The sequence below is a fragment of the Panthera uncia genome (assembly GCF_023721935.1).
Source record: "Panthera uncia isolate 11264 chromosome A1 unlocalized genomic scaffold, Puncia_PCG_1.0 HiC_scaffold_17, whole genome shotgun sequence".
Lineage (NCBI taxonomy): Eukaryota > Metazoa > Chordata > Mammalia > Carnivora > Felidae > Panthera > Panthera uncia.
This window is the reverse complement of record NW_026057577.1, coordinates 131,569,264-131,699,618: the sequence shown is the minus strand read 5'-3', so window position 1 is coordinate 131,699,618 and position 130,355 is coordinate 131,569,264. Positions and strand designations below refer to the sequence as shown.

The 130,355-nt window shown below is 34.5% G+C and overlaps 1 pseudogene; it reads left to right on the top strand.

Moving 5' to 3' along the window:
• Window positions 1-25,417: 25,417 nt before the first annotated feature.
• Window positions 25,418-70,780, top strand: LOC125935304 (transmembrane protein 179B-like; annotated as a pseudogene).
• Window positions 70,781-130,355: the final 59,575 nt, after the last annotated feature.

Sequence of the window (130,355 nt, the reverse complement as noted above, 5' to 3'; positions counted from 1 at the left end):
GCTTCCAGTTATTGTATATTGATTTCCGTGTGTATGGTGCAAGGTTTAACCTGCCCAGAACAGTTATCTTTGCCACAAATAAGGAGAGAGACATTATTTTTCTATGTTCGTATGTATTATCTTTGCCACAAATAAGGGGAGAGGCATTTTCTTCTGTGTTCATACCTAAGCTTTTCTTCTAGGCTATGTTCATATCTTCATGATAGAGCCACTTTAATAAGAGTAAGCCCTTTCCCTCTCGGTGAACAAACCCAAGTTCATGTGCTCCAAGAAAGAAGGGATAGCCATTCATAAGGGAATTTGTTTTCTAGGATATATGCTTGTTCATGGCTATCACGAAATTTTGTGGCTGATGGAATTAAAAAAAAATATTGGCAATCCCAGTGTATGGGTTGTGTGATCACTTTGGGGGAAAGAAACAACAACAATTCACATAAATTTAGTATTAATAAATCTCTCATACATAACTACAATATAAATGTGGTTAGTAATGCTTCATTTTTCTCTTGGTATGACTCAGCTGAATGATGGAGTATACACTCTCTTTGTTAAAGACCATTGAACATACATTCCTGATAATTGACATTATCCAAGATTTTACTCATTTTGTTGGAAAGGGAAGGGCAATGTCATACCAGATTAAGGAGCAGGATTCTATGTTTGGAATGATAAATCATAAAGGAAATTAAAATCTATATTGCATGGTATCGTCTATCTCTGGCTTACATGTGGCAAAAAATGGTGGTAAAATGCTACCTAGACCACACTACTAATGAAAGGCAAAAGTATTTACTGATAGAAATATTATATGTATTAGGAAATAAGGTGGAAATAACCAAGGGAATGTTTCTACTCAAAACATTCAGTTGTAAGGCAAATTCATTTAAAGGAAACACTGGAATATGGATATAGAATTAGAAAAATGTCAGACTCAAATGTCCTGACTCATTCTTGGTTAAAAGGAAAAGAAACCATAGGTCACAAATTTCTTTTGCATGTGATGGCAAAGTTGGGAGGAAAAATGTTTACATAATACTGTGAACATAAAAAGTGTCAGAGTAATTATTATGCTTGGTTGCACAAGTAAGAGAGAAGGTTAAAAGGATGATTACATGAGGATAACTTCAAGTGAGATTAATTTTTGGAATTGAATCTATATATGTTCTGTAATCATGGCCATGAAATTGCCTTTAAGCCATTTATTCCAATAAAAAATAATAATAATAAAGCTTTCATGTTATATTCTGCAGTTAGGTACAAAAAAAAAATGTGTGGAAAGATTCCATGGAAAGCAGCCATTACCTGTAAGGGTAAAATTAACTTCACTGTTTAATTCCAAATTTCCAGTAGTCACAGTGTTTGCAACGATGCCTGTTAGAGGGAATTTAGTTGAATCAAACATAGAACATCTCTGCTGTTGATTGATGACTTACTAAACATAAACTTACATTGATTACATTGATAACAATGATACATTTTCTTATTCTAAACACAAAACATTTAGTCACTGGCTTAAGTGTATCTTTAAAATTAAAAGAAAATAAATTGATGCTGACTAGATACACACAGCATCATACTGAGGAATTTCTTTTCTATAGTTTGCTAAATAACTTACGAGTAGATGATAAATTTTTATTATTAGCATTTTTTGATTCAACTAAGAGAAGCATATGTTTTATCTCCTTTAATCTGTTAAAATGTTTGTTTTTACATGGAACCCCCCTTTCATGATAAACTTTCCTTGATATTGATGGTCATGTATTCAATGCATTGTTTGTATATTTGACCTAATATTTAAAAGAAAGATATAGAAGGGATTATGTTCATAATTGAGATTGGCCTATGCCTTTCCTTTGCAGTGGTGTTTTGTTGAGTTTGGTAAAAACATCACTTGGGTCTCATATAAGTTGGGTAGACTTCCTACTCTAGACTCTTGGTGAGAAATAAGAAAATATATGTTTCATGAAAGATTGTTAGAACTTGCCTATAAAATTGTTGGATTTAGTGCAATTTGTGTGGATTTTTCCCTCAGGGCATGTGCTGTGGGTTGAATAGTGTGCCCCCAAATTCATGTCCAACCAGGACCTCAGAAGGTGTCCTTGTTTGGAAATGGGGTCTTTTACAGATGTAATTTTACAGATAAAATTAATTAAGATGAGGTCATATTGGATAAGTATCGGTCCTAAATCCAAGGTCATTGATGTCCTTATAATGAAAAAAACTTCACAAACATTAGTTTTATAAGCTTCTTAGATAACCCACTGTATCCCAATTTGTTTTCACAAATGCTAAAATGAATTTGTATAGTATTCATAAAAATAAGGTCATTCACATAAATTTAAAACGTGTCTTGTCTTTTCCTTAAAATGTTATCTTCATATAAGAACACTGATTCTTTATGTTAACATTTGAGACACATGGCTTAGACAAATTTTAAAGCAAACCAAAAACATTGTATTGATAAATTTGATGTGTTTGGTAGACAAGACCTTATAATATGTGGAAGCTATGGGAGAAAATGTTAAAAGTGATTGGTAGTGGAAAAGTTGTGAAACTGGTCAAGAAAGTAAGCTATTCCTAAGTATATTTTTTCATAATTTCTCCCAAAGATTATCATATCAGTACTTAAAATTTTGATGTCTCCTATCCAGTTTCCTGAAACCATGGACTGCACAATTATACCACTACTGAGAACATTAAGAAAATAAAATACAATGGATTAAATTCAGATTTCTCTTGTGTTGAATGACATCTTTACTAGTGGCTTAAATTACTGCAACCATAAAATGAGTCAAAAAACTTTAAACATATTGGAGACAGACACAATTTCATTAATACGTTTAATTATTAATTAACTTCATTAACAGGTTTTGATTTATAAAGTTTAATCTAGAGCTAAAACAATAAAAGTTACCAAGTAAAAACCAATAATTTTCTTCTAGTTTTTTCAAACATTTTCTAAGAAGTTTTTTATAATCTTCTCCGTGGAAAACATCATGTGAAGTCTTTATTGTGTAGTTTTCTTTAACTCAAATTTTAGACTTATCTTGGAATATAGATGAATTTCTGTTAAAAGTTAGATTGGGAAAATCAATCAATTTCATATATGCTACCAAGCAGTCATTAAATTGAAACCCATCTATCTTCCATTTTATTCTGGTATCTTAAAGTGACATTTCTTTGAACAATTTCTTTTCTTCTAGCAATTTTAGTTAATATTTCCCCCTTGACTACTTTTAGTTTCCGTCTTTGAAACTTTATCATTGTTAGTTTGCAATTCTTCATTCTGTGTTTATTTCAACTAACTTTTAGAATCGTTTTGGACTAATATTCCAAATAATACTTGGAGAAAAAAAAGAACATAACACTACAATACAACAAAACAAAAACATATCTCAGTAAAGGTTTCTATGTCCTAGCAATACTATTCATCTTTTCAAAACAACACTCTATTGAGAACTCTTCTCTTGAGGGAGCACTTGTAAAGAATTTTTGCAACCCACAAGCTAAGTTCCAATATTTTATTTTATAGCAAGAAATAAGGTTACGAAAAGTCCAAGTCAACTTGTATCAGCGAGTAAACTACTGTGATGTGTAAAACATGGCAAGCCAGACTTCCTCATCTAAAACTTTTTGTGTAATAAGAAAGTAAAACCAGATCTAAGTGTCTGAGTATTTTTATCTAAGCACAGAACCAATTATAGCATTTTGAGGTTATGAGAATCTTTTGCCTCTTTATTTATTTTTTAAAAGAAAAATATTATTTTTAAAAGAAAGCTCAACATTCTTTGTTTTGTACTTTTTTAAATCATTTTAAACTTGATATTTTTCTTCCAAAGGTAGTATTTTTAGTTACATATGGATACATGTAGAGATGTATTATTATAGTGTGAAGAGATCATAGAGATCATAGAATTCACATCAGGCATACATTACATGTGAATGTGAAGCACATTAATCAAGAAAAATATAGTTGTCTAAAGTGTCTCAGGTATCTCTGCCTGTATGTACGTTACTGTCTCTCTGTTCCTCTACTCATTCAATATCAAACTCGTGCCCTCTCAACCTTTTATGCTATAATCCAATACATATTATAATAAGTTTGCTAGGAGTTCATAATTAAACAAGACAGTCTTACATCATCATGGAGCATCCAACCTAATGAAAAGAAAACATATTAATGTTAAAAAATAAGTAATATATAGTATAATGATAAGTAAAATTTAAAAAAATTAATAAAACATGGTGATGATTAGGGAGGGGGGGTGTTGGAGAGATTTAAAGAGATGTTCAGGAAGGATTTTCTGAGAGCTGAAACATGAATGATGACAGGGAGTAACCATGCAAAATGTGGATTAAAGAGAATGAGTAGAGACAGGAAACACAGGTGAGAACTGGTTTACCTTAGGGGTCACAAAGAAGCTAATGTGTTGTATTCAGAATGAGGAAAACAGATGGTGTTAAAGGCAGATTTTGCACTGTAGTGGGGGTTTCTGGATGGTCTGAGGCAGAAAGGATGAGTCGGTATCAACTTTTTTGTGTTATGTAAAAATGGATCCTATCAGGTCAAATATGTTATCAAGGAGCAGTTCACGCACATATTCACGATGAGGTAGCCTTTGACTGGAGTGACAGTTGTGGATATCAAGGGAAGTGATCCAATATAGGCCAGATTTTGGAAGTAGGAAAGAAAGAACTTTCTGTAAGTTTAAATACATCAAGTTAGGAAATAAAGAGCCACAAATTCAACCCCCTTCCTAGATACCTGGGTAGCTTCACCTCCTCAGATTCTATAAAGCGCTATGAAGATAGAGGTGCTGATACACAACGTTACTAAGTAGGTGGCTGATCTAATGTTTAGCTCTTGAGCAGTTGGCACCCAAGCTCAGAATGTCCCCATCATATATGGAAGGTCATTAGAATGCTAGCAAAATTCACCATAGTCACACATCTGTTATGAAAAATGTAGAATATCAATGCGACAGGAAGGCTTTATGGGAGAACAGTCTGACTGTGCCCATGTGGTAAGAACCTTCTTTGTGCTTCTGTCCTATTATTCCATTGGAGACCAGATAAAGGAATGAAATGAAAATGTTTCCTGCCTTGATACTGTCCAGCTGTCCAAGTGGGTTGATGAACTGAGATGGGGACACTAGGGGGATCGTGATCTTTGTAGGAAGGATTCTATCATTAAGTTTACTTTTTAAAAATTATTTTAAAGCTTGAAATAACTCTACAGATTATCTAGTCACCTCACTCGTGATGAAAGTAAGAAATATGACTCAGAAACATGAAATGACAACTTGTCCAAGGTTGTGTGACAAGTTACGACTGCAACGGAGACTAGGACGCAGAATAGCCATCCGTTCAGCTTCTTTCCACTGACAGCACAATGCATTTCAGTTTACCACTTATCTGCCAAGAAAATATATTAGTTAATAAGTGCTTAGAATCCAACTTCCTGGAAAACATCATGGTATGCCTTTCTTGTGTACACTTATGTTTAATTCAAATCGCAAAATGCCCTTGGAATGTAAATGAGTGTGTGCTTCTCAGGTTAAGTGGTAACATTGTGACAAAGAATAATTTAAAATGTAAGCAGTTTTATTAGTTATTATGCACAGTGTAGAACAGAGATACCATCTTGTGGGTATAAACGTTTTATCTTTTCTCTAAGTGGAAAAATGCCTTGGCATTCTAGAGATCAGCACAATGAAACATACTAGAGTTTGGAGACAATTAATTATACCTTGGCTCAGCCTATGAAAACCCACACAATGCCTTCCACTCCACTGAGCCTCAGTTTCCTTTTTGTGAGTTACGAATAGGATAAAAGAGTGTTATTATAAAAATTAAACAAGATAGCTCCTAAGAGAATGTCTAGAGTATCATATGCATTCATTAAATGTTAGATTTAACCAATATTAGAATATAAGGTGGCTTATCACTGTTTTCATTCAAAAACAGTTGCTCCTTGAAGGAATCTTAAAATGCTACCTGTATCTTCCCAGGCATAACTACTCATATGGTCTCTCCTACAGATATCATTGCATGCCTTCTCAGAAATGTGATTATTCACATTTGAATCACTGGGAGGAACTATTAAAAAATGTAAGAGATGCTAGGGAATACTTTTAATGATTGTTCAGCAGAAGTTTTCCTTGGGGAAAGTGTAATCATTAAAACTCCCAGGTATTTTATTATCATCTCATGCAGTTCCCTGAATAACCATATCCCTTGTTAATCCACTAATTTATTCTGAGGCTTGTCCTACTGACTAATGTCCCCAGATGTCTTTTGACTGAGGAGAAATACTGTCAATTGTGGAGTTTCTTTTGACCTTTGACCTTTCTATTTTCTACCTAGTGTTGATTATTAATATTGGGATGATATTTATTATGCAGAAGGTATTTTTATTTGAGTGAACCACTAGATAAAAATTAGTGTGGAAGAAATACTTTCCTACACTCAGTATGTGGTTTCATGAAGGAGTAGTAGTTCTGGACAAATCTAGAATATTATTTTATTACCTGGAGATCTAACTACAAACACAGAGCTTCCAACTTTATGTCCCCAAGATTCCTATAGAGTTGGCATGGGTAGTGCTCAGGACTAAATATTATTGAGAAATGGGAATTTCTGACAGAAGTTTTATTTTCCAAAATGCAAAGCCACTTCACACTGCATACAAATGTAATGAAAATGCATATGTCTGAATAACATGTAGCAGTAAAACCTTGGATTGTGAGTAACTTGTTCTGTGAGTGTTCCTCAAGAGGAGCAAACATGTGTAATAAATTTTAACTTGATAAACAAGTGATGTCCTGCAATGCAAGTAGTACGTGATGCTGAATGTCACATGATCACAGCTAAGCCAATGCTGCTTCTCTCTCTCTCCCTGTGGGATTGTGGGTGATCATCTCCCATGCTCGGATGCTCAGTCTCAGGCTGCAGTATTTAGCAGAAATCAGTGATTTTCAGAACGTTGGAAGGTGCCCACAACTGGCATCCAACTGTTGCATCATGAGCGACAGCAAGAGGTTATGGAAGAGATCTCAGCTGCAGAGGAGGAGGAGAAAAAGGGGAGGAATCAAATGAGATTAGCGAGATGTGTAAAGTGTTGGAAACAGCACAAAATTTTGCAGAAAAACACCACCCGGATAAGGCTGTAGCAGTGTGAGCAATGCATCTGTTTAACCACAATGCAATGTCACATCTCCATGAAATCCTCAAAAGGAGGCAAAAGCAAGTGTGATTGGATAAGTTCCTTGTTAATGTTGCATTAAAAGAAAGAGATTCCATTGATTAATAGAATGCAGTGATTCTTTTAGTGATCGTGAAAGTTGTCCTGCACAGTAACCCTCCTCTCTCTTGTCTCCCTCACACCAGTCATGAAGTGTTTCAAAGTCAAGTGCAAGTTAGTTTGTTTTTCTTTATAGTTTGTATTTTCTTTATTATTTTATATTATATTACAAAGTTCTAATCATTTTTACATGAATATTTTCAGGTTGTGGAACAAATTATTTGAGTTTCCATTTCTTATGGGGAAATTTGCTTTGATATACAAGTGCTTTGGATTACAAGCATATTTCCAGAAAGAATTATGCTTGCAAACTAACCAAGGTTTTACTGTCTATGTGAATTATAAGAAATTTAGTGACTACATGGACCTTATTTTATTTATCTGTCTCTTCATTTAATATATTTTACAAATATTTATGGACACCTTTCACCTTTCAGGTTATTTCTAGATACTGGGAATAGAATGAAAGAAAAAAGAAAAGACAGTTGCTGATAAAACATAGCATAAGATCTAGTAAGGAATGTATATTAATCAAAGAATCACACAAATAAATAGAAAATTAAAAGTCATTTATAAAGTGCTAAATAGGAAGGCCCTTGGTGTTATAAACTGCATTATGAAGCACATTATAGTTAGGTCAGCAAAAGATCACCTAATGAAATAATGGAGGTAAGATTTAAGACAGAAGGGGTGCCTGGGTAGCTCAGTTGGCTAAGTGTCCAACTCTTGATTTTGGCTCAGGTCATGATCTCATGGTTCTTGAGCCCACATCAGGCTCTGGGCTGACAGTGTGCAACCTTCTTGGGATTCTCTCTTTCTCTGCCCCTCCCCCACTCGTGGATTCATACTCTCTCAAAATAAATAAAGTTTAAACAATAAAATTGAAGACAAAACAGAAGTAACATGGCAAATGGAGGAATGAATGAGAAATTGCTAGTCTGAGAGACGAGTGTTTTGGAAAAGCCCTGTGCTAGAATGAACATGAAGTATACAAGGTAATAATAAAATCAATGTAGTATATCTGGGGCACCAAGGTCAAGATGGGAATATGTTTACATGAAGTTAGATAAGTAGGGAGGATTAGAATACCTAATCTTGTTTTCTATTTTAATACATTTTGCTTTTTATCTAAGGACAAAAGATACTAAGATATTTTAAGCAGAGGGCAGTGTGATCAGATCTGAATTTTGATGAGTGGATTCTATTTGACAGAGGAAATAGCTTAGTTAGGGCCAACCTTGTATATACTAGGATAGACTGATTTATCCCACTACATAGGCGCAATATTTCATACCAAGATTTATGGTAGCTGGAAATTGCCAGATAGGAGAGGAAGAAAAGCTAATAGATTCAATGGATATAAATGACCAAGAAATGTTGATAGCTTGAATAAAAATGGAAGAGACGGGAATGTTGAATTTGGTTCCTGGGTTCTCAAGTTTAAATATTTATGATGATGCCATGTATCACGATAGGGGACCCCCACAAGAGTACAAAAACATGGAAAGGGAAGTTCAAGAGTTTTATTTCAAACTTGTTAGTTTTGAGGTGAATTGAGACTTCAAAGGAAGGTGCCATAGAAAAATAGAGATACATAGGTATAAAGCTCAGATGACAGAGTTTGCTAGAAGCATTAAAGTAAAATAAATCTGATAAAAGTGATAATTGAATTCACTGACATACTGTTGTTTATTGTGGAAAAAAATGACATAAGGAGAATCATGTTCTACACACAAGATTTGATGGAACCCAAAAAGGATAAGAAAAAAAAGAGGGCACTAGAGAGAGGTAGTCAGTGACGTAAGAAAAGAGAGTGAACTCAAAGAATCCAAGAAAGGTGAAGGTTTCAAGAACAGAGTGGCCAGGAGTACAAACCGCTATAGGATTCACTGTCACATAAGTCACCATTGATCTGAGCAAAATATATTTTGGGGGAGTAGGAGGAGGCAGTCCCAATTATAGGGAAGTAATTAGTGAGTGATAAAAAATAGATACAACTTTCATCAAGGGTTTGAAGAACATGGCTACATAGTTGAATACAGGGACATATGATTGCTGCCTAAGATGGAAGTTTAAATTATGTTTGCTTGGGTTTTTTCCCCCCTGTGGAAAAAGAAAAATAAATCTTGAGCATCTACTAAAATATAAAAAGAGAAAAAGGAAATACATTAATTTGGTTTGAGAAATAGAGGTAGAAAAAAAAAAAACAGCCAAAGTGCAGCCTTACAATAAAAATAGAAGATGTTAATATTACATGAAAAACAAAATGTCCAGCAAGAAAGAGTCCTAGTAAATGCAGGTAAACCGGGAGAGCTGTTGCAGTAAAATAATGAGTGTGGAAATGATTAGATTACAATAAGAAAATGATGATAAATAGACATGGGATTTTTTTTCTTTACTATATTTCCTTGTTTTCTTTACTATATTTCAGCAAGTTTAAAAATTAGAGAGTTACATATTCAGCCTGAAAAAGGGGAAGGAAGACTACTTTGAAGTCCATGCCGCATAGCCAGATTACTTTGTATTTTTCCTTATGTCAGCAAGTTAACCACCTCCAGGTCCTCTTCCCCATAAATACTTGAAGACAATTCAATTGACTTACTCTCCTCTTTCAAGCCCAATTCTCTCCTCCTGGAGGTGAAAAGGTTTTACTCATGGTAGTATTTTTAATTGTAATAAACAAGTCTCCCTTATGAAAGAAACACAATTTTAACCTTTAAAATTGTAAAAAAAACAAAAACAAAAACAAAACAAACAACAACAACAACAACAACAACAAACCTTTCAGATTCTCTGGAAGGTAAAGGTTCAGAAATTATGAATCTATTACTTCTTTACTTGATATAGAAAAGAACTTTCAAAGCATCACAATGTAATTTCATTCCACAAAGTAACTATTTTTTTCTTTAATTTTCTTTTCTTCTTATTCCGCATATTTTTTGCGTTTTTAATTTTCCTAATCTCATTTCCCCTCTGCTCTAACCTGCTTTCTCAAATCATCTTATAATTTATATAATACTGGTAAACTTTTAGGAACTACTTTATGAGTTACTGATTAATATAAAAAATAATCATGGGGAGCCTGGGTGGCTTAGTTGGTTAAGCATTGGAGTTTTGATTTCACCTCAGGTCTGATCTTACGGTTTGTGGGTTCGAGCCCTGCATTGGGCTCTGCGCTGACAGTGCGGGGCCTGCTTGGGATCCTCTCTACCTGCTTTTCTCTCTGCCCCTCACCTACTCATGCTCTCTCACTCTCACTTTCTCAAAATAAATAAGTAAACTTAAAAAGATGTCCTCTTGCTATTAAAAAAAACCCTAATTACTATTTTTAAAGTAATGCATGATTAGATGAGTTAAAATCAGGTACTACACAAGATATGAATTGAATATTAAAAAGACTACTTTTCTTCTGTTATGAGATGTAACAAGGTGCTCATTTTACTACTCATGTTCTAGAAAAGTACAATTTACACATACAAATATATATATATATATATATATATATATATGTACATTCACATACATAAATATTTTTATATATAAATATATAAATAGTTTTTACATAAAGTGTTCAATTTACGGGCTTACAATTCACAAACAGTACTGTAGTGGATATTTTATTGAATGTTTTACTGAAGGATTACAGGTATTCTATTCTATTTTATTCCTGATCACATTCTTGAAGTGTGCTCTGCCTGAAAGCATAGGCACTGCTACTTCTTTTGATTATCATGAGTAGGGCATACTTTCTTCATGTATTTACTTTTAACCTTTATGTGTTTTTATATTTAAAGTAGGTTCCTTATAGAAATACATAGAATTGGGTCATGTTTTCTGATTCATTTTGACAGTCTCTTTTAATTGATATATTAAGACATTGACACTAAAAGTGAGTATTGATGTGAGTATTGATGAGTTTAATATCAACCACATTTGTTAGGGTTTAATATCAACCATATTTGTTACTGTTTTCTATTTGTTGCCATTATTCTTTCTTCCTAGTTTTTTATTTCACCTTTTTTCTATTTATTGTGCTTTAGAATGAGTGTTTTTATATGATGCTGTATTCTTTCCTTTTTCACGATATCAGTTATATATTTTTAAACTTTTCTTTAATGGCTCCGCTAGAATTTTCAGTATACATTTACAGCTAATCCAAGTGCATTTTTAAATTGCACCTATTACTTCACACGGAGTGTACCTTATAATAACAAAACGTTCTAATTCCTTCCTCCCATCACTTTCATTACTTTTGTGATTCATTTCACTTATAAATAAGCATGTGTTTGTATGTGTATGTATATATATGTACATACAAATATTTTGTTGGTATTATTTTTAACAATTTAAAATACATGCTGGAAAACATGCAATATATATTTCCAACCCAGATTTCTCTTTTGAGGGCCAAATGTTGCTATATTTTGAACAAACTGCTATTAGATCAATTCAGATAAAGAATATGAAAAGTTTTTATTTTACCTCTACTTAAATTTTTTGATGCCCTTTCTTCATGTAGATCTTAGTTCCAAACTATTATTTTCCTTCTCTCTAAAGAACTTCTAACATTTTTTGTAAGGCAGGTCCACTGACAAGATTTCCTTCAAGTTTTGTTTGTCTAATAGTCTTTTTCTTTACTTTAGATGCATAATTTTACACACTGCAGAATTCTGGGTTGGAGTTCTTTTTCTTTCAGCACATTAAATATTTCACTTCACTCTCTTCTTGTTTTCATGGTTTTGGGGAGAAATAGATACAACTCTTTTTCCTCTGTAAGTAAGGTGCTTTTTCCCCCCTCTAGTTTTCCTTCAGGATTTTTTTTTATCTTTGGTATTTTGAAATTTGAAAATGATGCTCCTATGTGTAGTTTTTTTTTTTTTTCTTTGTTTGTTTTGAATTTATCCTGTTTGGTATTCTCTGAGCTTGGTGGATCTGTGGTTTGGTGTGTGACATTAGTTTGGAGATATTCTCAGTCACTGTTTTTTCCAAAATACTTCTTCTCTTCCTTTTCTCTCTTTCTTCTGTTTTTGGTCTCCCCACTGTACAAATGCTACATTTGTTGTTGCCACACAATCCTTGGATACTGTGTTCAGTTTTTATTTTTCATTATGTTCTCTTTACTCTTTGGTACTTAAGGATTCTATTGATATATTCTCCAGGTCAGAGATTCTTTCCAGAGCTGTGTTCAGTCTAGTGAAGAAAAAACAAAAAAACAAAAAACAAAAAAAGCTATCGAAGGCATTCTTTATTTCCGTTATAATGTTTTTGATCTCTAGCATATCTTTGTGCCTTTTTTTTTAATTTTTAGCATTTCCATCACTCTGCTTACATTGTCCATCTGTTCTTTCAGTGCTGTCCCTTTTAGAGCCCTTAGCACATAAATCATAGCTGCTTTAAGTAGCCTGTCCGATAACCCAGCATCCTGCCATGTTGGTTCTGATGCTTGCTCTGTGTCTTCAAGTTGAATTTTTTGCCTTTTAGTAATATTTGTATTTTTTTCTTGATAACCAGACCTGATGCACCATGTAAAAGGAACTGCTTTAAGTAAGCCTTTGGGAATTTGCAGTGAGGCATGGTGGGAGGGGAAGCATTCTGTAGTCCTGTGATTAAGACTCACTTTTTCAGTGAGCCTGTGCCTCTGGACTGTGAACTTCATAAGTGTTTTTAATTTTTCTTCCACCTTAGGTTATACAGGATGGCTAGCATGGGCTGAAGTTAGGTGGTTCCCTTTTATGTGGAAGACCATAGGTGACTAGTCTCAATTATTTCCTTTCTCCAAGGTAAATTAGGCTCTGATAATACCCCAGCAGCTTAGAGTTCTGGTTTACTAGTTTCTCCTGAGAGCAGGCTTGTGTAAGAACAGAGTACTCTGATATACCTCAAAATCCTTAGTAATCAAGAGGCGACATTTCGCCGATATTTTCCCTGGGAATATGGTTGAGCCTTTGGAAATTAATCTCAGAAAAGTGTGTGACCACCTATGACTGGATCCTTCTGGAGTTCTTAACTCTCAGACTTGTCCACCCTGAATCTTTAGCAATTCATTAATTACAGTTAAGGTTTTCCTACTCTGGCACTGCTAAACATGAGTTTATACCACTGTCTGCAACTCTAAATCATCATCCACCAATTGGATCATTCTAGCATCTCTCTTTGCTTATCTGTAAATTCCCAGCATAACAGAGAGAAACTGAGCTCCTAATTATTCAGTTATCAGCATACACGTGTAGTAGTATCAGAAATATTAGCCCCTGCTCCATGGGAAGCAACCAGAATGCCATATTGATGGGTAGTTTCTTTTGTCTTTAGTCCTCAAAACTCCATTCATTTCCAAAATTAGTTATATCAGCACCTTTTTCTTTTTCAGACATTTGTCATACAGGTAGATTCACTGGCCAAAGTCTATTTTTCCTCATATCTTTCAAGTTCCTAAATTCTTTTTTTAGAAAATTCTTGTCCATTAAGTTTCATTCTTTATGCTGTGTTTGACGTATCCGTAATGCCATATAGGCACCATTAAATAATAATAATAGTTCACCACCATCAAAATCCCCTGTGCTTTCTGTTGAGACCTTCCTTTTTAACCCTCAAACCACTGGCAGCCACTGAACTTTTTACTCTTGCACTAATTTCGCCTTTTCCAAGTGACATTTAATTGGAAACATACAGTATGTAGCGTTTTAAAACTGGCTTATTTTACTTAGAAGATTTTTCCAAGTCTTTCCATGAGTTGATAGCTCATTTCCTCTTACCATTAAAAATATCCTGCTGTATGGATATGCTGTATTTTTATTTATCCATTATATGTTGAAGGACATCTTAGTTGCTTTGAATGAATCTGCTAGAAACATTTATGTGCATTGTTTTTGTAGAAATAAATTTGCAATTCACTTGGGTAAATACCTAGAAGCATAATTGCCGATTGCATTGTAAGACTATTTTCATAAGAAACTGCTGAGTTGTCTTCTAAAATGGCTAAAGATTCTGCAGTTTTGCATTCTCACAGCAATGAGAGAGTGTTCATGCCATTTGATAACTTTGCCAGCATTTGGTGGTGTCAGATTTACTGAGTTTTCTTTTTAGTATTGCAGATATTCTAATAGATATACAACAACATCTCATTGTTTTATTTTGCAATTCCCTACTGATAAATTACTTTGAGTACTGTTTTGTTTGTATATGTTCTTTGTTCGGATCTTTTGCCCATTTTTTTTTTTTTTAAATTAGACTTTTATTCTTTTCGCGGTGAGTTTAAAAGTCCTTACATGTTTTGGATACAAATCACTTACCAGATATCTTTTTTTCAAATTTTCTCCTATGTGCGGTTTGCTTTTCATTCTGTTGATAGTGTTTTTCAGAGAGTGAAAGATTTTAAATTACTAAAGTCCAGGTTTTTTTTTTTATTTTAAATAAATCATGATGTATCTAAAAACTCACTGGGAAACCTAAGAGCAATTAGGTTTTCTCCTATGTTTTGTTCCAGAAGTTTGGTTAATTTTGCATTTTGCATTTAGGTCTGTGATCCATTTTGAGTTAATTTTTGTGAGATTTGTGAATTCCTTGTGAAGATTAACTGTTTTGCATTTGCATGTCCAGTTTTTTTCCTAACAGTTTGATGAATAAACTGTTTTTTTTTTTCCATTGAATTCTCTTTGTGCCTTGGCCAAAAACTGGTAGACTGTATCTGTATGAATTTATTTGTAGGCGCTCTAGAAAATGGTTATTTTCCACTCATATAGCTGGTGTTTTGTTTTGTTTTGTTTTTGCCAATACCACAGCATCTTCGTTATTGTTGTTTTGCAGTAAATCTTGATATTAGATAGTGTCAGTCCTCCAAATTTGTTGTTTTTTTTTTGTCATTGTCATGGTGACTGTTCAGTGTCTTTTGCCTTTCCATACAAACTTTAGAATAAGTTTCTATCATGAACCTCAAAACACTTTGAGACTCATTACCTGGTTCTAAATTACTTCAAAATTTTTAAGTATTTCTTACAGCAGCACCTCACTCTCATTACCAAGATCTTTATTAATATTCTAGGTCTGCCATTAACAAAACACCACAATCTGAGTGATGTTAAACAAATTTATTTATTCTTTCATAGTTTAATAACCTAGAAGTCCAAAATAAAGTTGTTGGAAGGTCCCATTCTCTCTCTGAAGGTTGTTATTCTTCCATGCAGTTTTCTAGCTGCTTGTTACTAGAAACCATTGACATTTTTTGGTTTGTAGATGCATCTCTCCAGTGTCTTCCTCCACTGTCACATGGCATTATCTCCAAGTGTGTCTGTGTTCAACTTTTCCTCTTCTTGTAAAGATACCAAGCGTTGGATTAGGATTGACCCACCATAATCTAGTATGACCTCAGATTAACGTAATTATACCCACAAAGACCCTATTTACAAAGGAGGTCATACTCAAGTACCACAGTTAGAAATTCAACATATCTTTTTAGCTATACAATTCAACTTATAACATTGCATAATAGGAACTGATGTAAATAAGTCTTTCATGTGAGATTTTATGTCATAGGGTTAACATTGGGCAGTTTTTAAGATTTACTGTAGCATTAAATGGAAGAGGCCTCATGATTCTCAGGTGTTCTTGTTTTTTTGTCTTCTCAGGTGTCTCTTGTTTTCCCTAAGCCCACCTTCCCCCGCCCCCTATTTAAAGAGTATTTATTTTTTTTTAATTTTTATTTAAATTCCAGTTAGTTAACATACAGTAAACATTAGTTTCAGGTGTACTATGTGTGTGTGTGTGTGTGTGTGTGTGTGTGTGTGTGTGTGTGTGTGTGAGCCTTCCTCTTAAAAAAAGGTTGAGCTTTGTGGCTCTTTCAGCTGTAATCCTCTGTTTGCATACTTGAGCCTTGGATGCAGGGGTAAAGAATTGGAGAGGAAAATGATTTGGTTTCAGCATCTTAGTGAGCCTGTGTTTCCGGACTGCAACCTTTAAAAGTGTTTCCTTATTCTCTCTGTTCCCACAGGTTAAAAAGGAAGGCTAGAAGGAGCTGGAGTCAAGGAAATGCCCTTCCACCAAGTGAAATGTCTTTTTCACTGGAAGTAGGCATTTGCTAAGGAGAACACTCTCAGCATACTTCAGAATGGTTACTTTCCTCTCTTCCTGCCAGAGATACGAGGTGAGGTTTCTTTTTAATATACCTTTATTTTTGAGGAACTAGTGGGGTTCTTAGAGGTAAACCCCTCAAAAATAATGGGGTTCTCCTAAGACCAAAAACTCTAGGAGATTCACACTCACTGTGTTTCACACACATTCTCCAGCAATTTGTCAAAATTACCTTTTATATGTTTCTACCAGCTTATGACCCCAGGAACTTCGACTCCAGGTAAGCTTTCTCTGTGATGTTGTGAATTTGCCAGTCTCCCCAGATTTCAAAGTGTCAGTTTGGTCTGTGATCTCTTTTCTCTGATGGATCCAAGAAAATTTATTGATTCTTAGTTTGGAAATCTTTCTTGTGGTAAGGGTGGTATTGAAGACTTCCAAGCTTTTTCATGTCAGTGTTGAAACTAGAATCCCGTTGCTTTCAATGTTTGAAAGATAGTTTCATCATTTTTAAGATTCTTGTTTAGTTCTTTACTCACCGTGACCCTGCCTTTTGACCACCATTGTTTCCACTGAACAGTCAGATATTTGGGTTTCTTTTGTATGAGTAGCTTTACTGTGGCTCCTTTTAAAATTTGTTGTCTTTGGTTCTTCACCATCTTTACTATTAATGTATCTGGATGATATGTTGGCTTAAGATTTTTCTGCTTCTATCACTGTTACATTGATTGAGTTTTAATATTGTTCTACATAGATATGTCTGGTATGAAAATAATTTGGCTTTGATTTATCTTTTTATATATTATTGGATTTGATTTTCATATATGTTTTACATGTGTGCATCTATGTTCAGGAAATAACATTTTGTACTGAGGTTGGTTACCCTGGCCTCGTGAAAGATCAGAAAATGTTTTCTCTATTCCTATTAAGAATTAATGTAAATTTGTTATTCATTAAATGTTTCACGTGTTTTGCCAATGAAGCTATAAATTTGTGCAGGTTGTTTTGGGGTTGGGATGATCTTTAACAATAGATTAATTAGTGTGAATCAGACTAAATCTATAATCTTCAGTCTTATTTAGTTATGCTATTGAGGAATTTGTTTTTTATTTAATCCAATTTTATATGTATTAGGGTAAAGCTCTCCTTTCATACCAAGTTATTTTTTAATGCATCTCTGTTCTCTAGAATATAGCATTTTATCCTGCTATGTGACTATATGATTTGTATTTTCTCACTTATTTCTTTATTAATCTTTCCCGGGATGTTATCATTAAAAAAACATTTTCCTTTGTTGATTTTCTCCATTGTAATGATACCAGTCCATTAATTTTGTGTTGCCTTTTATTATTTTGTTCCTAATACATTTTGTTTTAGTTTGATTTGGCTTTCCCATAAAGTCTCGATGTGAAGAATAAATCATATAACTTCTGACATCACTTTTCTTATATAGAGATTTAACTATCAACTTCCGTCTGAGCTTTTAGGTCCAGGTACATGTTTTGAAATCTATTACTGTCTTTTTTTCTTACTTATTTTATGGATTTTCTTGATTCATGTATTATTAAGAATTCTGTGTTTTAGTTACAAGTGGTGTGGGGCAGGTATTTTCAGACTTGGCTCTTTCTAAAATAATGGCCAAAACTCCACAGGTCACAGAACCAGTGTGAGTGTTTTGCCTGTTGCTATTTCTATCTCAATTATGCAGTTCAGTGTGGGAAATAACCATCAGCTGTATGTATGAAATCACCATGTGCTGCACTTGAGCTGTAGTTTCATTATTTCTCCTAGCCTCATTACAGCTAGATTCCATTCAGATGCCACTGCTCCCACATACATCCATGTTCCATGTTGTCCCTCATGAGAAAATATCAATAATTCGCCTATAGTCCAAAGGTTTTATCACTGTACATACTAGCAACAATTGAGTCCTTATCGTCACTTTAAGAGAGAGAGAGAGAGAGAGAGAGAGAGAGAGAGAGAGAGAGAGAAGTCATATTCTAAAATACCATTCTGAAGGTCTTTCTAGGGCCACCCTTGGTACCAGGTGCATTAGTTTTGATTTCTCCAACAACACAGAGCTTGACATAGAACTTGAGTGCATATATTTTAATGCAAAAAATGATCTGAGGAAGAAGACAAGTAAACTGGGGAGGAGTAAGAAAATAGAGAAATAAAATAAATAAAAAAGCTATTGACCTTATTTCTTCTTTAGTTAACTGGGGCATGATTCTGCTGAGATCATTTGGGGAGTTGTAGGAGAATACCTCAAAAGTATTAACATGACAGATAGAGGGAAGCATATCTCTATTGGTTCATTTTCCTCATTGGTCAGGGGTCCTAGTATGGAGCACAATTTCCTTATAACGTTGGATTTTTAAATGTTCAAGAACCCAGTGTGTTGCTATAAATTCAGATTCCACAGTGTTACAGAAGGTGTGGCATAGAAATCTAAAATCACATGATGGCATTGAAGCAAGGTTCTGCCAATGTCTATCTGCAAGATTAGTTACCATAGCATAGTTAAGATCAAATGTGGGCTAAGAGAATTTCAGGTGATACACAAGACAGGTCTGATACAATAGTGTATTCTAACTGTTAAAGTTGTAAGTAGCCAAAGAATGTTTCAAAAATAGAAGAGGTAAGTATGCCAAGTAGATAAATTCTCTTCTCTAGTTTATGTTTAATATTTATTACATTTTCTAGAAAGAAATACTAAAATGTAATAGTTTTGGTCACCTTTTGTGTCAATATAACTAAACTATAGTTTTCAGTTTTTCAATCAAACACAAATATGTGTTTGATTATAATGTGTTAAGGTAGTTTGTAGATGTGACTAAATCATATTAGCTGACTTTAAAGGAAACTTAATCCTTGATAATGTGGACCTGATTCAATCAGTTGAAAGGCCTTGCTAGCAGAGCTGAGACTTATCTGAAGAGGCATAACTTCTGCCTCTTGATAGCAGCTTTAGTTCAAACCTAAGAATTCTAGCTAGCCTTTCTATATGCCTTGCCCTAGGGACTTCATACTTGTATAGCTAGGACACACAATTGTGTTAACCAGGTATTTATAGGATTCCCTTAATATATATCTTCCGCTAGTTCTCTTTCTCTGAACATTCTCTGATACTGACTTTGTTACCAAAAGTGGTTCTAGAGAACAGAATTTTAAGAATGTGATTTTTGGATTGGTTCTGTGTCTTCTAAAATTTGTTCTTTAGTCAGATTACATACAAAGCCACTAAAGACTTTATTTTCAAGAGTGAAGAGAGCACTGGTGTTGCACAACATGATATGGCAATATCCATTAGAAAAATACATCATATATTATTTTTTTAATGTTTATCTATTTATTTATTCTGAGAGAGTGTGTGCTCCTGTGCGCATGAGTGAGGGAAAGGGGCAGAGAGAAAAAGGGAGAAAGAGAATCCCAGTAGGCTCCATACTGTCAGCAATGAGCCTGACATGGGGCTTGATCTCATGGTCAAGACATGGGTGCTTAACCAACTTAGTCACCCAGTATCCCTCATTGTATATTCTTTAAAAATATCCATATAGTTGTTGAGATTCTGTTCACTAAATATATACTTAGAACATTCAAACTAAAAGCTTATGGGATTGGCTAGTTGCTCATAACTGAGCTATAAAAAAAAAAAATGAGGAAAGGATGGGACAATCTCACAGCTTCAGATTACCAGTTTAAGTTCCACATAAATGATCTTAAGTCTTCTATATCTGCTCCCAAATAAAGTCTATGCCCTGGAGACTCAGGGCCAAACTTTCTGAAAGTCATTTTTTTGTGAGTGGTTAAATTACAACTCAAATTGAGTTTCCAAATTAGTAAAATTTCTGTTAAAGCTATGACATGTATGGGGTGGGGTGTAAAAATGGCATCCTGAAAATTGGAATGGGAACATATAGATAGATGTTGATAAATCTAGGGACTTTGACACTTAGATTCTACCAACTCTTCTTTGCCTGTAGAAATAACTCTTCTAGGGGCATCTGGGTGGTCAGTCGGTCAAGGGTCCAACTTCAGCTCAGGTCACAATCTCACAGTTCGTGGGTTCCAGCACTGCATGGGGCTCTGCACTGACCACTCAGAACCTGGAGTCTGCTTCAGATTCTGTGTCTTTCCCTTTCTCTGCTGTTCGCCCACTTGTGCTCTCTGTCTCTCAAAAATAAATAAACACTTAAAAAAAAGAAATAGCTGACTATGAAGTTTAGCACTTCTTTGCCTAAATAAGTGGTCTCCACTGAATTAGTTGCCATGCATGGAACTGCTAATCCTCTTTAGGTCCTACCTCCATTACCTTTCTTGTTTCTAGACCAATAACATGCCCCATATGGCCACAAAGGGTAAAAAACAAAGCTTGACCCACAGAGAATTCTTCAGTATACCAACAGAATTACATATTTTCCCTAATTTATCCTAAAAGAAATCTGAGGAATATGGATGGAAAATGATCAAAAGGGTTTCGGATCATAGTAGAAGGAATATAAACTTGGGTCAAGATGAACTTATTGATTTGTGCCCACTAAACAGATTCCAGATTCAATGTTTTAGCTTGAAGATTTAGAAAAGGCTGTAAGCCGTTTGCGTGGTTTCCTGAAACATGGACCCAAAATAAGTAGATTGAAATACCAGAAATTTCCTAGCCTATAGAGAAAAATAGCAAAGCTTAGGGAGGTTGGATTATTAGAGTGTAATTACCTTATAAGAATTTTTCATCTACCCCAGTGAGATCCAGAGGACATATGCTTTCACCACACTGTGAGGGAAGCCCCACCATACTTGAGGAGCTCAGGGGTTTCACTCTTCTTTGTAGGTCAGAAGTTACAGTAAGAATTGCTACCCTTGAACTAGAATCCCTAAATTCACTGGATGTAATTGGATCCTGGAGCAAAAGGACAAACTGGTGACATGTAATCACCAAAGACAAGGAAGGTGTGTTTACCATAATGGACAACTGAGGCAATGCATTGACTAGTTAATCATAATATCCCCAGAAGAGAAATAGGACAGTCTATCAAATATTTTATTTGATCTGTGTAAGCAAAGGAGTTCAGGATTGAATGAGCAGAATTCTTATTTTAATTGCCTAAACAGAGTCATGGCTCTTACATTAGTTCTCAAACTGGAGGCAATTTACAAGATACAGAACCCTTTGAAGGAAAAAGAGTCTGGGTCCCCTTGAACAAGAACCCTGCTAAACTCTCAATTAGTACTGCTAATGTATCTCTGACTTTTCCATAGGCACTATACAAAGTTAGTGTGACTGTGCAATAGGGAGAGAGAAATAATCATAATCCTCTGAGATTGCTAGACATTGGCTGTGAACTGGTACTAATTCCTAGAAATCAAAACATCTGTTGGAGCCCATGAGTCCCTGTAATGATTTTTGGAAGTTAGGTGATCAATGGAATTTTAACTTAAGTCTGTCTCACAGTGGGCCCAGTGGAACTCTGAACCCATTCTGTCTTGATTTTTCCAGTTCTAAAATGTATAATTGGGGAGAAAAACATATTCAGCAACTATCAAAATATCCACATTGGTACCCTGACCTGTGGAGTGAGGACTTTTATATTACAAAAGACCAAATAGGAGCCACTACAACACCTCAACTGACAGAAATATTAAACCAAAGTCAAGGTGACATTCCTGGAGTGATTGCAGAGGTTAGAGGCACCACTGAGGACTTAGAAGATGCAGGGGTTGGGACTCCCTCCGTATGCCATTCAGTTGCCTGTTTGGCTTGTGAAGAAAGTAGATGTGGACAATGACCATACTCCTAAAATTAATTGGTTGGTGACTCCAGTTGCAACTGCTATTTCAGATGAAGTTTTATCGCTTTATCACATCAGCAGATACCTTGGTACCTGGTATGCATCTATAATCAGTCAAATGTTTTTGTCAGTGTTACCATTGTTTGTTCATTTATTTCACTTGGCACGGCCAGTAATCCTTCTTCACTGTACTATCTCACAGGTATATCAACTCCATGGCTTCATGGCATAATTTAGTCTTCAGAGAACTCGATCATCTTTCCCTTCCATAGGATATCATATTGATTCATTACATTGATGAACTTATGCTGATTATACCTCAGGTGCAAGAATAACAACTATACTAGACATATCGGTAGGAAATTTGCATGTCAGAGGTTAGATAATCTAAAAACAGAAGAGCCTTATACCTCAGGGGAATTTCTAATGCTCCAGTGGTATGAATATACTTTCTAAGGTAAAAGATAAATTGTCACATCTGTCTGCTTCTAGACAAAACAAGGTACAATGTCCAGTGGGATTATTTGAGTTTTAGAGGCAACATATTTCTCATTTTGGTGTTAATTTGGTCCAAGAAGCCCCCAAACTTCTATTTTTAAGTAGGACTCCAAACAAGAGAAGGCTTCACAACAGGTCTAGAATGTTGTATAAGATACTTTCCCACTTGAGCCTCATGATCCACCAGATCCAGTGCTATTTAAACTACCAATGAGAGATAGTCATACTGTTCGGAACCCTTGGAAGGTCCCTGTAGGTAATCACTGTGCTGACTCTTAGGAGCGCTAAGAGCGTTTCTCCTTTTGAGAAACGGCTTGGGCTTGCTACTCTACTAACCTATATGGGTAACTACTCTCCTTTTGAAAAACAGCCTGGGCTTGCTACTGGAACTTAGTAAGGGCTGAAGGCTTACTCATGGGCCATTACTCACCAAACTTTAGCTGCTCGTTACCAACTGGGTGTCATTTGACTCAACCATAATGTTGAGTGTTCCCAGCAGCACTCCATTATCAAATAAAAGTGATATGAGATCAGCCTCTTGCTTTCATGGTCAGCTTAAGAATAAGATAGGGACACAAATTTTTATGGCCCTCACTCCTACATTACTTTCTCTCTCCTAATCTTTATCTGTGAACTCATGGGGATTCCATTATAACTAGTGGACTGAGAAAGGGAAAGCTTTAGCCTGGCTTATAAATGCTTCTGCAAAACATACAGGCACCACCCAAAGTAGACAACTGGAGCACCATGGCTCCTTTCTAGGATAGCTCTGAAGGACAGAGATAAAATCCTTTCAGTAAGCAAAATTTCAAATGGTAAACCTGGCTGTTCATTTAGCCTGGAAGGATAAGTAGTCGGAAGAAATGGTCTGTATGGGTTGTGACCAGTGGTTTGGCTGGATGGCCAGGGACTGGGAAGACACATTAGTGGGAGATTGGTATCAAGAAGCTCTGGGGAGGGTGTATTTGGATAGTTCTTTATGAATAGGAATCAATGTGAAGGTAAGTGTGTGCCATGTGAATTGTCACCAAAGTGTGACCCTAGCAAGGGAGGGTTTTAACAAGCAAGTGTGTAGAATGACTCATTCTGAACAAGTCCAACCTTGCTCTAGCCACTGCTGAATGACTAATCTACCAGCAGCAAAGAACAACACTAAGACTACAATATGACCTTCATTCCCAGTATGACCCTCATTCCCAGCTGGTGGTCAACCAGCTACCTGGTGGTTGATTACTTACATTGGAGTGTTTTTATCATAGCAGGGGTACCCCTTTGTAGTTCCTGGAATAGTTACTCTGGATATGTATTTTCCTTCCCTGAATGCAAAAACATACACTTGTAGATTTATACAGTGCCTAATCTGCCTTCATGGTATCCCACATAGCATTTCTCCTGATCAAATAAGTCATTTTGCAATAAATGAAGTATGACAATGGGCTCATGCTCATGGAATTCATCTGTCTTATCATGTTTCCCATGATCCTGAAGCACTTGACTAGATAGAAGAATAGAATGGCCCTTTGAAGACAGTCACAGCACCAACTGGGTGGCAGTGCCTTGTAGGGCTGGGAAGTGATTTCCAGGAAGCTGTCTATGCTCCACATCAGTCTCCGGGATATAGTGTTGTTATTCCCATTGCCAAGAATTGCAGGTCCAGGAATCAGTATGTGGAAATGGAAGAAGCCCCACTTATGATCCACTGGCAAAATATTTACTTGTCATTCCTCCGTTAGGCTCTGTCAGTCTAGAAGTGTCAGAGGGAGAAATGCTTCTTACATGAGAGACAATAGTGATTCCACTTAAGTTGAAATTTAACTATCAGCCGGCCAATTGGATTTCTCATGCCTCTAACTCAACAGTCAATAAAAAATGTTATTGGGGCACCTGGGTGGCTCTGTTGGTTGCATGTCCGACCTCAGCCCAGGTTATGATCTCGCAGTTCATGAGTTCAAACCCTGCATGGGTCTCCCTGCTCTCAGCACAGAGGCCCCCTTGAGATCCTCTGTCCCTCTTTCTCTCAGCCCCTCCCCCTCCTACGCTCTCTCTGTCAAAAATAAATGAACATTAAAAAACAAGTTCAGACTTACAACCACACAGACCCAGCCTGTTCTTTAAAAAAAAAAGGGGGGGGTTGGCGCCAGGGTGGCTCAGTCAGTTAAGCGTCCAACTTTAGCTCAGGTTATGATCTCACAGTCCGTGAGTTCGAGCCCCGCGTCAGGCTCTGTGCTGACAGCTCAGAGCCTGGAGCCTTCTTTGGATTCTGTGTCTCCCTCTCTCTGCCCCTCCCCTGCTCATGCTCTGTCTCTCTCTGTCTCAAAAATCAATAAAAAAAATTCTTTTAAAAATTAAAAAAAAGTTATTGTACTAAATGGGATGATTTTTTTTTCATTGATTATCGAAGGGAAATTGTGTCATTACCATAAAGTGGAGATGAGGAAAGTTATGCCTGGAATACAGAAGAGTCCTTAGGGATCTCTTACCATGTCCTGGGATTAAAGTCCACGACAAACTTCAGCAATCTAATTTATGCAGAACTGCTAAAGATCCATACTCTTCAGCTTAAGGTTTGGTTCGCCACCACACCACCACCCCTCCCCACCACCAGAGCAGTGATCCATCAGCCAAAGACTTTGCATCCTTCTCTGAGGAAAGAGCATGTGTTTAGTTGTATGTGGGGTAGTTTGTATCCCATATGTTGTTGGTATGCTTGTTTAGATATTAATTATGGATCAAGGAGATGAGGTGCCAGTGTGAGAAGAGGTAGACTATGATGGTCAATTTCATGTGTCATCTTGGCAAGGCTGGAGTCCCCAGTTCTTCAAACACTAATCTAAGTGGTGCTTGGGAAGGTATTTCATAAAGATGATGATGAAGTCGAGGTGAGTTGACTTTAAGTGGTATTATTTTAGATAATCTGGATAGGCCTGATTTCACCTTTGAAAGGCCTTAAGAATTGAACTGAGGCTTCTCTGAAAAAGAGAAAAAAAAATGTGCCTGTGGACTGCAGCTTTACCTGATGCCAGGGACTCCCAGTTTACCATTCCTGACATTACCTACAAAGTCAGACATCCATAGCCAGTTCTAACAATCACATAAGGCAATTTTTTCCTTTGCAATAAATCATAGTATATATCACCTAATGGTTTTGTTCCCCTGGATGATCCCTGAATGATACATATTTTGACACCCGAATTGATACAGTATCTGAGTAGTATGCAGAAGGAAAGTAATCCAGTTTATTGTTTTAGCACATAGGCTGATTAAAAACACAGACTGACAATTTTAGAGCAGGATTTCCCTTCACACACTGAAGTTTAAAGCAACATGTTAAGGGCTCCTGAGTGGCTCAGTTGGGTGAGAGGCTGACTTCGGCTCAGGTCATGATCTCGCTTGAGTTTGAGCCTCATGTCAGACACTGTGCTGACAGCTGGGAGCCTGGAGCCTGCTTCAGATTCTGTGTCTCCTTCTCTGCCCCTCCTCTGCTTGCGCTTTGTCTCACTGTCCCTCTGTCTCTCTGTCTCTCTCTCTCAAAAATAAATACACATTAAAAAAAAATTTTAAACAACGCATTATAGTAGCTTCCTTAAAGACATGACAGGGAGCATAACCTACAATTTCTAATAAGCAAAAGGAACAGAAAATGAAATATATTTGATTCTTTTTAATATATTTACTGTCATTAAATGATTCAAGCTGATATTTCTGTTTTCAAAGCAGCTGTTCCCTTTGATGTTCAGGTATGTGTTTAATCCCTTAAATTACCAAAATCTTTATAATAATCAGTTTTCCCTGTATTTTCAAGTAGACTCCATTTTAAAGAAAGTCTTACCTGATTGCATATTAATATTTAAGTGATGTAAAATGCATGAAAGAAATTTAGAAGCAGGGTTTTAGCATGTTAGATATGTTGGAACTGATGTGAAATATTTATAATTAATACATTGTTATGCATTTATTCATGTCATTGTCTTAGTTATATTTAGTCATAGAATTGATAACGATAATGAACAGTAACCTCTGGTAGAAAAATGTTTAAATGTTCAGTTATATGCTATGCTGTTTAATACATCTTTACTTGGCGGGGGAGGAGATTATTTTAATATATGTAATACAGATGTAATCTCCTCCCCCCCCCAAGTAAAGAAATAAATTTACCAATGTTCTTTTGTAAAGTAAATTCAATGATTAAATATTTAATACAAATATACCTATACCTATATTCACTGTGGCTTTACTTCTAAAAATGACCTGTTTATCTCTTCTGCTAAAAAATGTTGGGAGATAGGTTTATGTCATTCATTACTAAGGAACATTGTAAAAGGGTATATATGAAAGATAGTTCATAACCTGTCTCTATCACTGTATTTAGATGACCAGTGACATTTTCTGTGTCCCATCTTTTAGTTCATATTGAGACTCATCTTTTCTGCAGTGTAACGTGAACCACTCATTCCTTTGATTCACAGAGTAATAAACAAATGATGAACATTTTCCTTTTCCTTTTCCTTTTCGTTTTCCTTTTCATATTGGTTTACGGATTCTTTTCGGTCTGCTCTTTTATACTGTGTTCTCAAATAAATCTTAATGCCAACTCCATTTTGATTCCATTAGTTTGGTCCCAAATTTGCCTAGTAAATATGCTTTTTTTTTTTAAGAATGCATTTCATTAGAAAGTTGACACATTGACTTCCTAGAATGAAATTGCTCTTGACCATGGAGTTTAGAATCTTTAATATTCGATCAAGTGTCATCTTATCACACTCAAACTTGTACACATGTTATAGAAGGATCCAGTGGCAAAGGTAAAACAACAGATTTTATCTGTTGATTGAACCTATGAAGTGAAACAAGTAGCTATTTAGTATGTATTGCGATTTCCTCAAGATACATACTCATACATAAAAATGTATATTAAATACAATTAGCTTTCCTGGAGATTACTTTTAAAACTTTTTTTTTTTACCTGACTGGGAATTTAAATTTATATTTTTATGTAAATATGGAGGAAAATTATCCTAATTTTTGAATTACATAATTTTAAGACACTTTCTAGTCAATATCAAAAGTAAAACCTTTTTTAGTTTTATGTATTAGTTCTCTCCTAATCCTCTGAAATATTTATAAAAGTTATACCAGGCTAACCTGACAAATAGAATGTGACAGATTATGGAGTTGAGGTTTAGAGAACATGTTTTACTTTCTTAAGGCCTCAAAGCTAATTAATGGTAGAAACATAATTTATATATATTTTTTTCTGATACCCTGGAACAAATTCTTATGTATTATTGGACTTTTTCTAAGTATAAACATAAAAAAAATAGTTTACAAACTGATATCTCAAACAACTAAAAAAGGTAACTGATGACTGGGAATAAGTAAGGGAAGGAAGGAAGGAAAGAAAGGAAAGAGGGAATGGGTCCTATTCTCTCTGGCTTCCCCATGTCAGTGGTGTTGGGAAAACTGAATATCCACATGAAAAATAATAGAGTTTGACCTTTATGCCGCCCCCCCCCCCACAGACAAAATCAAAGACTTAAGTATAAGATCTAAACTCTTAGAAGAAAACATATGGGAAAATTCTGATGCCATTGGACTTTACAGTGATTCCTTGAATATGACACCAAAAGCACAGGTAAGAAAAGAACAATAAATATATTGGATTATATGAAAATTAAAACTTTTGTGCCTCAAAGACACTATTAACAGAGTAAAAGGGGAACCCATTAAATGAGAGAGGTTTGCAAGTCTTAAATCTGATGAAGGGTTAATACCTAGTACATGCAAAAATACCCCTATGCAACTTAGCAGCAAAAAGCAAAACCTAATTAGAAAAAATGTGCAAAAGACTTGAATAGACATTTTCCAAGGGTGATATGCAAATGGACAGTAGCATATAAAAAGATACTTAACATTAATTATAAATGCAAATTTATCCAAATGATAATGATCTGCCACCTCATACTCATTAGGGAAATTGAGGGGTGGGAGGGGGGATTGAATGAATAGTAAAATGGTATTTTCTATCTCCATAGTTTTTCCTTTTCCAGAACATCATTCAGTTGGAATCAGGCAGTATGTAGCCTTTTTAAACTGGGTTATTTTACTTAATAGCATGCATTTAAGATTCTCCCATGTCTTTTCATGACTTGATTGTTCATTTCTTTTTAGCACTGAATAACATCTCATTGTCTGGATGTAAGACTGTTTATCCATTAACCTACTAAAGGGCATCTTGGCTTCTTCCAGGTTTTGACAATTATGAATAAAAATGCTATAAATACCTGTGTTTAGGTTTTTTTGTGGACCTTAGTTTGCCACACATTTTGGCAAATACCAAGGAGGACAGTTGCTGGATTGGTATAGTAAGGATGTGTCTAGTTTTGCAAGAAACTGATTTCTAAAGTGATTGTGTCATTTTACATTCCCATTAATGAATGAGGGTTCCAGTTGCTATATATGAGCCATAACCAACATTCAGTTATCTCATTGTTTTATAGCATTGCCTTGAAGAATTGAGGTTATATGTAGAAGCATCAAATTGGTGGCCAAGCTTAGCTCATACTCCCTTCTTTGCATTTTCTAGGGGCAGTGAAAGGGAGTATCTTGTTCCTTCATCTTCTGTATTAATCCATGAAACACTTTCATTAAGAAATGCAAAAAATGGGAAGAATGTTAGGATATTATTCAGATAAAAGTAAATGAATAGAAACATAAACAAATGTAAATAAAGCACTGAACATTATAAGATCAGAGTAGTAGATGATCTATTTATCTCTCTCTGTTCTTAACTTTAAAAATGGTGACATTATTATTAGTGCCTCTGCAAAGGGCTATTGTAAGAATACCTGACCAGTGGCCCAATGACCATTTTTCTGTGGTATAAATGTCACAGTTATTATACTCTGTTTTTAAATATAAATTTAATTTTATTAATATATTATAATATATTATTATATTTATTATAATTATAAATAATTTATTGTATAAATTATTATAATTTATATTAATATAAATTTATAAATTAATATAAAATATTAAAAATTTTAATTTAATATAAAAATAATTTAATTTTAATAAAATTAAAAATAAATTTAATTAGTTCTGTTCATAGATAAAGAATCTGAGGCTTCAAAAGTCAATGTTTTCCTGAGGTTTCGTTACTAGAAAATACCAGAAATTTATTTTTTCCCTGGAGTAAGAAGAGGAATTAAATCATTTTGTGAATTTTCAGAAGTGTTAAAATTTAGGTCTTTATAATACTCTAATATAAAGCTATATTGTTAGATATTAATTATTAACATACTTGTCCTCTACTCCACTAAATTTTGAGCACCTACAGGTTTAAAACAAGACATACTTCAATTACTCTTTAAATCCTAGAGTCCTTAGCATGGAGCTCAATTTATAGTGTTCAATATATATGGGTCCTATTGATAGACTGATTGATTGTTTGAGTCCATGAAGGGGCTTATAAATTCCAATTATTACGGAATAGTAACAAAAGGTGATATGTTAACTGAATATTATGCATCTAACTTGTTCCATTGGAGAATAGTGTCTGCTTCAGTATATATATTGTCATGATGAACTACATATGTAAATGAACATGTTTTGTATGTATATGTGTATCATATACCACACGTGTGTATATATAACATATATATGCACATTGTATATATGATAAATACTTCAATATAAAATGTAGAATGAATATTGTTTTACTGAGACAAGAAAGAAATGTTTGTAGCAATTGTGTCTGTTATAGAGTTTATATCTCACAATCCTGCTGAGTCCCTAGTTCTAAAAGAATGTCTTTCCTGCCGAGAGCAGTGCTTGGTACATGCATGGCTGGGCTTTTTGAATAGTGTTGCATCCTGTAGCAGTGAGTCAAGGAGGTGCTGAGAGGCCTCGATTCTCATTGATTTGAGTGGCCACATGGGAAAATAGCTTCAATTTATTATTTTATCATTATTTATCCAGTCCCAGATTATTTTATGAGTTCATATCACTAAAAACAAATAAAATTTTCTATTATTTTCCTATTAAAAGTAAAAACATTTTACATATACTATAGCTGATAGTTTGTGATTATTCTTAAAAGAAAGAAGCTAACAATGCTTTTTCTTGGTTTTTTTTTTTAGCCTTTTGCAGATTTTGAGAATCAAGGCAATTCTCATGTGCTTTTTGAGAATCAAGGCAATCCTCATATGTTTTATTTTTCCTTGCAGAAATTTTTACGTTGAGATACAGTAAGATAAATCCATTGCTTAGATTTTTTTTCTTGGAGAAAGAAAAATATGAAGGTGATGATAGATTGATGTTGGGTTTTAGAAGTATTTTTTTTATGATTGATTTCTCTTTAAGAGAATTGTTATGAGTTTGTCATGCATTTATTGGTTCTTAATAGAGAAGATATTTTTTACTGACAAAAATTATGAACAGAATTTTCAGTTGATTTCTAGGAAAGGTCATTTAGAAATAAATATTGACTTATTTTTCTTTGTTCATATCAATAATTTTGGTAATAAGAATTTAATTATAGAAGGATGAATGGTATGATCATTTACCAAATGTAATTACATGTCTGTTTTTCCCAACTGCCACACTAAGAATTAGTGACTAATAAGATGTATCTGAAAGATTTAGTGGGCATTTGGAGTCCATTTAGTTCCTCCATAGTGAATGTCTTTAAAGCTCCAGTGTGCTCTTTTCTTAACACTTAGTAACCTGGCGTCTGTTTTTAACTTATCCTACAGTATCACCTGTACTTATTTCCTCAGTTTTCATCCCCTTTTCTTCAATATTTCTTCAATATTTGATGCTCAGTTTTTATCCCAGCTAATACTATGCCATCTTCTGTATTAATGTATTCTTTAGTTTTTCTAAATCTCACTGTCACACTCTGTGTTTCCTTTAGTTGCATCTTTATTTTGCATTTACTGATACATGAGACATTTCTCTCTTGCATCAAAGTGCTTATGTTTCTTGAATCTTCATTTTAAATTTGACTCCACATTTCTAGCTAATATAACTCATGCCTTCTTGTATGCCACCCAGCTATCTCAAATGCAATGTATATAAAATTAAATTATTTCACCCCTCCCATCTCTACAACAAGAATAGGTCCTTTTGTATATTTTACCTCTTCTGAAAATCCACAGTATAATTCTCTTTGCTCTGTTTTTCTAGAAAAAAAGGGACTGCGTTTGTGTGTTTTCCTTTCTTTGTGCCTTCTAAATGGGATATATATTAATTTACAGTGTATGAAATAATTTCACATATACTTTTTTCAGCTGATACTCCTACCAAAAGCAACCTGTATTTTATAGCAGGATTAAATGGCTTTACTAAAAAAGTCTGTATATGTATAAATAAGGATCTCATTACCTGTTTATTTAAATCTTTACTTTGTGAAAAGACAAAGTACAATTGGATTTAGTTTGGATAAAAAAAATAGTTTGGATTACCAAATATTCCCCACCCATAGAGAAAGTTTAGATAAGTTAAATGATTATATTTTGTTTGCTTGAGCTAGAGAGATCAGGAAACTACAAAGCAGAGTTGAGGAGAAAGAAGAAGGGCAGAATGCCTATAAGCTTCAGTGCAGGCAAATAAAAGAGAGGATTGAAAGATAGTTCTCTTCCTTTTTGTCTTGCATGTAGGTAGAAGGGGGCCAGTGTTTCTTCCTTCATCTGGGGGAACTGATGTAAAGACCCCAACAAGTCCAGTAGAATGCTCTCCTTGTGAGAACTCTTTCTTGGCAGTCTTTGGAAATGTATGTTTTTCTCTGAATCTTATAGTCTGAGGAAAATTGTTTAGGAACATGGGAAATGTAATTCTCTTATGATAATTCGATTTTTGACAATCAACAGAGATATTACTGATTCACAGGTATCCACCGATACCAAATCAAAATCAGGACCCTTGATCATTTCTGAGACTCAGAGCAAGACCAGACGGGAAAGAAGTGGTCATGGTCTAATCAATGAGCCCCGCTTGTAGTTGTCGCCATGTTATGAGTGTTTGTTTGTGGACCCAGCTATTGTACAAAGGTGAATCACTTTTCAAAGGAAATATGTATATTAATATGCCTATATACACGGTACACATTATACAAATCTTACGAGTGATGTTCCAAAGTATAACCTGTTTTGGGAGCAGTTGTGCTCTAACTTCAGCAGTTTACAAGGTAATTTAAAGGTCATGTTTATTTGAATACTACCCAATAATATTTGCTGGCATTTCTCAGTGCATCAGTGCTCATTATGGGCTGCAGTCCATTGAATATAATAATAAACTTAATATTTCTTATGCTTTAAGTAATGTGTAGATATCTGTAATTATGAGTAACAAGTATCAAACATATTAGATATAGTTCAAGAATGATTCCTGGTTCTAGAATTTTATTGAATTCCAGAGAATTCTGTTTTCTCAATTCTGAATCCTGAAGATTAATATCTGTTGGTAAATGAGAAATATTCTGAGTAGGTTATAATGTTTGAAGTTCGAAATGGAGATTGACTCTGTAAAGATGGATTATATTTCTGTAGTTTAGAAAACCTCAACAAAATCTGGAATCAAGCACAGAAAGTTTAATAATTCCAGTCCTAATTCCAGAATTTCTATTTTTCTTTAATGTAGCTATATTATTCTACCCATTCTTCTTTTCAAGTGCTTTAGAATTTTTCCCTTTTACATCTGATGAAGACTTTATCATGCTACCACATAGTAACCTGCCTCATCTTTGCAAGTCTCTACTTTCTCTAGGCAGTGCTAAGTACCTCATACCTCTTAGGCTGTCTTCCTAAATGAATGTTTTCTCTATATCCCCCCGCCTTTTAAATGATAATCTTAGTCTTCTGGTATTAAAAAAATGGAGAGAACCCCCATGGCCTTTGAAAAAATGACTATTTCCCTTTTGTCTTTCAAATCTCATAAGATATCTCTTATGGCCCACGATAATTTGAAACAATGCAAAGAAGAGAATGCCAGGAAATGGAGTTCTGGCTTAATTAGGTTGATGCTATTCAAAAACTACCACAATCAAACATTATCAACTTGGTATCTGTGCATACTACTTTCAGTCAGATTTAATATGTATTGCAAATAAATATATTCGCAAAATCATTCTCCCTAACAAAATATCTGTTCATAGAGCTAAGAACACAGCAACCTTCTCTCCAAATAGGATGGAGAGCACTTTTGTTTTTTACCCATCTTCAGTGAGTTCCCCCCCCCCCACTTCTAGTTGAGTAGAATATCTTCTTCAATTAGAATTAGAATGTGACAGGAAAGGAGAGAATTAAGATTAATATATAGACAAATTATTTATTTCATAACAAGTAGGAAATACTCATGCCTATTACATTATTGAATTCTAAATTCAGTCACATAATTGTAGCTAGTTGTAAATCTCTATTGAGGGAGCTCATATTAATAAACTCAATGTGATCCAGTATGGGGAAGAAGTTCAAGAATTCTCTGAGCTTGCACCAATGGGTTAAGGCTTAGGGCAGAAAGCCGCCACAGGGTGAAAAAGCCCAGCATAGAACAAAGCAAAGAAGAGAAAGCTGCTTCCACAGGACAAAATTGTCCGAGAACAGGTAGATGAACAGGTAGAGGCAGAAAGCTGCCACAGCAGGGTGAAAGTGCCTAGAGCTAATTAGTGATAAAAATGTCTTGTTAACCCTGAGGTAACCCCTAGAAAAATTAAGATAAACAGACACAGTGCCTGGTGTCTGCAGTAAACAGCTTTCTGCTCCGCACTGGGACTTTGATTTTTGACCCTAACTGCTAACATTGCATAGCTTTGAAAATCCCTTTCTCTCACATGCACGAGTTAATGATCACTGTTTTATTTTCTCTTTCTGCACGTTCATCAGATATGTAAGCCTTCTGATCCTTTTTTTTTTTTTTTTTTTTTTAATTTTTTTTCCCAACGTTTTTTATTTATTTTTGGGACAGAGAGAGACAGAGCATGAACGGGGGAGGGGCAGAGAGAGAGGGAGACACAGAATCGGAAACAGGCTCCAGGCTCCGAGCCATCAGCCCAGAGCCTGACGCGGGGCTCGAACTCACGGACCGCGAGATCGTGACCTGGCTGAAGTCGGACGCTTAACCGACTGTGCCACCCAGGCGCCCCTAGCCTTCTGATCCTAATAAATACAGAGCGAGACCCTTACTCAGGGCTCTTGTCGCTTTCCTGGACATTAGCCTCTCTCGTATTCAATTCTGCATCCATTCTCTTGCTGGACAAGAGAGAACTCCAGACTCAAAATCTGCGACAGTCCAGCTTATTTTCTTTCCTATATCATGATCCCCCAATCTTAAAATACATCCCCACACATGTTCCCTAGGTTTCTTTTGATACCATGTGGCAAAATCATGCAATTATATCTTTGATATACCTCATCTCCTAATGAGGTTATACTTTGTCATTCATCCTGAAAGTTCTTTTTAACTCAAGTCTGATGATAAATATGGGATCAATGAGAACTGAAGTAGTATAATAAGCCAAATCACTACCCTAGGGTGTTCATGTCCTAATCCCCAGAATCTGTGAATGTGTTATCTGATATGGCAGAAGGGACTTTAAAATGATTAAGTTAAGGGAATTAAGATGGAATTGTATCCTGGATTATGTGGATGGGCCTAACAGGAAAATAGAAAGGCTACAATCAGATAAGGAGATGTGATGATGAAAACAGAATCTGAGACTGAAAGACACCACACTGCTGTCTCTGAAAATGGAGAAAAGGGCCCTGAGGCAAGGAATATGAGCAACCTCTAGAAGGTGGAAAAGATGAACAGATTCTCCCTTAAAGCTTCTGGAAGGAAATGTAGACTTGTCAACGTTTGATGTAATTTGTGCACAGAAACAATAGAAAAGTAATATAAATGTACGTCTTGGAGAGGATCATCAGTATTTTGAAAAGCAGTTATTTCAGAGGAAGTTGTCATATATTTTTTTCAGGCAAGGGAAGATTAATCTCATTGAGGGTATAATGAGATGTTTCCACAAGTGAAGGAGGATTAGAAAAATGTAGAATTTAAGTTCCTTGGTTTTATTCAAATTTATCTATAGATGCATTCTGATTTTCGAAGTCCTATTCCTACAAAAAGTGACACTCAAAATTCTGGAATTTCTTTTGTCATAATTCAGTCATAAGCAGGATTAGATCTGGGGCTTTGTTTTCAGAATTCTTAACCTTGCAGCTACGAGTTTCTTTTAGAGCATTTATAAGCAAGACCTCAGTAGTTAAAGTCATGAGCTCATCTTTTTACTCTGAGTTTTCTTGTATATTTGGAAGCAGTTGTCTAGCTCAATTATATTCTTTATTTCCACTATATTATTTATGGCAGCAAATAATTTATCACCTAATAATCTTCATAGACACTTGATTATAGGTATCTACAAGTGACACGTCATTGTTTTGGCACTTTACATGTTTTTTCATATATCGTGAACTACTAGCACTGTCTTTATCACTGGAAATACTGTCATTAATGCCTTGAAATATAGTCCTATAAGAGAAATCATTGCAGATGAAGTGTACCAAATGATCTCTTTCTAAGGTTTTGTTCTACTGGAAACACTCCCTGTACAAAATTGTGTATCAGAAAGTTAGAGAAGAACTCACTAGAGAGTATGGATAAAAGCATTTATTATAGACAACAGAGGGGATAGTTAAAAAGATTGAGATGGCTGCTCCCATATCTGGAACTAGATTCTAAAGTTTGTAGGGCCTTCAGTAAGGAAAGATAAACAGGAAGTAGGAAAAGCAAGGAAAGCGGTAAAACCAGGTGCGTATGCTCGTACACACAAGAAGACCTGGAACCGTCCTCAGTCTCTAAATACCTGGATGTCTTCACCTTCAATGACAGGGTTCCACAGGAGAGGATAATGCCATTTATCATGAAGCAAATCGTACATCTGATGATTGTCCAGGAGTTGGACACCTGTAAGGAAGAAATCTATCAGGAACTAGGGATGTTTTGGGTCTGCTTGCTGCCTCATATCAACAGCGATTGCCCAATTATGCAATAAATAATTTCTGCACTAACTCTTTGACTATAAAAAGAATGAGTCTGCTGCTTCACGTCCATCTTCAATATCACAAAGAAAATACCTGCGTTTCACAATAACGGCATACTAAGCAGGAAAGAGAAATCTGGGAAATTTAGTCCCAACCTAGCTGAGTTGTCCCAATACAAATCCACAATACCACACAAAATATTTAAAACCAGTGTACTAGTGTTGGGTATTCACTGTAGATAAAATTCATAGTGTTGAAATAGTGTCCCAGATGCTACCTGTTTTTATCTGGATTTGAGCCTTTAATTATGGGGAGTTTGGGGCCCTGAGGCATGGACAAACACTCATGGGAGGGTTGGGACAGTGGCTATTAAATAACCTGTGAATGAGTATTTCAAATTTTAATCACTTTTATCAATGTACTCTTGTAACAGTTCAACAAATATTTGAAGGATGAATGAACATTCATATGGTCTTGGTGTTTAGTAGAAGTGTCCATGTGTCTTCCAACTTCCTTCCTCTTTTTAAACTCTTAGTTTATTGGACTGTTTCTAATAACACTTAACATTTATTTTAAATAAATTTACGTCTGGTTATGGTGAATATATATTTCAAAGATTCTCCAGGTTACAGATTTAATGAGAATTATTTGAACATATTTTTTAGTTTACTTAATATATTTCAAATACAGGCATAGATTTAACCTATCAGGAAGATGATCCAAGGATCTGAAAATATAAAGTGTCTTAATTTCTGTGTGTGTGCATATGGAATAAGCTAATATGTTAAAATTTTTTTTCATTTTATGCCAATTACTATTTGCATAGTTATTTTGTGAAAGCTTAAAAAAATCAGTATTCCTTGTTATATGCCAGAATAAATTCTACATTTCCAAATTTTATATGAAGATTAAAATTGTAATTTCATCACTTATATGTGAATAATTTTACATTTATAATCTCACAAAATAATTATATAAACTCAATTATTTCCCTTATTCAAAAATATTCTAATCCAATGTTTCTTTTAATTTAATTTTTTATGATAGTAGCTTAAAATATTGTTTTTTCTAAATTCTAAGTTTTATATTTACACTATATGAAATTGAAAGATATAAAACTTTCTCAAGAGGAAACTAAAGACTATTTGACCCTTAAATCTCATTTTCTTCCTAAACCCCTAGAGAACACAGTTCATTATTTCTTCAATTCTAATACTAATAGTATTTTTCTGAGTGTATAAAATCTCCATTAATACATAAACTTGATTTCCATTTTTATAATATATTTTGGCTTCAGCCCATCTGCTTTTAATATATGCAGTAAACCTAAATGACAGGAAAAAACTTTAAATGTGATCCATTACATTAGTTATAATTAGTATTCTCTGATCATTATAGTATATTTTAAATAATTCAATATTAAAAAAATAAAATTGATTTATTTGTAAATACTTTTAGGCAAAACAAAAAGGTGTGTGTGTGTTGGGTGAGGGCTGTGTATGGAAAGCCATCTAGGAACCCAATCACTCTGTCACTTGAAGTGAGAAAAATTGGGGTTGATATGTTTGGTTTTTTTCCTAATATATGTTGCCTTTCCATGTTCACTGATAATGTTGATGTAACAGAAGTAATAGAGTACTTAATATTTCACAATTTCTATGGATTTTACATACTTGCATACTTATTAATTTTTATTGTAGGTCTTTTGTACTTTCATGACAGTATGTCATCTGTTCATTCATTGAATACTGGCTGCATGGTGGTGAATAATCTTCCAGGCAAGATAGCTGTTATTTAGAGTCATTTATTCTTGAAAAGGGAGAAATTCTGCAGTTACGTGCCATCAGCATCCAGTACTTGCAACAGTTCTTGGACAGGTGCCTCAGCCTTGTAAAGGGATCTGGACATGACCACTCAGGCATTTACCCTTGGTGTTGCTCATATTCATTTACTCTTCACATTAACTACTCCATTTGGGCAGAGCTTCACCCAGGTTATTTTAAGTCACCACTTGCAGAAGAAACTTATGAGAGATGAGTTAGGGAGACAATCTGGTATGCTCTGCCGCAGTGGAATTTGGGATCAAAATTATATATTACTTCTGTATCATTCATTCAAGTTCACCCCACCTGCCCCCTCAGGTATATTTCTCTGGTTGAAGAGGTTTTCTTGGAGGGGTGATCCAGGACCTTCTCCTGATGGTCTTATGGCTATTTATTTTAAATACTGTAAATAGAAGTACCAAGAGATACACAAGTGTATCCAGTGGAATCCCAAATCTATTTATGACTGTCTCTATTAATTTACAACTACTCCCCTTTCTCATGATAATCAGATTCAGTTACTCTTGCTAATAGGGGAATGGTTTTCTTTGCCTTTGCTGGACTCACATTAGAAATCAACTTGACAAGGCAAAGCAACACCATTAAATTTAGTTAAACTCTTAAAATGTATCTTGGTGGAAATAAGCCTTTCTGGAACCCAGGCTCTTGTAAGAAATCTACATTTGTAGGAATTAGGAATCAGACATTTTCAAATGTGTCATTGGCAGTAATGGAGAATAGGGCTTGCTTCCACCCCTCAGTTCCTAGAGTCATGTATTTAACCTACCAAAGCCAGAACACATATACTGACTCTTGGTTAAAAGTATATTCTCCATTGTGACGTATGTTATGTCAGTGGTGTCAACATCAAAATGTCACCTAATTCTATCTCAAGACTTTCAGTGTTCTAATAGGCCAGAAGTTTCTGCAGAGGGAGTGAGTGTTACAATCCCTGCATCTTCTGATTGTGCTTATTGCTATATTATTGTAAGAGGTGGGTCTGTTACAAGGTACGCTACCTGGGATTAGATACTCTATGATCCCTTGGGAAGTACCACTGGCTGAAGTATTCTCTGCAGAAAAGGCAAACCAATATCTGTAATATGGGTCTCTTCTAATCAGAATGCAGCATTGACTGACGTTATCACCTTACAAGTAAGTGGCTGTCTTCTCAAGGGATGATCCTATTCTTGTATCTCTAAAATTATTTGATCTACCATTTTTTTTTTCTGAAAAATGGTTTGGTTTTTTGATTTATTACTTTGGTGGAGAGGAACTGGTTTTCAGTTCTTCAATTTGGACTTTCCTACTATGATAAATATTTACAGATCAAAGAATCAGTGTAATGTTTCTGCCAACTTCTAAGCATGTTCATTTCATTTATAGATTTAGATATTGAGAGAATAACTAGTTGAGCTGAGGAATGTCACCCAAACCAAGGAATTGCCCACTTCCCAGGTCAACTCACATGTGGTGATGGAATGATACAGGGTTAAAACAGTTGTTAGGGACAGAATTATGTACCCTCAAATTTCATGTTAAAGCCCTAATCCCCAATGTAACTATTTGGAGATAAAGCTTATAAAAGGGTAATGAAGGTTAAATGAGATCATTAGGATGGTGCCCTAATCCAACAGAACTGGTGTTTTTATGAGAGCAATATCAGGGATGTGCATGCATGCAGAAAGGGCCATGTGAGGATACAGGTGGGGCCATCTGCAACAAAGAGAGGCCTCAAGAAAAACCAAACCTTCCAACATCTTGATTTAAGTTAAGCCTCCAGAAATTTGAGGAAACAAATCTGTGTTGTTAAACTGTTCAGTCTGTGTTTTTTTTTTATGGCAGCCCTCACAAATACAGCTTCTCAGTACTCTTTTCTATCTATCTATCTATCTATCTATCTAGATATAGATAGATAGATATCTATAGATATATCAATAGATATATCTATATCTATATCTATATCTATATCTATATCTATATCTATATCTATATCTTTAATGTTTATTGTTGAGAGAGAGACATAACATGAATGGGGAAGGGAAAGAGAGAGAAGGGGAGACACAGAATCCAAAGCAGGCTCCAGGCTCTGAGCTATCAGTACAGAACCAGATTCAGGGCTCAAACTCATGAGCCCTGAGATCATGACCTGAGCAGAAGCCAGACGCTTAACTGACTATGCCCCCCAGGTGCCCCGGAGCTCAGTACTCTTGCTCCAACTTTGGGTCACTATGAAGGGTCAGCTCAGCTTCAGAGATCCCCACAGGATCAGTTGAGGCCTGTGACTGCATTATTGTTTACATCCTTCCGTGCTAGGTAAATAGCTAGTAGGGCAATTGCTAGATGGTAAGGTAGTTCTGTTTTAAACTTTTTTGAACATGAGGAACATAAATTCTGTATTTTGGATACTAACCCTTATATCAGATATGTCATCCGCAAATAATCTTCTCCTATTCCATAGGTTGCCTTTCAGTTTTGTTAATTATTTCCTTCATTGTACAGAGATTTTTATTTTGATGGGAAGCCCCAATAGTTTATTTTTGCTTTTGTTTCCCTTGCCTCAGGAGACTCATCTAGAAAGAAGTTGCTATGTCCGGTGTCAAAGAGGTTACTGCCTGTGTTCTCCTCCAGGATTTTAATGGTTACCTGTCTTGCATTTGGGTCTTCCCTTCAGTGTGAATTTCTTTTTGTTTATGGTATAAGAAAATGGTCCAGTTTCATTCTTCCGCATGTTGCTGTCCAGTTTTCCCAACTTTCTTGCTTTGTCTCAGATTAGTGTACCATACAGTTGTGGGTTCGTTTCTGGATTTTCTATTCTATTCTATTGATCTATGTGTCTGTGTTTGTGCCAGTATATACTGTCTTGATTACTACAGTTTTGTAGTATAACTTGAAGTCTAGAATTGGGATGCCTCCAGCTTTGCTTTTCTTATTGAAATTTGCTTTGGCTATTCAAGGTCTTTTGTTGTTCCATACAAATTTTAGGATTGTTTGTTCTAGATCTGTGAAAAATGCTGGTGGTATTTTGATAGGGATTGCATTAAATGTATAGATTGCTTTGGGTAGTATAGACAAACAATGTTTGTTCTTCCAATCCATGAATATGGAATGCTTTCCCTTTTCTTTATGTGCTCTTCAATTTCTTTCATAAGTGTTCTACAGTTTTCAGAGTACAGATCTTTCACCTCTTTGGTTAGGTTCATTCCTCAGTATCTTATGTTTTTTGGTACAATTGTAAATGGGATTTATTCCTTGATTTCTCTTTCCATAACTTCATTATTGGTGTATAAAAATGCAACAGATTTCTGTATGTTGATTTTGTATACTGTGACTTTCCTGAATTTGTGTATCAGTTCTAGCAATGTTTTTTGGTGGAGTCTCTTGGGTTTCCTTATGAGTATCCTGTACCTACAAATAGTGAAAGTTTGAGTTCTTCCTTGTTGATTTGGATACTTTTGTATCTTTTTGTTGTCCGATTGCTGTGGCTCAGACTTCCAATTCCATGGTGAGAGTGGACATCCCTGTCTTGTTCTTGGCTATAGAGCTAAAGCTCTGTTTTTCCCCATTGAGGATGATATTAGCTGTGGTTTTAATGTATATGGCCTTTAATTATGTTGAGGTATGTTCCCTCTAACCCTGCTTTGTTGAGTTACCATAAATGGATGTTCTACTTTGTCAGATGCTTTTTCTGTATCTATTGAATTGATCATATAATTCTTATTTTTATTAATGTGGTATATCATGTTGATTAATTTGTGAATATTGAGCTACCCTGGCAACCCAGGAATAAATCCCACTTGATCATGGTGAACAATTCTTTTAATGTATTGTTGGATTCGGTTTGTTCGTATTTTGTTGAGAAGTTTTGCATCCATGTTCACTGGGGATGTTGCCCCATAGCTTTCTTTTTTAGTGTAGTATTTATCTGGTTTCAGTATCAGTGTAATGCTGGATTCATAGAATTAATTTAGAAGTTTTCCCTCCTTTTTCTGTTTTTTGAATAGTTTGAAAAGTATATCTATTGACTTTTCTTTAAATATTTGGTAGAATTCCCCTTGGAAGCCATTGAGTCCTGGACTTAATTTTTGATTACTATTTCAGTTTCTTTGCTGGTTGTCAGTCTGTTCAAAATTTCTATCTCTTCCTGTTTCAGGTTTGGTGGTTTATATGTTTTTCAGAATTTATCCATTTCTTCCAGGTTGTCCCATTTGTTGGTATATGGTTTTTCATAATATTCTCTTGATTGCTTGTATTTCTGTGGTATTGGTTGTTATTTCTGCTCTCTCATGTGTGATTTTATTTGGGTCCTTTCTCTTTTCTTTTGGTAAATCTGACTTTATCAATTTCATTAACTTTTTTCAAAGAATCAGCTCCTGGTTCATTGATCTGTTCTATTATTTTTTGTTTTTTAGTTTCTATATCATTTGTTTGTTCTAATCACTATTATTTCCTTCCTTCAGCTGGCTTTAGGCTTCATTTTTTTTTTTTCTAGCTCCCTTAGGTATAAGGTTATATTTTTTATTTGAGATTTTTCTTGCTTCTTGAGGTTGACTTATATTGCTATATACTTCCCTGTTATAACTGCTTTTGCTGTATTCCAAAGGTTTTAGACTATTATGTTTTCTTATTTATTTATTTAAGTTTCTTCTTTGATTTCATAGTTGACCCATTCATTGCCTAGTAGCATTTAATCTCCATGTATTTGTGATCTTTCCAATTTTTTTCTTGTGCTTGACTTCAAGTTTCATAGTGTTGTGGTCAGATGAGTGGTATGATCTCAATCTTTTTGTAATTGTTGAGGCCTGATTTGTTTCCTAGTGTGTGATATACTCTGGAGAATATACCATGAGCACAGAAATAATTCTTAATTAAAAAAATAATTTTGTGCTATTTACTACATCATTCACTGGGTGTACACACACACACACACACACACACACACACACACACATTCAAGAAATCTTCTTCTTTACGGTAAGCAATGTCAAATGCCCATCTGAGCACCCAAACTTTAATGACACCTTTTTGCCTGACAGTTTTCTCCAGGGTGATCTTGACACCCTAACTTCTCTTCCATTTCTCCTTTACTGTGACCAGGAGGTCGAACTCCCTAAAGATATTTTCATTTTCTAACTGTATATAATGTTCATTAAATGTTGTCTTTAAGATTATATGCTTGGATCCCTTCGCTCAGGCTCTCTGACTGCAAGAGAGAATATATTTCTCTCCCATATGTGGTCTCATAGAACTCTAAACATAAGTCTGTTGCAGCCCTTACTCTTTTTTAAAAGTTTTTTTAAAGGTTTTATTTATTTTTGAGAAAGAGAGAGAGGGAGAGTGGAGGGGCAGAGAGAAGAGAGAGAGAATTACAAGCAGGCTCCATACTGTCAGCGCAGAGCCTAATGCGGGATTCAGTCACACAGAACCATGAGATCATGACCTGAGCTGAAATCAAGAGTCAGAGGCTTAAAAAATTGAGCCGCCCGAGCACCCCACTACTTTTATCATAATGATTTCTATGTCCTTTCTTACTCCTAGGCATATCACTTACTGTATCACTACCTGAAGTATCTCCCTGTTTGCTTCTTCTCATCCCAGTCCTTCATTTTCAGTATCACACCATAGAGAGTAACTGGAATCACTGAATGTCTTGACAGATGTGAGTGGAAATATGAATTCAGCAGCTATGTAAATGTGAGACTCAACATAAAGCTCGGATGCAGGAACTCTCTATTCATATCCTAGAACCCATGGTATGACAGAAATGATGATAGAGGGGGTTTCCTAAAATTCTCTGATACAAAATGGTCCTATTTACCTTTAAATTATCTCCAGATTCTCATATCCAAAAGGTTGCCACTACCGCAGAGTGGAGAGTGGCACAGGTTATAAAATACATCATGTTTATTTATTTATTTATTTTTATTTCCAGCATTGTACAGTCTATCTTTTTGAAGTTATACCTACCTTTATTATTTAGGCTATACTGGGGTTAGAATGAACTGTGTGAAACTATTCAGAAGTTTCAACTTAAAGTAAAATCTCCTTACCTGTAGTGTGATGAATGCTGTAGCACATTCTAAATTTTTTTCAAATTGATATAAATCTGTATCACTGGATTTCTTAGTGTAAAATATGTACCATCTTTGTCTCCTCTCTACATTAACTATTTCTGGTTAAGAGGACATATAAGCTTTTTATTGCTTAGCAACAAAGAGTCCTATTAATACAATTAAAATGATAATTTAATGTTGTAAATCTTGACTAAGCCAATTTAATGACCTGTTTTACAGTTTCTAAAGGAAATCAGTCCCTTTGACTAATCAAATGTTAGCAGATCCAAGTGTTTGTTGTATCAACTATGTGTAACCAGTTACCTAAAACTGCTAAGTAAGCACTTTCAAGAATATCCAAGTACATCATCTCAAGAAACTCCTATATCCAACCCTTTCACAAATGACAGCACACAAGTCCTGTACTGTATGCTATTTCCAAAAGATGCAGATGAAAGGAAAGAGTCACTATACTAACGAACTATTCATTCTTTCATAGCCCCATTGTGGCAATCTCTCCTCTTACTTTATTGGATCCATTATATTCTTCAAAAGAAATATTGATAACATCTACTCAGTGGTAACTCAGACCATGAATCCTTAGGGAATTTTCCACATCAAGCGGCATAAAAATTAAGATCTTCTGAAGTTAGCTATGTAGTTTTATCAAAAGAAAAGGTGAACTTTATAGGTACATACTAGATGCTATGGACACACTAATTTGAGGGGTAATTACTTCTTTAGGACACAGTTGTGAACTTATTTTCTGTTGGGAATATTTAGAAGTAGATGTAGAAAATTTACTCTTAAATAATATAAAAATTTAAAATCTGTTCAGGAATTAAGTATTCACCTGTTTTTTTCCCCAATAGCTATGCTATATTGTATTTATATATTAACACAGTACAATATTATGTATTAAACTGTAGGGATGCACTAAAATGTGAGCCAACAAAACCAAAACAGCAACAAAAAAACAGTACTACTGCAGGCATCTTGAATCATTTGAAGCCATGTTTTTAGAAGTTGGAGTTCTGAGAAATTATCTAATGGTAAGATTCTTCCCAAGTTATTCTTTTCACAAAATATTTGAGAACATTAGGAAAAGAACATAAAAATCGTATCATTGGTGTAGATTTTTTAATAGAAATTTTTCAAGTGTACAAAGTACATGTATTCACACAAAGACATTGTGATGATATAGTTTACCAAGATCAGAAATAAAGGTGCTATAAATACTTCATCATTATTTGTGGGTACATGGAAAACCCAAAAATGGAGATGAGTCCAATGATGAATAATGAAGGTAGGTATGTTAAGAAGGGAAATATTAGGCCATCAATTTTATTATTTTAAATAATGTCAGTGTTCTAAAATGCATGTTTGCCCTTATTTATTAATATCAATTTTAGGAAATGATTTTATTTTTATAACTGCATTTATTTCTTGTATCTTTTTGACAAACAGAAATTGTAACTTAGAACTAAGTGCCTCAGCTAAACTCCCACGGAGAGTAGATTACATGTTGCCATCCTCTCTGATATTCATATTCTAAGATGTTCAAAAAAGATAAGCCCTGGAATGTAAAACTGGCAAGAGCCTCATTTATGTATATTTAAAAAAAATAAACACATCTCTCAAAGATATAGAGAAATGATTTGCAAACACAAGTGTTTTCTTTTTCTGTGCTTTTCTTTCTCTTTCCTTTTTTTTTGGAGTGGGGAGGCTAAAAGAAAAGATAGGTTGTCTTTCTCTTTTGGGATTGGGGGAATCTGAAATTTATTATTTTTAGATTAGTATTTACCTTTCTGATGTGTCTGCCATTTGTTTCTATTTGATAGTAACACTACAATTCTTGTCATTATCATCATTACTACTTCTTGTTTTCTCTGGGTAATTAAAGAAAAATCTGACTATATAAATAGCTAGTAAGTCTCCAATAGAGTGCAAAGCAAAACAATTATTGGAATTACAACAGGATGAATTTTAATGTATTTTTTTAAATTTTGTAATGTTTATTTTATTTTTGAGAGAGAGAGACTGAGCATGAGCAGGGAAGGGGCAGGGAGAGAGGGAGACACAGAATCAGAAGCAGGTTCCAGGCTCTGAGCTGTCAGCACAGAATCCGATGTGGGGCTTGAACTCACAAACCACAAGATCGTGACCTGAGCTGAAGTCGGACGCTCAACCGACTGAGTCACCCAGTCGCCCCCAAAATTTTTAAAATTAAGTACAGGGCATCTGGGTGGCTCAGTCAGTTAAGTATCTGATTGCTAGTTTTGGCTCAGGTCATGATCTCACAGTTCCCCATGTTGGGCTCTGCACTGATAGTGTGGAACCTGCTGGGGATTCTCTGTCTCCCCTTCTCTCTGCCCCTCCCATGCTCATGCCATCTCTGTCTCTCTCAAAATAAATAAATAAACTTAAAAAATGAAAAATAAAAATTAAGTACAATATTTGCCTTGGGGGAATTACCCTTAAATATATTGATAATGAATGGTTAAAGCAGATTGATGATTAGCAGTGCAATAAAATTTTTCTTTATCATACATTAATTACACAAACTGTCATGATGTCTTTATGCTTGACCCTGGAGCTTGATAATCTAAATTTTTATCTAAGCGTTTTTCTTATAAAGCTCACTGCATTTCTCTTGAGTTTTTGTTAATCACATAAGTTACTTTATATTTACACACTAATCTAGGTGCGTCAGTAAGTACTCAGTTTTCCCCAAATAATTTTTCTCAGATGTGAAACACAATGACACTCATTGCCATTATTCAGTTTCAAAGTCTTATTATGAGGCACTCACCGAATATCGATTGTAATTCCAGTGTTTAATTTACATAGCTTTAATTGTTTTAAGTCATTAAGACAAATACAACATATGGGCCAATTTCACATTGGTCAAAATGTATAGCTATATTGATGTCAGTTAGGTCTCTGTGAATAATAGACATCTACCTTTGTTTATCTACTTGTACTCTTCCTGGAGAGAACCTCCACATTGTTAACTGATATTGGATCTGTCCTTTGCAGCTTCTGTCCATAAATGCTAAATTGTTTGTCTTCTAATGAGAAATTTTTCTTTTCTTCAACATCTTTCTGTATTTCTTGATGTGGTCGTAGGCTCAGTACTCTAGTTGTTCCCTTTTATATGCATAGGAATCATTACTGGGACTATGAGGGAAAATAGTGCAATAGGTTTAATATTTATCTTCTAGTAAAAAATCCTTAAAGTAATTGAAGAAGCCATCACTGAAGTAGGAAAGCAAAGTAAAATATGAGAATAGTAGCAAGTTCTCTGGAATACCTCCTTTCGTTTGAGTTCAATACCAGTATCAGTTACTGGGGAAGACTTAGTTTTCAAGTGCTTGTGGAGGCCACAGTTCAGTCCTCCTTCTATGCTGGCATCTCATGGGATGCATTATTCTTGCTGGATATTCATGTCACTTTATAGCTTTCTGACTGGTCAGCAGCACCTGAAAGGCTCCCTCTCAGCATGGGGAGAGCCCATCTTTCCTCTGGAATACTGTTACGTAGATGAAATCCCCTGATAGATAAAGGTGACAGATTTCTTCATGTGGGTCCATTCAGGTCCTTTTGACTTTGCCTCTGGTTTCTTAGAGAGATACAGTTTTTAAATATGAAAATGATTATAAGAAGATTCAATTAAATTTAGCACAGGACAGATTCTCAGACCCAAATGTATAGGCCTGTCAAACATAAGCCCAAAAAAAGAGGCACCATCCCTGCAAGCAGGATTACTGTAGTTCTTAATAAAACTAATAGTAAATCTCTAGGCTATTTTGTTAAATTGGGTTTTTTGTACTTGTAGTTGTTGTTTTTGAGTTTGGTTCATCCATTCCATTTGTCCAAAGAACTGAAGATCAGGAAATATGAAAATAACTAATAGGAATCTGTAAAACTTTCGTAAATTTCTAGATTACAGTAGGAATAATCCTCCAATTTGATTCAGTATGCTCTGATACCCCAAAGTGGGAGTTTTGTGTATTCCATAATTAAGCCACATTTCCTCCTTTGTACAGGCAGTGATTCTGTGAAATGCAGCTATCACCAGGTAACTTCTAAAGTTGATGAACAACTTCCTGAAAATACCTTAGGAGTGGACTATAAAAAATTCTGACATATAGAATGTTTCTTAATATGTTTTGAATACTTTTATCTTTTTGGTAGGTACACTAAGAGCCTAGGTACTCAGATGCTTGTATAGGCAACACAACAATTTTAACCAAGCAAATAAAGACTGTGGTGTAGAAACTATTTCATCAGATAATTCCTATTACTCATTGAATTATTTTCATCCTCTTTCTGTAAGTCCATTTGTTCGTTTCCTTTTGTGACTTTTTTTTACATAAATGAAAATTTTTATTGTGTTAAAAGCGGGGCTTCTAAGTTTGGAGTCTGCCATATTTTGAAGTTTTTCTGTTTTTTAAGTTTGTCAGCAAAATTATTGCCTTTAGAAATGTTTTTCTGCCCTATGTGAGCTCTACATTGCATTACTGATATCTAAGCAGGCAGTTAGTTATAAAGCCTCTCACAAATCAGTGATGAATTTTCTGTGCGACATTTTAGTTCTCATCAAAGTCAAGAATCCCCTATTTTTTCTAAATGTTCCCTGTTGCATGACAGACACCAAACACTCCCAAACACACATAAACTCACTGTGTATGTCTGTATAATAATCTTTAAATCGTAAACCAACAATTTTAGTTCCTATAACTGCCATAAATTCAGCTACTTGTACCTACTTAATTTCAGACAAAATACAAGCTTTCAGTATTTCAAGGGAAATAACCACAGCATTGGATAACTTAAGTTGGCAATTGTTGTCCCAAGGATGTGACTCATAAGTAAATACTGCCATATTCCTGTTCCAAATACAGATACATCAGATAGATCCAGTGAGGGACTAGTGCCTTCTATTAGCATGGTACAGTCATGATCCTCTATTTGATCAGCATCTGGTTAAAACACCAAACAAAACAACAACAATGAAAAATGCAGCAAGCTTTAGGGAACTGTGTCTCCTAAGTAGATATCAGTATTAGAAAATAATGCTCAGGGCAAATGGGTATCTTATTCGGTGAAGCAACTGACTTGAATCTTGGCTCAGGTCATGATCTCACATTTCATGAAATGGAGCCCCATGTTGGCATCAGACTCTGCGCTGACAGCACGGAGCCTGCTTGGGATTCTCTCCTCTTTTCTCCCTCCCATACATGCACACGTGCTCTCTCAGTCTCTCTCTCTCAAAAATAAACATTAAAAAAAAGAAAAAATAATGCTCATTCATAGCTAGTCTGATAGTGCACTGACAAATGCTGGGTCCTGTGCACTTGTAAGGTAGCAGCTTTCCAGTAACCCATGGGTAGGGCTAGAGCTCTTTACAATAAGTGTGGCTTGTTGGACTGCTTGGGGCATCCAGGCATTCCCAGTGTCACTTCTTTCAGAAGAAGGAAGAAATATACCATTGATCTCTAGTCCACATCCAAATTTGAGTTAAAATTTCACTAGCAGCACCTTTATTTTCATGACAAAAAAAAAAAGGTTTTTCAGAATCTTGAATTTCTAAGCTAAGAGAAAGACAATAGCAAGTTTAAGTTGTTCAAAATCTCTGCAGTTCCTAGGAACTATCCTAGGATCTGGAGAATTACCTTGTAGTTACTGTGTCAGTGGTTTTGCTGCTTCTGCAAAAGCTGGGATCCACTGTCTATGATATCCTACTAGTCCCCAAATTGTATATTTGGGTTTTTGTTTAATTGCTTTTTTTTTAAATTAGGCTATCACATTTGCAAGCTCGTAGATTATAACATTGACTGTGTTAATTAGCTGACTCCTGGATTGTAATACTTGCTGCCTTTAACAGATGTCATAAATATTTTACTTCACTTTGGCAATATTGTAATGTCTAGTGAGGCCTTATGCCCCTGTGAAGCAAGAAATTGTAGCCAAATTTGAAGTATATGTTTTGCATTATTATTTCATTTCTCAGGGTATCAGCAGATCATCTACATAGTAAATAAGTCATGGATCCCTCTTGTGGGACAAATTTCTATAAGTCTCCTTATAAAGGACTAGATAAAATAAGAAGAGTACTGAAATCTTGTGGAATACTGTGCCATAAATACTGAACTCCTTCCTAAACAAAAGCCAGTAAGACTTTGAATCATCCACACACTGGACCAGATGGATTTGTTAAATACTTGCAGAACATTTCATCCTAAAGCAGCAGAATACACATTTTTCTCAAGTGCACACGGAACATTGTCCAGAATGGATCACATACTGGTTCACAAATCAGACCTCAACAAGTACAAAAAGATAAATATCATACCATGCATATGAAACTTGAAATCAACCATATGAAAAAATTTGGAAAGGCCACAAATACTTGGAGATTAAAGAATATCCTACACAATAATGAATGGGTTAACCAGGAAATTAAAGAGGAGATTAAAAAAGTACATGGAAGCCAATGAAAATGAAAACACGAAAGTCTAAACCTTTGGGATGTAGCAAAGGGGTCATAAGAGGAAAGTATATAGCAATCCAGACCTTCTTAAAGAAGGAAGAAATGTCTCAAATACACAACCTAATCTTACACTTAAGGGAGCTGTAAACAGAATACCAAATAAAGCCCAAAACCAGCAGAAGAAGGGAAATAATAAAGAAACCAATGATCTGAAAATCAAAAAAACAAAACAAAACAAAAAAAAACCCAGAAGAGATCAACAAAAGTAGGAGCTGATTCTTTGAAAAAATTAATAAAATTGATAAACACCTAACCAGATTTATCAAAAACAAAAAGGACCCAAATAAAATCACGAGTGAAAGAGGAGAGATCATAACCACCACCACAAAATGCAAACAATAATAAGAGAATATTATAAGCAATTATATACCAACACATTGGGAAATCTGGAAGAAATGGATAAATTCCTAGAAACACACAAACTACCAAAACTGAACAGGAAGAAATAGAAAATTGAAAAGACTCATAACCAGTAAAGAAATTGAATCAGTAATCAAAATTTCCCAACAATCAAGAGTCCAGAACTAGGTAGCTTTCCAGGGGGAATTCCTACCAAACATTTAAAGAAGAATTAATACCTATTCTTTTGAAGCTGTTACCAAAAAAAAAAAAAAAAAAAAAAAGAAGGAAGACTTCCAAACTCCTTCTACAAGGCCAGCATTACCTTGATTCCAAAACCAGGCAAAGACCCCTATAAAAAGGAGAATTACAGACCAATCTCTCTGATGAACATGGATGTAAAAATTCTCAACAAGATACTAGCAAACTGGATCCAACAATGCATTAAAAGAATTATTTGCTACCATAAAGTGGGATTTAGTCCTGGGGTGCAGGGCTGGTTCAATATCTGCAAATCAATCAATGTGATACATCATATTAATAAAAGAAATGATAAGAACCACATGATCCTCTCAATAGATGCATAGAAAACATTTGACAAAATACTGTATTCTTTCTTGATAAAAACCTTCAAGAAAGTAGGGATAGAAGGAATATACCTCAATATCATAAAGGCCATATACAAAAACCCATGGATAATATCATCCTCAATGGGAAAAAAATGAAAGCATTCCCCCTAAGGTCACAAACACAACTGGGATGTCCAGTCTCACCACTGCTGTTCAGCATAGTACTGGAAATCCTTACCTCATCAATCACACAACTAAAAGAAATAAAAGGCATTCAAATTGGCAAGGAAGAAGTCAAACTTTTACTCTTTGCAGACAGCATGATCCTATGTAGAAAATTTGAAAGACTCCACCAAAAAGCTGCTAGAACTGAGATAGGAATCCAGCAAATTCTCACGATATAAAATCAATATGCAATCAGCTGCACTTCTATACACTAAAAATGAAGCAGTGGAAAGAGAAATCAAGGAATCAATCCCATTTACAATTGTACCAAAACCCATAAAATACATAGTAATAACTATAACTGAAGAGGTAAAAGATCTCTATGCTGCAAACCATAGAAAGCTTATGAACGAAATTGAAGAAGACACAAAGAAATGGAAAAATATTCCATGCTCCTGGATTCGAAGAGAAGATATTGTTAAAATGTCAATACTGTTCAAAGCAATCTATACATTCAGGGCAATCCCTATCAAAATAACACCAGCATTCTTCATAGTGCTAGAACAGACAATTCTAAAATTTTTATGGAGCTAGAAAAGACCCTAAATAGCTAAAATAATGTCAAAAAAGAAAACCAAAAGTGGAGGCATCACAATTCCAGACTTTAACCTATATTACAAAGCTGTAATCATCAAGACAGTATGGTTCTGGCACAAAGGCAGACACATAGATCAGCAGAACAGAATAGAAAACCAAGAAATGGACCCACAAATATATGGGCAACTAATCTTTGCCAAAGCAGGAAAGAATATCCAATGAAAAAAGACAGTCTATTCAGAAAATGGTGTTGGGGCATCTGGAAGCTACATGCAAAAGAATGAATGTAGATCACTTTCTTACACCATACGCAAAAATAAACTCAAAATGGGTGAAAGACCTAAATGTAAGACAGGAAACCATCAAAATCCTAGAGGGGAACACAGGCAGCAAACTCATTGACTTCCACTGCAGAAACTTCTTACTAGGAATGTCTCTAGAGGCAAGGGAAACAAAAGCAAAAATGAACTGGGACCTCATCAAGATAAAAAGGTTCAGCACAGGAGAACCTAGGTGGCTCAGTTGGTTAAGTGTCCAACTCTTGCTTTTAGCTCAGGTCATGATCTTATAATTTGTGGGTTCGAGCCCCACATCAGGCCCTGTGCTTGAGTGTGGAACATGCTTGGGGTTCTCTCTCTCCCTCTCTCTCTGCCTTCTCCATGCTCAGTGTCTCTCTCTCAAAATAGCTACACTTAAAAACATTCTTTATAAAAATAAAAGGTTCAATACAGCTAAGGAAACAATCAACAAAATGAAAAGTCAACCGACAGAGTGGGAGAAGATATTTGCAAATGACATATCTAATGAAGGGTTAGTATCCAAAAATCTGTAAGGAATTTATTAAACTCAACACCCCAAAAAAAATTATCCGGTGAAGAAATGGGGAGAAGATATGAACAGACACTTTCCAAAGAAGACCACCAGATGGCTAACAGGCACATGAAAAAATGCCTAAATACACTCATTATCAGGGAACTACAAATCAAAACCACAATGATATACCACCTCAAACCTGTCAGAATGGCTAAAATTAACAACTCAAGAAACAGCAGATGTTGGTGAGGAAACGAAAAAGAGGAACTCTTTTGCACTGTTGCTGTGAATGCAAGCTGGTATAGCTACTCTGGAGAACAGTATGGAAGGTCCTCAAAAAATTTTAAAATAGAGCTACCCTATGACTCAGCAATTGCACTACTGGTATTTATTCAAAAGATACAAAAATGCTGTTTCAAAGGGGCACGTGCACCCCAATGTTTACAGCAACGTTATCAACAATAACCAAATAATGGAAAGAGCCCAAATGTCCATCGATTGATGAGTGGATAAAGAAGATGTGGTATATATACACAATGGGATATTGGTGATCAAAAATAAAAAAAAAAAATCTTGCCATTTGCAGCAACGTGGATGGAACTAGAGTGTATTATGCTAAGCGAAATAAGTCAGTCAGAGAAAGACAAATGTAAGATTTCACTCATGTGGAATTTAAGAAACAAAACAGATGAACACAGGGGAAGAGATGGAAAAATAAGATAAAAAGAGGGAGACAAACCATAAGAGAGTCTTAAATACAGAGAACAAACTGAGGGGTATTAGTTGGGGGTTGGGCTAAATGGGTAATAGGCAATAAGGAGGGCACTTGTTGGGATAGGCACTGGGTATTAAATATAAGTAATATGAATCACTAAATTCTACTCCTGAAACCGTTATTACACTATTTGTTAACTAACTTAAAAAAACAAAACAAAACAAAAAAACATTGTGAGACATCCACTAGAGGAATAGGCAAAAATAGAAAGCTGAATATAGATCAACTACAGAGAAAAAGTTTACAGATGATGGTACCAAAATCAGAATAGTTACAAGGTTAGGAACTACAGTAGTTACTAGAACGACACATTTATTTACTAAGATCTTGAAAAAATCCATATAGTAGTGAAATGGTGACAATCTTAATCAAATTTATCTTCCTTCTTCCCTGGAAGTGTGAGAGAATTACAGAGTAACTTCCATTTTTACTTCTTGTTTTCTAGTTATTTTATAACTATTTTGCTGTTTCCAATTGAACACTTGAGAAAGGATATTATTTTATACATGGCCATGGCTAATCATTTTACTTAGCTATTTTTAATAGTTTTATATATCAAATTAAACCAATATCATTATTCTTCAGGGCCCAAAGTAATATTGATTTCCTTTCATATAGGACATTTTTCCCAACATAGTGTGAGATTGACACTCTATACCATACCATGTTTCTTTCAGAAAGGACAAAATAACCACGTTAGATGCCTTCCTCCCTAAGCCCCAGGGAACTCCTTAAGCATTCCATCTGGAGTACAGAATATGGATGGAGGTCTTTGTATAGCAAATATCTCCCCAATTGGTTTATGGATTAATCAGGAGAAAGAATGCATGTTCCTCTGTTAGAGGAAACTATTTCTATGAAAACTACAGGAAAAAAAAAAAAAAGGAAAAGTAACAAAGGAAAAAAAAGTAGAAACCTGATTCAAAATACCAACTAATTTTGATTTATCATCATGCCAAAGGCAAAAAATTTTTATGAAACAAATAACCCCAATACTTACCAGAAAAGGCAAGGATAGGGTAGCATAAAAAAATATTGAAACATATTTCACCATTTCCTACCCCTGAGAATCCCTCAATCCATCAACCTAAGCCATTTGACAATTATTTTCTGGCTGAGAGTTTTATCCTTCTGGGATTTCCTGAATATTTGTTCTTGCCATTTCTGCATTTGCTAGAGTCTCTTTCTACTATCCATCTTCCAGTGTCCTGGCCTCTTGCAATAATGATATACGGTGTTTGTTTCTTCTTTTTCTGCCTTCAGAGGATATCGGGCTAAGGATTATATTGAATAAATAGTTCTAACTCAGCAGTTAATGCTGTGTTTTTGTTTGTTTTTATTTCTACTTGTCTCTGTTGTCCTTAAACTGAGCAGCTGCTGCTAATATTTGAGTAATAGTCTGTCTTTGCTATCCTACCACCTTTTCACTAACTTGAGTGTGAATAGTTGTCATGAGAGCACAGGGGAAGAAGAAAAAACAAAAACTTTAGTAATATTATCAGGTGAATAAAGCAGGTGAATTACCTAGGAGGCCTGGGGAGCCTCTCAATGGCATCAGCTCCATTGGCAATTGGAATAGGAAGGGCTGATTTCCTTCCTATTAAGGTGAAAACAATGTAGAATTTATGGTGTTGAGTTTTTCTCGATGTTAGTATTTTTCTACTTAATAGTTCTGTTTACCTTTTTCCAAGTGTCTAGTGTAACTACTGTCCAGCTGATCGCCTTCATGTAGGGCACAGTATTTTATCCAAGTTCTCAATTATTCTCTGATCACATCTCTTTTATTTCTGCTTCATCGATATGTGATGCATTGATGTCGCAAAGGATTTTTGTAGATGAAATTGGGCTAATATATGAAATGAACTCAGAGCTAGGGCATGAGATTCATAAATTTATGTCCCCAACTAAGCAAGTAATTCATTACCAGGTAAAGATATTGTGCACCCATCCCCCTTTGCAGGGAGCTCCAGAAATGAAAAAAACAAAAACAAAAACAAAACAATACAGAACAAAAACAAAAAACAAAAAAACAAGAACACATTCATCTAAAAGGTCATTCTTCCTTCTTCTTAGAAGTTGATTTGAGGAATGTACAGAAGTAACAGATGCAGCAGGATGAAAGAGAGTGGGGACAGTAGGAAAAGGAGGAGAGTTCTATAAAGAAAAAAATGATTTTAATTCTCACCTTTCTATTTTTCTCAAGATTTTCTCCTGGCTATCTAATTTTTAACTTTGCCTTGGAATGATATACATCACACAGATACTTGCAGTCTATTTATTTTAGACAAATTCCATCTAAGGACTCCCATAAATACCTTATTTCATCCAAATCAGAGGCACCATCCTCAGGTTGCTGCAAAACTAGATTCATGTATGTTTACCTATTGCAAATGTGACAGAAATATATTCCCATTTTTGAGAAAGAGGCATTTCTGGCTTAATATGTTTTTCTACCATCAAAACTAATGGCGGTCTTGACTGGTTTTAAGAACCTATATTACCAATACTTACTTGACCATAAAATCTTGATTTTGGAGAGTGTGTTTTGTCTGGTTCCTATTTCAAAAAGCACAGAGCCAAAAGGGAGACTTTTTATAATTTGAGGTCTCTTACCTGATTTGTTATAATGCCAAAAGACCCTCAGCTGGCCCGCCCAAGTTGGGAAACTGTCAGACCAGTTCCATCCTCATTGTCAAATTGTTGAAGAAATATAATTAAAAATAAAATACCCTGCCAACCCAATAAACCTACCCCAAAATAAAAGAACAAAATAATCTTTATCACTGAATAAGCATTAAGCCAGACTGTAATGTGCAGCACAGGTAATTTGCTGAAGAGATTCTGAAGACCAAAAGAAATCTCACCCTGTTAGATAGCCAGACAGACACAATCAATTACATACATGCCATTTTTTATTCAAAGGAACTATAATACTTCATATGTCTTTGCAACAAGCAGAAGTTACTACTTGGAATCAAGTGCCTAGGCTAACCTTCCATTGGAGTGCCACTCTACTTGATGTTCACATTTAGAATAGACTTCTCGAAGATCCCCAAGAAAGACACTGTAGAATTCATAAGTGGCAAAAGACTCTTTCGGCTTCTAAAAATATTTAAATATATCTCAGAGATACAGTTTAAAAATACTGTTTCTCTAAGAAAATGCTGAAAGAAAAGTATACGGAGGCTATCTTTCTCTTTGGGCACTAGGAAAAAATTGAAGATTTTTGGTTTGTGTTTAACACTGCAATATACATATTTGACATAGCTACAGCTAGTGAAACTTTTTTTTGCATAAATATGTGCAATATATGATTAAGTTAGTGATTTCAGTAATGGAAAAAAAATTATCTGATTTCTGATGATTTTATGGCTATGTTCTTGTAAGTTTAACTAAAATAGTATATCATCTTAATTAAGTTCATTATATAAAATTAAAATAGTGGTTAATAAAACTACTTGTCAAATTCTGATACATATTTATTATTTCATTTACTCCTACATTAGTTCTATCATCTTCTAAAGTTTATAGATAAGGAAATTGGGATTGCTGAAATTAAATAGTGAATACATTAAAACATTCTTTCAGGGGTAGATAATTGATATTACAGGTAAGAGTGACAAATATGCAATTATAATTCCTTAATGTCCATAGATATCCTCCACTCCCTAGTCTTTACTGTCATGATTTATTACTGAGAGTAGTTGGATTGTTTAAAAAAAAAGAACTGAGTCACTATCATTTTGTGGTTAATATTGAATAGATAGATGGTAAATCAGTTCCAATTATTTTCCTGGCTCTCCTATGCTATTACTTTAGAAAATTTATTGAAATTACCTTAGATTGACTAATTTTGGCTACAAATAGGTTAAACAATGTCTGCATCTCAGAATACACTTGATATATATTAAAATATGTTAATGTTCCTGAAACATTTTAAGTGCTCAATAAATGTCGGTTTCCTCCCACTTAATATTTAATCAATACCACCTACCCCCATACCCGACCAGTCTCATTTCAAGGTAGTCATCAGATTAGATTTTCAAGTCAGGTAACCTTCTATTCATAAGGTTATCTTTCTTTTATTCAACAAAATTTGTTTATTTATTTATTTTGAGGCAGAGAGAGAAAGAAGGTGGGGAAGGGGCAGTGAAAGAGGGAGAGAGAGTGAATCCCAAACAGGCTCCACACTGACAGTGCAGAGCCCAATGCAGGGCTCAAACTCATGAACTATTAGATCATGACCTGAGCTGAAATCAAGAAAGAGTCAGATGCTTAACCGACTGAGCCACCCAGGCACCCCTCTCTTCTATTCAAAATATAGCAGTAATACTACGTATTTGGGGGCCTGCAGGTGTTTTTTCATATAAGAAGGCAGGTCAAATAACATATTCTCATTTGATTCGTCCAGAAGCACAAAATCTTTGATATTTTTGTAAAGTATAAAGAATACACATTTAAGGTTTTTTTTTTCTTTACTCTTTACAGGACAGAGTTATCTAAGTTATTTTCTGTGTTATTATAGTTGAACAATCCTATATGAACGAATAAACTAGGAATTTCTTTAGTTGCCTGAGGAAAAAGCTGAATTAACCATGGCCCCTCTTTTTCCTGCAACACCTTTTTGTTGATCAGTTCATCACTGACGTGATGCTTTATGTTTCATGATATTCTCATGGTCCTCATGGTGAAGGAATCAAACTTCTTCCACTAAATGCTTCACCATGGATGTATAGACTCTCAACTGTACGGTACAACATGACAGTTAAAATTTAATTTCAGCCATTTCTTCTTTTTGGCAAAAAAAATGTTGGAAGGGACAAAGACGTGTCAAAGGGCACAAGCTGGTTATCTATAAGGAGGTTTTCTGGCATCAGCTGCATGCCACTTCTAGTTACACATATTTGGTACAAATTTAGACCCGTATGCATGCCTCAGGAAAAAAGGAAATGAGGTGTAAATCTTACTCAGAGAAAAAATATACCATAAGGAGTTCTATGAAGACAGACAGAACTGATATCTGGTGACAAGTTGGCATATCTGCCTCAAAAACGATATTAATTTGTTCTTGAAATGACGTTCTATCCAGTACTTTATATGACCACTTCTTTATTATTCATCTTAGTATACTTATGGCTTTGTTAGAAAACTCTCCCATGTCAAACCATTTACCTTTATCATTCACCTCTTTTTTTTTAAGTTTATTCACTTATTTTGAGAGAGAGAGAGCAAGCAAACAGGAGCAGAGAGAAAGGGAGAGAGAGAATCCCAAGGAGGCTCCCGCTTCTCAGGGCAGAGCCTGATGGTGGGGCTCCATCTTACCAACCCTGAGATCGTGACCTGAGCTGCAGTTAAGAGTCAGAAGCTCCACCGACTGAACCACCCAGGTGCCCCCGTCATTCATCTCTTACCCTATCTTAATTATTTGCAGAATATGAATAACAGACTCATATTTTCCAAATGGTTATTCAGTGATTCATTCATTTTGTTTGCTTTTTTGTCCCTTCTCAGAAGAATGCAGGCTTTCTGGGGGAGAGAAAACTGTCTGTCTTGTGAGGAGATGCATTTCAAGATCTTCAAATAGTGCTTGGCATATAATAGGCATCAAATAAACACAAGTAGTTGGGATACATGCGTATAAAGTCAATTATTTCTAAGTATTTTTGAACACCTCAGACTCCATAAAAACGAACTCCTACCTATTTTATCCCTTAACCACCTCAAGTATTTTGGGAATACATTCCATTAGAAATTATAAATATATTTCTATTATATGACGAGAAATTTAATGGTTTTGCACACTCCTACCTTTGAAATGAGTGGAAACAATACAGACAAAAGAAACCATGAAAAAGTATATAATTGCCATGAAAACAATTTTATTGTCAGAATATTAATTCACACACGAGAAAATGATACTTTGAGGATACGTAATGCGTTTTTTCATCAAGCTCAGAAACTGCTCCATTTCAGCATAAAGACAACATAAGCTTAGATTTAGTTGTAGCTAATAGAGCATTTTGCACAACATTAAGGCTGCAAATGCTTTTAAGAATTTTGATGCTGTAGTACTTTTAAGCAACTGTGATGCAATTAATTTCTACTGGGCATGGGCAATAGGCACCATTCAGGCACTTATACAGAAAATATAGAAATTGTTAACAAAGTAAATTAGAATTGAAAGAAACCTGTAGTAAAGGAAAGTCATTTTGGTTTGCATGATTCCACAGCACAACTTCTCTTGTTTCATTTCCAAACTGATAAAAGTAGAGAGAAGACCTTATCCAAGACCTACAAACCAGTTTTTTTTTTTTTAATCAAATTCCAATGGTTGTAACTAACCCAGAATCCTATCTGTAGACATTATTTTCTTGAAATTTGGTGATTTCATGATTCTGTGGCCAATTTTAGAGATTATTATACTGTGTAAATTACCTCCTTGATGTAAACTATTTTCTTTCTTTAAGCCTGCATTTTTCTTATTTTAGTTGGTGTACATCATTTTTTTTTTTTGGTTCAAGATGAGAGGGATAATGTCCCTGCCCCTGTTTCTTCAACTTTGGTAATTCCTTTATAGATTATTGACATACTACCCAATTTCCATCAGTGTCTCACTTGTCTTTTAAAGTAATGCTATCCTCTGGTCCATATAGCCTATTTTTTAACTTTTGAATCTTCATCTGAAATACGTGTTGCCATACTGTTTGATTTTTATTTTTCCTAATTAGAGTTGGAGGTCTTGAAACATTCAAGGGTATATTTAAAATATTTCAGAATAAACTGCTTCAGGTTTTAAAGGGTTCAGTACTTGAGAAAAATGTGAATTTACTAGTTCAGTTGTCAGCACCTTTTTCCATTACATAATTTTTAAAAATATGATATATAATAGTAACTCTGTCCGAATTAGGGATTCTTTGTGCCATTTTAAAGTGGGTGGTTTCTTAAAAATGACAAAGCCTAGTGGGAAACATTTCAAACTATGGAAAGCAGCTTCTCTGGTATGTTTTGTTACAGGGCACTTCGGATCATTTGCCTAGCTCTATCTCTTTGGTCACTTCCTCTAAACAAATTGGATTTCCTCGAGGAGCTTGGCCTGTGTGCAGCTGATAAGTAGTGCGGCCGGCTGTACTCGTATTGGTATTCCTCCTAGAACTTTGACTTGTTTCTTTTCATCCAATTTTCTGGTTGTTATAGTTTGCACTGATGTTTTTCCTCTTCTGCCTCTCCTTTCCCTTTCACTCAAATACAATTTCTTGTCCTTTTCTGTGCTTAAATAATAAGTTGCTTTGTCAAGCAGTACTAATATGCTGTCTCTAGTCACATTCCTTGGAGTGACTCATCCTGTACAAAGGCATTTTGTGTTGCTTGCCTCCAAAAATATAGGTAAATAACTATAAAATCTGCAGGAACGTGGATTAGAGTTTAACATAAGATGCAATGAAAAAAAGCCACATTAACTCCATAAGATTTTTTGCATTTCTGCATTCAGTAAATTAAACTTGTATTTGAGGTTACAAAAATCATAAGAGATTAATGTTCCCCAGTGCTTGGATCTATAAATTAGGAGGAACCGTGTGTGATTGTAATAAACAACAACCAAAAAGCTCTCCAAAGAAAAGTGCATAAAAGTGAGCATGATGGCAAATCTTATCTATGGCTTGTCCTTTATATTAATGAAGTCCCTAGGATGAAGAAGGTAGAATGTTTGGAATTGGCAATTCTGGTTATTATTTGACATATTTATTTGAATTAATAAGCGTAGAAACAATTTCCATCAAAGGATTTAAAATAGTAATTATAAACATTGCGTTATTCAGCATAATGCTGGGATTGATGAGGGTAAGTAAAGTACCCTCATGTAAACCTTTCATAATGTTTAGAATCAACTCCATAGGTCAAATAAATTTGCATTAAAATGTGTAGTAAATAATTTAATACCAAAATACAGTCAAAACAGTAAAAAGGCCAAAGCTTCTCCTTTGTATATGTGAATCAATCTACTGCAAGAGTGTGATAGTGACTGAGTCAGTTCTATGCAAAGTACTTTCAATCCAGAATAGAATTAGCTTAAAAACCACAATGTTGTGCATTTCAAATAATGAAAATATATACAGCAATGAATCACAGGATAAAAATATATTTTGTTTGTTTTATGTGTTTATTTTAGATTATCTAAAGACAAGCCACATACACTAGCAGAGATTGTTTAAATAGTTTAATCAACCATAACCAAAATATCTTACTTTTAAACTACGCAATTTTCCAAAGACTATAATGCCAGTGAAATATTGGTGTGTCAACTCTACTTTTTCCTACAGGGTAACGTTTTCGTAAGCCTGATAAATTGTATCATTAAAGAAATTGACCTAGATAATTATTTTCTGGCTCTTTTTTATGCTACTTTCTCTGCTATGGTACATAGATGGCAAAATTTAAAATTTAGTTAACCTCATAATATTTAAAAAGCAAATACAGATTTAATTCAATTTGTTCCTTCTAAGCAATTTTCATTACATACTCACTGTAATTCTTTGCACTAATATTAGAGCAATCTAGAATAAAACATACTGATGCTTGTCCAAATGCTTTTCAGGCTTTGAGAATTGTAGTTTATCATTTTGAGTGTTAAAATACTAAGACATTATAAAAAGGAAAAATAAAAACAAAAGACTAAACAAATAAGCAACAAATAAGCAACAAATAAAGGAAACCCTGATTTTTTAAAAAATGAGATATATTGGGGCACGTGGGTTGGTCAGTTGGTTAAGTGTCTGACATCGGCTCAGGTCCTCATCTCACAGTTCGTGGTTTCGAGCCCCATGTTGGACTCTGTGGTGACAGCTCATAGCCTGGAGCCTGCTTTGGATTCTGTCTCTCCTCTCTCTGCCCCTCCCACTCATGCTCTGTCTCGATCAAAAATAAATCAACATTAAAAAATATTTAAAAATTGAGATATAATTGACACATACCATTATATAAATTTAAGGTATACGTCATGTTGATTTTTTAAAAAGCTTTTTTGAGAGACAGAGCATGTGCACACATGTGCACAGGGAGTGGAGGAATGGGGCAGAGAGAGAGAGAGCGTAAGAGAGAATTCCAAGCAGACTCTGTGTTGTCATCGGGGATCCCAGTGTGGGGCTCAATGCCAGGAATCCTGAGATCATGACCTGAGCCAAAATCAAGAGTCAGAGGCTTAAATGACTGAGCCACCCAGGTGCCCCCATGTTGATTTCTGTCGTGGGAACAATTAAGATCTAGTCTGTTAGCAACTTTGAAGGTTATAATATAGTATTATTATCTATAATCACTATGCTTTGCATTAGATCCTCAGGACTTCATTATCTATTGTTTGCAAGTTCGTATCCTTAAACGACAGCCTCCCAATTCCTCCACTCCCCAGCCCCTAATAACCACCATTCTACCCTGTTTCTATGAGTTCTGCTCTGCTTGAGTTAGATTTCACGTATCAGTGAGAACATACAGTAATTGTCTTTCTCTGTCTCACTTATCTCACTTAACATAATGCCCCCCGGTCCATCCACATTGTCACAAATGGCAAGATTCTTTTTTTTTCCCCTCATGGATGAATAATATTGCATTGTGTGTGTGTGTGTGTGTGTGTGTGTGTGTGTGTGTGTGTACAGCACATCTTTATCCACTAACCCACTGATGGATACTTGAAGTTGTTTCTGTATCTTGGCGATTGTGAATAATACTACATTAAACACAGGAGTGCATGGGTCTTTCAATATCATGAGAGAACTCTGATTTTTAAACAAGTTCCTTTATTTTTTTAAAGAGTGTATTTATTTGGGGTGGGAGGGGGAGAGAAAGAAGAAGAGAAAATCCCAGGCAGTCTCTGCACTTTTAGCACAGAGCCCAACGTGGGGCTCAAACTCACACACAAACTGTGAGATCATGACCTGAGCCAAAATCCAGATTTGGAGCCTCAACTAACTGAGCCACCCAGGTGTCCCTAAACAAGTTCTTTTAAATGATTAGGTAGTTGGAAAATACCATATTCTTAAGGGAGCAAATAAACTAAATGTCTGCTTATACTACATCAAAGATTAAACTATTTGTGTACAATCTGCCTATATAAATGTTGTATTAGCTTTTACTTTTTGAGCCTACCAATTTAAATTTTTACCCCAAATCTATAACACAACTATATATAACAGATCACTGAGACTACTTGAAATTTATTTTCAGTCACCAAAATGTATTAAGTACCTACTTTATGTCACATGATACGCCAGCCTTTAGTGATAAAGCAGTGTGTAAGATTTTTTTCCCTAACTCATTTAATTTTCTATTCAGTGCGGGGGACACAATATTTTTGTTTTCCAAAAATGAAGTTAAAACTACAGTAAATAAAATGATAACCTATGGAAGCACCAAAAAGTGGAACTAGGCTCATTTGAAATAACAAGTGATACTAAATCTGAGGCTGTGAGGTGCAGGAAAAGGATTGAATGATCATTCATAATGTAGAGAGAGGATGTGCAAAGTCCCTGCAGCAACAAAGACCATCAGAAAAAGGGATCAAAGAAAGCAGCTAGAGATTAATGAATGAGGCAGAGTTCCATGAAATTAAGTTGAGATGAAGCAAGATACTTTCTGCTAGGCATGTTGAAATTCATTCTACATTTAATAGGAATAGAGTGGTATTAAGCGAGAGAGCAACAAGAATAAATTTGCTTTTTAAAAATATCACTCTTACTGTCATTTGGAGAAGGGAGCAGAGGTGACAAGTTTAATGGCAATGAGGAGATCATTTAGGAGTGTATTTAAAGGGTCCAGATGAGAGATGATGGTATTGTGTTAGAAAACAGAAAATACCTGCCCAGATGGGCAGCTTAAATATTGTTATATTGTAAAATTTATGCAACCCACATATTACACTTTAATCATGTCTTTTTAAAACAGTATATACTGTTGTTTTCTATTATACTAAAAATAAATATACTTTGCACAAATAGATTGTTGTGACAATCTTTAATGTAAACATATTTTGAAAATTGAATTATATTCTATGTAAGCCAGAAGATCTAGTATATGAAGAACATATATTTAAGGATATATGTGTGTGTGTATATATATGCACATATATATATACATATATACTTAAAATGTACATATTAGTCTTAGTCTATCGGTGTAAGTCTTACATATATATTATCTTTTATATATATTTTGCATAATTTATGTAACATGCATTTTAATAAGTTTTTTAATGTTTTTTTTTAATTTTTTTTTTTTTTGAGAGAGAGAGAGTGTGAGCAGGGGAGGGGCAGAGAGAGAGACACACACACAGCATTCGATGCAGGCTCCAGGCTTAAAAATACTATTATATTTATAAAGATGTAATGGAATTATATAAAGTTAAATTAATGATAGCTATGATTCATACAGTAAATTCCAGATTTTAATTTCTTAATTTTACCTTTTCCATACAAGTATTATGTATAAGAACTTACAATATTAAAGTATTTGATTATTCATCTGTCAATGTTTAAAACAAATTTGGCCATTTATCTTTTTACCTGGTGTTAGAGTCTCCTTTTTCAATGATATAGTTCAATTTTTTAACTTCAGAAAATTTTGTTTTGAATCAAGTTTTGATTCTTTGTTTTCTCCAAATGTTTCTGTGTGGGCAGATGTTTTGGGGATAGGAAATACTAAATTCTCTTTCCTTTCACAGAAAGTTTGAATTCTTCATAGATGCTTAAGCCTAAAGTTTTATGGCAGGTGAAAATTTAAATATAGTTCAGGTTTAATAATGTCACATAACCTCCTTCCTCTTCTCTAATACTGAATCACTATGAAAGGGCTCTAATTTGATCAAGTCATCACGAAATCTCCAGGAAGGACAATAGTGTGGCATTTGGGGGTTTTGATTTTACTTCATTAATTTTACCCAGTTATTACCATATGGTAGTAAGAGGATCTTTTCAGTGCAGTAATACAAAATGTGATGCTAAGAGGTCTATAACACAAATAAAGAATATTCTGTTTTCTAAGTAGTTCACTCAAAAATTTAAGAATTTACTGTGGAATTTCCATGATTGGATGCTGCTTTACTGCCATTTGGCTTCATATACAATTAGCAGTGGAAAATTTGAAGGAGCAACCATACCTTTTTGAGTATGCATTGGACCATTTTGAATAATGCAAGCCAAATTTCCTCTGTAAGACCCTCTAAATATTTGAAGAAGGGTATCGATGTTTTTAACTTTCATGTGCCTTCACTGAGTCATTGAATATGAATATTGTTAGTCTCTCTCTAAGAAATATTTTATATTCCTTTATATTTAGTATTAATTTGTAATTTAAGCTTATCCTTTTTAAAATATGATATATAAAATTATCTACAACATTCCAGAATCAATCAGCATATGACACAATATAGCGTGTTCATTAATATTTGTCTTCGGAACTCTACTGAGCAATCTAAAACTTGTTAATAATTGTATCACTTACATTTAAAAATTGGCTTATAATTAGTATGGAAAGATAAGTAAAATGATTCTTCTTTAAAATGTATTTAAATATTAATGTTTTTACATAATCAATACTTATAATCATTTTAAAAATTTGTTTCTCAAAGCTCACTCTCTCTTCTCTTTGTTTCTCTCTCTTTCTGTGTGTGTCACTCTCCCTCTCTGTCCCTGTACACACACTCAAATACATGAATTTTTAATTACCAAAAGGATTGTCTTACAGTAGTATAACCAAATTATCAAGAACTGAGTCTTGACAACACATTATCAGTCAATAAACCTAACTTTTCTTGATAATGAATTGGAATTCTTTTATTTTAAAAAAATGGTTTAAATTATATTTTTATTTGGCACTATTTAAATGATGCAAATATAAGCTTGTTCAGAATTAAATTTCCCGTTGGTAAATATAAACATGGGGATTTAAGTGAGTAGAACTGTAAGGAATATGAAAATTAATTAATCCTGGAAAAAGGAACAAAACTTTGCTATTCTGTATGTTCATGAGCAGAATAGGTGTAATTCTTACTTTATATTATCAACTAAATTTTTACCTTAAAAGTAAGTTGAAGTACCACAACCTTATATAATGTGCATTTTTCCCCCAAGACAATATGATTAATATGACAAATATTGTATATGACTTGTCTTATTTTTCATTCTTCTTCTTTCTTTGGTTAGCTCTACTATAGCTGTCTTTCTCAACATGCCAGTGAAAGAGTTCTTACTAAGGGCACCAGCACTGAAATCTTACACAATATTAATCCCATGTTTTCATCCTAATTTGCCGCTTAGCAGGATTTGACTGCATTCCATCCTCAATTTCTTGAAAAACTTCCAATCCCAGGCATCAATGACAATAGAATATCTTGATTATTTGCTTTATTCCCCAACTACAACTGAGGCTTTCCTTCTAGGCCTCAAAATACTAGACTGCTTTAGGGCGTCAGCTGGGCTTTTTTTTTTTTTTTTTTTTTTTTTTTCTATAATGCCATCCATCCTTAAGGCTTTGAAATATCCTATATTCTGGTGATTTGCAGATTGAGAGAAACAATCTTGATATCTCCTAGGAGTTACATACTTATATGTCCATATTTCCAGGTTACTTAGAATCTTCTTTTGGAAATGTAATAGTTACCCGTATTTTACATGCATGAAGTAGGATACTTGAACTTCTCTCTTCCGCTTCCTTTCTGATGAAATGGATCTGTTGATCCATTTTCGTGTTATAAAATCAGCATTCTGTTACAGCATAAAATTACCCTGGATGTATCTGTTCATGTACTGCCTTCAGAAAATTCATTTTCGTGGTTCTATCTCCAAAATATTTCCCAAATGAGCTTAGTCCCCTCTGTCTCCACTAATTCTATTTATTATACATCCATTTTCTCCTACTTAAATTAATACAAGAGCCTAACAATTAGTTGGATTTGGATTGCTGTTTTAAATAGATTCAATCATGTCAACCACCTGATTAAAATTACCCAAAGGCTTGCTACTGGAATTTGAACAAATCCAACCTTCGTGTCATGGTTTAAAAATCTGATACCTGCCTCCTCCTGCAGTAACATCTCTGTAACCTTCCTTACCGTGTTGTAGCTACATTAGCATTCTTCTTCCTTCTGGTTATGTCTGCTTTCTTCCCATCTCTGTCTTTGTTTCTGCTGTTTCCTCTGAATGGGAATGTATTTCCCTAGGATGTGTATGTGACTGGTTCTTTCTCATCATTAAGCCCTAAGTTCAGACGTTACCTCATTACCCTGATCATTCTATTTAATATAACTTCCCAGTCACCAGTTTTCTCATGCTAATTTATCACCATATTGATCATTCTCTGAAGTATCACATTTATTTTGTGTGTAATTCATTTTCTGTATCCCTGACTTTCAGACTCATACTGGAAAAAGAAGCTCCATGGTAGGCAAAGCCTTCTTTGTCTTGCTCAGTTATATATCTCCAGTGCTTACTATGTTGACTGACACAGTTGAAAATTATGGGTAAATATTTTCCTCAGTAAATATTGGTGAAATGTCAGCCAGTTAGGCCGAATGACAGATGAACAACTTAATTTCTCAGAAATAAGAATAAATTGCAACTTTATAAAATGGTATTATATTACTTAAACTTTTTAAAAATTATGTACTTATTGGGGCACCTGGGTGGCTCAGTTGGTTAGGCGTCCAGCTTCGGCTCAGGTCATGATCTCAGGGCTTGTGAGTTCAAGCCTGGTGATGGGCTCTGTGCTGACAGCTCAGAGCCTGGAGCCTGCTACAGATTCTGTGTCTCCCTCTCTCTGCCCCTTCCTTACTCATGCTCTGTCTCTCTGTCTCTCTCTCTCAAAAATAAACATTATTTTTTTTTTAAATATGTGCTTATTAGCTTAATGACTTTCTTATGCCAGACATTAGTGATAAGGTTTACCTCAGTTGACCCCATGATATTGACTTTGTGAGGAAGATGATACTGTCTTTATTTAATGTCTCAGGGAGTAGTTACAGAGAATTTAACTCATTTGTGGATATACTCCTATTAAGTTATGCCTCAGTTATGGACTGAACTTTGTCCTTTGATATAGAATGTTCACTAATAGAAAAACTCACAAGGCTTTCAAAATGCTATTTTGTGTCAATGTCATCATTAACTATAGTCACTGTTTAATTTTTGGGGAAGTCTTATGTGGTGGCAGGCTTATGGCTTTTCCACATTGTAAAAATATGACACATTATAAGGAAAACAAAATACATTTTTAAAATAATGAAATGTGAAATAGCCTTCATCTGTGTCTTTATTTTTATAAGAATCACTATTCAAGAAGCTATTATAGATGCTATCAAGCTCATACTTCATTTTGACATGTTAACATTATAAGTATTGATATAGAAATAAATATGTCATGAAAACAATAAGCCACATTCTAAAGAACTATACATTGAACCTATTTTCCTAAAAACAGAAGAAACTTATCATAAAATAGCCAGTTACTATTCAGGTTGAGAAGGGATCATATCCCTTACAAAATCGTTACCATTAAAACTTAAAAAAATACATTTTGAGCATTGATATTAACATTATTAACAGCAAAAATATCTAATTCTGTTAATTATTCAATTTTAAGTTAATTACTTAACAAATCTAAGTTAAACAATTTAAGAATTTTAAAATATAAATATAACTTTGTTTTGAGTCTAAAATTTTTATGATATCCATCATATTCTAGAAAAAATACTCTGCTCACCATTACACTCTGCATTATGCAGCGTTTCAAGTTCTCACTCTTCAAAGCCTCCTTCCTGCGTGGGGCCATGGCAGCCGCGATGCTGACCTGGACCCAAGGTTCCTTCAGTGGCTGCTGTCCCCTGTATGGCACCGTCACCCTGAATGGCTCCTCCCTGGCCTTATTGTAATCCTCGGCCCCATCCCTCTGCTACTTTGCGGCTGGGGTCTCTGGCCTCCTGCCCCCACCCCCCCTACTGTCTCCTGCTTCTGCTCTTCTGGGTCTACAGCAACTGCATCAAAGACTCCCTCAGAGGCCCCTTAGGACTCCGCATTGCACTGGCCATCCTAGCTATAGCCATCTTCCTGGCCTTAGTGCCTGTATCCTTCCATCTGGCACTCATTCTCTGCAAATCTGTCATATCCCTGAACATTACGATTAGCTACTCTGAAGCCCAGAACTTTCCACGGACGTCCCCTGAAACTGCTCTGCAGTTTTGCTCCAATCCACACAATGTTGATACCTCTTCTTAGGTGAATCTTGTATTGTGCGGTGCGTGGTTTTGGTGCTGCAGGTGGTGCACTGGAAGTCTGAAGCCACCCCTTACCAGCCTGTAGAGCGGGGGACCCTGAATGGAGCTCTGAGACAGATGCTTTCCTTGGGCTACTTCTTTCCCGTTCTTGAGAGTAACCAAAGAATGCTTCCTGCAGCCAAAGACTCTGCCCAAGTGCCTGCAATCCTCTTGCCCCCACATGGCCCTGTTTATTCTAGGCACCGTTTTCCCCTCCATGAGGGAAACATGATGATAGGCCCCTTCCACCTCTTCCTGTAGCTGTTTTTGTAAAAAATACTACATTACTTTCTTCAACAAACAAACAAAACATCCCCCAAAACATATTTGAGATTAAAATTACAAATAAATAATTACAAGAGAAATAAATGCAAAACATAAGCAGGCATGATGTTCTAAGGAAATAAATTTGCATGCAAGCTTGTGCCCGTGAACATGACGATAGAAATGTACATTTAAAATATTTATTTAAGGAATTTAAATATCGTTATAACACTGTGGTTCCCAAATGCATTAAAGTTACTTTTTACCAGCCCCCCCCCCCCCAAGCCTCAGTGAACTTAAAAGGTGCCCAGGGTATTCTAAATTTTCAAAGGAAATAGAGACATATGTCAAACATCTAAGCTAATATATTAAGTCATTCAGGTTTAACTGCTTATTAAATTAAATAAACCATGTCCTTAATACAAAACAGAGCCTGTTAAGTTTTGTGTTTCTTTTAATACTAAAGATGGTCTGAAAATCTTACCCACTAAAAGGCATGAACTTAAAATATTTAAGAAACTCTAACTTGCTTGTCATTAGAGATAGTTTCCAAATCTGTTAATATAGCATAAAATTATATAAGTAATAATATAGTCTCATTTTCAGGAATTCAAATAATATCAAAACATAAAAGAAGTAAAGCATGCCACCATGCTTTCCTTCACATTTCCCAATACATTCCTTTACAGAAAGTTAAGTACTGTGTATGTATTAGCCCATGACTCATTAACCAGCAACAAGCATTTATCTAAGGCTTAACAAGGCACTGTTGCTAGAAAAGAAAGCATATAAAATAGATACAGCAGCAGCTATTAAGAAGCCTATATTTTGGTTCATCAGGTGGAATTTTGATGTTTATCTTCCCATTCTTTTTCTTTAAATTTTTTTAAATGTTTATTTATTTTGAGAGAGAGCGAGCGAGAGAGAGCAGGGAAGGAGCAGAGAGAGAGGGAGACACAGAATCTGAAACAGGCTCCAGGCTCCGAGCTGTCAGGACAGAGTCCGATGTGGGGCACGAACTCACAAACCGTGAGATCATGACCTGGGCCAAAGTTGGACGACCAACCAACTGAGTCACCCAGGCATCCCTCTTTTTCTTTTTAAAACATTTGTGCAAGTGTATAGCTACAGGCATTTTTTTCCCATATAAATAGGATTTTTTTTCTCTTTAAGTGTCTCCTCTTTTCATTTCTTTTCTTTCTTTCTTCCTTCCTTCCTTCCTTCCTTCCTTCCTTCCTTTCTTCCTCCCCCCCCCCCCCCCGAGATAATCTCTTAATGTGAATAACACAGGCTGGGAGCGGGCTGCCTTGATTGGTTTTCAGGTTAACCATTCACTAGTTCTGCAACCTTAAGCAAGACCCAGAAAGATGTCTCAGTGACTTAGTTTTCTCATCTGTAAAAGAAGGGTTATAATTTTATCTACACTGCATAGTCATTGTGATGATGTAAGTGTAATACACTTGGGGTGGATATAATAATACTCCATATGGAGAAAGAACCCAATAAAATTAGCTGTGATAGTATTGTTACCAAGTACTTAACCCTATGCCTTTGTGAGTCTTCCTTGCCAGGGATATTTCCACATAAAGTTACTTATATGCAACTTTCTTTAACAACTTGGTAGTATTTCATAAAATAATGCCTCATTATTTTATTCTTTTTTAAAGTTGTTTGTGACTGCTGGGGAGGAATAATCTTATCCCCTCAAAGGTCCTTCTAGCTGGACTAAGAATCAAATTGACATGAGGCAGTTCAACACCAGAGAATCACATCCCATAGCATATTCACTGGGGAATCCACACAGACTTAGAAATTCCAAAGACAGGCAAAATGAGATATATATGTCTTCCTCAACTAAGGAGAAGGGGACAGGAGTCTGGGACTGCAGGGAAAGGAATGCAACTTCACAGGGAGATGAGAAGAGCAGGTGTTTGGCAGTTAGATGTTTGTCCTGCCATTACAGATGGGTCATTCAGAAAATATCTATCTCTGTTAATAACTCTTATTCTGGGACGCCCCCCCTTCCCAAATTCTGTACTTCTGTGTGGTTATGGGAGGGACAAAAATTTGTCTTGACACCCAGAATCCTTAAGCGTCTTCAGATCAAAATAACTCACATGTCACAGTGGCATATTCTGGGGAGAGGGAGTGCTGTCCTGAACCCCTTCATGACATTTGATAGAAAATCAATGATGGGGCGCCTGGGTGGCTCACTTGGTTAAGCATCCGACTTCACTCAGGTCATGATCTCACAGTCCATGAGTTCAAGCCCCGCGTCGGGGTCTGTGCGACAGCTCAGAGCCTGGAGCCTGCTTCAGATTCTGTGTCTCCCTCTCTCTCTGCCCCTCCCCTGCTCATGCTCTGTCTCTCTCTGTCTCAAAAATAAATAAAAACATTAAAAAAAATCAATGCAATGTTGAACATCTTCACAAATTTTTCTACAAATGTGCATGCGTTATTAGGACTAGTGCAATATGCCATGTAGGAATTTTGATAACCATGATGTACTTAATTCCAAATGAACATTTTAACAATTTCTATTCCTAGTGGCAAAATGTGAATGTTTGCTTGCTTTTCCTGCATCATTTTATTATTAAAGTTCCAGAGTTGTAGTATTTTTGTAGCCTTGTAGTTTTTTTTCCTTAAGGAATGGTTACAAATTTTAATTTGTAAAAGCTGTTTTAGAGACTTTCTATATCAACATATTCTTCCACCCTTTTTCATCTCCATTTCTGCTGCTTACCTCGCCTACTGCCCATCCATAAGGGTTTAGCTGATTTATTTAACACAAACATGTATTTCACAATTTCAAGAGCTCATATTGGCTTCATTTCTTATCTTTACTGGAGGCAGTTGTAATTTATTATTGGATAAAATTTGTACATTTATTTGTAAATTTGTAAAATTTCAATTTTATTCATGGTAAATTGAGTGGAAGATGATTTATAATCCTATTTTTCATTACAGAAAGTTGAGTGTTGTGGGGGTTAAGGAGAATTTTTGGGAAAATTGCTTTTAGTTCTCTTTCAGGAGAACCTTCTCAATCACAGAACAGATAATTTCTTAAATTTCTGCCACAGGGATCTTGAGAAAATCATCTGGAATATGATGTGAAAGGGTTAATATCTATTATGAAATCAGTTTAGTTAAGCACTTACTATTAGCCAAATCAGGATACAGACATGTAAATACAAAGTATAATTATGCATATTTGAAGCCCTTTATCATATTTCAAATCATTTTACCTTTTAGCGTAGGAACATCTGTATTATAAATTGTGACTTCTTTTTTATTTCCCCCTTTTCTTTTTGGGCTGTACAAATTATTGCAGTGAGAGTACTCACCAAATATTCTTTTTTTTCACTACATTTTTTTGTCTTCCTTGTACTTTGGCAAAGTCATATTTCTTATATTGGCCAGTGAGCTCTGAATGATAATGATGTAGCTCACTTGAAGAGGACATAGGGAAAAGGAAACATTTGGTTCTCCCTTTGTCTTTCCCTGTTGCAGCAAGTGAGGCATCCCACGTGGTCCAAATGTTGTTATGACAAGGTGGTAGAATCCTTGTCAGCCTGGATCCCAGGGTGCTTTGAGAACAGAGCCCCTGCTATAGACATCTTTACATTGCCTGTCACTATAGCATATCATTTTCTACCCTAATACATAGTCCACACTTTTAAAACATGAAACCTTAACTTTTTAGAGACAGGTTAAATTGTAAAGGTGGTTCTTCCTCGGAAAAGGTCAATTCCATTGTTAAATTATTCAGCATCCACATAGAATATTGGCTGTAGTGAGTGCTACCCGAGGAATTATGAATAACTTAATACAATACACATGTTTTGTTGGAGTTTCTTTTTAAGATAATAACACATTATATTTATGTAATTATATGATGAAACTCGAAAGTACCAAGTTTGGTTATCATCAAAAAATTTGTGGCTTTAAATTCTAAGTACTAATGTCTGCTGATGAGTGCATGCAGAATTTTATACTTGCCAAATCTGTAAATTGTAGCTTTATGTAAATAAGGGCTTGGACAATCTGCAGAATAAAAGAAATTTCCTTAAAAGCTGACTCTCGTCATTTTAAAGTGTAATAAAATCTTAATCAGAATCTCTGGATATAGTGTTCTAGTTGAATAAAATGCTTTCTTTCCTCAGAAAGCATAGTATATACAATGACATTTGATGTCTCTTTGTGGTTTTTTAACCATGGGAAAAGGAAGATTAGTTTAAGTCTATTTTGTTTATTCAGATCGACCACAATTTTTCAGTTATAGGTACAAGGATAGGGTCAAGGAAAGGATTGGTAAAACAATCACAATAAAATTGAGGTTGCGATCTTTGTGACCTTAGGTTGATGGAATTTAGCTGCATACTGTACATGTTTAAGCACAATTATAATCTATGCTACTATAAGAAATTAAGGAATACTAAAGTTGTGTGTTAGGCCTCTACAGAGAGACGATTCTATGAAATATCATAGTGTCAAAGCTAAGTTGTGAGCCTAAAAGACAGAATTTGTAGGAATATATTGAAAACTTGTCATAGAATGTGAGTTTATTATGAAATGATTTTAATTTTTTTTTGTTTTTACTATTTTGTTTTTTAATAAAGCCCTAAGGACAGGCCTTGTGGTAATGCTCCTTTGCACTACTGGTCTTAGAATATGCATAGGAAATGCTCCTGGAATGGCAATTAATGTATTTTTATATCTGTATTTTATTATGTATTTATCAGGTATTTATCATGTATTTTAATTATAGTATTATATAAACTCATATCCAAAGACATACCGTCTATTAGAACAACTGCATACCTGTTATATTTGCTTACATTATTTTATTGGCAACGTAGGTGACTTATACTTTCATATAAATGTTATTATTGGTAATAGATTATTAATCTAGTTCATTGAAAAGTTTGAACTGAGTAAATGTTTACAAAGGTTTATAAAATAAAAATAAATAAATAGCCTGTTAAGTTGACTCTTGTTGTTACAATGCCAGAATTAGATTCAATTATTGTAACCCTGTACAAGAGCACATAATCAAGCTGAGGAAAAGACACATTTTCTTTTTTTGTATTTATAAAGCTAGAAAACTTTAGGGTTTTTTTGGTTAGCTTTTAATTTTTTTAAATTTGCATGCAAATTAGTTAGCATATAGTGCAACAATGATTTTGGGAGTAGATTCCTGAACGCCCCTTATCCATTCAGCCCATCCCCCCTCCCACAACCCCTCCAGTAACCCTCAGTTTGTTCTCCGTATTTATGAGTTTCTTATATTTTGTCCCCCTCCCTGTTTTTATATTATTTTTGTTTCCCTTCCCTTATGTTCATCTGTTTTGTCTCTGGAAGTCCTCATATGAGTGAAGTCATATGATTTTTGTCTTTCAATGACTGACTAATTTCACTTAGCATAATACCCTCTAGTTCCATTCACGTGGTTGCACATGGCAAGATTTCATTCTTTTTGAGTGCTGAGTAATCCTCCATTGTGTGTGTGTGTTCATCGATGGACATTTGGGCTCTTTCCATACTTTGGCTATTGTTGATAGTGCTGCTATAAACATGGGAGTGCATGTGTCCCTTCAAAACAGCATACCTGTATCCCTTGTATAAATACTTAGTAGTGCAATTGCTGAGTTGTAGGGTAGTTCTATTTTTAGTTTTTTGAGGAAACTCCATTCTGGAAAACTTTAGGTTTTTTAGTATATCATTTGGGATTTCTAGAAATTTAAAAATACCTATACATTGCATTTTATTGATAAAAATAACAAACTCTTTTATTAGTTGTTTGGAACACTGAATTTTCCTTTTCTTATATACTAACTTACTCATCAATTTATATATATATATATATATATATATATATATATATGAGGAATATTTATCGGTCCTTTGGCAAAATATAGAACAGAAGTGACAGAAAATAATCTGTTTTTATTTTATTTCTTTTCTATGGAGAATATTTTAAGAATATTATGGTTGATAAACTATATGGATTATGTTAATCATAATTCCAGATCATAAAATATACATCAAAGTCACCTTCAAGGTGGGTCTGTTATAGTATTGATGGAAAAATGGCATCCAATATAATTAAAATATAAGTAGGCATCCATTATGAAAGAGGATATGGAACCATATTTGTATGTATTGAGCTACATGTAGCAGAAGATAGAATAAAATGCTCCCAGATGGAGATAGAACTTTCTTAGTCCCCCACATTCCCAATGAATGACAATCACCATCAATACCATAGGTGTGCAGTGGGGAAAAATTTATATCTTCCCTTTATCAGGTATCTCTGTAGCCTCCTGGCTGTCGGGGATATTCTGGCTTTGGGTCCACTTGTTCCCCAGGTAAAAGTAACTTGAACAAGACAATCCAGCACTCTTCTCATAAGATTGAATGACTCACAGGTCAATTTCCTTTTGTTTAATTCTCTCAGAGCTAAAACTTTAGTCCTATTCTAAACAACTTACTAGTGTAAAATAAAATAAAATACCAAATATATAATTTATATCAGTAATATGGTTATAATGTAATTTGATTAGAAGGCATTATTTGTGAGATTTGGCATGTTGCTACCTTTCTTATCTGTGTGTGTGTTTGTACACACACAAGCATGAATTCTGTCAGAGGTTTCTGAACATCCATGCATGTTAATTGCACATATATACTTGTGTTTCATTTAAATAGGATACTGTCCATATATAGAATAATTCACTTTTTCACTAATATCAAAACATGAAATCACTTTCACAAGTTTCAGATTACTAAATTTTGATTTAAAATAATTGTAGAATATCATATGCATAGTTTAAATACTATACATAATATAATATTTTACAGTTATAATGTTGAGAAGTGAAAACAATTGTGTCCTATTTGAAATTGAAGTAAAATCATCATTCACCCTCTTTTTTATAGTTACTTTAACAGTACCAAATCCAAAATGATAAGATATCTTGGAAATCAATCAGAAAATGACATAGAATTTGACCTTATAGAAAATGCTGTAGAATTCAACAGGAGTAAGATCATGAAAATCTAGAATATTTTTCCTATTATTTTTATAGAAATTGCCCATTTTCTTCCATCACATCATATATTTTGACTGGATTTGTATTGGAAAACCCTTATATTTTGACATTAAAAATTTAACCACAAGTATAATTTTTGTTAGATATTAAAATAACATAGAGCACCTGTCCAGTTATTTTTTTCATACGGTGGTGTAATATACTTACCAGTAGATAGCATAAAGAAAATTATTCTGTAGAAACTAAACCAAAATTAGGTTATTAAAGTTTTGTTTTCTGAAGAACAACTGCACCAGATAAACATTATAGAGAATACAAAGGCTTTATTTTCTTTCCTTATTTTAAGGTAGGTGTTACTTTATAGTTTTTCACTGATAATAGAATATGATAGGTTTTGGATATAGTGCTTGAAATACCAATACATGTCTAAAGAAATAAGGATAAAAGCATTATTATCATAGTCTTTCAAAAATAACAAAATTCACTGAACATTTTAAGGCTTCCTTAAACAAACATATGACATAACTGTACCTACCTGTCCATCAGTGGGGACCATGACCTGCTGCAATTTATCCAATTAGATACATTCCAGAGGTAATGGTGTTCTTGAATCATTTCATTAGCTTTCAAGCAGTACTCATGAGAAGAATAATATGGAATCAAGAAGAGCTGAAAAATGTCTCTTTTCTTCTTTCACCATTCATCTCTGTGGGCAGGCATCAATATCTATTACATTATCAGTGTGAATGCTTGCTACAGATACAGTAGGATGCCTGATTTCCATTTTTCCTCAACTTACCTCAGTTCCAAAGTTCATCATCTCCAGGGAAGTACGGTTACTTCCCACTGAGTACTCTTTCAGGCCCTCATCTGACTTGAATTTCTGCCATAAAAGCATAGTCATTATTCAGTGAATTAAGGCATGCCTGTGAGCAACCCATTCTCATTCTGGCCAGTAGATTTTCATTTTAAGGGGAAGACAAGCAATGCCTTTTGATTCTCACTCCATGAAATTTCTTCTCACCATGGGTGACTATGATTGAGTGGCCATTATACATCTCTGATCACATTTGTATTCATCTTACGTTATTTTGTCTTCTATAAAAAATAATCCAAATATAAGAGTATCTTTGAAATTCATACTTAAAATCAATTCAAATTATGTTCATTAAAGAGCCGTAACTTCATTGAAGCAAACCATATATTGTGGATATAGTAGTTGGCTATACTTCCTTCAATATGGTGAAAACCTCTGAACAAAATAATTGTGGAGGTAAAAGTTACTTTCCTTGATATTGAATTGTCAGAATAGTATATCACAGGTTTTAATGAAAATAGCAACAATTGCACAATTTTCTCATATTTGGTAATTTGCTTTCCAAATTATTTGTGATAATAAAATATTGTCAAATAATACAGTCATAATTGGCTCTTGCCAAATTACAAAAATTAAGGACAAGACTAATGACCTGGATTATTTTATTTTCTCTTTTTCTTGCACTGGTTACAATAAAACGAGATTGTTTTCAAAGAATTCTAATCCATCTTCTATTGTTCAACTGAAAGTTTAAGATCACTCTAAAACTACTAGAAAATATATGTTTCATGATTCTCCAAGTATTTAAAAAGCAACATATGTTAGATTCATTATTTTTTTAAATTTATAGTCATTCTATAAATGTTTTACTTATCTTTTAGGTAAACAAAAGAACAAGCTAAATATGCATAAGCATACTAATTAGGTCAAATAACCGGCACCTGATAAGTGAAGGTCTGCCTATATTGAAAGCAAGTAAGTGGTCCAGGCACATAATAGATGATTACTACATAATTAGTACATTTGAATTATTCGTATTGTACTTATTTCACACAAAGGACAACCATTAGATATATAACAATACTGTAAAGCCATGGCTGATTTTTTTTACGCGTGAACAGACTTTTGCATCCATATTTCTACTGGGAATTTATAAATTCCCAACTTGAATCCTTTTTTTTTTTTTTTTTTTTAGTTAGTATCCCTAATGAAAGGCTGATTATTTTTTATCTTTCTCTAAAGCAACATTGGCATTCTATCAGAGAATAAGATCAGAGAACTTGTTGAAGAGTGAATACTGGGTTCAGTGATAAAGGTGAGAGACCCCCCCCCAATCTTGCTATTTATAAGCATGGACAAGCGCATACTGCCATCTCTTAGAAACTACAGACAACACTACACACGTAACACATTTTGGAGGTATGCAAACATATGTGAAGATATTGCAGAGTTTGAGTGATTGTATTTCATGCTGTATACATTGGAGGGCCCTTCTTCTAGGTCTTTTCTCCCAGTGGTTTAGACTCTTACTGGCTGTATTCAATTCTGTTTTTCATTTTCCAGTCATAGCTTATTTGAATCTTCTCTGTCCAGATAAATCTTGATTGGATTCTAACTCTATCATGGGACTTAATCCACAGACCATTCAGTGCCCTTTACCATTCTACCTCTGAAATCTGACTATGTATACTATTTGTAGATCTGGGAGTGTTGCCTGGAAGACTCAAGTTGAGTCTCACCAGGAAGCTGAAGTAACGTCTATATTCTGAATCTAGAATACTTTCGAGAGTGTAATCTCTAATGACTGAACATGTATTTCTTTATACTCTCAGTAAACCTTCCAGTTCTTTTAGCTTTCTTATGCCTTTCATTAATTTAACTTTTATTTATTCATCAAAAAAAAATAGTTGCTAAACCCTCCATTGTGTCATGAAAATGTCTATAACACTATGCATACATTAATACAGTTATGGTGTAAATCTCCATGTTTTTTATAATTTGGAGTGGCACACAGATAACAGACACTAAGCATGAGTATCATGGCTTTTAGAAAATACATGCTCTCAGGGTGCCTTGGTGGCTCAGTCAGTTAAGCTTCTGATTCTTGATTTTGGATCAGGTCATGATCTCATGGTTCCTGAGATCAAGCCTTGTATTGGACTTTGCACTGATAGTGAGGACTTTGCATTGCTTGGGATTCTCTCTCCCTCTCTCTCTGCCCCTCCCTCTCCTTCTCTCTCTCTCTCTCTCAAAATAAATAAACAAAGACAAACAAGAAGATGTATGTTCTAATTTTCAAGTTTCCTTTACTATTTGGGTCAAAAAGAAAATGATTTTAACATTTGCAGAGGAAGTAAACCTAAGCTCACAGTTTGGATTTCTCACCACTGGAATTCCCTAGCTAGTGTAATGAGATACTCCTTCTCTTACTTTGGATCGCTGAATAATCTAAAATACTAGTGTGTACTCCTTATCCATTAACACATTTCTGTATTAATACTTAATTCAACAAACATCACATTTCTACTTCAGGCAAGGCACTATTTTAAGTCCTGGTGATAAAATGTGAATATAAAAGATCCCATAACCCTTGTCTTCATGGAGTTTAAAGCTCTTAAAAAGCTAAGTGAAACTTATTTTAAACCATATTTTTATTAAATAGACTGTATTAATTAGGTAAATTTCTCTGCAAACCTAATGAAAGAATTAGTGTTAGGGTTTCTGAGACTCTCTTGGAGGTCAGACTGAAACTGAACATTTGTCATCCCAATGAAATATTTTTTTCTAGATACAGAGTCTTTTTGTATGTAAAATGGTAATTTTCTCAGTAAACATATTTCTGAACAGACTTGCTGAATGTTAGATACCTGAGTTGATGGTTTCAAAATATTTATTCATGTGAATCTTTCTGCAAAATCACAACACAAAGGAAACCAGCATTTCTGCCTATTTAAGGAGCTGAAACAGTTCTTTAGAGTCATATAACAAGAATGAATCTTTACTGGAGAGGAAGTCTTGCATTCAAGCAGACTTTTGGGATAATGAGTTGGATGCCAGAATACACTGAGTAGCTTTAAAAGTCACCTGCAGCCATTTCACAGACTTTTATGCCTTTTAGATTTGCCTCAAATTTATTGTATTTTTATATTTTTGGCTTCTTTCTTCAACTAAAATAACAAAAATGCAGTTAACTGGTTATAAAGAAGTCTTTGAAATACTTTTAATTGACATTTTTGTAATGTCTAAAACATTCCTGTATGGTAAATTCGATACTTAAGAAAAAAGATGAAGTCCGTTTTTTTCTTTCTTCCCTAATATTCATTGTCCCATTATTTCCATTTAAAGCACCCTGTTAAAATTTACTAGGCATATGACCACCCAAAGTAAAGTACATTTCTCATCCTTCTTTGCCACAAGGTTTGTCCTTATGATAATCTCAGTCCCAAGGTGGTCTTCTAAACTATTGAAAAGTGCCTTTAAACTGAAAGGAATTCTTTCTCCATTCTAATGTACCTTCTGGAAGTTTGTAAAACACAATCAACACATTTAACTGAAATGTCTAAGTCTTTCAAACAAGATAGAAAATAGAGGGAGAATTGGTCCCTGGCGTTCAAAAAAAGTTCATGCTGACCCCAAGCTGCCCATACATATGTGAGAGAGAAACTTTGATCTTTTTAAATTCACTGTTATTTTATGTTTGCTGTCACCCTCAGCCTGACCTAATAACACTAATGTAGTCTCCATACTAGAAGTTACAGTGCATATTTATCACTCAATTCATATTAATGTGCTTGACCTTTGGAAGAAATAAAGTAAAAACTTATTATTATTGTTGTAAGTTGGGTTCCCCAGAAAAAACTTAGATGATGATTCTTGTGCAATGGGTTTGTAAAGAATTTGCTTCCAAAAAGAAAAAGAAAAAGAAAAAGAACAACTTATAGGATAGTGGGAGAAACAGGTCAAGAGAGAAAGATACGAATAACACATGTGACTTTAGGCAAGGTCCCAGTTTCAGTGTGGTCATGCAGCAGCAGAACACTGCGGTGTAATTTATCCTCAGAATTTGGCCCAACTCCATACAAGAGAGCTGGGCTTTTCTGCTCCAGCAGTAGTCAGTCGTTGGAGACTGAGAATGTGGACTAGACTCTCAGGTACTTCGGAACCTCTGTTCTTGTGAACAAATGATTCCCGGAGTTCAAGGGCGGTTGTAGGAAAGTCTAGGTGCCAGACTTCAGAAGTGAGTACATCAAAGCTTTAAAGATGGTTGTCCAGAAGTACTGAGAGACCTAGAGAAATATAGTGCTACAATTAACACTGAGGAACAGAGTCCAGAAATCGTTTCACTAAACATAGTTGCCATATTTTTTGGCTTTACTATAATCTAATTAAAAATTCAAATCCGCTCACAGAGAACAATACAAGTGAAAAGCAAAACCTAAAGAAAATTTTTAATTACAGAAGTGGGTCTCAACCCTTCATATTTTGAAAGGCTGAATTTGGCATTGTACTTAGATCAAAGAGGCAAGTACTCTAATTGAATGGTTGTAATAACAGCAAGATAAGTCAAGCATCTAAGCTATAATCCATCATTCTGCATTTTGACTTAATTTTTCCATTTGCCATTCTGACATTGCCCATTTCTTTCAGAAAAGTCAAAGGCAGCTATACAAATATAATTTTTTTAGTGTAAGGTATTTAATTAACAGAATTCTTTGACTTAGCAAAACTAAATGCATCCCTTTAGGTAACGAATTGCCCAAAATGTACCAAACAAATAGCAAACACATAAAGAGTTGTGAATAATCATACAATTTTAGAATGCAGGTAGTGACTACTAAATTCTGTAATAGAGTCTTAATGCATCTAAGACTATATCACCATGGGAAGTTACAAATGAAAAAAATCAGTCTAAAATGGTAGCATGGAGATAATATAATGTATACAAATACAAAATGTTTTTATTAAGTCTGAATCCTATACAAATCAATGTATAAAATTTTTGTAGGAAGAAATAAGACACTTTTACTCCCATTCTACATTTTTTTTTATTTCAAGAGGAAAAATTCTAAAATAAGGACTCTTAAGAACCTAGAATAAGTTGTTGTCTTATTGGTAAAAGATATTTTTTTGTTTATTTATTTTTGAGAGAGAGAGGAGGTGGAGGAGCAAAGAGAGAGGGAGACAGATGATCCCAAGCAGGCTCCTCGCTGTCAACGCAGAGCCCAATGTGAGGCTTGAACTCATGAATCATGAGATCATGACCTGAGCAGAAGTCAGACACTTAACTGACTTAGCCACCCAGGTGCCTCTAGCAACACAGATTTAGTATCTATTTCATCTAATATTTTATGAATCAATATTAAAATTAGCTATAATTGCATGATTTTATTTGTATTTACTGCCATTAAAGTTCTAGAAAATACTAAAATATCAGGGGATATAACAAAACCCACAATTAAAAATTATTTTCTACTTTATCTAAAACTAGTACTGAAAGAGCAAATATAATATTAGTATATTTTTCTTCTGAGTTTTGTTTCCAAACACATTTGAACTCAGCTTCTCAAAAAAGTTAACAAATAACAGATCTCCTGGAATGATTCATGTATTTGTCTACATTTTAAATGATAGATCTTCCTTAAATCAGATGGATGATTTTGATAGATCGTCCTTAAATCAGATGGATGATTATTGATTGAAGTCCTATTTCTCCATGAAAAGCATAAATCTGAAATAATGATGTTCATTGTACTTTAGAAGAGAAGTTGCGAAACAGAAGAAATCCACTTAATGTTTTAAAGATCTATAAAGAAAATTGAGATCATTTTAATCTTTATTAACTTTTTAATATTCCAAGTTATCTTTCATTTTGAAGTGTCAAGTGAAGTCAATATAAGAGTCAAATACAGTGCTATCCACCTGGGTAAGGCTTTACTCCTCTGAGTATTGGTTACCTTGTTTGTAAAAATAAAAAAATAAATAGGTAACCACTATATCAAGTGTTTTTGAAGGTTATATGAGATAATGAATATAATGACCTGTGAAAGAATGTAGAGTAAGTGGTAGAAGCCTTTAAAAAGTGCATAACAAATTCTAATATTTGGACATTTGCCTATTTTTGCTATTTATGGTTGGCTTAGGATTTAAATGTTTTATTCAAACAAGGCAAAAGCCAACAGTTCTCAAATGGCTTCTTTGTCTTATATTTGGAATTTTGCCAAATACACTTCAAAACCTTCTCTTCTTGATAATTGATATTTAAAATTTTACAACAAGGAATGAATTAATTAGTTGAAGGCAAATTAGGTCACCAAGGTCACAGAATTATTTCCCATCACTTTTTTAAAACTTCATATCTGGATGAGATTTTGATTCAACTCATGATTATAATGCAAAATATCAAGATTTAAAATAAACATATCTTTAATTCATTTCAAATTCTGTTGATCTCTGTTCTTTTATCAACAAAGTATGTTGAATTATCCAGTGAAAGGTAAAATGATAAAAATTGGAAAGTAAATAGTCTTGGGATAATAGCTCCAAGTTTTTGTTGAGCCTATTTTTCCTTTCAATTCAACTATATTCTAAGAGAGAAAAAAAATTGAGAGGAAGAATAGGAAAATATTCATAAGAAGTTCAAAGGGTCTATAGTGTCTTTGAGGTCTTTTTGTTGGAAAATCCCATTTTAAGCACCCATATTATAGACGACCTATCTTTATAAAAATAGTTTATAATATGCATTTTGATTTAAGAATATATTTTTCTGTGTGGCACAAATTCAATTTTTATTTGTAAATTCTTTCTTTTTTTTCTTTAGTGATATTCCATTTGTTCTAATATTACAAAACCTATGCTGTTTTTTTTTTTAAGTTGATAAAGTCTTTGGTGTTATATTTTCTTGAATAAAACTTCTCAGTATTTTTTATATGATATATTCGAAGAAAGTTTATTGTGTCCAGATTAGGTGTTTCTTACCTGTGAAAAACAGAATAAATCTATATGCATTATCCAAATATGTTTGCATGTTTTATCTATTCACCATAGGATTTTTTGTTATTTTAAATATTTCCAACCTTGCACCTCATATGGAGTTTAATATCATGTAATACATGTAATACCATGAGACAGTATAAAATCACTTTTTATTTTTTTTAGCTTTTTAATGTTTATTAGAGAGAGAGAGAGAGAGAGGGAATGAGCAGGTGAGGGGCAGAGAGAGATGGGGACAGAGGATCTAAAGCAGGCTCTGTGCTGACATCAATGAGCCCGATGTGGGGCTCAAACTCACGAACCATGAAATCATGATGTGAGCCAAAGTCAGACGCTCAACCAAATGAGCCACCCAGGTGACCGTGTAATCAGTTTGTTAGTTTTTATTTATTTTTATTTTTTACAGTCAATATTTTAAATCAACATGATTTGTTCTTTTTTTCAAAGCACATTTTAATTCATCTTGTATTTACATACGTCAAAGCTGAATTCATCAGACTTCATGCATATATTTTTAAATCACCCCTATTTAAAATGGTATTTAATAATTTAAATATCTAGCTGCTGTTTCAGATTATGCTTTTCTAATTCATAATATTTTTTGGGGTCGTTTATTTCTTACAAATGAGCCTAAGTTTTCCTGCTCAAAGCTCATTATTCCTGTAGTTCACCTGCCATGTTACCTCAGGGAATTTTCTCTATTTCAAATATATTCTCTACCCAATGTTACTTTTCACCGGAATGAGGATTTTCTGTGTTAACAGAAGCAGTGGCTTCCTGATTCTAACTGTTCTATAAAGCTAAGCAAATCCCTGATTTTGTTGTAACTGGACTTATAGCTTCTGTTGTCTGAGGACTTGATCATTACACCTCTGTGAACATACAGATGATTCTGAATGGGATGTTACAGAAAATTTGGTTTATCACCATGAAAATGTGACTTTAAGGACTAATGTCTGGTTTAAGGATATCATAGTCCAAACAAACCCGTTCATGACTGTTGTGTACATGCTGATACAGTAGCATTAGTTCAGGGACATTTACTTCCAGCTGACTTTGCAATTTTGACAAGTTCTAAATTTTCAAATAAAACAAAGAAGGTGGTAGGAATGGGCCTGTTTCCAGACTCAAACTGTGAATGATTTTTAAACACTCTAGACTACTTAAACTTGTAATGAATACTGGGTTTATGTGAGCAGGGAAAATGTAGAGAGAGAGATCTTAAGGCGACCCCTCTCCATCCATAGTACTAACACGTGCACTGCAAATCCTGTGCCTGGTGTCATGGCAGACAAAGTAAAAAGTCAGCTTTCCTTCGCAGAGTTTATAGAGAAATAGGCAAGCAATTACAAGATAGTGAAAATAAATGGCTTAGATTGGAGAAGGATAGTGTCCTAACTCCAGTAGAAGTTATGGTTCTGAATTCAGAATTAGCAGAGTGGGTTATTAAAAAATCAACTTGTTACCTATATACATAGGTAGCACACACCTATTTTCATTGCATTGTGTGGGGCTGTTCTGGCCATCACCATGTACTGGGCCACGGGAAAAGGTGAGCTCTATCACTTGAATTTTTCTCTAATGGAGGAGCCAACTACCATTTAGATGAAAAAAAAAAAAAAAAAAGCTGGCTTGGGTATGTTTGGTGGTTTCCCCAAAGTAGCTGGCTCATTATCTAGCCATAGCATTTAAACATTATTTTTCACATGTTTCAGTGGCTCAAATAACTCCTGCCTCAAACTGAAAGGGTTGTTGGCTAAGGTGTACAGTTGAAAAAGACAGCTAGGAAATGCCTGTTAGATTCACACATTAATTGAAAGAAGGGCTGACCAGCTATCCAATAACCGTTAATATGTGACCATGAATTAGTTTCCACCTTAATATAATGAATAACACACCTTGGAAAGGAAAGTGTATGCACACTGTCGGCTAAAGCAGTATTTTGTGAGGAAATAATGGGGGAAGGGAAATGGAAAAAAAGGTTGAGAGGGTAGGGAAGTGGTAAGGGGACACCGGGACCCTAAAATGAGAGTGTCAAAGAGGGGGAAATAAAGAATCAACATTTGGGGAGTAACTGCTGTAAACAAACTTCATCTGGTCCTTTTTGAAGCTAGTACATGATTTACTGTAAATGTAGGTGAGGTGAAAAGAAATGAATAGATCAGAAATTACAGTTTTATGTTTATCTAAAATAACATTGATTATTTGTGGAAATGACAAAAATGGCTTTAATATATTATTTGCAGTAAATGAAAAAGAATGTCTTCTGCTAGGAATCTTGAGGCGTATTGTGTCATTCCAGAGTAATGCAGTTGATAAGATTGCTTATGGTCTCTCCTGAAGTACATCTGCATCATGAATGGTGAAAGCTGTCACCTTACTTTAAAATAAAAAAGCTACAAGGGTGCCTAGGTGGCTCAGTCAGTTAAGCATCCGACTTCAGCTCGGGTCTTGATCTCATGGCTTTTGAGTTTGAGCCCTGCATCAGGCTCTGTGCTAACAGCTCAGAGCCAGGAGCCTGCTTCATATTCTGTGTGTCTTCCTCTCTCTGCCCCTCCCATGCTCATGTTCTGTCTCTCTCTGTCTGTCAATAATAAATATTTAAAAAAATTAGAAATAAAATAAAAATAAAATAGAAAAGCTACAAAAGAAAAAAATGAATACATTTATTTAAAATCCAGATTCTTCTTTGCCACTGGAATATGTATACTGATATTTACAGCCTGAATCATTCTGCATGTATTTCTTGAAATGTTAAATTAATAAACACTATATCTCTGTGTGTATGTATATGTATGTATGTATGTATGTGTGTGTATGTATATATCACAGAATCATCTTCCAGAGCTCATGAATTTTCTCTAAAGAGTTGATCTGAAAGGACGTTTTTCCCCACAGTGAGAGCCAATCCCAATTTATGTCAAACACTCAGCTGAAACATGGATGTGCAGGAAGGGTAAGGGACATGGTGACTGTTCTCTATAGTCCTCCAGCATCAAGACAGATCACTTGAATTTTACCAAGTTGGCTTACTACAAAAGCAGCTTCACAGAATACGGTGTTTTTTGCCCTTAATTCTTGTAGATGATTGATGTAAAATGAATTTTAAAAATTTTGCATTTAAATATGTTCTCAAACACTCCCAGTTATATTTGCCATATATAATTTTGATTCCATTTCATCATTTGTAAATATGTGACTAGTAACAATGGCTTTGTACCAATTAAATGAAAGATAGCATATAAAGGCCTTAGAAAAAGAGGAATGTGTTAAGCATTCAGTATACTTTAACCATTATTAATATCATTGTGATATATATTATCTTGATTATTTTAAACATGTGGCTTTTGTTAATACCTTATTTGTGTTCGGTGGGTAATGTGAAGGATATTATTCTTTTAAATATTAAATATATTTAAATTGAGTTCTTTTAAGACTGCCCTTTAATCTTTCATACACTAGGTATGAATTCTTACATTCTTGGGAGTGACTGCTTTTTATGTTTTTTTCAACTTTCTCCCTGTGCGTGTGTGTGTCCGTGTTTTTGGCTAAGTTTATCTTTCCTGGATATTACCTTTCCTGGGAGGTGACTGGCACATCCCTTGGAGCAGTGGCTTATATTTAGCCTCTGTGTGTGTGTGTGTGTGTGTGTGTGTGTGTGTGTGTGCTAATTGTCCTGATCTTAAAATATTCTCCTGCCTGAATCAATTATTACATTAGATCAGCATGGTGAGGAATAGATGACATTTTTCCCCCTGCAAACATGGCTAAGGTTGAAAGAGTTAGTTTGGTTCCTATTGTGCATAATCCTTCCTTGATTTGCAACAGGGAGCCCATAGTGGGCTCTCAATAGAACTCTGAGGCATTGGCCCTAGCTCCTATGTAACAATGGCTTTCAAACCACAGCTTCTAATGTCTGCTTTGAGGTCTGCACAAGCATCCATTTTGTAATTTTATTTCTCCTACATTCAGTGTTACAGATTTTGTCTTCATTTTGTTCTGGAGATTTCTCTCTGTTACTTTTGTATTTGGGAATGTATTTTGAAGTATTTTTTCAATATACACCAACCATGTTAAAGTACTTTGAGCAGTAAGTAGGTATATATTCAAATGTGCTCAGTCTTCTACTTTGACCTTGAAGTTGATAGCTACGATGCCTTTTGTTTTTTAAACCAAATGTATGGAGGATTGGAATAGCTTATGACTGGCAAATTAGAAGGACAATTAGGATGGTTATTTAAGGAATTGTAGAATCTAAAATTTATTGACTGCTTTGAAGTGTTAGTTTAATGTCAAGAAATGGACAAAACTGAACTTAAAAGAACCAAGCAACGTTATTGTTTTCTAATGCTCTGTGGCTAACCAATTTATTATGTACTACATCCTGATAAGAAGATAATAGTAACACTAATTCTGGTAATAAAAACACCTGACACTTAAGAGCACTGATTAGGTGATAAATCTGAAGCAATCAGAAGCGTATTTATATCCTTGAATTCTCACATCCATTGTTGTGGAGAGTTAACTACTATTATCCCCATTCCACAGACAGAGGAACTGAGTGAAGAAAGTGAAGTAAATTTGCCTGGGGTCACACAGTCATATGTTGAGTATTCAGGATTCAAACCCAGGCAGCTTGGATTCAAAATTGATGATTTTATCCTCTATGCTGTAACTTATTTTAATATTGAATCACATTGATAATAAAGCTGATTTATTACATACATTGACAAAAGTTACCAAGAGTCCTGCTTCCGGGATTCAGAAGACATGGCTGCATTCTTCACAGTTTCAAGTGTCATTGTCATATGCTCTGTCCAAAGCTCTAAGAATGAAACTGCCACTACTTTTAAATTAAGATGACTGATAGGCTACATGGATTATTTCTGCACAATCACTACATGAATTATATTTTAATTTTTGTAGAACTTTCTAAATACAAACAAAATACAAATAGTATTGATCTCTTGGAAAAATATTTTCGTCGAACAATAGACCAGATAATGGAAATATTAGCAGGAAGAGGTACTGTTTATCAGAGGCTGCTTGGGGCAATTTTTAGCCTTTTCTATAGATAAATGGCATGAAACACACCCAGTTGTCAGATTGCCATTCTGTGGTGAATATTCTGACTGTGAGAGTTTTCAAAGTGTAAGACCAACCATGGTAACATTTAGATGGGGGCGTTACTGTCCACCAGAGGAGGTTAGCATCCTTTTTGTTTGCTTGACATAAATCTTTGTACAACAACAAATGAGCCTCTCTTCCTGCTGTTTTTCAAATTCAAGCTTTGTTCCTTTTTGCTATTTCTGAGGCAGATGTGTCACAAGAGGGGGTGGGAAGAGAGAGGGTGAGAACTTAGAAAACATTCTTAGAGTGACGATTGCTCACCCAGAGACAGACACCACAACCAAATTGCATCAGTAACTCAAGTAATCTTGACTTTTTAATTAGATTCATAAGTCAAGAAAATGGGACATAGTGCTAAAACACGGCTTAAAACACCACTCTAATTAAATATCATTTTAATGGAATTCTTTTTGAATATTAATAGTGAAATGGAACTTTTCTTGTATTACATATTTTACCTGACATGTATGTACACATATATATGCTAACGTATATACATATGATTATAAATAAGTAGAATCTTTTATCTGACACACACAGAAAATGGAAGCAGTGTTCCATAAATTCATTTTATACTTGACTACTTGCTTATATTCTCTTATTTATAGTAATTTCACTTGATTCTGAAAATCATTCCATTATACAATTGTATCAGTGGTGATTAGCCACAGTTTCCCTGTTCTTCCCAATTGTTACATTTCTAATTTCTAAACTGATATTTCTAATTGCTGATAAATAACCAGCACAGTAGTTAGTTCCTACTATTGTTTTGGTTTTGGCTTTAGAGGATGTGTCTCAGGTGTTTTATTGTTTCTCTGTTGTGTGTGATGTTGATTTTCGGGCTGAGATGTGTATCATCTCATTAAGGTGGTTCCTGTTGATTTGCGAATCTTTATCCGGCACATGTGTTGAATTTTGTCAAATGCTTTTTCATCATTTGTGAAGAAAATATGGTTTTCATTAGGTTTATTAATATGATGAGTGATTATTATTTATTTTCCATCATGGAACTTTTTTTACATTTCTGGTACAAACTAGTTTGGTCATGTTTGACCAGTCTGCTAAATTCTGTTTGCTAATAGATTAAGAATTTTGCATTTGTATCAATAGTTGAGGTCGGTATGCAGTATTTCAGTGGGGTAATCTTTGTTAGGGTTTAATAAAAATGTTATGTAATTCAAACTAGTTTTAAAGTTTTCCTTCTTTGGGGTGCCTGGGTGGCTTGGTCGGTTAGGCATCCGACTTCGGCTCAGGTCATGATCTCGCAGTCTGTGAGTTTGAGCCCCGCATCGGGCTCTGTGCTGACAGCTCAGAGCCTGGAGCCTGTTTCAGATTCTGTGTCTCCCTCTCTCTGTGACCCTCCCCCGTTCATGCTCTGTCTCTCTCTGTCTCAAAAATAAATAAACGTTTAAAAAAAATAAAAAAAAAAGTTTTCCTTCTTTTTCTGTTTTGGAACAATTAATACAATATAAGAATTGTCATATTTTTATTTTTATTTTTTTAATATGAAATTTACTGTCAAATTGGATTCCATACAACACCCAGTGCTCATCCCAAAAGGTGCCCTCCTCAATACCCATCACCCACCCTCCCCTTCCTCCCAACCCCCATCAACCCTCATTTTGTTTTCAGTTTTTAAGAGTCTCTTATGCTTTGGCTCCCTCCCTTTCTAACTTCTTTTCTTTTTCTTCCCCTCCCCCATGGACTTCTGTTGTTTCTCAGGATCCACATAAGAGTGAAAATATATGGTATCTGTCTTTCTCTGTATGACTTATTTCACTTAGCATCACACTCTCCAGTTCCATCCATGTTGCTACAAGAGGCCATATTTCGTTCTTTCTCATTGCCACGTAGTATTCCATTGTGTATATAAACCACAATTTCTTTATCCATTCATCAGTTGATGGATGTTTAGGCTCTTTTTCATAATTTGGCTATTGTTGAAAGTGGAATTGTCATATCTTTAAAGGTTTCTTTGAATTTACCAGGGAGAAAGCATCTAAACTTGGGCCCATCTGAGGGTTAGTTAGTTCTAGGAAAAATTCTCCGTCATTGTAAATGAGCTTGTTTTGAGATTTTTTTTTGACTCTACAGACATATTTTTCTAGAAATTTAACCATTTTTTACAATTTAAAAATATATAGAGAGAAGTAAATTTTCATTATTTTGGTTTTTTTGGTAGTTGTTTGGTGATTATTCTTATCTTTAAAAAGATAAGGGTTAGGGGTTAGGGTTAGGTTATCAGATTATCCTTTTTTTATCTGCATATTTTAAAAATACATAACTTTTAAATTTTTATTAGTGCTAATTGTCTTTTTTTAAATTTTGGAATAATTTTAGATTTAACAGGAAAGTTACAAAAAAATTACTTGGGGCGCCTGAGTGGCTAAATCGGTTGAGTGTCCGACTTTGGCTCAGGTCATGATCTCACAGTTCGTGGATTCGAGCCCCGCATCGGGCTCTGTGCTGACTGCGTGCTCAGAGCCTGCCTGGAGCCTGCTTCAGTTCTGTGTCTCCTTCTCTCTCTGCGCCTCCCCTGCTCATGCTTTGTCTCACTCTGTTTCTCAAAAATAAATGTAAAAAAAATTAAAAAAAAGAAATTACAGAAAATTCCCTCATAGTCTTCATCAAGTTTCCATCGTTACTGTCTCACATTATCATAGTCCATTTGTCAAAACAACATTGTTACATTACTAATAACTGAATTGTGGATTTTATTTGGATTTCATCAGGTTTTCTATTAGTGTTCTCTTTCAGTCATGGGACCCAACCCAGGGTACCACACTGTATTTAGTTTTGATATTACTTGTTTTTTTGTTTTTATATGTATTTTTTTATTTCAATATAGGTAACACAAATTTGCATTAGTTTCAGACATACAACATAATGATTCGTCTTCTCTATATGTTATGCTCACCACAATGTAAATACTGTGTGTCACCATACAATGCTATTACAGTATTTTTGGCCATATTCCCTATGGTGTGCCTTTTATTCCCAGGACTTATTAATTCCATAACTGGGTGTCTATATACCCCATTTTGCCCACACCTCACTCCTTCCTCTCTGGCAACCATCAGTTTGTTCTCTGTATGTTTAGGTCTGATTCTGCAAATTGTTTATTTATTTATTTATTTTTTTAGTTTTAGATTCTTCATATGAGTGAAATCGTATGGTATTTGCCTTTCTCTGACTTATTTCACTTAGCATAATACCCTCCGTCTATCCATGTTGTTGCAAACGGTAAGACCTCATTCTTTTTTATGGCTGCATAATATTAGTGCTAATTTTCTTGTTTGTAAAAATTATATAATACAAAAAAGGCACCTTTGTTTTCCTTATAATGAATTTAAAACCTATATATAATTGAGTGACAGTTATTTTGATTTTTGTTTTATAGTAATGTTATGTTTTATTTCCATAAACAGCCACCTAAATATATAAAACAATGTACATATAATAAAATACCACTATATATAGTATCCGTACTCTGCTGAATACTGTGTACTATAGAGTATAGATACTACATATAGTTATATATGGTCATGTGTAGTCACATATTATGTATGTGTATAGATATATAGTGATATATATGCGTCTCTATAGATATATATTTGGAGTTAATTCAGTGGAAGCTTGGGATGCACAAATACTTCACATCAAAAAAACAAAAAAACAAAAAAAAACCCAAACCCAAACAAACAAAAACATACTCTTCACCTTCTGAGAGATACTCTATAAAACTTTGGAATATTCTTCCTGATAAGAATCTTTGAAGTGTGTCTTTATACCTATGTGTTTAGGCCATTTGGCTATGCCAGACAATTTGCAATAATGATGATATTGATGAATGTTTGGTTTTGTTCACTTGTGGTCTTGCGCTGTGCTCTATCAGTTAGACATCTGGACACAGAGGAAGGAGAGATCTGTACTCGGAGTAGTTGATTTCAGTCATGTGGGAGCCCCATGCCCACATGACTAACCCCAACAAAAACCCTAGCCATTATGCCTCAGGTGAGCATCCTGATTACCAGTGCTGTGTCATTGCTGAATTAAGTGCTACCTGCATGACTCCATAGAGCAAGGACAACTGAATTCCGATGACTGATTTCTCCCTAAGCCCCAAGGACCTTTTGCCTTTGCTGATTTTAATTTGTATACATATCCTTCAGTATATATCCTGACATATATTATATTTATATGGTTTGTTTTCTATTAACTTTTTTTTTATTCTCTCCCATTGTCTTTCACAATTCACTTTTAATCAAAACTCTTATTTTTCTTTGTATTTACTTTCATATTTTGAAAAATATTATTTAATATATTTTTTAATTAAATCCAAGTGTGTTAACATATAGTGTAATATGATTTTAGGAGTAGAATTTGAGTTAACATATAGTGTAATAATGGTTTTAGGAGTAGAATTTAGTGATTCATCACTTGCATACATCACCCAGTAGTCATCCTGGCAAGTGCCCTCCTTGATGCCCATCAGCCATTTAGCCCATCCCCCCACCCAATACCCCTCCAGCAACCCTCAGTTTGTTCTCTTTATTTAAGAGTCTCTTATGGTTTGTTTTCTTCTCTGTTTTAATCTTGTTTTTCCCAACTTTCTCCTATGTTCATGTTTTATTTCTTAAATTCCACATATGAGTGAAGTCATATGATATATATCTTTCTCTGACTGACTTATTTCTCTCAGCATAATACTTTCTAGTTCCATCCACATTGTTGCAAATGGAAAGATTTCATTCTTTTTGATGGCTGAGTAATATTCCATTCTGTATATGTATATGTGTGTGTGTATACACACACCATATCTTCTGTATCCATTCATGAGTCAATGGACATTTGGGCTTTTTCCATAATTTGGCTATGGTTGATAATGCTGCTATAAATACGGGGGGTTATGTGCCCCTTCAAATCAGCATCTTTGTATCCTTTGGATAAATACCTAGTAGTGCAATTGCTGGGCCATAGGGTAGGTCTATTTTTAATTTTTTGAGGAACCTCTGTACGGATGTCCAGAAATGCTGCCACAGTTTGTATTCCCACCAGCAAAGCATTCCCCTTTCTCCGCATCCTCGCCAACATCTGTTGTTTCCTGAGTTGTTAGTTTTAGCCATTCTAACAGGTGTGAGATGATATCTCATTGTGGTTTTGATTTGTATCTTCCTGATGATGAGTGATGTGGAGCATCTTTCCATGGGTCTGTTAGCCATCTGGATGCCTTCTTTGGAAAAGTAACTGCCAATGTTCATGTCACCTTCATACTTTTAAATATACTTATCACCTACTTCATTTGCCATATTTACATGATTGTTTATGGCTTCCAACTATTATAATAAAGCAACAAGCAAGCTTATTTTATGGTCTTCCTTCTATTTCTCTTCTTTTTTTTTTCCTTGCATCATTTTGGTATTGGCTAAAACACACCCACACACACCCACTCACTCCCCCTCCCACACACACTGTATTTTGTCACTCTTACACCACATTGGTTTTCATCTTAGCTCTGCAATTAGATGTATCAATACTTATGTCTGGTGTTTTGGTACAGCTTCACACATTATGTTTATTGGGAGATAGATAATCTTGAAAATGTTTCCTCAAAAAGGTCATGGGAACAATATTTCTTGGAATGTTTTTTTTTTAATTATTGAATTTATATTTGAATATAGACTGTGTTTAAAAATTCTCATTTTCCACTTTTTCCCACTAAATATCTTGTGGATATTGCTAAGTTTTATTTGATTTCATTGTTTTTATAGAAAATTTGATAGCCTAGATTTTTTTCTACTTAAAACAAATTAGGAAACTTTACTTGACTCTTGAAGGACTTTTTTTTTTTTAGATTTAATTTTCATAAACTTAAATTAATTAAGATATGCTTAATGTGGACAATTGCTTTGGGCTCATGGTGATCCTATTGAATGTATATGTCTCATATGCTTATGACTGACATCCCGAAAGTGGGGAAATAAAACAACAACAACAACAAAATAAACAAAAAATGTACAACGTAATTTGAAAAAAATGGCCTGACACTATTAAGGAAGTCAGGCTATTCTAAATCTGTACTATTCATGTTAGATTTCTTACGTATATCTGGAAACTTTGCATTCCATGCTAATTTTACTTTTTTCTTTTAAAATTTTTCTTCCATTTTCATCTTCCTTCTATTGCCTCCTTTTCTTTTGTAACCAACACATCGTGTTCATCTTCTTTTTTTTCCCCCCTCATACTTAACATGATTTTTACAAAATTTCCTAGACAATATTTGGCTATATTATGCTAGGGAAAGGCAATGAGACATTTATTATTGTGTTGAGAGAGAGTTATTTTCTTTTGGTTCACAGACAGAGATATACTAGTTTCCTGAGGTAGTGTGTACTGTTTACAATGGGAATGAAAGCTACAGACTCTTTAAGAGATGTTGATACTAAGTTGGAGGCCATGTGTGTAGAAATTACATTTTAGGGGTGCCTGGGTGGCTCAGTCATCAAGTGTCTGACTCTTTATTTTGGGCCAGGTCTTGATCTCACAGTTTGTGAGTCCGAACCCCATGTGGGGCTCTGCACTGGCAGCGTGGAGCCTGCTTGGGATTCTCCCTCTCTCTCGGTCCCTCCCCTGCTCGCACTTAGTCTTTCCCAAAAAGAAATAATAAATAAATTTAAAAAAAAACTTAAAAAGAAATTACATTAAAACTTTTAAAAAATGTTTCATTATTTATTTTTGCATGAGAAAGACAGAGCGTGAGCAGGGGAGGGTCAGAGAGAGAGACACAGAATCAGAAGCAGGCTCTAGGCTCTGAGCTGTTGGCACAGAGCCCAAAGTGGGGCTTGAACTCATGAACCGTGAGATCATGACCTGAGCTGAAGTCAGAGGCTCAACCGACTGAGCCACCCAGGCACCCCGAGAAATTATGTTTTAAATAGATGAGACATAAACCTCTTTAGAACAGTTGCCAGTATTACTAAAAACAACAAAACAAATTTCATTGAGACTAGCAAGCTGAAACTATAATTTAAAAAAAAAAGTCATTTATGAATAGAACAATTTATGTATATTTATATTTAAAAATGTTATATTTTTTTTCAAATAATTATTGAGAAATGGTTAAATTAAAATGAATAACTAAAAGTGTTTAAATGTTTCGGTAGTGTTTCAATAACTTTCAGAACTTATTATAAAGCTTATAACTGTTCTCTGCCACACAATTTGATGTATTTGTAGACATGCCTACTTGCTACCCATGTTTTGACACTAACATTAACTGAAATTGACCCGTAGTAATACTGAATTCTGCTGTGTCTTTACCCTGATAAATCTGACTGAAAAGTATTTGCATTTTAATCCTATGAAGTGATTATTGAAATTTTGTTTTGTTGCAATGAAAACACAAGTGTGAAGAAATAATATACTTTCATTGAAATAATGAATAATATGTAAAGGATGCTTCCATGCCAAGTAATTACATGATATCATGCACTAGGAACAGAGGTTTTATAGTATTCCAAATAGGAAAAGGCAGTGATACAATATGCTTATTACACAATGGCCATCCAAAAAAAAATGAGCTGAGTATACCATCTTCACAAAGTCGACAGACTTATTACACTGATTCCCTGTTTGCACATACCCACTTGTAATATTATATTCATACAAGAGTCTTGATAAATAAGGGCACCTGGGTGGCCTAGTTGGTTAAGCATCTGACTCTCGGTTTCAGCTCAGGTCATGATCCCATGGCTCGTGAGTTTGAGTTCCTCATTGGGCTCTGAGCTGACAGTGCAGAGCCTGCTTGGCATTCTCTCTCTCTCTCTCTCTTCTCTCTCTCTCTCTCTCTTCCTTTCTCTTCCCTCCCCTGCTTGTGTGTGTGCTCTCTCTCAAAATAAATAAGCTTAAAAAAAAGAGTCTTGATAAATTTTTTGTGGTTGGTACTATTTACCTGGCTTGTGATAGAAAACCAGTAGTAAGTGACTTAAGCAAAAGTGGAAGCTTAGTGGTTCATGAATCAAAAAGTTCCAGAGGTAGCTCTGATGGCCAACATGTTAGATTATGGAAGCAGTAAATATCATCAAGACATTGTGTTTTATATCCTTTAGCTTTGCTTTCAGGTGTGTTGGCTTCAGTATCGGGGTAAACTAAGCCCACATTGTAGAAAAGATTGCTACTTGTTTTTCCAGAAAAAGGAAAATAGTATGATGCCAGTATTTCCATTCAAAATCAGTAGTCTGACTCTAATTTGGCCAAGCTGATTTACCAGACCATGCCTAAACCATGATCTCCATTCCCAGATGGAAGAATTCATTTAATGGGAACATGTAGATACTATGCCCAATGCTGGAATAAAATGATAGAATCAGATCAGCTTGAATCACCTGAACCAGGGATAGAAAAATGTTTTACCAAAAATAAAGATACTGTAAGAAGAACAGGTAGCACATGCCTTAGGCCAAAATAATATATTCATTACATTTTCATGAAGAAATGCTCATGGATAAATATTTTTTTTCTTTAATACAACATTCTGGATATTAAATAGATTGCCTGTTCAAAACTTAGCAAACACATGGTTGTATTAACTTATTGTTAAAATTTTTTTTGAAGTATAGTTGACATATATTAGTGTCAGGTGTACAATACAGCAATTAACCAATTCTGTACATTATTCAGTGCTTACCATGATAAATGTAGTCACCAGCTTTCACCATGTAGCATTATTACAATACTACTGACTACGCTATATTTTTCATGCCGGTGACTTATTTTATAGCTGGAAGTTTGTGCCTATTAATTCTTTTCACGTATTTCATGCATCCACTGCAACCCTCTCCCCTCTGGAAACCACCAGTTTCTTCCTTGTATTTATGATTTTCTTTCTGATTTGATCACTTGTTTTCTTTTTTAGGTTCCACATGTAAGTGAAGTCACGTGGCATTTTTCTTTCTCTGACTTCACGTAGCTTTATACCCTCTAGGTCCATCTATGTTGTTGCAAATGGCAAGATCTCATTATATTTTATGGCTGAGTAAAATTCTAGTATGTAATACAACACATGCACATACACACACACACACATACACACATGCACACAGACACACATACACACACACACCTTTATCCATTCATCTATTGATGGACACTTAGGTTGCTTCCATATCTTGGCTATTGTAAAGAATGCTGTAATAAACATAGGGATGCATATGTCTTTTAAAATTAGTGATTTTATTTTCTTTTGGAAAATACCTACTAGTGGGATTACTGCATTGTATGGTATTTCTATCATTAATTTTTTTTGAGGAAATTCCATACTGTTTTCTTAATTGGTTGCACCAATTTACATTCCCATCAATAGTGCATGAAGGTTCCCTTTCTCCACATCCTCTCCAACATTTCTTGAGTTTTTGACTTTATCCATTCTAACAGGTGTAAGTTGATATTGTGGTTTTCTTTTAAAATTATTTATTTATTTATTTATTTATTTATTTATTATTAGAGAGAGAGGAGAGAGAGAGCGAGAGAGCATGTGAGTGGGAGAGAAAGGCAAAGGAAGAGATAGAATCCCAAGCAGTCTCTATGCCCATCACAGAGCCTTATGTGGGGCTTGATCACATGACCCTGGGACCATGACCTAAGCTGAAATCAAGAGTCAGATACTGAATCAACTGAGCCATACAGGTGACCCAGTATTGGGGTTTTGATTTGCATTTCCCTGATTATTAGTGATGAAGAGCATCTTTTCATGTGCCTGTTGGCCATTTGTATGTGTTCTTTAAAAAAATGTCTATTTAGGTCTTCTGTGCATTTTTAATCAGATTATTATTATTTATTTATTTTTTATTTTTTTATTTTCTGGTGTTGACTTTATAACTTCTTTATATATTATGGCTATTAACCCTTTATTAGTTATCTTTAAAGATATCTTCCATTTAATAGGTTGCCTTTCATTTTGTTGATGATTTCTTTCACTGTGCAAAAGCTTTTTATTTTGGTTAATAGTTAATTTTTTTTGTTGTTTTCTTTGCCTCAGGAGATATATCTAGAAAAATGTTACTAAGGCCAATGTCAAAGAGATTACTGCCAATATTTCTTTAAGGTGATTTCTGGTTTCAGGTCTCACATTTAGGTGTTTAATCCATTTTGAGTTTATTTTTGTGGGTGGTATAAGAAAGTGGTCCATTTTCATTCTTTTGCATGCACCTGTCCAGTTTTCCCAACACCATTTATTGAAGACTCTTTTACCCATTTTATATTCTTGCCTCCTTTGCCATAGATTAATTGACTGTGTAAATGTGGGTTTATTTTTGGGCTCTCTATCCTGTTCCCTAGACCTATATGTCTATTTTTGTGCCAGTACCACACTGTTTTGATTACTATAGCTTTGTAGTACATCTTGAAATCTGGGATTGTGATATCAGTAGCTCTATTCTTCTTTCTCAAGGTCGGTTGGCTATTCAGGATCTTTTGTGGTTCCATGAAAATTTTAGAATTATATTTTCTAGATCTGTGAATAATACTATTGGTATTTTAATAGGGATTGCATTGAATCTGTAGATCACTTTGTGTAGTATGGACATTTTGATAATATTCAATACTCTAATTCATGAGCATGGTATAGCTTCAATAATGGACATATTTATTATTTTGCAATGATAATGTTGATTAATGTTATTGTTCACTACCCTCAAAGTAAAATAAAATAATCAAGTAAATATAGAAAATGCCAATGCGTATATATTTTTTGAGAGAGAGAGAGTAAGAGCAGGGGAGAGGGACAGAGGGAGAGAGAGAATCTTAAGCAGGCTCCATGCTCAGGACAGAGCCCAGTGTGGGGCTTGATCCCACAACCCTAGTGTCATGTCCTGAGCTAAAATCAAGAGTCAAACCCTCAACTGACTGAGCTGTCCATGTGCCCTGGTATTTTTTCTTTCTATTAAACCCAGATTAGAGAATTGAGCTAAGCAAGAAACTACAATTTATAATATGGAAATATATAAATATAAAGATTTAACAAGTTTAATTTTGGTGTGCCTGGTGGCTCAGTGAGTTGGATTCCGACTTTGGCTCAGGTCATGGGTTTGAACCTCGCATCAGGCTCTGTGCTGACAGCTAAGAGCATGGAACCTGCTTCAGATCCTGTGTCTCCCTCTCTCTCTGACCCTCCCCTGCTCACACCCTGTCTCTCAAAAATGAATGAAGGTTAAAAAAATTTAAAACAACCATGTGGATTAAAAAAATTAAAAAAATAAGTTAATTTAATTTTATATAATATATAAATTGATTTTTGAATGAAAATTAAAATAGGATTTTAAGAACAGGTTATGTGAATGAATATATAATTTAGTGATTTTTAAAAAATCATGTTAATATGAGGAAATAAGAATTTTACTTCCTATTTAAAGGGTATCCTGATATTATTAAAGTGTGAGATATGTATGTGGCACATTACACAAATGTCCATAAATTCGTATTACCCTTCTATGTATACCCTTTGAATATGACTTTGATGTTCTTGCTTTCTACAAATAAGACTTATTTCTCTACTACCTTGAATCTTAGCTTACCTTATGATTTATTTTTTCAGCAGAATGCCACAGGATTGATGGTATAGTACTTTTGAAAATAATCCTTAAGAGATCCTGCCTCTTTGGCTCTCATCCACTTGTTCCATGGCTCCTGAGAGGGCTATGAAAATAAGTCCCATATAGTTTCTGTGAGGATGAGAGACCGTGTGCAGTAAGAGGCTTAGTAAAAGCATATATCTTTATAATGGACTATTATTCAGTTATGAGAAATAAGGTAATCCTTCCATTAGTGACAACATAGATGCACTTAAAGGCATTATGCTAAGTGAAATGTCAGAGAAAGACAAATATTATATGAAATCACTTATATGTAGAACTGAAAAAAGCCAAACTCGTTGAAACAGAGAATAGAATGATGGTTACCAGGAACTGGGGTAGGGTGGGGATGGGGAGATGTTGATCAAAGAGTACAAACTTCCAGTTAGAAGATGAATACGTTCTGGGGATCTAATGCGCAGCTTTGGGATTATAGCTAACACTAATGTATTGTATACATGAAAGTTGTTAAGAAAGTTAATCTTAAATGTTCTCACCACACACACACACACACACACAAATGGTAATTATGTGACATGATGACATTGCTAATTCATTGTGTCAGTCATTTTGCAATACATAAGTGTATCAAATCAGCGTGCTGTATAATTTAAACTTATGCAATGTTTTATGTTGATTATATGGTAATAAATCTAGAAAAAAAGTCACCACTAAATACTAGACATGTGACTGAGTCCATCTTACATGATATACCACCAGAAGAAGGCAACTTCACTGGGTATTAGGCCAAGGCAAGGAGAAGTATCTTTGAGTTGAGCACAGAGTAGCCAGCATGTGTGACTCACAGGACTGTGAAGCTGGGGGCAGTAAGATACACAACAATAGATAACTCACACACTCTTGGTTTAGAAGTGAGTGAGATTTTCTCAAAATACTCTTTTTAAAAGTTATTGTGCAGTAATATGTAAATAAATAATGAAAGGTGTAAAGGATTTGAAATGCAAAGTTTCTTTTTTAAAGTTTAGAGTGAGACATGAGGTTTTATAAAACTACTTGTAAATTGTTATGATTTACAAACAACTACATACATGTTTGGTGTATTAGGTTAAATTGATACACTATTTTCTGCCTTATCTTTATCTGTTTAATATACTATAATAAAATACTTAAATAGATTTTCTTCCCATCCATTATTCTTTCATTCATATGTAATTATCAGTATATTTTCAACTATCAAGTAGAATACAAGTTTACTGAGTAATGATTGGCAGGGCCTAAAATAAAATGTTGGAGGAAAAAGATTGACAGCTTTAAATAGTAGAAGAGTGTGCAAATTAATTCCACAGGCTGATAAACTTCATTAACATGTAGTTTCCTTTAAGTAGATTTGCAAAGAGAGAGCTTATTGATAGGGTCGAGAAGGTATAAGGGGATGTCTAAGATCCATTTGGCTTTAAGGATTAATTTGTGATTAAAAATATCTAATAAAGTGATAGTTCCTAAGTTCTCACAAAATCAAACTATCTTTAAAACGTGTGGTCTGAGCCACAAATGTTGCTTTTGAGTACAAAAAATTTAGCTGATAATACAGGGACTGTTTGATACACTGGGAATCAATATATCTTTGTAATATTTTATGAACATAGGGAAAAACAGAATTTTTAAAAAAGTTTATTTATTTTGAGAAAGAGAGAGAGGGCAAGTGCACAGGGGAGAGGCAGAGAGAGAGGGAGAGAGAGAGTATCCCAAGCAGGCTCCACACTGTTAGCGCAGAGTCCAACAAGGGCCTCGAACCCATGAACCATGAGATCATGACCCGAGCATAAACCAACAGTTGGATGCTTAACTGACTGAGCCACCCAGGTGCCCCAGATTTTTTATATAAGCAAATCCTAGCATATTTGAACAGTATTTCTCAAACCCTGGATCAAAAAATTATACTGATGTCACAACCAGATATTAAAAAAATAAATAAAATGGAATAGAACAAAATAGAATAAGCTGTGCAGATTATCATCAAAGTCTTGCTCCACATTTACTGCATATGCATCTGTGTGTGTGTGATTGTGCTATAAATTTTAATATAAAATGTCTTTCTTACTGTGGATTGCTGTCAAAAGTTGAAAGTACACTGATTTAAGTGCATGTTTTCTCATGCCCATGAAACCAACACAAAAATGATTTTTATATTTGGGAAAATAGAACATTACAATGGGCCCCATAAAGTGGAACTTGTACAAGCTATGTTTTCTGAACATGAGATTGGAAAGTAATAACAAAAATATCATCCCAACCTTGTATTTATCCACAAATGCTTTTTCCAACTCATCCAATGATTTCTGAATTTGAAAACTAATATCTTAAAAGTGAATGAATAAGAGAAAAATAACTAAGTTTACAAAATTGAAACTCTAACTGATTAAAATATGTAGGGTATTGCTAAAGTCTAAATCAGACAAAATAAAGAGCATCCAGTATTTAAGTGTAATAAAATATTAAAAAATTAAAAAAAATAATAAATGGAAGTATTTAACTCAACCAGTTAAAAAATAGCAAGTCAAGGAAAATGTATGAAGTAGTTAATGAGGCTAAAACTGGATATTTAAATGCAAAAAAAAAAAAAATGGGAGAACTGATTCATTATGGAAAAAAAAGAAACTTTAAGAATCTCCTAAAAATCAATCAACCTCTGGTTATCCAAGGGAATCACTAGGCATCCCAAATGTTACTTCTGATCATTTAAAATGAGAAGAGTGAAAGGAATGATTCCCTACCCTTGAATAAAAATTGAACATAGACACATTATCTGATTTCATTCTCACAGCTTCATTTTAGGAAAACTAATCAAACATTGTCATCCCCAAATTATAGTGAAGAAAGCAGAAGATAGTATTCAGAGATGTTAGGTAATATCAAGGAGTCTACTTAACTTCTTATAATCCTGGCAACATGAAGACAAATCATATTTAGTTTAAATGTATTCCTTCTAAAAATTTCATACAATGAAATAATCATCACAATCATAATAATCTTGTCTGCCACTTGTAATTTTCAGTCAGTCTTCTTTTATTTATAGTAAAAGTATTAATTATTTGGAACCGCTTCAAGATGTTATGTTTATAAAAATATCAAATCAATCATGTAAGATAATATGAGTCTTTTGGCTGTAATTTTAGTGTGTCATTTTTTATTATACTTTAAAAGCTTTTATGAATAAATATACTTATTAAATATCATTGAAAGCACTTCATTTTTAGATGAGGAAATGAGACCTTTTAGTATATATAGATACTAACTTATATATAGAATTTTTATAGGTTACAAAAGCACTTACAAATATTAGCATTTTTATCCCTCCATATGACTTGTGTAAGAGTGATTTTTTTTTTTGTTATTTTAGAGAGAGAGTACGAACAAGCAAGGGGGGGGGGGGAAGAGGGAAAGAGAGAGAATCTTAAGCAGGCTCCACACTCTGTGTGGAGTCCCAACATGGGGCTCAATCTCATGACCCTGGGATCATGACCTGAGCTGAAATCAAGAGTCAGATGCTCAACCTACTGAACCACTTGTGCACCTCTGTAAAAGATTAACTTCTTTATAAGATCATGGAGCTACAAAACTCCAAGGCTCAGAACTCCAAATACAAGGCTTCTAACACCTATCTCTGAATGCAGCAACAGTAGGATATGAATTCTTTACTGCATTCACATGAATAGGAATCCAGTTGTATACCATCTGTATACCATCCAATTGTATAATATCTGTTTTTTGTACCTAATATCTTTGAAAGCATCTGAAAATGTATGGAAAGCAAATGAATTTGAGATGAGGGAGAGAATCATTTTTAAAAGGGGCACGTTTAAATAAAGAAAAGAGTCACATTGGTTTTACTTAATGAGTTATTAGTATCATTAAAAGAACCTCCTTATATGTCTTTCAAAATTTAATTCACACAGTTCCAAAATCCAATTGCTATCATGATTGAATATGTAAAAAGGAAAATATTTAGCCTGATGAGCCATTTTCAAAATTAGAAAGAATAGGGCTGCCTGGGTGGTTCAGTAGGTCAAGAGTCAAGAGTGTCTGACTCTTGATTTTGGCTCAGATCAGGCTCTGTGCTGACAGCTTGATGCCTGCTTGGGATTCTCTCTCTGCTCCTCCCCTGTGCTTGCTCTCTCTCTCTCTTAAAATAAATAAACATTTAGAAAATTGAAAATAAGAAAAATCTTATATCCATACACTGAGAAAAATAAACTAATGGTGGCATGATAACATTTAAGTAACTGAGCCTGGAATTATTATTCAGAAATAAAGTGTCAAAATTTTCGGAACTTCTTGGTATGGTTTCACTTTCCCTATTAAAAAAATGTTTATTTTTGAGAGAGACAGACCATGGCAGGGTGGAGGGGGGATGGGGGTTGGGGGGACGGGAAGGAGCAGAGAGAGGGGGACACAGAATATGAAGCAGGCTCCAAGCTGCCAGCTGAAATTCAAACCCCCAAACCATGAGATCATGACCTGAGCTGAAGTCAGCACTTAACCGTCTGAGCCCTCATTTTCCCTATTTAAAAAGAGTTGATGAGAATGGTGTTTCATCTGTAATTTGTACCTTGGTCTAGAAAAAGCTTTAGTTCACATCTGTTTTAGAATTACTCATAATAATAATCACTGATGGATAAATATTTAAATTTATTGTTACTAAAGACACAAAACTGAATTTCCCAATTTACTTGAATGTTAAGGTCCTATAATAGAAGGTGAAACCAAATTTTATTATTGTTACTCTCATAGTAGATTATTAAATAGTTATATTTTCTAATTTTTTATTTTCCTATAATGTTTTTATGCAATTTTAAATGCATTCTTGATGTCTTGGTAACATAATAATTGTGCCTGCTGAGAAAATAAACTAAAACCTAAAATATATTAAATATTTTCTCATGAAAATGAATGGCCTGTAATTTCTTCCTTTTGAAACTAGGAAGTTTTATGTAAAACTTAAGTAAGTAGTTTACTTAAATGAGTAGTTCCCAGACTTCCTAAAATGAAGAATTTTTACTACCAATTTTACCAGAAAACTCAGAATGGAATTTTGGTATAAATTATGAAAGAATTTATTTTCTATATTTTATTAGTTAAAATATACATATTTTTAATTAAGTTTTAGAACAGATCAAAATCTGATCTATAAAGTCATATACAATCAAAATCTAATGTAATTAACATCTGTTTACCTTGTAGAACATTATCTTAGTTAAAAGTGTGATTTTCATAGAATTATGTCTTTCCCTTCTCCAGTATAACTTTATAAGACAGAAATTCTCAACTTTCAAAATTAAGTAGTTCTGTGATAGGACTGATATGAGTATATAACAAATTCCCAGATGCACGGAAGACTGTGTAGGTAGGTTCTAAGTTTCAACTGTTTAACACCAAAATAAAAGAGAAGGAAAGAAAAAAATAATAATAAAAGAAAAGAGAAAAACAAACACAAAAACTATTGTTAAACAGTTTCCTCTCTAAGTTAGTTTGCTAATAGCTGGAAAATGGAACAAGATTCTAAGCATTTGAGATATTTATACTAATGGACATAATTATATGATCATCTCAATGAAAAACCTGCGAAGATATGGTAGAGATATTTCTATTTTCACAGACCAGGCAGGTTCTTAGTTGTCAGTTAGAAGGCACTCACATAAGAAGACAAGTGCAAAATATTTAGCCAGAATCTCAAAAGTCAAAATAGTTTTAGAAAAACTCAAATGTAACAAATCTAAAATTTGAACCTCCAGGTGTTTTCTTTCAAGTAAAGAAAAGATTTATTTCACACTGAAGAGTATTATTGTAAGCCTTGTGAAATCTATCCTTCTTTGGTGAAAATCACCTTAAATGCATTACTTTTCTTTGAATCAGTATTGTTTAGAGAACATGGGCATAGTCAATGTTCCTTGCCTTAGTGTTTTCAAGAATCAATTATATTCTGTATTCTATAGCTTTTATTTTTCACAGGAAGACATAAATATGTATGTATATATATACATATATATATATGTATATATATGTATATGTATGCATGCATGTATATAATAATGATTATGGCAATATATTTCTGATTTGCTTTTCTTAACCAAAAGCTTCAATGTTCACTGGACATTCCTAACATTCTCACTTAGCTCTAGGAATAGCCATGCAGTAATGCTATATACAGACTCTTCAGTTGTAAGCCTGGATTAATTTAATAATGACATTTTAATTCGAAATATATGTTTAATGGAAATAAGTGTAATGAATTAATAGACTTCCATAGGAGTGAAAATTATTGCTTCTTATTCGTAAAATGGTTTTAAACTTTCAACATTTAAATAAAATGTTGGGGCTAAATCATTATATTTACTAAAAGAATCCTTATAGCCTTCCTGAACAATGTGATATAGTAATAGTGTTCATGTGTCAGCTATGCTGTCGAACCTCAAATGTTACAGTGACAATGTTGTGAATATCCAAATAATAAAACATTTAACAAGTAAAGTTTAAACTAATTTCCTTAAAAATATTCATATTTTATTTAAATAATCTTCAAATATCAAACTCACGTGGATATAATACCATATGGTTTAATTATTAAACAACACAGAATTAATCAAATGTGATTTAATCATAATACATTCCTCTCAATATTTGATCAACAGGATGGCTTGGCAGAGGTAAGGCAGACATCTCTGACCCTTCTTCATTCTTACTAATCTTACTAATCATGTTTATTATTATAACTGGATAGTCTGAATTTCTTGTTATTGAGCTCTTTACAAAAGTTAGTGGGTAGAGTGTGTCATTGCATGAAAGTCCTGTAAACTCACAAATATTGTTACTGGAATATAGCCTCTAAAGGAGAATGAAATCAGCATCCTGTATCTCCTCTCTCTGTGTGTACTAAGCTAATGGAGGATGAAATTTGTTTCTTTAGATAATTTTCAGTGAGCTGATTACCATCATCAATTTTATCCTCATGATTCTAATTTTTAATTCCTGTTCTTTCTTTATACCCTTACATTTCTCACTACATGTCTCAGTCACATAATGCTCTATATCAAAGGGAATCAAAAATGGAATTAAAATTATGGATACCTTAAAGTAATACAGTGCTGCTGATTTTTTTTTTTCTATTTTTCATGTGGGTCAAGGATAAGCTAAGCTACTCCTCATTTTGAAAGCTGCAGTTACTTATAGTTTATTCTTACAAATTTAATATAGAGAAAAAAAGTCACAATTAACTAAAACCTAAACAAATCATATTTCATTTGACAGTGGTTTTTGAAAAAAACTTGAAGCATGTTTGTAGCAAGTTTCCTGAAGTTATTCTTCTTACAGAATATTTGTCATTATTAGTTTTAATAGTAGGAGATCTCTTTAGGAATATTGACTTATAAACCCATTGAAGAGGGACAGAGAGGAACAGTTCCAATCTCTGTGTCTGGGTATGTGTTTCAAAATGAAAAAACAAACAAACAAACAAACAAAAATAGCAGCTACAAAGGATAAAGGACTTAATGGCACAAAGTACTCACACTAAAATGTTTGGATGCAATTTTGCTGCTTAATAATGCTCAGTTGGATTTCTTCTTACTTCTAACAATGCAAATACTTCTAAGCCTTCATTAAATTTTTTCTCAATACCAATTTTCATGACATGGATTATCACATAGCCGTCACTTCAGCATGTCTTGAAAGAATAAATAAGTAAAAGTAAGTGAGGAATGGGAAGAAAAAAAATTAAAAGCTTATCTAGTGGCTACTCATTAATGTGCCAGGTATCGTTCTAAATATCTTATATGTAATCTTATATGTATTTTATCATTTAATCATTTTATCATTTAATCTTCTTATCAGTTTTCTACTATATTATTCTCATGTTACTATTGAGGGCACTGAGGATGCAGAACTTTAACTCCGTTGAAATCACAGAGGAAGTAAGAAACAGAGTCTAAGTTCACACTTTTAACAGTCATTCAGTAATGCATTACTTTACTTTTTTTTTTAAATTGCAGTATGTTTAAATACAGCTATATTAATTTCAGGTGTGCAGTATACATATTCAACAATAACATGCTCACTAAGGCATTATTAGAATGAAGGACTTTGGAAATTCAGATTGGAATTGGAAATACGTCAGTCTTTTATTTATTCCTGATAGATGAATCTAAAAAGCATGTTATCTAAACATTTAAGAATTCTATTTCACATATTCACAACACTGAAAATATAAAAATTTTCTTCTTCATATTAGATTAGGATGTCATATAATTTGTTCTCATATTCCAAGAATAGGGTTATCCATTATAACTACTAGATGCTAGAGAGTATTTTACTACCCTAAAAGAAGATTAATTACTTTGGTTCTGACTGTGGTATGAAATAATTGAGACCCATTAGTAATATTTGCCTGTGATAGTATTTCAAAAATTTTCTGGTATGTTAATATTAAAAATATTAAAATGTAGGTAGGCAGGTTTGTTTTCTCAGGAGAAAAAAATCTTCTCAATTTCAAAAAAGGTCTTAAAATATACTGCATGTGTTTCATGTCATATTTTAAAACCCACCTAGTAAATAATAAAAATTGCACTGGGGATATCTTGTTGTTAACCTAGACTTGCACTTCCTGTGAAGTGCATTTGCAAGATGCAAAATGAGCATTCCACAAGGTACGAATGGATTTCCAAACATTGCAAATTCATTTAGTTTTAGTAATACTGAAGAATAAATGGCTTAAATAACTTATTCATGAAGTTTATGGAATTGTGATACACTGAGTTATTATATACATAGAAATGTGAAATTTAGAATAGGTACCATTTAGAATACATGAAATGTATTGGTCACTGCAAATTACTTCCAAAACCATCCGTATTTTTATGGGCTCTATTAAAGTCCAAAAGACTTTGAATATACACTATTTTAATAATAGATATTGCACAATAAATAAACTCAGATGTTTATTCAATATATATTTTTTTTGATTTACCACTGGTAGTAGTGAACTAGAGAACTATATACTCTCACAAAAAAACATAAACAAAAACTCTGATTTGTAATGTTTGCCAATTTACACAATTTATATAATCTCTTCACAGTGGATTTCAAGCTATTACGACATCACTGGAAATGGAGTCATGAGGAGATTCACACCATCACCTTTTTCTTAGCCCTTTTTGGGCCATCTCAGGCACACCACTGGTAATGCTCATGTGCTTGTATGAAACACAGCAGGGAACATGAAAACCATCATAGGCTATACTGCCAGAGAGACTGAAAAAGTTGCCAATTGTTTGAACAAGGCATTGTGGGTAACTGCTGCCTGACATTTATATTGATTAACAATCCTTTCATAAGTTACCATCATGATTTAATTGGAGATTATTCCATTATTTCACAAACAAATATTCTCCTTGTGGTCCACACTTTAAAACAAATACTTTCATATCATCTGTTTAATTTATCTTTTTAATTTGAAATGTATTTTACATATAACATTGTATAAATTTAAGATGTACAACATGTTAATTTTTTTACATTATGTGCTATATAATGTGCCATTGTGGCGATAATTAACACCTTTATTATATTTAATAACAATCATTTTCTTGGTCATTGGAATAACTAAGTTGTAGTCTCTTAGCAAGTTTGTTGATTATAATATTGTTGTCAGTATTCCCTGTGCTATGTAAAGGACCTCTAAGGCTTATTTATTATTCATTGTAAGTTTGTGCTTTTCAGTGATATCTGTCCTCTCCCCTACCTGCCATTGCCTCGTAATCACCATTTTATTCTGTTTTTATGACTTGAGCTTTTTTAAATTTCACATATAAGTGACATCATACAGTACATGTCTTCTCTGTTGACTTATCTTAATTAGCATAAAGTGCCAAGGTCTGTCCATACTGTTGCGAATGATAGAATTTCCTCCTTTCTTATGGCTAAACAGTATTCCATTGGGTGTGTGTGTGTGTGTGTATGTATGTGTATATATATGTGTGTATGTGTATGTATACATATATGTTCTTTATCCATTCATCTGTGGAGGAACACTTAGTTTGTTTCTGTATCTTGGCTATTGTGAATAATACTGCAGTAAACACGGGAGTGCATGTATCTCTTTGGGATTCTGATTTAATTTTCTTTGGGTATATACCCAGACGTGGTTTGCTGGATCATATGGTAAATCTATGTTTAACTTTTTGAGAATCTCCACATCATTTTCCATAGGAGGTAAATCAGTTTGCATTAATGATATTGGAAAAACTAGACAAACGTGCAGAACAGTGACATTAGACCCTGTCTTACAACACTCACAAAAATGAGCTCAAAATGAATCAAAGACAAACATAAGGCCTGATACTGTAAAATTTCTAGAACACAATGTAGGGAAGAAAGTCCTCAGTGTTGATCTGGGCAGTAATTTTTTGACTATGACACCAAAAGCACAAACAACAAAAGCAAAAATCAACAGTGTGACAACATCAAATTTTAAAGATCATGCACAGAAAAGAAACAACAAAATTAAAAGGCAACCTACAGAATGGAAGAAAATTTTTGCAAATTTTGCAGATATCAGACAAAAGCTTACTATCCAAAAGAATATAATTATCTTTTAAATGGAAGTATGTCTAGGCACTTATAGAAGGGAAAAATGACTAGATACACTTGGAACTGTACTGTTGGGCAAAAAGAAAACAATTATAATCCTGTTGAAGTCAACTGAATTGTTATTCACTTCTTTATTTTAATTTTTAAAGAGATTTTGTTGTGAGGCTAGTTTGAATAATTTTTAGGCTGCTGGGTATTTATATTAATAATAGATTGAACAGAAATAACAATTATCTAGCAGTGAGTAAAGAGTATTAACAGATATGGGAATGTGTGTTAAAGTTTCTGCATGCCAAAAATGTTTTTTTTTTTTAGTTTATTTTATTTATTTGAGAGAGAGAGAGAGAGAGAGAGCGAGCACAGGGAAGGGGCAGAGAGAGAGAATCCCAAGCAAGCTCTGCACTGACAGCATGGAGCCCCACACAGGGCTCGAACTCATGAACCGTGAGATCATGACCTGAGCCTAAATCAAAAGTCACGAGGCTTAACTGACTGAGCCACCCAGGCACCACCCAAAAAGTCTTTTTTTAGTGAAATCTTTCAAGACTTTACTCCTTGAAAAGAGTAATGGCAAAAGACACATTTTGCATCCACAAAGGATCCCTATTTGTTTTTTATTAACAAAACAATCTAAATATTTGGTGTTTTCCTAAAAAATTGAGAAGTAAAGATATAGGATTAATATAAATGTTATGAACTAAAAACCAAACAAAAATGCCAACTTTTTACATTTATATCTTAATCTGTTCTTCATTTGCATGTAGTTCCTTAGCTGAGGAAAAATAAGTTAAGTGATTATTGTGGGACTAAATCTGCTCTCATGGTTGAAGGAGGAGTTTACCATGATCAGTCACCAGTGGTTAGCATTACACCACAGTTTGAAAAATTCATTAGGAGAATATGTTAAGGAATTTCAAGCTCTATTTTGCTTGTTGGTTGGTTATATATTAAGAGAAGAGAGCTACATGAAGCAAGCAGATGGATAGAAAAATCTCTATTAGCACACTGTTGTTCAGAATGGATTTTACATCAGTTCATTAAGGCCCTTCTTGGTTCATTTCCATGATTCAGCTTAATTTGTGTGCTCGACACAAACCCTTTGAAATAGTGAGTGTGCGTTCTATTTAATGGGTGTTAGGGCAGAAAGAAGGGACAACGCATATTTAAACTCTATACTATCTTCCACTGGAAGACCTAGGAAAAGCTATTTAATGATCAATACTTATTTTAGTTCACATTATGCATTATTTCTTCAGTTAAAAAAATTTTTTAATATTTGTTTTTTGAGAGAGAGAGAGGGAAACACACACACAGACATAGGGATGAGTTGGGGGGGGACTGAGAGAGATAGGGACACAGAATCCGAAACAGGCTCTAGGCTCTGAGCTGTCAACACAGAGCCTGACGCGGGGCTGGAACTCACAAACCTCAAGATCATGACCTGAGCTGAAGTCAGATGTTTAACTGACGGAGCCACCCAGGCACCCCTATTTGTTCAGTTTTAAAAAATGTTTATTTTTAAGAGAGAGAAAGAGAGATCTAACAGAGACAGAGAAGGGGAGGGGCAGAGAAAGAGGGAGACACAGAATCCAAAGCAGGGTCCAGGCTCTGAGGTGTCAGCACAGAGCCTGATGCGGGGCTCAAAATCACGAGCTGTGAGATCGTGACTTGAGCCAAAGTCTGACGCTCTACCGACTGAGCCACCTAGGCACCCCCACATGATGCATTATTAAAGAGTTACTACATGTCAGATTTTTACTAGCCATGGGGATACAAAAATAAACAGGGAGAAACTTCTTCAATGAGACATAGAAATAATAAGCAAATAAATATAAAATACATCAGGTTAAAAAGAAAAGCCAGATGAAGGAATAGACTATACAGGGGTGACTCTTTTATATTGGTGGGTCTAAAACAGACATGAATAAAATAAATAAGCTACATAGATATATTGAGATACATATTTCATAGAAAATGGCAAGTGTAAAGGCTTTGTGTTGACAGTTTACATGGTGTGTACAAGGAGTTGAATGAGGGAGTATCAGGATATGAGGATGGAAAAGTTGCCATTAGTGAGAGTTGTTTTTAATTGAATTCTAAGTGGGAGAGCTAAGGAATCATTGGAGATTTGGCTGAGAGAGTGTCAAAATAAGATTATATTAAAAAATAAATGGATGGGGAACAGCATGGAAGTTTTTTTGTGTCCCATCCCACGTCCATGAAATACAGCCAGACCAACACTAAACTATTCTACACACCTAGAAAACTGATTGGAGGATTAACACAACAATCTGCACAACCTGAACCACAGAATTCAGCAGGAATTCACCCCAAAAGAAAGAGCATGAAGAAACGACAGCCAGTTATTTAACCAACACAGATACAAGCAAGATGTCTGAACCAGAACTTAGAATCACGACAATAAGAATACTAGCTGGAGTCAAAAATAGATTAGAATCCCTTTCTGCAGAGATAAAAAAAAAAGTAAAAACTAGTCAGGATGAAAAAAAAATGCTATAACTGAGCTGCAATCATGGATGAATGCTGCAGCAGGAAGGATGGGTGAGGCAGAACAGAGAATCAGCAATATAGAAGACAAACTTATAGAGAATAACGAATCAGAAAAAAAGAGGGAGGTTAAGGCAAAAGAGCACGATTTAAGAATTAGAGAAATGAGTGACTCATTAAAAAAGAACAACATCAGAATCATAAGGGTCACAGAAGAGGAAGAGAGAGAAATAGGGGTAGAAGGGTTATGTGAGCAAATCATAGCGGAAAACTTTCCTAACCTGGGGAAAGACAGACATCAAAATCCAGGAAGCACAGAGGACCCCCATTAGACTCAACAAAAACCGACCATTAACAAGGCATATCATAGTCAAATTCGCAAAATACTCAGGCAAGGAGAGACTCATGAAAGCAGCAAGGGAAAAAAAAGTCCCTAACCTACAAGAGAAGACAGATCAGGTTTGTAGCAGACCTATCCCCAGAAACTTGGCAGGCCAGAAAGGAGTGGCGGGATATATTCAGTGTGCTGAATCAGAAAAATATGCAGCCAAGAATTCTTTATCCAGTAAGGCTGTCATTCAAAATAGAGGGAGAGATAAAAAGTTTCCCAGACAAACAAAAATTAAAAGAGTTTGTGACCAATAAACCACTGCAATAAATTTTAAGGGGAACTCTCTGAGGGGAGAAAACATTAAATCAATCAATCAAACAACCAATCAATCAATACCAAAAGCAACAAAGACTAGAAATGACTAGAGAACACCACTAGAAGCTTCAACTCTACAAGCAACATAATGGCAATAAATTCATATCTTTCAGTACTCACTCTAAACATCAATGGACTAAATGCTCCAATCAAAAGACATAGGGTAACAGAATGGATAAGAAAACAAGATCCATCTATATGCTGTATACAAGAGACCCACTTTAGACCTAAAGACAGCTTCAGATAGAAAATAAAGGGATGGGGAACCATCTATCATTCTAATGCTCAACAAAAGAAAGCCACAGTAGGCATACTTATATCAGAAAATCTAGACTTTAAAATAAAGACTGTATCAAGAGATAAAGAAGGGCATCATATCATAATTAAGGGGTCTATCCACCAAGAAGACCTAACAAATGTAAACATTTATGCACCAAATGTGATAGCACCCAAATATATAAATCAGTTAATCACAACCATAAAGAAACTCATCAATAGTAATACCATAATAGTAGGAGACTCCAACACCCCACTCACAGCAGTACACATATCATCTAATCAAAAAATCAACAAGGAAACTGGCTTTGAATGGTACATTGGACCAGGTGGACTTAATAGATATATTCAGAACATTTCATCCTAAAGCAGCAGAATATGCATTCTTCTCCAGTGCACATGGATCATTCTCCAGAATAGACCATATACTGGGACACAAATCAGCCCTAAGTAAGTACAAAAAGATCGAGATCATACCATGCATATTTTCAGACCACAACACTATGAAACTCGAAATCAACCACAAGAAAAAATTTGGAAAGGTAACAAATACTTGGAGACTGAAGAACATCCTACTAAAGAATGAATGGGCTACCAAGCAGTTAAAGAAGAAGTTAAAAAGTATATGGAAGTAAATGAAAATGATAGCACCACAACCCAAAACCTCTGGGACACAGCAAAGGTGGTCATAAAAGGAAAGTATATAGCAATCCAGGCCTTTCTAAAGAAGAAAGAAAGATCTCAGATACACAACCTAACCTTACACCTTAAGGAGCTGGAAAAAGAACAGCAAATAAAACCCCAAACTAGAAGAAGGCAGGAAATAATAAAGATTAGAGCAGAAATTAATGCTATCAAAACCCCTCCAAAAAACAGAACAGATCAATGAAACCAGAATCTGGTTCTTTGAAAGAATTAACAAAATTGATAAACCATTAGCCAGTTTGATCAAAAAGAAAAAGGAAAGGACCCAAATAAATAAAATCAAGAATGAAAGAGGAGAGATCACAACCAACACAGCAGAAATAAAACAATAATAAGAGAATATTATGAGCAATTATATGCCAATAAAAAGGGAAATCTGGAAGAAATGAACAAATTCCTAGAAACATATAAACTATCAAAACTTAAATAGGAAGAAATAGAAACTTTGAACAGACCCATAACCAGTAAGGAAATCAAATTAGTAATTTAAAAAATCTGCCAAAAAGTAAGAGTCCAGGGCCAAATGGCTTTCCAGAGGTTTTCTACCAAACATTTAAGGAAGAGTTAACACCTATTTTCTTGAAGCTGTTCAAAAAAAAATAGAAATGGAAGGAAAACTTCCAAACTCTTTCTCTGAAGCCAGCATTACCTTGATTCCAAAACCAGACAGAGACCACACTAAAAAGGAGAATTATAGACAAGTTTCCCTGATGAACATGGATGCAAAAATCCTCAACAAGATATTAGCCAACCGCACCCAACAACACATTACAAAAATTATTCACCACGACCAAGTGGGATTTATACCTGGGATGCAGGCCTGGTTCAATATCCACGAAACAATCAATGTAATTTATCACATCAATAAAAGAAAGGACAAGAACTATACGATCCTCTCAATAGATGCATAGAAAACATTTGACAAAATACAGCATCCTTTCTTGATAAAAACCCTCGAGAAAGTAGGGATCATACCTCAATTTCGTAAAAGCCATATATGAATAAACCAATGCTAATATCATCCTCAATGGGGAAAAACTGAGATCTTTCCCCTTAAGGTCAGGAACAAGACAGGGAGATCCACTGTCACCACTGTTATTCAACATAGTATTGGAAGTCTTCGCCTCTGCATCAGACCACACAAAGAAATAAAAGGCATCCAGATCGGCCAGGAGCAGGTCAAACTTTCACTCTTCACAGATGATATGATACTGTATATGGAAAATCCAAAAGGTCCAAAAAAATGCTAAAATTGATCCATGAATTCAGCAAAGTTGCAGGATATAAAATGAATGCACAGAAATTGGTTGCATTCCAATACACCAACAATGAAGTGACAGAAAGGAATCGATCCCACTTACAGTTGCACACACACAAAAAAAACATAAAATACCTAGGAATAAATCCCAAGGAATCGATCCCATTTACAGTTGCGTGCGCGCGCGCGCACACACACACACACACACACACACACACACACACAAAATAAATACCTAGGAATAAATCTAACCAAAGAGGTGAAAAACCTATATGCTGAAAATTATAGAAAGCTTATGAAAAAAATTGAAGAAAACACAAAAAAAATGGAAAAAGATTCCATGCTACTGGATAGGAAGAACAAATATTATTAAAATGTTGATACTACCCAAAGCAATCTACACATTCAATGCAATCTCTATCAAAATAACACCAGCATTCTTCACAGAGCTAGAACAAATAATCCTAAAATTGTATGGAACCAGAAAAGACCCCGAATAGCCAAAGCAATCTTGAAAAAGAAAACCAAAGCTGGAGGCATAACAATCCCAGACTTTAAACTATACTACAGAGCTGTAATCATCAAGACAGTATGGTAGTGGCACAAGAACAGACACTTAGATCAATGGAACAGAATAGAGACCCAGAAATGGACCCACAAACATATGGCTAACTAATCTGTGACAAAGCAGGAAAGAATATCCAATGGAATAAAGACAGTCTCTTCAGCAAGTGGTGCTGGGAAAACTGGACAGCGATATGCAGAAGAATGAACCTGGACCACTTTCTTACACCATACACAAAAATAAACTCAAAATGGATGAAAGACCTCAATGTAAGACAGGAAGCCATAAAAATACTTGTGGAGAAAGAAGGCAAAAACCTCTTTGATCTTGGCTGCAGAAACTTCTTACTCAACACGTCTCCAGAGGAAGGGATACAAAAGCAAAAATGAACTACTGGGACCTCATCAAAATAAAAAGCTTCTGCACAGTGAAGGAAACAAACAGCAAAACTAGAAGGCAACCAACAGAATGGGGGAAGATAATTGCAAATGACATATCAGATAAAGGGTTAGTATTCAAAATCTATAAAGAACTTATCAAACTCAACACTCAAAAAAAAATCCAGTGAAGAAATGGGCAAAAGACATGAATAGACACTTCTCCAAAGAAGACATCCAGATGGCCAACTGACATATGAAAAAATGCTCAACATCACTCATCAGGGAAATACAAATCAAAACCACACTGAGATATCACCTCACCCCTTTCAGAATGGCTACCATTAACAACTCAGGCAACAACAGATGTTGGCAAGGATGCAGAGAAAGAGGATCTCTTTTACATTGTTGGTGGGAATGCAAGCTGGTGCAGCCACTCTGGAAAACAGTATGGAGGTTCCTAAAAAAACTAAAAATAGAACTACCCTATGACCCAGCAATTGCACTACTAGGCATTTATCCACGGGACAGAGATGTGCTGTTTCGAAGGGACACATGCACCCCCATGTTTATAGCAGCACTCTCAAAAATAGCCAAAGTATGGAAAGAACCCAAATTTCCATCAATGGATGAATGGATAAAGAAGATGTGGTATATATTTACAGTGGAGTATTACTCAGCAATCAAAAAGAATGAAATCTTGCCATTTGCAACTATGTGGATGAAACTGGAGGGTATTATGCTAAGTGAAATTAGTCAGTCATTGAAAGACAAAAATCATATGAGTTCACTCATATGAGGACTTTAAGGGACAAAACAGATGAACATAAGGGAAGGGAAACAAAAATAATATAAAAACAGGGAGACGGACAAAACATAAGAGACTCATAAATATGGAGAACAGAGGATTACTGGAGGGGTTGTGGGAGGGGGGATGGGCTAAATGGGTAAGGGGCATTAAGGAATCTACTCCTTGAATCATCGTTGCACTATATGCTAACTAATTTGGATGTAAATTAAAAAAAAATTAAAAATTAAATTAAAAAAATAAGTGGATGTTAAATAAGAACAGAATGTGGTTTAGGAAGCAAGTAGATATTGAGAAGCAGGAAACTGGTCCAGTGGACCAGGCAAGGGGGTGTGGCAATGATGGATGTTATGAACAGTATTTGAAAGCAGAGCCATCAGAACTTCCACACATTCTGGAATATGAGAAAATTGAGAAGCCATGGTTTTGCCACTTTTTTTGGCCTGACTATGTGTATGGTTCATTTTACCGAGGCAGAGAACCTAGAGTGAGCTGTGTCTTAATGGTAGAGTGAATTACCAACTGTTTTCTTAAGTAGGGATAGACTGAATAAGGACAGTGTTTTAATTTCCTCATAGTTAAAATATGACTAAGCAGGGTATGCTACAAATTCCTAGGCAGAGATAATCAAAGCAGTCTGTGGTAAGACATTATGTAATATAATATAAATCACACTGGTCTTAACAGTATTCAGAACAGGAGTATGCATGTGCACACACACACAAATATCAAGTCTGTTTTTCACTGGACCCTCTGTGAGGGGTCTTTAGTCACTTACCCCTAACATCCATGTGAAAAATTGAAGGACTTAATCACTATTGCTATATGTTATTTAACTCTTTTAAAGAGACAAATCATGATAAATTACAATAATCAAAATAATTCTGTGGTTATTTGTAATTGACCAGTTTACTGCTATCTCTGATTTACTTTATGGTCTTAGAACTCATAGATGTTCTTACATATTCTTAAAAGGAAAGGATAGATTTTTCCTACACAGTGAAGAGAATAATCAGCAAAACTAAAAGGCAATCATCAAAATGGGAGAAGATATTGTCCAATGATATATCAGATAAAGGGTTACTTTCCAAAATATATAAAGAACTTATCAAGCTCAACACCCAAAAAAAAAAACAAAAAACAAAGAATTCAGTTAAGAAATAGGAAGAAGACATGAATACACATTTTTCCAAAGAAGACATACAGATGGCGAACAGACACATAAAAAGATGCCCAACATCGCTCATCATCAGAGAAATACAAATCAAAACTACAATGAGGTATCACCTCACACCTGTTAGAAGGGCTAAAATTAACAACACAGGAAACAACAGATATCGGTGAGGATGCAGAGAAAGGGGAACCCTCTTAACACTTTTGGTAGGAATGCAAACTGCGGCAGCCACTCTGGAAAACTGTATGGAGATTTTCTCAAAAAGTTAAAAATAGAACTACCCCATGATACAGTAATTGCATTACCAAATATTTACCCAAAGGATACAAAAATACTAATTCGAAGCAGCACATGCACCCCAATGCTTATAGTGATGCTGTCAACAATAGCCAAATTATGTAAAGAGGCCAAATGTCCTATGACTGATGAATGGAGATACACACACACACACACACACACACACACACACACACACAATGGAATATTACTCAACCATCAAAAGAAGGAATACTTGCCATTTGCAATTACGTGGGTGAAGCTAGAGGGTATTATGCTAAACGAAGTCAAATACCATATGATTTCACTCATGTGGAATTTAACAAACAATACAGATGAACAGGGGAAAGGGGAGATAAAGAGAAAGGGAAGCAAACAATAAGAGACTGTGAACTATAGAGAACAGACTGAAGGTTGCTGGAAGGGAAGTGGGCTGGGGATGGGCTAAATGAGTTTGTGTATTAAGGAGGGCATTTGTTGAGATGAGCACTGAATGTTGCATATAAGTGAGGAATCACTAAATTCTACTCCTGAAACCAATATTACACTAAATGTCAACTAGAATTTACATAAAAACTTGAAACAATAGCAACTTTCAACCATTGAGACTAACTCTATCATAATCAGTAAAAAATTTCCATGAGTAATTGTGATAACTGAGTATCAGTCAGTGAGAAGCCCCACTCTTCTGAAAGGAAGTACTTAACCTGTACACTTCTTATCACCCATATGTAAGACAAAAAAGACTTTTTTTTTCAGATAGACAGTATTTTAAAACATATATTCCTTCATTGGCAATTAATAAACTCAGGTTTTTGTTTCCGATACTGAATGGTAACCTCTTTCTTCAATAATTGAAGTTTCTATCAAGATTACTTTGAAGACTTTCACTTGGAAGCATTCTGTAGGAACGTTGGACTTGCACATATTATCACTCGACACCTTGGCCCAAATTCAGTTTTTTTACTGACCAATAAATGTTTCAATAGTAATCTCAGATCTGAATTTATTTAACTGAGCTGCCTTTATTTTGTTACTTTAGGGTTTTTAAACAAATAGTTTTTGACCTTTAGAAAAGGCAAAAATAAATAAATAAAACAAATAAAAAAACAAACTACTGAAACAGTAAATGATCATTGTGAACAGTTTTGGGAGTCTTCCTTAAGGATAGATTGGAAAAGAATTAAAATTGGGGGAGAGGGGAAAGATTAATTAAGAGGAAATTTCAAAAAAGAGAATTCAGGAATATTTCAAGCAGTACTGTAGGGTATACCCAGTATCCAAAGTAAGGAAACTTTGTTCTCTTTTTCGTAAATGTACTCAGTTCTGAAAAGGAGACTCAGTTGGAAAATTCTGTTAGAATAGGTAATTGCTAAGTGAGAAGATCTTCATCAAGTAGCTCAATTTTTAATAAACACTAAAAGGTAAAACAAAAGTATCAACATTGAAAGAAATTTGACATTTTAAATAAAATTACCTACTGTTCTCTGAAAGAATGCTGGATTGATTTATCTCCTGTCCTCTAAGAATTAGAAATCTCTGGATATGGACACCTATAGAGATTACAAGCAGACACCTGTAGAGATTACAAGAAGAAAGGTCATTGACAAACCTAGTGTTCACTATTAAGAAACAGGAAGACAGATGTTTAAAAATCTGTAAAATAAGTCACTCTGTAGGAGATCTTAGTCTTAGCCCCTAAGAATTTTGTATACTTCCTCTAAATTCCCAAAGGAAATTTTCCATAAAAATAGATGCGCAAAATGCAGCTTTCTGATTGACATGGTTGCTATTCTATCCTACCATTATAATGTCACTATCAGATCTCCTGAAATGCTAAAACCACTGGTGGAGTGAAGAGGTTTGTCAGTGTTAAGTTTTTCATATATCCCTAACTGTATTCAAGACCATTATTGAAAGATACTCCTTTATTCTTTCTGACACAAATAACGGTTTAATAGTTTAGGTAGGTTTAATAGTTTAAAAATGGAGCTGCCAGATAAAATGTCCTGAAGGAAGACTATTAACAGAGGTTCAGATTTTTTGTGTCCCCCCAAATTCAAATTGACCTTGATATTCATATCTATACATTGTGAATATCTGGAAAATTAACCAATAAGTAAATATGAATTCCTCAAGGACTCCTCAAGGACCCCTTGCTTATCATATTCTATCTCTTTATCCAAGAGCTAAAATATATTCTTGCCTCAGCACCATTGCTTGCTGAGATAAAGTAAGCAGATCATCTTCAGGTTATATAAAATGATTTGTATGTCATTTATATTTATATACTATAGGTATCACATATATATACATATACATATATATAAATATATAGGTATCACATCAGTTCTTAAAAACATATGAAATTTTTCACCTTGACCAGATCATCATGCAGAAGAGGCTGCTTTAACAAAAGACCTTACTTAAAGGGCATCTTATGAAACAGCAAAACAAATCTATAGAGGAATTCAGATATCTTAATAGATGAATGGTATCCCAGTTTGAAAAGAAAATACTGGCAATGATCAGGTTGTAAAATCCATGGGAAATGCACCTGGAAAAGCCTGGTAGCATCAGATAATTTCATGGATATTTTCTAAAATTCTCATGAGACAAACTTTAACAACAAGAATAGATTTGATATGATATTAAAGAAATACCACTAGGGAAATTTTTCTAAGTTAACAGATGATATGGCTAGTTCATGCATCAATTATATCTAATATAATTCTGAAAATAATGACAGAGGTGGAACATGGAAATTGCCCAGAGGGACACTTTCAGCATGTCCAAATGGATTTTATACAATGACTTTCTCTGTATTGTGAAAGTGATTATATAATATTTATTATGTTTTTATTTTATGGATGTCTTCCCTATAGACATCTAAAAGTAATTCTTATGCTTTTTGTTTTTCTTTGTCTCAAGGTATCTAAGAGTCGGTCATTATAAATTTGGGATAGGCTCTTGGTGAATATTTTTCTCTATCTATGTTCATGAAGATGACTGTGTCCAAAGAATTGTCACCAAGGGTTAGGAACTTCTTCATTTTATATTGGCAGATTAAGGGACAAATAATCATTCTACATCCACCTGGTAAAAGATCATTTAGAGAACAGAGTTTAGGCCAGGAGGCCTAGTAATGTGCCCTTCTAAGTACTCCCCTTTGAATCTGAATCTCCCGGGTACAGAGAGCATTTCTACCCTGAATTAGTCACCCAATTATAGGAAAGGAAAAATAGAAAAGATGAAAAAGAGAATGACCAGGCTTAAGTTAATGGAAAGTATACTTATATATGTATGTATGTATATATATATGTATACACATACATATATAAGTATACTTTCTATTAAACATACTTTCCATAGTCCTAAGCATATTTTGGTTTTTAATTTATTAGATAAACTACTTTCTGAGAGCAGCTAAAATGAGGATAAAAAGAACGGTGGAATGTTCCCCCTAAAATCCTTAAGTGTTCCTCCTTTCCATACATTCCCAAGCTAATTCTTTTATTTTAACATTTGATGATGGATTTTATTTTAACATTTAACAGCCAACCCCATATTCTGCATAACAGCATATTGCAGGGTTAATCCTAGAAACAAACTTGATCTGTTAAAATATAGCTGTTCTGTCAAGAACAGAAGTTTTAGCATTATTTTGAATGTTGACTTATTTTTTTAGAGAGAGAGACACAGAATGGGAGTGGGGGAACGGCAGAGAGAGAGGGAGATACAGAATCTGAAGCAGGCTACAGGCTCTGCACTGTCAGCACAAAGCCCAATATGTGGCTTGAACCCACAAACTATGAGATTATGACCTGAGCCAAAGTCAGACACTTAACCGACTAAGCCACACAGGCGCCCCAGAAGTTTTAGCATTTTTAACATTGCTTGCAGACCTTTGAAATTGGCAGAAAAAATTATACTGAAACTGTATTTTAGAAAAAAGAAAACATTTAATAACCTGAGGAAATGTTCACCATATATATTATGTGACATAAGGTATTATAGAAAAATATGTGTATAGTAAGTAAATAGGATTTAAAGTGTGTGCATGTGTATATGTATATGTAGGCCTAGAAAAATAACTAATAATAAATATCAAAACTTCAGTAGTAAATATCCCTGGAAGATAGTAATATAGTTGGCTTTTATTATATTATATATTTCTCTGGATTGCAGTTCCTCCATGACTAGCATATATTGTTTTTATAAGTAGAAAATGTAAATAAATGTTATTTAAATATAAGTGTAAAATATGTCATAACGATTCTAAAGTATTTCAGGTTTATAAATTAATACATTTCTTATTTTCAACATTAAAGAACTTATAAAATATTTAATATTTTACTGTATTCTACAGCACAAGCAATTTTCAGTTATAAGCAAGTGGTTCTTTTATAGTGGAAAATAAAATAGAGGAAGATTTATGCAGTTTTGCAGCAACTTAAATTCTAAAAGAGCAAAATGGAATATATTACCAGTTTATAGTCAGCCAAACTTTAAAACGTATTGTTTAAAAGCTTTATTTTACTTACTTTGTTGTTGAGCAGAAATATATATATATATATATATATACACACACATATATATACATACATATATATGTATACATTTATATTTATATTTATATGTATGGAGTGTTTTACCTTCCTAAGTGATAGACTGAAGAAATATCTGCAGAGTAAAAATTTCTCGTATTAGGAAAGCCTTAAGATTAAAGTCAACTTAATATTTTTGAATGAAAATAAAAATTAGTATGCATGAATATTTCGACAGTATTAGAATATATAATTAAATATAAAAGTAAACATTAAAAATTGATCTGTGTTTCTAAATGGCATGATACATATTTTACTAATTTCAAGTATTATCAAATTAATATGTTTATAGATTACATAATAACTTGGAAATGTTATCTCCAATTATTTTTCTAAAATACAAATTATTACGGGTGCCTGGGTGGCTCAGTCGGTTGGGCGTCTGACTTAGATTCAGGTCATGATCTCACAGGTTGTGGGTTCAAACCCCACATTGGGTGCTGTGCTGACAGCTCAGAGCTTGGAGCCTGCTTCGGAATCTGTGTCTTCCTCTCTCTGCCCCTTCTCTGCTCGTGTTCTGTCTCTCTCTCTCTCTCTCTCTCAAAAGTAAACATTGAAAAAAATTAAATACAAATTATTAGTTTTGTGAGAGGAGTTTCAAAATGTGGGTTTTAGATATTTATCCATGTTTTGTGGGTGTAAAACTGAGAAGGAGAAAAAGAGAGCAGGTGGAGAGGGACAGAAAGAAGAAATAATCTTGTGTGTGTGTGTGTGTGTGTGTGTGTGTGTGTGTGTGTGTGTGTGTGTGATGGAGAGAGTGGTGATTCTTGTCCAGTGAGTGTGACTGTGCCTGAGTATGAATAAACATGAGTGTTGTGTGCGTGGAAGGCTGAGAGGGTAGCTATGGATATGAATGTGTTATTCACTCCACTGTTTTGTAAAAATTAAATGTGTGGCTAAGTATGAGAGACACTTCCTCTTTGAGATTCAAAATATATGCTAATATGAGAGGGTCTTATTAAGTGAATTTGTTTAAAGTTTAGTCCAAACTTACTTGAACAAGGGATATTGGTCTGCATGCAATACCTATCATCATCCTACTATAGAGGAGCATACTTTTGGGAAACATGGGTACTTGAGTGGGATGTTATATCCATTAGCTGCAAAATATTATTTTCAATTACTCTATTCTGAACAATTTTGTTGAATCAAGATAAAGACTGTAAGTAGTTCTCAGAACAGAAGATTCCCTTTAATGTATACATTGCTTGTACCAAGTGGAATTCCTGTCCTTCTCTGTGAGGCACATTTATGTTTTTCCTGCAAGTCTCACTTCAATTATATAGAACTTCTGACATCTCTGATACTTGTTGGAATCCTTGCATATCAGCTATCCTGTGATCCCAATATGCCTGTATATTTTTCTAACGTTATCTGTACCATACCCACTGGCATGCGTAGTTACATAGTTCTATGCATATTGATATAATTATATAGAGCATAATAGTTTCCTTGAAGCAGGAACTCATTCTTGTCATGTTTGTATCCCCAGCCACTGAGTATACTGTCTGGAAAACACAAGGCATACAAAATATGTTTTGAGTGAATGATGAATGAATGAGCATTTTTCCACAAAACTGCTTACATGGACAGAACGACTTTATTTCTCACTAAGGTTTCCAAAAATGAAACTTTGAGTTTTAGTAATTTCAAAATAAAAAAAACCACTAGTTATCACAATATGCCCATACCATAAATCAGAAGAGTCAACATTCAATCATAAACTTTGGGATAGTAGATATAATCTTGGATAGAGGCAAATAAGACAAATAATGAATTCCAAGGTGTCTGGTAAGATTGCATTCATTCTAAGCAGAGACTTTACAGTCATAGAACAGCTAATTGAATCTTTGCCAAAAGGGTTGGATTCTATTAATGATTTAGTAACTTATTTGCTTTATACTGTGAGCAAATTTTTTATCTCTCACACTTTCATTTTTCCTGTCTGTTAAAACAAGTAAAATATCAGTGCCTACTACATAAGTTCGATCTGTGTGAAATAAATGTATGTGTATGTGCCACTTTTTATAGTTGTGTTGCATGTAAACCATTTTTATTTCTATGTTTTATTTAACTGTATTTTATTTCTTCAATTTTAAGTTTCTATTAATAAACATAATATTGCAAAGAATGGAGGGAAATTCTTCAACATGAAAAAGAATATCTACAAAAAAATCTACAACTAACATCATGCTTAATGATGAGAAACTAGAAGCTTTCTCTCTGTGATCGTGAACAAAGCAAGAATATTCCTCTCACCTCTCCTTTCAACATTGTACTCTAGAAGTTCTAATTAATGCAGTAAAACAATAAAAATAAATAAAAGCTATACAGATTGGTGAGGAAGAAATGAAATTGTTTTTGTTTGCAGATTGCATGACATAGGAGAAAACCCAGATGACTTTGAGAATGGTGATTGCCTTATTACATATAACAGCAAAGAAATGATACACGACAGAAATAATTGATAAGGTGGACTTCACAAAATTCTTAAGTGTCTATTCTGTAAAAGAGGATGCCAATAAAATTAGAAAAAAAAAGCCACAGAATATATTGACAAAAGACACATCAGATCAAGGACTGTTATCCAAAATATGCAAGGAACCCTTAAAACCCAACAATAAGAAATCAACCTTATCAAAATATGGACCAGAGACCTTAACAGACACTGCAACAAGGAAGATATTCAGGTGATGTTGTACTTCACGTGTCATCAGGAAAAAGCAAAGCGGTGAGCTACCCCTGTCCACCTGTTAGAATGCCCCAAATGTGGAACACTGACACCAAATCCTAGTGAGAGTGTGAAGCAACAGGAACTCTTATTACTGGTGGGGATGCAAAATGGTGCAGGCACTTTAGAAAATATTTTGGTAAATTTCTTATAAAACTAAACATACTCTTACCATATGATATAGCAGTTGCATTCCTTGGTATTTACCCAATGGGGTTGAGAACTTATATCCAAATAAAAACTGCGCTTGGATGTTTATAGTAGCTTTTCTCATAATTGCCCCAAATCAGAAGCAACCAAGATGACCTTTAGTAGGTGAACAGATAAGCAATAGTAGTATATTCAGACAATGGAATATTATTCAGCACCAAAAAGAAATGGGCTTTCAAGCCCTAAAAAAGACATGGAAGAATTTTGAATGCCTGTTACTGAGTGAAATAATCCAAGCTGGAAAGACTACATATATTTGATTCCAACTATATGACATTCTGGAAAAGGCAAAATTACCAGTGTTGGGTTGGGGCAAGGGAGAGGGATGAGTAGGGGAAACACAGAGGATTTTTAGGACAGTGAAAATCTCTTTATGAAGTTGTATGATGGATATATGTCATTATATATTTGACCAAATTCATAAAATGTACAACATCAAGAGTGAACATTAATGTAAATTATCAACTTTGGTTATATTATGTCAATGTAGTTTCATTAATTGTAATAGATGTATTGCGCTGTTCAGTATTATTGGTAATGAGGTCATCTATACATGTGTAGACCAGGAGATATATAGGAATTATCTGTACCTTCCCCACAATTTTTCTGTGAAGCTGTCCTAAAAACATAATACCACAAATGTGTGGTAGTAAGTTTTTTCCAATCTCCAGATATGATTTATAGGCTCAATGATATGGGACCAAGTGTGTTGCTGATCACTGCATCATTATAGTCTCCAAACACCAGTTATTACTGAGCATTATTAAGAAGTGTAAGTGAGGGTCAAAAAGATTTTCCTTTTTCACTATGTGCTGATGTAGCTTTGAATAAGAACATATTTATGAAAATGGATTAATGAGACTTATTGAAGCTTGGAAACATATCTTCTGGGAAGTTCCTTTGACTCAAATTTTAGTTTTGATATTTCTCAGAGTGTAATCTTAATCACCAAGTAGTTACTAATATTAACCTCACAGAGATAATTTAGGTCCAAAATTAGAAACT